This window comes from Macrotis lagotis, chromosome 1 (assembly GCF_037893015.1).
Source record: "Macrotis lagotis isolate mMagLag1 chromosome 1, bilby.v1.9.chrom.fasta, whole genome shotgun sequence".
NCBI classification, from domain to species: domain Eukaryota; kingdom Metazoa; phylum Chordata; class Mammalia; order Peramelemorphia; family Peramelidae; genus Macrotis; species Macrotis lagotis.
Genome location: NC_133658.1, coordinates 870,473,796 through 870,617,974, shown reverse-complemented (window position 1 = coordinate 870,617,974; position 144,179 = coordinate 870,473,796). Strand labels below are relative to the sequence as shown.

Below are 144,179 nucleotides of genomic sequence, written 5' to 3'. Positions count from 1 at the left end.
TAGAGCACCCACCCTGGAGCCAGGAGTACCTGAGTTCAAATCCAGCCTCAGACACTTAATAATTACCTAGCCGTGTGGCTTTGGGCAAGCCACTTGAGCCCATTGCCTTGCAAAAACTAAAAACTAAAAAAAAAGGGGGGGGGGGAGGTTGGCACACGTGAGTGGGACCAGAAGGAAATAGGAACTTCTGGGATCCAAGGAAGGGTCAGAATCAGTGATGGGGCTGTAATTCTGGAATAATGATGTAGTAGAAGACAGGATTCTCCCAGGCCTGTGCCATTAGGACTTAGGAAGACAGAATCAAAATTTATATGTATTCACTGGTTAGAAATGTGACAAATGCCAGAAAGCCTGGGAAAGAGTGACCTCCTCCTTCCTCCCCTCCAGCTGTATGAACACATACACTGAGTTCTTTAGAAATATTTCTAAGGATACATGACCTGATATAGCCCAAAGACCTCATAAAAAAGGAGAAAGGACCTACTTGTACAAAAAATATTTATAACAGTTCTTTTTTTTTGTGGTGGCAAAGAATTGGAAACTGAGGGGATGCCCATCAGTTGGTGAATGGTTGAACAAGAATGTGATGGAGTGCTATTGCTCTATAAGAAATCATGAGCAGGCAGATTTCAGAAAAAAACCAGAAAGATTTACATGAACTGATGTTGAGTGAAGTGAACAGAACCAGGAGAATGTTGTACACAGTAACAGCAACATTGTGTGATGATTAACTATGATTGACTCCTGTGTTTCTTTTCCTTTTGTAATTGATTCTTCTTTCACAATATGATTAATGAAAATATGTTTAACATGGTTGTACATGTGTAATGTATTAAAGAAAGATTTTATTTATTTTGAATTTTTTTTACAATTTTTCCCTTAAACTTACTTCGCTCCCACCACGCCCTACAGAAGGCAGTCTGTTAGCCTTTACATTGTTTCCATAGTATACACTGATCTAAGTTGAATGTGATGAGAGAGAAATCATATCCTTAAGGAAGAAAAATAAAGTATAAGAGATAGCCAAATTACATAATAAGATAATGGCTTTGTTTTGTTTTTTTAATTAAAGGTGATAGTCTTTGGTCTTTGTTCAAACTCCACAGTTCTTTCTCTGGATACAGATGGTATTCCCTATTGCAGATACCCCCAAATTGTGCCTGATTGTTGCACTGATGGAATGAGCAAGTCCATCAAAGTTGACCATCATTCCCATGTTAGTGTTAGGGTGTACAGTGTTCTTCTGGTTCTGCTCATCTCACTCAGCATCAGTTCATGAAAATCCTTCCAGGCTTCCCTGAATTCCTGTTCCTCCTGGTTTCTAATAGAACAATAGTGTTCCATCACACACACACACACACATATATATATCACAATTTGTTCAGCCATTCCCCAATTGACATTCGCTCAATTTCCAATTCTTTGCCACCACAAACAGGGCTGCTATGAATATTTTTGTACAAGTGATATTTTTACCCTTTTTCATCATCTCTTCAGGGTATAGACCCAGTAGTGGTATTGCTGGATCAAAGTGTGTGCACATTTTTATTGCCCTTTGGGCATAATTCCAAATTGTTCTCCAGAAGTCTAAAATGTGTATGAAAATTTTTTATTTGCTCCCTGTCAAGTTCAGAATAATTTCTTTTTTTTTTCCATGGATGGATCACATTCTTTATGATAAGTCCGTCACAAAAGTTACTTCCATATTTTTTCAACGTTGCCATTGCTGATCGCAACTCCCTCCTTTTGTATTTCTCCACTACCATGTACTATATTTTCTCTCTCCTTTCACTCTGACTCTGCTGTAGGGTTGCTGCGTGGTGCAGCAAACAGATCCCTGGTCCTGGGGCCAAGAAGCCCTGAGCCCCCATACCACCCCTTAGGCCCAGAATCCACCTGGCCTTATGGTCCTGGGCAGGCCTTCCAATCCCAGCCTCTTGCAAGAAGTAAAAAAGAAAATGTGATATATCTGACCACTCTCCGCCCCCATGGTCCATCCTATCCTTCTTTATTCACATCCCCACCCCTTCCCCCTGCCCCCCCCTCCTTCTTACTCCAGATGCCTATACCCCATTGAGTATATTTGCTGTTTCCTCTCCTAGCCATCTCTGATGAGAGCAAAGGTTCCCTCATTCCCCCTTGCCTCCCCCCTTCCATATCATTGCAATAGCTCATTGTAATAAAAACATGTGTAATGTATTATTGCTGGGTGTTGGGGGGAAGGGAAGAGAGGAAGAGAGAAAAATTAGGAACTCAAAATCTTGGAAAAATGAATGTTATAATTGTCTGTATGTGGTCTCCATAGGATTGCTCAATGTCATGGGGGTAAGGGAGCAGGGAATGAGGGTAGTAGAAAAATGTAGAACTCAAGGTCCTGTGGAGGGATTAATGTTGAGGACTATTTTTGCATGTGATTAGAAAAAATAAAATACTATTAATTAAAAATAAAAAAAATATATGACATTGGTGATCACTGTTTTTCTTTCTTTTTAAAAAATTTTAATTTTAATTTATTTTTCAATTATATTCAAAGATAGTTTTCAAAATTCATTTTTGAAAAGTTTTCTCCCTCCCATCTTTCCCTTCCCCCACCCTAGGATAGCAAGTAATCTGATATAGGTTATACCTGTATAATCATGTCACACAAATTTCCATATTAGTAGTGCCATGAAAGAAGAATCAGAATAAAAGAGGGGGGGAGACTATAAAAGGAAAAAGCAAAAAATATATATAAAAAAGTGAAAACAGTATGCTTTGATTTCCATTCAAACTGCATAGTCCTTCTTCTGGATATGGATGACATTTCTCATCACAAGTCTTTTGAAATTATCTTAGATCACTGTATTGCTGAGAAGAGCAAGTCAATCATAGTTAATCATCACACAATGTTACTGTTACTGTTCAAAGTTCACCTGGTTCTGTTTACTTCATTCAATATCAGTTCATGTAAATCTTTCTAGTTTTTTTTCCTGAAATCTGCCTGCTCATTATTTCTTATAGAGTAATAGTATTCCATCCCTTTCATATACCACAACTTGTTCAATTATTCCTCAACTGATTGGCATCCCCTCAGTTTCCAATTCTTTGCCACCAAAAAAAAAGAACTGCTATAAATATTTTTGTGTTTTTACTATAAATATTCCAAAGTGCTGGGTTTTTTTCCTGGATGTTAGGCACTGATTTTCAAATGACATTTGGAGAGAAAGTATTGGTCCTACTCTAATCCTGGGCATCAGGTCCCACAGTAGGGTTCTTTTCAGGTTTTTCTAGAAAGTGTGATGTCTATGTAGAACATTACATCTAGGGAGCAAATGCCTAATAGATGCTCTATCTACCTATCTAATTGGGTACCCAAGATTTTAAGAGAGATGTGGGAGATAATAGAGAAATGGAAATCAGCAAGAGTATGAAAGTGCCTTGTGTATGTGTGGGTATTGAGTGTTGGGGTACACAGTGGGGTACTGATCATGTGGAAGAAGGGTAACACTTGCTCTGCTTTGTCCCAGAAGGTAGACCTGGGAACAATGGGTAGAAATGGAAGGATATTTCTATTGAGCAAAAGGAAAGTCTTCCTCCTAAGCAGGATCTCTACAAAAGTGCAACTGGAAGCCTTGGAAGTGACAGGGCTATTTTGTGGAAGGTCTTTGATCAGAGTCTGGACAACCATGGGTTGGGGAAGCTACAGCAAGAATTCCTGGTCAGATGTGGGTTGGCCAAGATGCCCTCTGAGCTCCCTCCCGAGATAGTCCTTACAGAATTGTTGGATTTAAAACTAGAAGTAATTGTGCAGATTATCTGCTCATATGATACATGAGGAGAATCACAGATTGAGAATCAGAAGACTCAGGTTCTAACCCAAAGCCTCTGTCACCTATTTACTGTCACCTCTAGTCACCAACTGACTCATCTGTCGGACTAAATGATTTTTGAAATCCCTCCCGGTTCTAGCATTGTCTGCTTTAAGGCTCCTTCAAGGTCTGTGCCTAATATTCTATCTCTAATGTTCCAAGGCTCTGGAGTTCTAGGGCTGAAAAGAAAGGACTAGGTCAAAAGCTGGAAATTGGAATCAGGAAGACCCAACCTGTGCTAACAGATCATCTGATCCTTTCTCCTCCTCTGAACATTGAAAGTTGGGTCCCACTTTCCTCCCCACCCTTTCCCCCTCTTACCTCTTTCCATCAGTTCCATCAAGGATTCATTATTGTTGTTGTTACTGAGTTTTGTCCAGCTCTTCATGATCCTATTTGAGGTTTTCTTGGCAAAGATACCAGAGTAGTATGCTATTTCCTTCCCTAGATCATTTTCAGATGAGAAAACTGAGGCAAACAGAATTAAATGACTTATCTAGGGTCACATAGCTAGTAAATGTCTGAGGCCTGATTTGAACCTGGAAAGACAGTCTTCCTGACTCCAGTCCCAACTATGCACAGTGCTACCTATTTGCCCTTAAGAACTCTCATTTTCATTTTAACTAGATCAACTCAGGCTTGTCTCCCATTTGCCGGGCAGACCCACCAACAATGTTGATCTGATCATGAGATTCAAAATGGAAAAGGACCTTAATTCAGTTCAGTAAGTATTTGTAAAGTCTGTACCATACATAATGTGCTGAAATATAAAGACAGAAAAATTTCACCTTTGCATTCAAGAAAGGAGGGAAAGGCTATTCACACAGATAAATCACTCAAATAATTTTAAGACAGTGTATTGAAAGCCAGAGGGATCAGGAAGGTGTTGGGAGTTGAAGAGGAGACAGCTCACTCCAGGCACTAGGTGCCAATTGGAAAAAGGAAATGGATTGACATCTAAGGGGATTAGTTATCAAGCCTCTTGGATTAAAATGGATTGAAGAAAACATAAAAGAATTAGAAATAAACCTTTAAACTGTTGGTGGAGTTGCAAAGTGATCTAGCCAGTCTGGAGAACAATCTGGAACTATGTCCAAAGAGCAATAAAACTGATCATACCTTTTGACTCAGCAACATTACTACTAGGTTTGAATCCCAAAGAAACTATTAAAAAAAAAACTGGGGAAAGTCTTACATGTTCAAAAATATAACAGCTTTTTTTTTTGTAGTGGTAAAGAATTAGAAAATGAAGGGATGCACAGCAATTGGAGAATAGTTGAACAAGTTATGATATGTGAATGTTATGGAGTACTAGCATCTACAAGAAATCATGAGCATGGGCAGCTAGGTGGCACAGTGGAGTCAGGAGTACCTGAGTTCAAATCCGACTTCAGACACTTAATAAATACCTAGCTGTGTGGCCTTGGGCAAACCACTTAACCCCATTTGCCTGGCCAGGAAAAAAAAGAAAAGAAGAAAAAATCATGAGCAGTCAGACTTTAGAGAAGCCTGGAGAGACTTGCATGAACTCATGCTGAGTGAAGGGAGCAGAACCAGGAGGAAGGTTGTATAAATAAACAACACTGTGAGTTGATCAACTATGATGGGTGCAGCTCCTCTCAGCAGTTCAGAGATTAAGACTGGATCCAAGGGGGCGGCTAGGTGGTGTAGTAGATAAAGCACCGGCCTTGGAGTCAGGAGTACCTGGGTTCAAATCTGGACTCAGACACTTAATAATTACTTAGCTGTGTGGCCTTGGGCAAGCCACTTAACCCCATTTGCCTTGCCAAAAAAAAAAAAAAACTAAAAAAAAAAAGACTGGATCCAGATGCCTCTGAAGAGAAAAATGAGGTTGGTGACTTAGCATAGAACTCCCTCACTCAAATCTAACTCATGTGCTTGTCATGGTATCACCTCCCTGATGTCACAGTCTTCTTCAAGAATGAAGGATGGGGGAGGGGGTGGCTAGGTGACTCAGTGGATAGAGCACTGGCCCTGGAGTCAGGAGAACCTGAGTTCAAATCCATCCTCAAACACTTAATAATTACCCAGCTGTGGGGTCTTGGGCAAGCTACTTTTAACCCCATTGCCTTGCAAAAACCTTAAAAAAAAAAAAAAGAATGAAGGACAGGGGCAGCTAGGTGGCACAGTGGAGAAAGAACACCAGCCCTGGAGTCAGGAGGACCTGAGTTCAAATATGATCTCAGACACTTGTCTAGCTGTGTGACCTTGGGCAAGTCACTTAAAAATCCCATTGTCTTAAATAAATAAAAATGTAAAAAAGAATGAAGGACAAATATCATCCTCACAATCCTGAGAGATTTGCTATGGACAAAGTCATCTACATCCAGAGGGAAAAAACTATGGAGTCTGAATGCAGTGCAAAGCATACTATGCTCACTTTTATAAAATTTCTTTTATTCTTTTCCTTTCTTTCTCATTTTTTTATTTCATTAGTTTTAATTCCTCTTTCATAGTATGATTCATCTATAAATATGTTAAACATGAATGTATATGTACAACTTTTACCAGACTATTTGCCCTCATAGGGGAGGGGGAGGGAAAGCAGGGTGATAGAAAAATGTGAAACTCATAAATTTGCAAATGGATGAATGCTGAAAAACTACCTTTGCATGCAGTTGAAAAAATAAAGTAAAATTTCAATTAACAAAAAAAGAAGAAGAAAGAAACTTGCAAAAGTGAGTGTGCAGGGGGTGCCTAGGTGGTGCAGTGGATAAAACATGGGCCCTGGAGTCAGGAATACCTGGGTTCAAATCCGGTCTCAGACACTTAATAATTACCTTGGGCAAGCCGCTTAACACCATTTGCCTTGCAAAAACCTAAAAAAAAAAAAAAAGTGAGTGTGCAGGGCTTTAAATCCAGACTGAGGGCTCTGGATTTTTCCCTAGAGGTAAAGGGGAAAATTTTTGAGTGAGGTTAGGGATGACTTGTTTAGACCTGCATTTTAGGCATATCATTTTGGAGCAACTGGGCAAATGAGTTTGAGAAAATGAGAATGGAGATGGGGAATCCATTAGGAGGCTATTGCAATATTCCTCTAAAGCTGTGGTGAAGAACTAACCTAGGATGGTTGTGATGTGAACAAGGAGGAGGGAACTAAATACCTTATTTTATAAGTGGGAAAACTGAGATCTGGAGGGGAATATGATTATCTCTAGAATTCATATGTTGTAAGGGACTCCAATCCCTGTCTTCCTGTCTTTTTGGTTATTCCTCATCTCTGTTTTCAGTATCTTTTCCTAACTAAAGAACTCAGCAGAGCCCTGGGGAACCTGCTAATCTGAGGAGGTTCTCAGATACCAGCTCTGAAAGATGTGAAAACAGTTGAGTCCCAGAGAGGGGAAGGAGAGAATCTTCCTTGTCTCCACCCTGATCTTTCAGGAGGGCATCTAAGCACACAGTCCTCCCATTATTCACCTTGACCTTCCTTCTCCCTCCCCCACCCCCACCTCTCATTGCCTCCTGGGCTTAAACCTCCTTGGAAATCTCCAGTGATTTAAGGAGAGTCAAGAAATTCTCCCAGGATTAATTTTAAGTCACTCTTTCCTCGATCTAAATTCTCATAACACTTTCTTTGTGACTCTCCACTGCTGCTTATCACATTTTAATTTGTATTGCAGTTACAGTAGGAGCTCACTTTTCTCTTAGAGGGTATTACAACAAACTAGTAAGGTCCACAGTGGAAGAATTAACTCCCTCTAACAGGCTGATGATGAGGAGTGGGGAGTGATTTGCCTTAGGTCATAAGGCTGGTAAATATAAGAATGAGGAGTAGGGGGCAGCTAGGTGGCACAGTGGATAGAGCACCAGCCCTGGAGTCAAGAGGACCTGAGTTCAAATTTGACCTCAGACACTTAATTATTGCCTTGCTGTGTGACCTTGGGCAAGTCACTTAACCCCATTGACTTAAATAAATAAAAAAAAGAAAATAAACAAAAAAGAACTAGGAGTAGACCCCAAGGCATGGGTTTCTTAAAGCTGAAAAGGATGTTACAAAGGAGATTAAGACCCCATCACAAAAGCTGCAGAGGAAAATGGCAAGATTCAAACCCAGATATTCTGACTCCTCATAATGCAGTACTTGGTCCATTATACTAAATCAACTTGTCATTCACCTAAAACACACGTGCATACACACACATACACACACACACACACACACACACACACACACACACACCCCCTAACTTGCACCTAAAACAATAGATTCTCTTTTTTCTTTTTTTGGAGTTAAGTGACTTGCTCCAGGTCACACAGTTAGTAAGCATCTGAGGCAGAATTTGAATTAAGGTTCTCCTGACCAGGGCTCTATCCATTGTACAACCTTGCTGTCTCCAACATAGGGGGTTCTTGATAAGTCTTGAATTAAATTAAACAAATTAGAATGCCCAAGGTGGAAGGAACTTTAGAACATAAAAGGTTCCAGAAAGAAAGGGAATACGTATTTTTATAATTTCTTCTATATACAAAAGACTTTTTTTTTAAATAACTATGATCTCATTTGATCCTCACAATAATCATGATGCATGATGATCCCCATTTGGCAATTGAGGAAACTGAGGCAAGCAGAAATTAAGTTTATGTCCAAGACTATTTAGCTAGTAAGCATCTGAAGCTGGACTTGAAATCAGGGCCTCCTGATTCCAGGCTCTTTTCATTCCACCAAAAGTCCCTGAGTTGAAAGGACCTTTAGAACACAGAATATTAGAATGTCAAAGTTAAGAGAGATCCTAAAACATAGAATATCAGCATGGGAAAAGATCAAAAGAAAATGAGGAAAATGACTCTTCCTGACCCAAGTTTCTTCCTGTGCCCACTGCATCCCCACTACCTTCCAGTTAGCCCCTTATTATTACAGTTCCTCCACCTTTTATCACTTACAGGGGCAGCTAGGTGGTGCAGAGGATAGAGTATTGGCCTTAGAATCAGGAGGATAGGAGGTTGAATCCAGCCTCAGACACTTGCCACTTACTGGCTGTGTGACCTCGGGTATGTCACTTCACTCTGAGTGCCTCTCACCCAGGGCCATCTCCAGACATCCTGATTCATTTCTGGCCATTGGACTCAGATGGCTCTGGAGGAGTAAGTGAGGCTGGTGACTCCAATTCAAGGGGTTGTTATGGTATCACCTCCCTGATGTCATGCTCTTCTTTGAGAATGAAGGGCAAACATTAAGAGGTTAGGAATCATCTGGACTCTTAGCTGAGTTTGTTGTTTGGTGGTTTTTCAGTTGTTTCTGTCTCTTTGCAACCCTATTTAGGGTTTTCTTGGCAAAGATACTGGCGTGGTTTGCTATTTCCTTTTCCAGTTCATTTTACAGATGGGGAAACTGAGGCAAACATGATTTAGCAGGTTTCCCAGGGTCATGCAGCTAGTATGGTTTGAACTCAGGTCCTCTTGACTCCAGATATGCTCTATCCACTGTGTCACCTAGAGCAGAAAATGGTTTATAAGAAACTTGCTTAAAATAGTTCTCTTTCCTGCCCTCCTTATAATAGCATGATAGGAAAAAAAAATGCTGGTCCAATTGGTGTTGTAGAAAGAGTATTGGTTTTGGACTCAAAAGACATGGAGGTCAAGACCTAGTTCTACCCTTCACTCTATGACCTTAGGGGGAAAAATCTCATCTCTGGACCTCAGTTTCCAAATCTGTAAAATGATATCTAAGATCATGAGTATGGGAGTAAGGAGCCCTTTATTCTTTTTTTTTTCTTTTAGATTTTTGCAAGGCAAATGGGGTTAAGTGGCTTGCCCAAGGCCACACAGCTAGGTAATTAAGTGTCTGAGGTCAGATTTGAACTCAGGTCCTCCTGACTCCAGGGCTGGTGCTCTATCCACTGCACCACCTAGCCACCCTGAGCCCTCTATTCTGATCCCGATGCTGACAGTGGCTCATTGAGTGACCTTGAACAAAAGGCTTTTAATATATATATAGTTTATTTGTTCCCCAATTACATGTAATAAATTTTTTTAAAATATTCTTTGTTTTAAGTTTTGAGTTCCAGATTCTATCTCTCCTCCCTTCCTCTCACTCCCCTCCTGAGATGGTAAGCAATATTATATAGTTTTTATATATACATGCTATCATATAAAAAATTTTCATATTAGTCATTTGGTGGAAGAAAAAAATTTTAAAAAGAAGGGAGGGAAGGAAGAGAGGGATGGAGGAGAAGAGGAGGGAGAGAGGGAGAGAGAGAAAGAGAATATTCAAATACTGTCAGTTCTTTCTCTGGAGGCAGATCACATTTTTCATCATGAATCCTCTGGGATTCATTTTGCTAGGAATTGTTCATTGCTAGGAATAAGTCAGTCGCAGTTTGCTGAATGATGTTGCTGCTACTATATATGTACAATATTCTGTTCTGTTCCTTTCACTCAACATCAGTTCATTTAAGTCTTTCCAGGTTTTTCTGAAATCACCTTGATTGTTATTTTTTTATAGCACAATAATATTCCATTATTTATAAACCTACAACTTGTTCAGTCACTCCCCAGTTGATGAGCATTTCTATTTCCAATTCTTTGCCATCACAAAATGAGCTGCTATAAATATTTTTAAGCATGTGGTCCAATTATTTTTCTCTTTGGGACACAGACCAAATAACGGAATTGCTGAATCTAAGCATATACACATTTTGATAGCCCTTTGGACATAACTGCAAATGAGCAAGTCAATTAAAAATCATAATTATGAAATTTATTTACTGCTTTTAAGATTTATACATCTATTTCTGTTGATCCTCCCAACCACCTCTTGAGGAACTGTACTAATTATTATTTCCATTTTATGGATGAGAAAACTGAGGCTCAAAGAGAGGCTAAGTAAAGTTATCACTAAAGTGACAGGAGGAAAAAATTATTTACCTCCAAAACTGCTCTTGACCCTGGTTCAGTATTTTTCCCATGGCATTATACTCCTATTCCTACCTTTCTCATCCTGCAAATGAAACCCAGGTTCTGAGTTCCAGTACCATGTCCAGAGGGTCTATATTACCTTAGTTGAGTCACACGTTGAAGGAAATGAGTTGTAGTAGAAAGACCCCCAAGCTCTATAGCCTTAGGCAAGTCAAGTGCCCTCTCTGGGTCTCATGCTCATTATCTGCAAAATGCAGATTAGAGAAACTTTCCTACTCTACCCCTTTTAATGTCCTAACATTGCCCACTTGTTAATCCCTTGGGTTCTAATGCTGTGCTCTTCTCTGACATTTTTTGTCCTCAAAGAATTCCCCCTCTCTCTCATAGTCTATGATCCAGGACTCCTTCAGATGATTTTCTGCTTTCCATTTCTATGTTCCAGTTCCAACATTCTATGTTCTAAGGCTCCTCCCAGCTCTGACATCCTGTGTTCTAAGACCCTTTCCCTCTCTAACATTTTTTTGTCCCCAAAGGTCCTCCTCCCTCTAATATTCTATGCTCCAGGTCTTCTCCATCTGATATTCTCCATCTTTAGGTTCCTTCTAGTTCTAACATTCTATGTTCTATGTTTCTCCCTAGTTCTCACATTCTTACATTTGAAGTCCTTTTTCAGTTTTGACAGTTTTGATACTCTAAAAGTCTATGAATTTATTGGGGTTTTTTTCTTCTGGAGACCTCATTCCTCCTTGTTTGTTCCTCCCCACTCTTTTTTTTTTTCAAGGCAATGGGGTTAAGTGGCTTGCCTAAGGCTACACAGCTAGGTAATTATTGTCTGAGATCAGATTTGAACCCAGGTACTCCTGACTCCAGGGCTGGTGCTTTATCCACTGCGCCACCTAGCTGCCCCTCACCACTCTTTTTTAATGCCAGTTCCCCCACTCTGTTCTCTCAACTCTACCACCTTTTCCAAGAGATCTGGACACTGAATCATTAGAGATTTACAAGTCACTTTCTTTTTTTGTTGTTGTTGGGTTGTTTTTTTTTAGTTTTTTTGCAAGGCAAATGGGGTTAAGTGGCTTGCCCAAGGCCACACAGTTAGGCAATCACTAAGTGTCTGAGACCGGATCTGAAGCCAGGCACTCCTGACTCCAAGGCCAGTGCTTTATCCACTATGCCACCTAGCCACCCTACAAATCACTTTCTTTGGTAGTTTTGATTTTATAAGAAGTGAGGTAGTGGATTGGCAAGGACCATCCACCATGGCAAGGGCATGAACCCTGAATGGTCTTCTTTCAAGTCTCAGAGGTAAGGATTTGAGAAATAATTAGACTTTTTCCTCCAAGGCATTACCTACTCTTTTGGGTAAATGCCAGTCTACTCTGGAGGCTGCCAGGGACTCGGGTTCTCCTGCCCACTTCCAGGCAAGTTTCCAACGATGACCAGGGGCAGAAATGAACCACAGAGACAGAGAGATGCACAGCCAGCCTTTAAGTGCCTTGTGTCTCCCAGCAGAGGTCCCATGTCTAACCACCGCATCCGGCTTGTTAAGGAGAAGGCAATAGTGGTATGGGGGCAAGAGGTGGCCATTAGGAAGGAGGAAATGCATTAGTGGCTAGAATAAGGTCTGCAGGGAAGAAGGGGATGCTTCTTTTCCATTTTCTTTTTCTGAGTCAGATTTCCAAGAGTCCATCACTCACAAGTACTCTACTTCCTTCATCAAGACCTCTGACATTTTCTTCTTTTCCCATGCCTTAGCCCTCCAAACCTATTCTTTGTTTTCCAGGTGATTTCCAAGCCCTCTGACCCTGAAGTATTTATTCTCACAATATAGTCCCAACTAGTTCCCCCAAAGTTGTTTCCAGCCAAAGGAAGGAGAATTTGATGACTAAAATTCAGCCCAGGATTGGAGGAGGAAGCAATATGATATATACACCAATGGGAATTGGAAATATGGAGATGCATCGATTGAGGAATGGCTAACCAAATGGTAATGCATGAATGAAACAGAAGGTTACTATGCTGTAAGAAATGAGGAATGTGATGAATAGAAACTTAAGGACTGTTGCAAAGGGAAGTCAGCAAAGCCAAGAAAACAACGGACATAATAATCTAAATGGGAAGAATCACCACAGAACAATATTCAGCAATGTTGAATGTTGAAAAACATACAAAAAAACAAACTTGGCTTCAAAGAAGGAACATCAAAAAAAAAAAGACCTTCTCTAGAACTCTGCAGGAGCAAGGGGTACACAAGTGTGTAACTTTACATTTATTTATTTAAAGAATATTTTCCATAAATTGAATGCTTCCCTGATTGCTTGTATTTATTTTGAAATTTTAATTTTTTATATGGGATGACTTTCTGGGAGTGCAACAGGGGGAAAGAAAGGGATGGAAGGGGAAACATAGGCAATATCTAAATAAAAGCTATCAAATACAACTAAAAATAATTTTGAGGATCAATTAGGCAAAGATGATAGGTTAATAATTTGTTTTTCTAGGACTAAAAAAAAAAAACCTGCTACCCTTTGAAACTATCACCAAATCACTTCCTCTATATGGGCCTCATTTTTCTCATCCATTCCAATTAGCATTTATTTAGTATCTACTTATTCTCCTAAAAGTGAAGGGATTGAAATAGAAGAACCCTAGTTTTATATTTATTTGTTCATTAATGACTCTGACTTTTTTTCATTTTTATATCCCACTTCTTAAATATAGTAGATGATGAATAAATGTGTTATGATATTTAAAAGGGCTCTAGAGACATCGTTTCTTGGTAATTTAATCATTTTTATTAATAAGACCAGCAGGTTATTGATAAAAGAATGGTCATTTCGCCATCTCTCTTAGATCAAAGACAATCATGGCAGTGGGGGCTCACAATTTATATGTCCTTCAAACCAATCCGAGGGGACAGAGAAATTTTCTCTACTCAGACCACCCACAGACTTGGGCTATTAAGACAAAAGGCTCCATCCAAGTCTGACAAGACAGACCAGAGCAAAAGAATTTGCCAAGAATGTTTCCATTAATCAAGAACAAAAGTCAGAGGCTCGAAGACGATGAGATACTGTCAGAATTACTATCTTGGCTGATTAGCCATCTAGTGGAGTTAGTCTCATGACCACAGGGCTGCTTCCAGGAAACCAAAGTCTTTGGGTTCTGGGGGGAGGATGGTTGCAGAGCTGAGTAAAATAATTCAGTCACCTTACTGACCATTAGCCCATCGAATCATCATACTGGTGTTCTGCCTGGCATTGCTGAAATACTTGGTATCTTGATAATATGAAAGGGAACCACATCCAAAAGCCCAAGGACTCCCTGAGCCCCCAACCTTCACCAGAAGTCCTGCTTCAGGCCAAGGGGTGATGACTGTTCTGGAAATGGCAGTGAGAATGTTTTTTTTGTACATCATTCCCCTCGCTATAATCAACACAATATACATGTTATGTCATCATTCGTTTGCTGTTATGGTTCTCTTCGATTACGAAGGACAACTAACTAGAACGTAATGGACTTCGCCATCCTAGATTAAATTCCTTGGTCTGACCAAGATCAGGAGAATCAATGTAATCTCATCGTCACAAATGTCCTTTCATAAAACAAAACTGAATGTTTTAAGATGAGGAATTTAGAAAAAGAAGAAATCTTTGAATTTCCTCAAATATTAATTATTAATCATCATTTTTCTCAGTTTGTTGAATGGATGAATGAATGGGCAGATGATTAAGTGTATATATGTTGCTGTCAAGGTCATATCCAGTATTGATATTGTGGGTTCTCAGGTTTCTCCCAGTTCTGACATTCTATGATGGATGTTCTAAAATCCTTCCCAGTTCTGACATTCTGTGTTCTAAGGACTCTCCCAGCTCTGACATCCCATATTCTAAGGAACCTCCTATCTAAAAATTCTAAATGTCAATTCTGACATTCTGTGAATTGAGAAGTCAGACAAAAGCGCTCATGTCAGAGTGCTCATAAGAACTCACAAGGTGCTGACCATGAATCATCCTGGACAATAAGGGGGACCTTTGGGGGCACCTGCTGCCATTGTCTCCTTCCTGGGCTAAGACAAAATGTTCTCTTCAAAGCTGTTTTCTACTCATTTCTCTCTCCCCCTTGAAGTAAAATTCCCTTGGTGCAACAGCCACAGTGGAGGCTGCATTGTGTAGAATGTCCCCACCAAGGACAAGGTGACTCGATCAGGGACTGACATGGCCACTGGCTCAACGCTGGCTGCTAATGGGAAGACAGGGACAAAAGCCCCTGAGGGTTTGCTTCCCCTGTCCTATTTCCATCCAAACCACTTAGTTACTGACCACTCAAGTTCAGTTGCCTCTGGAAAAGGAAAAGCCTTTCTTTCTTCTCCTTCCCTCTCAAAAATATTTCAATCATTGTGGCTGCTTCTCAGAACTCTCCGAAAGTCTAAACCCGCTTCATAAAACCAATGAATGGCAAGGAAGATGTCTAAGTCCTGCTGATGATGCCCCATCACCGAAGGGATGTAGGTGAGGAGAGCAGATGGGCTCTAGGTAAGAAGTGGGCTCCATGATGGACTAGAAAGAGTAAGGACCTGGGTTCAGATTCCTGCTCTGCCAAGCTTAGGGCAAGTCAATTCCCTGTCTGAGACTCGGTTTCCTGATCTGTCAAATGAGAGGCCATCTGATATTACTTAGACAAATCCCAGGTTTGCTATTCACAATGTGCCTTTGGGCAAGTCCTTTGCCCCATCTAGATTTCTGTTTTCTCACTTATAATAATAGACTTGATGCTTTCTAAGATCTCTTCCTCACTAATATTAAAAATTGTATTTATGTGCAATTGGGGAAAATTTATTTTTCAAAAACCTCTTGCAGTTCCAAATCTCATAATCCTATGATTTATTTTTAGGGTGGGTAGGGGGAGGGGATGTAATAAAATTCTACAGGCTGAGGAATTAGTACCTTGGACACTACTACTAATGGTCATGTTTAATCCCATCAGAGAGGAGGGGAGGGGAAGCATGTATGTCACAGTGGGAAAAAAAAAACATTGGACAAGGGGTCAGCTAATCTATGTGGGATTCCTTGCTCCAGTTTACCAACTAGATGATTTTACTTCCCTGAATCTGCCTCCTCCACTGAAAATGGGGATCATCACCCTAGTAAAAATTAGCATTGACTAGAGTAAATTAAAGCCTGAGAAATAAATTCTCGTTTTTGTTTAGATTTTTGCAAGGCAAATAGGGTTAAGTGGCTTGCCCAAGGCCACACAGCTGGGTAATTATTAAGTGTCTGAGGTCGGATTTGAAGTCAGGTACTCCTGACTCCAGGGCTGGTATTCTATCCACTGCGCCACCTAGCTACCCCAAGAAATAAATTCTCATTTGAGTCTAACAATCATTGCACAGCCTCCATCACAGAATCCTTAGGAGGAAAGTGCTTTGTTTAAGCCTCAAATTTTGATCAAAATCTAAGCTATTGTTATTATTATAAGTTCTTGCTCATGGGAGATAAAAGCTATAGGGGATGCCTTTCCTTTGTGTCCTCCCAGCACCCAGCACATAATAAATAAATGCAGGTTAAACCATATGTCCAGATTGTTAAACAAGTGATATGCGCCTGAGTAGGACTGAGTAGGACTTGAACCCAGATTATCCTGTCTCTGAACCAACTCTTATCTCCTATATCATAGGCATCATCTATTTATTTATTTTGCCATCTGTTTATTTAGCTATTTAATAATAATAATAATAATAATAATCTCCCCTGTAAAGGGAGCTCAGACATTAGAAGGCTGTAGAAAATTCTTGAACCAGAGACTCCTCAAAACAAGTTCTTTTATTTTTTTAATTTAGTTTTTGGCAGTAGTTCTTAAGGTTGGCCCATGAACCACTACTGAGACACTGTGAATCAGAAGGCTAGCGTAGGAGGCAGAAAGAAAAGACTTGCCAGATGTGGTAAGGATTTAGTTAAGTTTTGAGGCCTAGCCAGAACAAAGAAAAATGGGGAAGCGGGTTCCCCAAGATCCTCATCTATCTGTTGTGAGCTGCCTGGACACTTCTATATTCCCTCACTCTCCCAGTGCAGCCATTGTAAATCCCAGGGATTTGGACGTAAACCAGCCTCCTTCAATCCTTCCTTCTCTAAGTTCTCTCATCCCTCTCCCTCAACCTTATCTCTCCAATGTCAGTTCTATTTACCCTTTCCACTGCGGTCTCTTGAATGCTCCATTTTTAAACAAAGTTCCCTTATTTTAATTTTATTTATTTAAGGCAATGGGGTTAAGTGACTTGCCCAAAGTCACCAGCTAGGCAATTATTAAGTGTCTGAGACCTTATCTGAACTCAGGTCCTCCTGACTCCAGGGCCAGTGGAGTCTATCATCTGCACCACCTAACTTCCCTTATTTTAGGAGAGCAGATGGGCTCTACTGCTTCTCCCACCTTCTAGTACTTACAGAGACCCTGCTCCTCTGGATGGCACTCTGTCCCCAGCCACCCTCTACTGGAATGCTTGGATCTTCCCCCAGACCTGCCCTCTTCACATTCACTGATCCAGGAGGGGGGGAGTAAGAGTGCTCCTTGATTCCCATTTGCTGCTTTCAAGGTCTCCTTCTGCTAAAATCATTCAGCACCCTCTCCTCTTCTCAGTTATACTTTACGGGAAAAATCAAGGAACTATTGCATGAGACTTGTCCTTAATTCAATATTTCAAACCCATTAACATCAATCCCTTCTCCACTATCCAAGCCCTCCTATATCCCATAGTTGATTACCGCCATTCCCATTCCCTTATCTGCAGACTACACTTTTTTCTTATCTCCTAGTTTCTTCCCTACTCTTATAAACACATTCAAGTCTCCACACCCTTAAAAACTTTCAGTTGGTGGCAATCCCTATCTTTCTTCTATTCTCAGGTAAAACTTCTAGAAAAACAAAAACAAAACAGCTATCCAGTTCTCTGCTCTCATTCATTTTTCAAACTTTTGCAGTCTGACTTCCAATGTCATCACTAAATTGGACTCTCTCAAAAGTTAGCAATGATCTCCTAATTGCAAATCTATCAATCTTGCCCCCATTCTCCTCCTTGGCTTCTTTCTGCAGCATCTGATGCTGTTGACCAATCACCTTCTGCTTATGGACACTCTCCCTTCTCTGGGTCTTTGTGACATTTGACTCTCTTGGCTCTCCTCCACTTCTGAGTGTCTTCAATGCTGGATGATTGCCATCTATCCTCTTTTCTCCATAAATCCTCTCTTGGTGACCTTATTTACTCCCATGAGCTTGATTATCATCATCATCTCTGAGCTAATGATTCTTTCATCTAGACTGATACTCAGTTTCCCTACAAAGGTCTGGTTCTATACTATGATACATAGGTGGCCCATAAGCATCTCAAACTCAACATATCTAAAGCAAAATTCATTACTTTTGCTCTCATCCACATTGTCTGTTTCTGTCAAGGGTCCAAGCATTCTTCCAGTGTCCTCTGTTAATAACCTTGATGCTATCCTTGACTCCTTCCTCTCTCTAACTTCAACACTTTCCTATCAGTTGTCCAATCTTGTCATTTCTAATTCATAAAACCTCTCACATGCTCTCCATGTGAGATATCACACGGACATCTCCCTAGTCCAGCCTCTCATCTGTCAACTCTCTTCTGGACTAGTGCAATAACCTTCTGATTGGTTTCTGACTCAAATCCCTCCCCACTCCAACCCACCCCCAATTCAGTTGCCAAAGGGATCTTTCTAAAGTGTATCTTCCCCCCCACACACACACTCCCATTCAATAAACTCCAGTGACTTCCTACTACCCTCAGGACCAAACAGAAGTCTTTGAAATAGTTAAAGCTTGGGTGGCTAGGTGGTGCAGTGGGTAGAGCACCGGCCCTGGAGTCAGAAGGTCCTGAGTTCAAATCCGGTCTCAGACACTTAATAATTACCTAGCCATGTGGCCTTAGGCTAGCCATTTAACCCCATTTGCCTTTTAAAAAATCCTAAAAAAAAATAGTTAAAGCTTTTCTCAACCTGACCCATATTGTCTTTCTAACATTATAACTTTTAAAATTTTTATTAGTTTTGTCCCCAATTACATGTAAAATTAACTTTTAACATTAAACAACTTTTATTACTTGAAACTCCCCTTCATATATTGTACAGTATCAGTATCTCCAAACTGAATTTCAGTATTTCATAGAAAACATACTATCTCTCTGCCTTTGAACTGACCATCTCCCCATGTCTGAATGTTCCTCTCTCCCCATACCGCCCCTTTAAACCTCTGGCTTCCTTGCAAATTCAGCTCAAGAAAAACGTTCCACATGAATTCTTTACTGATCTCTCTAGATACTAGCCCTTTCTCTTTCTCTAGACCTCCTTCTCCAAATTATGTTCACACACACACACACACACACACACACACACACACAGAGACACAAACACACACACACACATACATGCATTATTTTACAACACAAACATGCATCTATATGAGTGTGTATATATCTGTGTATATATATATATATATATATATATATATATCTCCATATATGTGTGTGTGTATATATAAATATATTTGGGGCACTCTAAGTTCATGTTTTAATAAAAGATTGGCTCCTTGAGAGCAGAAACTTCTTTCTTTCCATTCCCAAAGCCTAGTATAGTATCTATTGATTAAGGAGGCTCAGAATAACAGATTTAGAGCTTGAAGGGACCTTAGTGAAGATTCAGTCCTCCCAGACACTCCTATTTTACATGAAGGAAGATCAAATATTTGAAATACAAGGAGTGAAAAGAACAAAATCAAAACCTTAGACAACTTTGGGGAAGCTAAGCTTTGCAACTAATTTTTTTATGCTCCTCTCTGCCTCTACCCAGGGACTCCTATGCCATGTTCCTTGTCTGTCACCTAAGTTTCTTTTTCTTTTATTTAAATATTTTATTTTTTTCCAATTATATGTAAAGACTACTTTTGACATTTTTTTTAAACAAAATTTTGAGTTCCAAAATTTTTCCCCTCTCTCCCCTCCTTCCTCCCTAAGAGGGTAATTTGACACATGTGCAATCATGCAAAACAAATTTTCATACTAGTCATGAAGGGTCCCAAGTTTCTAATTAAGTAATTTATACTAAGGTATTTGTTTGGCACAGTGGATGCATGTGCTTTTTTGGCTAGAGCCTCCAAGAGAGGAAGCATGCATAGAAGAAAGAACTCTTTTTTTGCAGAGAAAGGACCTGAGTCCAAGTTTTGTTTTGTTTTGTTTTTGTTTTTGTTTGCGTGTGTGACTGGACAAATCATTTCCTTTCTGCTAGGTCCCAGTTTCCTTACTTGAAAATTGAAGTTGGTCAAGATATTCTCTAAAAGTTATGTCCAACATTGAATCCTCTGAAGTTATGGAACCATCAGCCAACTCTCTTACTTCTAGTCAACCCAATTCTTGTACCCATAAATTACAAATGGCAAAATACATTACATCATTCTTTTTCCCCTGTAAGAGGTTTGTTCAAAGGTGTGTGTGTGTGTGTGTGTGTGTGTGTGTGTGTGTGAAAGAGAGAGAGAGAGAAACAGACAGACAGAGAGACTGAGTCAGAGAGAGAGGAAAGAGAGACAGAGACAGAGAGAGAGAGAGAGGCAGAGAGAGAGAGACAAAAAGAGAAACAGAAAAGACAGAGACAGAAAAAAGAGAGAGAAGGAAGGGACAAAGGAAGGAAGAAAGGAAGGAGGAGGGAAGGAAGGAAGGGTGAGCAACACCAATAACAGTCTGATCAGATAACTCCAAGAACAGAGCAGAAACACCCATAGGACCAAAGTACTTCTTTTGTTTTTTTCTTTCTCATGTTTTCCCCCCTTAGTTCTAATTCCTTTTTTGTTTTTTTGTTTTGTTTTCTTTTTTAGTTTTTTTTTTTGTAAGTGGATTGACCAAGGCCACACAGCTAGGTAATTATTAAGTGTCTGAGACCAGATTTGAACCCAGGTACTCCTGACTCCAGGGCCGGTGCTTTGTCCACTACGCCACCGAGCCGCCCCTAATTCCTTTTTCACAATATAACTAATATGGAAAAATATTAAGCATGATTGTACATATACAACTTTTTGAGGGGAGGGGTTTGAAAGGAATGGGGTTAAATAACTTGTCCAAAGTCACACAGCTAAGTAAGTATTAAGTATCTGAGGCCAAATTTGAACTCAGGTCTTCCTGACACTAGGGTCGGTGCTCTATCCACTGTGCCACCAAGCTGTCCCAAATGTACAACTTTTACCAGATTGTGCATTATCATGGGGAGAGGGAAAGGGAAGAGAGTGAGGATGGGAGAAAAATGCAGAACTCCTAAAATTCCAAATGGATGAATGTTAAAAACTATCTTTGCATGTATTTGGAGAAAAAATAAAATAATAAAGAAAAAAACCTTAAGACTCTGTGGGTGCTACTTTTGGGTTCTATTTCCAGAGGCCATGTCACATTTGCCCTAGGTGTAGTAAATATTCAAAAGGTAGACAAGCTGGGGCTGCTAGGTGGTGCAGTGGATAGAGCACCGGCCCTGGAGTCAAGAGCTACCTGAGTTCAAATCTGCCTCAGACACTTAATAATTACCTAGCTGTGTGGCCTTGGGCAAGCCACTTAACCCCATTTGCCTTGCAAAAAAAAACTAAAAAAAAAAAAGGTAGACAAGCTCCAAGCTCTTCAGCCTGGAATGGGAAAGGATCTCTGAGATCACCTTTCCCAAGTGGCACTTGAGTAGAAATACTTTCCCCTCCACACCCATCCCTGCTTTGTGTCACCTGCAAATTTGATAAGCATGTTTCCAAGTCAATCTGCAATAAAGATGTCAGAGAAGACCAAAGACAGATCCCTAGGCCACTCAGCTAGAGCTCTTTCTCTAGTTTACTATCAGTCTATTCAACATGTTTAATGTGGATATATGTTGAATGCATATATAACCTACATTAGAATGCTTTCTCTCAGAATAAGAGGGGAGAGAAGAGAGAAAACCCTTGAAAAAATGGTTGTTGAAAACTATCTTTGCATGTAATTAGAAAACTAAATAATTTTTTTAAAATATGAAATTCAACATTAGTCCATTAAGGAACATTTTAGGGGTCTGGCCCTTCAGCCTCAAGAGCAGGGATGGTCTTTTATATTTTTAGGCATGGTCTTTCAACTTAGTACATAGAATGACTTCATCCTAAATCCCCCCAATTGTACCATGCTCCACCCTATATCTCTCCCTCTTATTCATGAAAAGAAAGATTTTGTCCAAGACTTTACTGGAAGCTAGGCATGCTTGGAATCTCTCCAGTGTCTGCTGATTTGTCAGCCTAGGAAGCCTGTCAAAGAAGGAAATGAGATGACTTTGGTCTGACCTCTTTTTAATGCAGCTGTATCAGCTCTGCAGAATCACACCTCACTTTCTAAATGCTCAGAAACCACTTCTCTAATGATGCTTCTGATCATTTTGCCAAGGTCAAAGTCAAGTTCACTGAACCGTGGTGCTCATTCTTTCCTTTTTTGAAAATAAAAATAAAATTAATTCAAAAAGAAAGAAAACAAAAATATCTGCAGATGGAATGGAATGGAAAGAAGGATCTCTCTTTTTCTATTTACATGCCTAGCATTTTACATAGTGTTTGATACACAGTAAGACCATGAGAAAACTTTTTCACTTATTTATTTATTCTGTCTGTTTGGTAACTTTAACTTCCAGAGGGCAGATACTTTCTGTCCATCCTCACTTATCTTGGGTTATAACTCCCCCATTAAACCATTCTCATTTCTCTCCTCCCCAGTCTGAACAATTATTCTCTTTGATGAAGACATAGATGGTTCCAGTAATGATGTTCAAGGCTAACCTTCTCCTAAGAGGAAAATACAAAAACATAGGGTGAAACCTGTATAAGTATCTGAGGTTGAGGAAAAAGACATAGAAATCTGGGGAAGGGAGGCAAAGGAGAGAGAGCAAAACAAGCCTCTAAGACCCTCAGAACAAGTGAACAAATCAGACACAAAAAAACTTGCTGGGTTTGCCGTGGAACCATTATCTAAAAGGACAGATTGTTTAGCAGCAGTTTGCAGGAGGCAGAACCCGAGTGCAAGGTAAGAGACCTTCCCCCTAGTCTTTGTTTACCATTCCCTTGCTATATGACCTCAGACAGGGGCACTTTCCCATTTGGATCTCAGTTTCCTTATCTGTAAAAAGTAGGGAAGGGAAGGACATTTGTACTGAAGTCATTAAATGACTTCAGAAAATTGGTTCTTTCAACAGGTACAGAGTGGAGATTTGTGGGAGGGGATGGGCAAGAGCCCCTGGAGTATTCAAACATAGTAGAATGAGACTCAGAATTATCACATATCTCAAAAAGATCTTATTCAGAAGAAACAAGAAAACAAAGTTTTAGGGTAAGGGAGAGGTGCAAGAGGAAGAATTGCATTGCCTGTATTAACCTGAGGTTGACCTTTAAGAAAATTTTAAAATATGGTGGTAGAAAGAAAGAATTTGGATAAAGAGCAATAGAATGAGAGAAGCAATCAATCCTGAGTTAATAGTCTATTCTAATGACACCTGGAGAAAAAGAGGAAATAGAGAAGTTTGGAAAACTTCATCAGCGGAGCAGAGAATGATATCATCATGGGTGGGGGAATGCAATTTTCCAAACATTTGTTGGACTTCTTTCTGCCCAAAGCTGGGGATCGCATAACTGGACTAGTCATCCAACAAAGGGAAATCCTGCTCAGCCTCTGATTTTTACCGAGAAAGAATAACTAGTTGAGAGTAGAAACAATGGAAATATTGGGAGAAAGAGACCACTATCATCTCAGAATTTTGATAGGAGAGGGGGAAATCTGGAAATAATCTGCCATGAAGCCTAGATTTGGGGAGAAAAGATTTCAAAGGGTTCATAGAAAAGGTAGGTTAAATCTGTCCTTCAAAATGCTGAAGAACTCAGTTCAGGAGGAATGGGATGCTCTCAAAAATGAAATTCTGAAGATACCAAGGGGAGGAAAGAGAGAACTAATTGAAAGAAAGCTATGTGGATTCATGGGGAATTTAGAAGCCAACAGTTTTTAAAAGACATGTACAGAAGATGAAAGCAAGGGCAGGTGACAAGATGAATACAAAGTGTGGCACTGTCTTGTAAGGACAGTGTCAAGAATGATCAATCTCAGAATGAGCTGAGGCTGGCAAGGAAAGCTAAGGACAGCAAAAAGGGTGTTTGTGTTTGTGTGTGTGTGTGTGTGTGTGTGTGTGTTTGTGTGTTTAAAGCTATATTGGAGAAAATGAGGATTAAAGAAGGAATAGATGGGCCACTGAAAGTAGATGGGACAGCTCCTTCTTTATTTTGCTTCCCTTTTCTCTGTCAAGGAGAGGATGCTTTTCCAACTAGAAAGGACAGAGACAAAGTGGCTAATAGGATGCTGCTCCCTAAGATAACAACTAGCAGCCTCTGATGAGATCAACCACTGTGACCAGATGAACTACATCCTAGGATATGGCAGGGCTTGGGGGATGAACTAAACTGAGCCATTTAAATCAGTGATCTTTGAAAGATCATGGAGAATGGTAGAAGGGCAAGTGTTCTGATTTTCCACAAAAACAGAGATAGGAGCTTGCAGGCTCTTCCTAGCTACTGGTTCCTTCCCTACTGACTTCAAACATGGCCCGTACAACCTAGTCCCAACCTGGGGCTTCCAGGCTCATTTTATATTACCCCTTGAACTCTGCTAGGTAAAGCCCTAATTAACCATTTCTGCTCATCATATCCTTAAAAATAAATTTAAAAAAATCCAAACCCTAAATACTAATATCACTTAAAACTCTCATCCTATGTCTTTTTTTGTTTTTCTTAATCAGACTCCTAGAAAAAGACATCTATTCTCACTGCCAGAAGATCCTTTCCTCTAATTCCTCAAGCTTTTTTTCTTCATCATTTCAAGGAAACAGCTTTCTCCAATATTATCACGACTCTAAGCAGCCAAACCAGATCTTTTCCCAGATCTCATTCTTCTTGGCCATTAAAATAATAATCATGTTTGTCCTTCATTTGCAAAGAAGACCACATCTTCAGGGAGGTGATGCCATGACAAGCACATGAATTGGAGTTGAGTGACAAGGTGCTATGCTAAGTCACTAACCTCACTTTCTCCTCCAGAGACATCTGGATCCAGTGGCCAGATATAAATCAGGACAACTGGAGATGGTCCTGGATGTGAGACAATCAGAGTTAAATGATTTGACCAGGGTCACTCTGCTATTAAGTATCTGAGACTAGATTCAACCTCCTATTCTCCCGACTCCAAGGCCAATGCTCTTACCACTGGGCCATCTAGCTGCCCTTGACCATTATATCTGACATGCTAATCACCCTCTCCTGGATACCCTCTCTTCTGTTTTTTTTTTTGTCACTACTTTCTTGGTTCTCTTATCCATCTGACCTGTTCCTTCTCCATCTCCTCTGATGGCTCATCATCCATATCATGCCTCCTAAATGTTTGCTCTCTTCTTTCTCTTTTCCTTAGGTGACCTTTAGCTTTTTTTGGATTTAATTAACTTGTCTTTGCAAATGACTCCTAGATCTAGATATACTTTCAGGAGTTCCATCCACGTCACCAAATACTTTGAACTAGAGGCTCCAGAACAGATATGAAGAGCCTTTTTTTTCTGCCAAGGGTCACTTGGATATTTATAACATATTTGTGGCCTATAATTTAGTCAAACATTTAATTATTCTCCTCTAAAAAGCAAATTCATTGAATTTCAAATCTCGCCTCTAGCTGTCCTGCCAACACCAAGCCAATATGAAGGTTATTCACCCCTGCTCAAAGAAAAATAAAATCTCAAACTAATTATACTCATTAGTAAATTATCTCCCCCCCAAAACCTGTTTCTAGTGAATGCATCAATATTTTCCTTCATCCTTGAGGCCCTGGATAAGTTTAAGTGACTGGGTCAAAATGAATTACCTTGGAAAAAACTGCAAGGAAAACATCAACCTACTATAATGTCCAAATGCTTTCCTCTGTTCACAGGGTCACAGGTTTAGTTCAAGGCTCATCAGTTCTCGTACCAGTTTCCTAATTTGTCTCCCTGCCTCGTTTCTCCTTATTTCAGTCCATCCTCTACACAACTACCAGTGATTTTCCCCAAAAAGATGTACTCAAGCAACTCCAATTGTTTTTAGTTCATAATACAAATATCTAGTTGAAGTTTTAAAACCCTTTACAATCTTGGAATCAATTTATCTTCCTGGTTGCACTGGATAGAACTCCATCTTCTGTATTCTCCAATTCAACAAATCTGTAATGCATATAATGTTCCATCTCCATGTCTTGGCACTACCTGTCCCAGGAATACTCTCTTCTCACCTAAAATCCTTTTGTTCTTTCAAGATGCCCCTCAAATACTGCCACAGATAGCCTTTCCTCAACTGTTAGCGCCCTCCTTCCTAGTCACCCAGCTACCTACTCTTCCTAAGTGGAACACAGCCTTGAAAAAGCTTCTAAATTGTTTGTTGGATGTTAAAGTGATAGAATATCTAGTGTTTTAAGGTTTGCAAAGCATTTTTGCAAATGTTTCAGTTAGTCCTCACAAATACACTAGGAGACAAGTGCTATTATCTTATTTCAGAATTATCACATATCTCAAAAAGGTCTTATTCAGAAGAAACAAGAAAACAAAGTTTTAGGGTAAGGGAGAGGTGCAAGAGGAAGAATTGCATTGCCTGTATTAACCTGAGGTTGACCTGAGGTAGGCAGAGTTTAAATGATTTGTCTTTAGGGCTTCCATAATCTAATACACTCCATCACCCCTCTGGAGGATTATAACAGGTTTTATGTTCAGGGACACATTGGACTAACTAACCCCCAAGATCTTTTCCTGCTCTCAGGAATTGAATTGAATTGAATTGAATCTCAATTATCTTTCCTTTCTCCACTCAGGGTGGTTTGGCTAAAAAAACACACATAAATACAAGTTGGAGAAGGTATGGCTAGGAAGTAGTACATCTGAAAAAAGGCCACTCACAGGACCGAGGATATTGAGCTAAATATAAATGCAATCTATTAACTGCAAAGGAATCAATTAAAAAGCATCAGTTACTAAGGGCCATAATTACAAGGGATAACAATCCCTGCCTGCAAGGAGCCTATACTCTAACAGGGAGAAAATACATAGAGTTGGAAGCCAAAGAGGGGGTGTTTTGGCTTGGAAGGATTGTGGGAAGCAGGGATAGAAGGCAAGTATTCTGACACAATAGCATTACTGATTTTATTAGGGAGCCAAGAAACAGAATAAAAAAGGAAATCAAATGAAAACACAAGAAAACGAGGTGTTGCATGTCCTCTCCTGTGAGGTTTTTATTTTTTCTGATCACAATTTACTTACATGGGTCAGAAGATCATAGACTTAGAATTGAAATGTACCCTTAGAGGTTACCTACTCCAAATTATTTTTATGAAGTGAAGTAACAGAGGCAAAATAACTTTTCCAAGAGTGTCCATGGGGTCAAAATCATTTATCTAAAGCTGAAATGGACATCAGAAATCATCTAAGAACTCAACTCCTTCATTTTACAGATGAGAAAACAAAGATTGAGAGACTGTCATACAGAGAAGCAAAAGCAAGACTGGCTCCAGAATCAGTAGGCATTCTTCCCATTGGACCTTGCCATGCCTGTAGAGGAGAGAGTATAGTAAGACACGAAGAGAGCTCACTAGGAGAGGGAGGCAGTGTTTCTTAAGATCTAGATAGTCCCTCTTTATGTAAAAAAGGCTGCATAGATTTGAACAAAAATTTCCTTAGGATTCAAGTCCAGACTCAGAGGTTCAAATTGCTCAAAATTTGATCTGGGGAACTCACCCAGCTGGCCTGCTTTAAGCTTGGCTCTTTCACCAGGGAGTAGTTGCATTTCAAATGCATTGGCACAGACTTGAATGAATCGAAAGCTGGCCCTTTCCCCCCCCCCCCCCACTCCTGGGGAAATTAGACCTTGCTCTCTATTTGAGATCAATACCGTAATTATGCTGGACAAGCACTTAGCCTTCATTTCTAAGAACAAGTAGGCAGGAAAAAGGCAGGAGGCCTCCTTTGTAAGCAGTGTGTGGGGAGGTGCAGTTTGAGGAGGGTAAACATGTCAGAAGATGCATGCAGCCTTCTAGGGTGGTAATCCATTTTTCCTATGATGCCGAGTCTTTGTTCTGACTCTGCTGGACATGAACTATGAAAAGCTGGACTGAATGGATGGCTAAGCCTTTGAAAATCCCAATTGTATAATGCCAAGCTGGGAAAGGGGACATTCAGACTGAGGGCACCTGGAGAGTGCCATAGTTCTTGAAATTCAGATCACCATCCCATGTAAAGGTCTGACCCCCACCTTCCCTTCTTAATATAAGCATAGTAGAAAGACAAAATGTTGAGTCAACAGAATATGGAGGAAAAAATTCTGAATTGAAATGGCAGAAACATTTCAAGTTATTTTTTTCCACCGAGGTCCTAAATATTTCATGATTAATAATTTATATTTCTATCATGTTAAGAATTAGATGCTTTCCTGGACTAAGGAAGGCAAGTAAAGGCTCAATAAAATTTAGGGAAATGGATCACCACCACAAAGGTCCCACATTTAGAGCAATAATTGGAACCCAGTGAATATTGTGACATCATCCTCTTATTAAAAAAAACAAACCTGAAACCCTTATGTTCATTTGATGTCCATGGTTCTTAAATAATTTTGTAAAAATTCCTTCATAACTGTGGGGTTTATTGCAGACCAAAGCTTACTATCTTCAATGTTAAAGTCTAGATATTATGTTGGGTTTTTTCCTTCAGTTTGATTCTTCTTTCAGAACATTATATGGATCCGTGTTTAGCATGGTTGTACATATATGGCCTTTATTAGACTGCTTTCTATCGAGGGGAAGGGAAAGAGAGAAAATATGAAACTCAAAACCTAGGGGAAAAAAATGATTGCTGAAAACTACCATTGCATGTAGCTGGAAAAATAAGTAATTTTTTTAATTCCTCCATGGAAAAAGGCAAAGGACTTGGTTGAATCCATACCTATAAGGTAGCTTCCACATCTCTACAGATTGTTCCAAAATAACAGCTGAGTAGATTATGCTGGAACCAGACACCCAGCAAGAATGAGTCTGATACTTAAAAGGATAATGAAGGAAAGAACTGTCTGAGCACATGCCAAAAAGGAATGAAACATTAACAAGGTTACTTTATTTTACATTTTTGCAAGGCAATGGGGTTAAGTGGCTTGCCCAAGGCCACACAGCTAGGTCATTATTGAGTGTCTGAGGTCACACTTGAACTCAGGTCCCCCGGACTCCAGGGCCAGTGCTCTATCCACTGCGCCACCTAGCCAGCCCAACATTAAACTTTTAAATAGTTAAGTCCTTTAATTTGTAGAGACTCTAAAGAATACTGAGACCCTCACTGGTTAAGATAGTTGGATTTGGGTCTCTGTTCTTTCTACACGGGGTAGTAATGGAACAAGGAATGAACCTTGTTACAGTATGTGGGTTCAAGGGTGGGAGCAGATTCCCACGCTGGGCTGCCAAAACCTGGACCAACATTGGAAAAGTTCTAGGGCTTGAATTGGGGCCCTCTGCATCCATAATAATTTACATCTTCATACCTGACCTTTCTGAGACCCTAGGGCTTGTGAGAATTTTTAATACTTCATATTTTCAGTATATGAAGAATTTGCTTCTAAGGTAGAGGGCAGAAACACCAGGTCCAACACTCAGGTTATCTGGCAGATCAGGGAATTTCTCCCTAGACACTTTCTCTTCTATGGTCTCCAATTTTCAGTTTATAACACGTCAAGGTTTAAAATACTGGCAAAAATGAAAATGTATTATCTATTTGCTATACTACAGAGAGGTTGTGGTTTTGCCAGTCAGTAATCTAAACCTGGCAGAACAGGGTCTGTGGACTGGTTTTTTAACTCCAAATCTCCAGGTCATTTTGTGTGGCTAGGTGATTTAGATACAATTCGGTAACATTCTTTGAAACAACATTTATATCAGTTCAAGAAAGTCTTCACTAACTCAACACTCCAGATGACATTGGTTAGACAAGGCCAATCCCCTCTCTAGTCCTGTTTGTTCTCTGAATTGGAAATTAAGGGAAGAAATTAAACTGGATTCATGCATCTTCCAATCTTTGACACTACCAAGAATGGGAGGGATTGTTAAATTATATGGCATAGGAACTGATATAAAGGGAATTACCATAAATAATGTAAAAGCCATTGACCAATAGACATTACATCACTAATTCAAAATCTCTTCCAGAAAAATCCAAGTGAAGTCTCTGAACAGAAATCACAGGCTCGAACTGTGCCTATCAAGCACTACCTGTTATCAGAACAGCTTTTGGGTTCTCATTGGAAAACAAATTCTTAGCAGAGAACTAAATCTTAAGTGAAACACTCCTCCTGCCCCTTTCCTTACATGGAAAACAAACTTTGTACTTAACACATTTCAAAGAAAGAGCTTGATATGCCTAAGGAACTGTTAGTCGTAGACAAGAGCAAACAGCCCCAAACGTTAAGTAGGGTAACCGTAATCCTTGCTTCATCCTAACCACAGATGGTGCAAGGGAGTGTTAAGTCAGGGTCTAGCATTATCAGAAATTTGACCAGGTTTCAAGAGCTGTGTCTGGGCTACAGACAAAAATGGGCAGGGGCTTATTTTCCTCCTCTTACCTCTCAAAATCTCAAGCTGGATCACAAGGAAAACAGAATAGGGTGGCTTTTTACCATTACTTTTAGGTTTTTGCAAGGCAAATAGGGTTAAGTGGCTTGCCCAAGGCCACACAGCTAGGTAATTGAGACTGGATTTGAACCCAGGTACTCCGGACTCCAAGGCCGGTGCTTTATCCACTACGCCACCTAGCTGCCCTTACCATTACCTTTTAACTCTAGCCAGATTGTTCTGTCAATTTACAGGTAGCATGGAAATGAGTCACTAAAGCTCACTTACATAGCACCTGCTGTGCTTTCCCAAAGGAGATCACATTTGATCTCACAACCACCCTGGGGAGTACGTATTAATATACTCATTCTACAGATCAACAAACTGGGATATACATACGTGAATTGACTTGACCAGTTATACACATCTGAACTCGCACCACTGAGCATTCAATCCACTGGGTCATGCTGTCTGCACAACCACAAGTGCAAAATAGCAAAGGAAGATCGTTCTCTCAACCCCACTAATCTGCTCTTCTAACATTTCGTTGTTTGCATTACAAAACTTTATATAGAGATGTCCATAGCCCTAAACTGTTAATGAAGACTAAGAAACTATTTCTCAGTAAGACATCTTTTTTAATCAAAGTTGTAGAAGATATGAATGAGGATCTGATACACAAGTACAAAGCTGTCAATAGCATTTAAATAGTTGGATCACTTTGGATATGGAAATATGGAAGACGGGTTCTGAGGCGGAATAATGGTCTTCATATTCAATCCAACTCAACCTTTCCTCAGCCTCAGATCCCCAATTTAGAAACTGCAAATAGCAGCAGGACTAACATTGCCTCGCAGGGATGTTCTGAGGCACAAAGGTGCTGCAGCAAGGTTAAGTACTTATAAAGATTAGCTATTATTTCTTAACTTCTCAGTTTCCTCAGCAAGAATTTGTCTGAACCACCAAAGTCACAGGCCCAAGATGTGCTGCTGGGTGTCTACACTTTGTAACTGGGTTGAGTTCATCCCTAGGATGCTTCAGGCGAAAAACTCCCTCAAACAATGCAAATGAGGACCTATGAAATGGAGTGTGGCCCTCCACAGTGGTTCTCATAAGGAAACTCAGGGGTCATCCAAAATGTCACTCATATGATAGCTCTTTCTCATGTTATACAGGCTGAATCTGGCATGAAGTTAATTATGTCTTGATCCCTCAGGAAAAAATAAAAATGAGTAAACCTGCATAGATATGTCAATGTTATATTTTTAGATTTTCTTGAGTGTTTACACGTTGAGCTGATGAAAACCTTAGGAAAATTGACACGTACCTTTCTAAAATCCAATATAAAAACCTACACACGCACACACACACAATGCACATGAAGAACATAAGGGAAAAAATAGACAATGCTGTGTACTTTAATAAGGTATCCACAATTCAGATAACAATTTAGTCCAATATATTTGCAAATACAGACAGAGCAGTCAATAAACCTTCAAAATACCATCTTGTACCTGTTTTCCCTATAGACCAAGGTCAAGGGTATTGAATACAACCATAGATTGATTGATTTTATTTATTTTTGCAAATTGTATCTGCTTAAACAACCCAGTTTACAGTACTTGGCCTACATAATTCAGAGGCTGTGTTTGCAAGGAAAAAGACCCTAGTTAAAAAAAATGCTATCAACAGCAAATTGAGAAAAATAGATCAACTTTCTGGGGGCTATGTACAGGAGTGAGGGTGTTGATCCTGAGACCAAGGCTCTTGCTGCAGTGCAGCCCCAGAACTGTCTGCAGGAGAAGGAAGGCAGCTGTTTCATCAAGCACTACACAGGAGCAGAGTAAATGTTTGCTGAAGTCTTTACCTTGGGAAAGAAGATGCTCAGGGAATCATTACATAGAAGACCCAGCCACCTTTTCCTGGCCCAAGAAGTTGGAAGCCAATAAGATGAGCTTGCCACAGCCTCAGTTTTCCAGTCCCTTTCCTGTGCTCGTTTCAAAGCCACCATCAAGAGCTCTCCAGCTGCTTTTCATAGGATGGTTTTTGTCAATTCTTTGTGCTACTCTCACTATCCCACACATGCTAATTAAATATTCCCCCGCCGCCTCAGGGAGCACAGATTGAATATATTACAAACAGAGACAAAAAACAAACAAGGAGTGATAATTTTACAATACAGTCATAATTATTATAATAAAAAAAATGAGTTGCAAAGGGACACCATCAAGATTAGTGCCCCTAACCCCAACATGAAGATATGCTTTCTTGATTAAATCTATTTTCTGAGTTTAATTCTAAGCAATGCTTCTTAAAAACAAAACACAAACACAAGCCTTAAAACAGAATCGCCACAAAAACTGAGCACCAGCATTCCAGCCCTCTTCAGCATCCCTGCCATAAGTGAACTTAGAAACACTCAATGGAGGAAATATCATTTCTGAAAGGGGGACACTCCCGGCTGAAGTTACATCAAGTTATTCTTCAGGATCCTCAAGAAAACCTTCTGGCTTCTGGTGGCTCCTGACAATCTGACTGCTTAGTAGCAAGCTGTATAAAATATCATTGTAGCCATATATATTTTCCACAGAGAAAAACAACATTTAATTGGTTATAAAAAGACAACATACTTCCTGGGCATTCCAGAACACAAATGAATTCATGGAAACAATGGACCAAAAGGGACTGAAGTGTGGAGAGGGAGGGGGAAGAGAGGAGAGTCTCTTGTTGGGAAGAGCCACATAGTGTTCAAATTCACCTTCTGGTTCATCAATCTTCCTGATATGGACGTGACTTTAGAGAAGGTCAAGTTGGAACTTCCAACCTGACAAGTAGGCAGGATATGCTGGGTATGGCTCTCTCTCTGGGTAGTGGCATCCTCAAGTTGCTACCCAATGAAAGTGGTCAGAGTATCCCATCATTCCTAAAATGCACTCAAGCAAAGGACCCCTGAGGCTGAAGATTCCCATTTAAAATCAATCCTCCAAAATGGCTGATTTCACTAACCCTGGAGACCAATCACCGGATAGCTTTGGTGGGTAGGCTGCAATCGACATGTTGGTGCAGATTACCTCTGAAAAAGCTAGACATTTTTTTCACAATTAACAAGTTTACTTTCATGCTTTATTGAAAGTATAACAGTGGAGTAAAGACAGGTATTTGTAAGCAGGTCTATAAAGAATTACTTTTGAAGACAGAACCATGTTCATCTACTGCAATACAAATCCTTTATGGACAGACGCTTCGGGTATGAAATATGAGCAAGGAAATACAACTGGATTTCACTCCCTTCGCTCAATAAATTTTCATATGTAAACATGATATATTGTTACTACTGTTAAACTTGTTCAGCCTTAATCCAAGCCCCACCCTTTTCCCCAAACTGCCCTCCCCTCTTAAATATAAAATGGGAAACATTTCCTTGAAGTCTGATGTCCTTCAGTGCAATCTGCTTTATTTGACATAAGGCATTTGGGACAGTCACTTGTGAATGGATTCCTGCCTTCTGGAAGAGTCAAGCAACCAAGTATTCTTAAATTCACTTTTGCAATAATGCCCTAAAATGTCAAACTCCTCCTTCCCTTATGGTCACTTTAAGCAGTCAGCAATTTTTCATATTATTAATGTCCAAGGAGACCAGTCCCTGGGAAAGGGAAAACAAAATGAAGAGTTAATTTATTATAAGATGATATCATCAACCATGATTTCTACACACCCCTCAACTCAAAAGCTGATTAGCAGTCTGCTCACAAGCCCCATATGCCTTGTCTCTTCATCAATGACTTAAGTCATGATGAGCGGCTCTTCTAGTCTCTTTCCTCATAGGGCCCAGTAAATATGCATGTATTGTACACTTACAGGCACGACACCATCAGCAAGTGAGAAAGGAGAGCTAGGGACTTCTAGCTTGAGAGAATGCATAGAACTAGCAAGGTTTTTTGAGGCTTGGGGACATCTAGACATATTTGTAAGAAACTGAAGACAAGGGGAAGGGGTGAAGAGTAGGAGGAGAGAAAAACATAAAAGATTAATTATATATGAGGAAAATGTGATGGGAAAGAAAAAAGGGGATACGATCAAGGATAGAGATTGAGGTGTGAATTGGTAAATGGGAAGGGTATTATTCAACAATGCAAGGAAAATGAAAAAGAAGTCTAGGGTTTATCCAGAACTAACACCACACAGGAAATCTTACTATTTTAAAGTGGAGGGACACAAGTCTACAGCCTGAGTGAAATCAATTCCATGGTGATACCCAGCATGATAAGGAGAAACCAGAAAGAGGTTAAATGTGATTCAGGGAAAGGAATTGATCCATTTAATTCCCCTATCCTTTTTTCTTTCCCCATTCCCTCTGAATGAGATAGACAACTCTGTTGATTTCTGGCAGCATGTGCTTCCGAGACAGAGAGGCCTATGTTTTGGATTGAAGAAACCCAAGAAAGTTTTGACAAATTTATAAATTTCAGGCATAGGCTCTTTTTTTTTTCTTTTTTGGTTTATACCCAAGGTCACAAAGCTAAGTAAGTATTAACTGTCTAAAGTCAAATTTGAACTCAGGTCGTCCTGACTTCAGGGTCAGTATTTATCCACTGTGCCACCTAGCTGCCCCTCAGGGATAGACTCTTAATGAAATTTAATTTTAAATTCACCTTTCACTTTAATGGAAAATTACAGAAACTCCCTGACATTAAAGGAACAAAATATGACAAGTGATTCTTACCTTTAAATCCTTCTTCAGGCATACAAACTGAAAAAGAAGAATGTCAAACTGAAAAACTTGACAGGAAAGCAAATGCTAAGATGTGCAGTGAATACAGTGTTTAAACTTTTGTCTTTGGCGAATTTAATCACCCAAAACTGATTCCTTAATAACTAACAATTTATTTCTCTGCTGGTCTCTGGAGGTAAAAGAATAGAAATTTTATGTGATGGTTACATTTCTATGAACTTTTATCAACTCAAAGTTTTTTTAATTGTTAAGTTCCTATTAGTTCTGAAACATGAATACAACTACATGAACTAATGAAGAAGAAAGTAGAGCCAAGAAAACCACATAAACACAAATCCACATTTATCCCAAATGCAAACTGGCAAAACACAGAACAAGAATGGCTTGAGACTCGAGATGACAATGCTGTGCCAATCTTAGAGTTGAGGTGGGAAGCTGACAAGTGTTATATATATATATTGCACATATTTTCACATTATTTAGAATGTATTGATAAGTTATGTTGATTTTTTCTACTTTTTCTTATCTTGTAAAGTGTATATTAAAAAACTTTAAGCACTGCAATAAAATAAATGTAGCTTCAGGTTTTATAATGTCCAAAAATGTGCAGCATCAAGCTGCCGGAAAACTTTTTCTAAGAAATGTCTCCTTACCTTGCATAACATCATCCATTGCCGCATAATCTGCTATTGGCTCATCTGCCTATTAAAAAAAAAAAATCAAAACCAACTCAAACATAGAAAACATTTTTAAAAGTTCTTTTTTCAAAAGGAAGGTCTGTTTACAAACTAATCACTGAAACTGAGTTCTGAAGAGAAAAAAAAATCAGATTACTGTCAGACTGACTACTACAAGGACTGATATTACAACATACATATTTCAGCCTACCCATGAGAAATTAAAGTCAAAAGGAGTTATTTTCCAAATTCCAAGTGGAGACCTGGAATTATAACTGTACCCAGTACACTTTCACTGAAAGAGGTTTTTAACTTAAGAAACCTTGTACATGGCATCACTTGTAGATTCTTTCATTGATATGTTATTATTACTGCTGTTTTGGGGGATTGGAAAGGAAAGCTGCAGTGCTAAATTGATGTGTGGTTTCTTCTACTTATCCAGGCCCTGCTCTTCTGATCTCAAATTGAAGTGAAGCATTATCTGAGTGTCACCATAGCAACAAACAAATGTATTCCATGGAGGAGTTGGATTCCAGCTTTGATGAAATGAACCAAGCAGGTTCTCAAAAAAAACAAAATGTCAAAAAAACCAAACTATGTTCAAATCTGGGTCTAAACTCCTGACAAAAGCTTCCACAAACCCTGGGCAACCTCATCACAAAGAGATGATAAGTGATAAAGGCACTTTTAAGTTAGAGCTAGAAAGGTCAGAGTTCTGGGTTTCACCTCACAGCTACCGAATGACTAAAAAGGAAAAATGAACAATGTTGAAGAGACACTGATGCATTGTTGGTGGAGCTGTGAACTGCCCTGACCTTTCTGGAGAGCAATTCGGAATTATGCCCAAGGGCATAAAAAATGTGCAGACCCTTTTTGATCTAGCAAAAACACTCCTAGGTGTGTATTCAAAGAGTTCATGAAAAAAGGTTAAAAACCCACATGTACAAAAATATTTATAGCAGCTGTGTTTGTAGTGGCAAAGAATTAGAAGATGAGGGGATACTATCAATTTGAGGAATGGCAAAACAAATTGTGGAAAATGAATGTGATGAAGAACACTTATTGTTCTAAAAGAAATTATGAGAGGCAGTTAGGTGGATAGAGCACTGTACCTAGAGTCAGAAGGACCTGAGTTCAAATCCAGACTCAGACAATTAATAATTGCCTAGCTGTGTGACCTTGGACAAGTCACTTTACTGGATTGCCTTGCAAAAACTAAACAAAACAAACAAAAAAAACCCCTACTGTCCCATGTAGTTCGAAAAATAAAATATTTAATTGGGAGGGAAAAAAAAGGAAAAGAGCTTATCTAGTACCTACCCTTCTTCATCACAATAAAATTGTCCCAGGTCACAAAGGTGACACAAAATGGAGTTAAGAACAGATCCAGTGTCCTCCTCTACAACTTCCTAGCCTGTATAACAATCCTCAAAAAGAACTGGAAGTTTTTATCCAGTAATGCTTGAGTCCAAAGGGTAGAACTGTGAACAATGAGTAACTGCAGGGAAAATTGTTTTGAAGGAATTTAAAGAAAAGTTGCCTGAATAATACATATTCACCATAGAAGTATAATGAATGCCATGTCCTTCTCATAAAACAAAGAGGCAGCAAACATGATACAGAGAAAACTATGCATGTGGAATTAAAGCCACTGTTAATCGGGGCTGGGCTGGATCTCTAATGTTCCTTCATCATTCACATCTATACCTCATCCTATTCTTGGAACCACTATACATACATACACATACATACACATACATACACACACACACACACACACACACACACACACACTTTAAAGGTTTTGCAAGGCGATGGGGTTTAAGTGGCTTGCCCAAGGCCACACAACTAGGTAATTATTAAGTGTCTGAGACCAGATTTGAACTCAGGTACTCTCCTGACTCCAAGGCTAGTGCTTTATCCGCTGTGCCATCTAGCTGCCCCTGCTATAATTTTTAAGAAGCTTTTAAGTCAAGCCAAATTATATTTCTCTGAAACTGCCACCTATTCCTGTTTTGTGTGGACAAGAAATGATTTCTTTTCTATATGAAATCTCTCCAAATCAAAGGTATCAAAAGATACTATTAATGGTATAAGTCTACCTACCTTGAAATACATAGGTGTGTTTAAAAAGGGATTCTTAATCTGAGGGACTCAGGCAGTCAAGGTAGATAGATATCAGGGGGCTATGTGAACTTTGATGAACAAACAAAATATTATCTTTTATTTCAATAAAACTTTTAAATGTGAGATATTTCACCTAAGTTTAAAATCCTTCTCAGAAGGATCCATAAACTTTATAAATGCCACAGGCATATATAATAAAAAGTTAAGAATTCCAAATTTTATAATATTGCATAATACAGACTAAGCAATATTTCCAATTGAAGAAAAATCAACTCATAAATTAAAAATCAAAATACGCTGGCAGAATCCAGAGGGGCAGAAACTAAGAGCAGTCCCTAACAGTTTTCTGGGAACTGAGTTTCAGAACAGAATGAAGAAAACTTGTTTATCAATTCCTAACCATCTCCTCTACCTACGTAATTTAAAAATCTGGGGGAAATGTATGTATATATATATACCTCATTAAAGAAGTTTAGTGATGATATGGCCTAGGAAAAAATAAAAAGGAGAAGAAAGTGATAAGGGGCTTGGATGCCTCTAATTTTATGTCCTGGGTTTAAGGGTCCCACAAACCCTTCAATTGCGAAGGAAGACAGAGACTAGTGAACTATTCAAAGACATACAGACAGTAAACAAAGACAGCATTTGTACCTGGTTCGGTCTCTAAACTTCATGCACCAGAGTTATGTCCTTAATGAATAAGGCCTAGTGGCTATGGGAAAGGTACTTAAAAGAAGTCTTCAAGAAACCTTATCTGTCATGTGATAGTAACTGTTCATTACCTTTAACAAAATAACTGATTCAGGAATGACGCCAAGGGTACCCAGGGTTGCAGTGTCATCATTTAGGACTTTCCCATCAATTGAGAGATTCTGGTCAAAAGGAGCTACTGAGAAGGCGTGCATGATCTGTGCCAATACAAAACAGAATATGTTTGGTTATACAAGAAAAAAAGCATTCTCCTCTAAATATGATGTTAACACCCAATGCAGGCAATCTAAAAAGAGAACAGGCAGCTCCATAGAGTACAAAAGCCTTGGAAGTATTTAAAGTCAACCCACTTGTTGAATTTCTATTGAGAACCAGATCCTAATATATCTGGGAACATACTTAGGAGGTCTGGTAGGCAGGAGAGAAGGAAGAATTAAATAACTATTGTTTCAGCAATCTATTTTTCTGAAAGTTCATGGCTTCTTTTGTTCCCACCCCTACCCCCAAACAAAGGGTAGAACTCCCAAGGAGGTTGATATGCGAGGAAGGAAGGAAGGCATAAAAGGACAAAAGTGTGGGAGCTAGACTGTGAGTGAGGATGAAGAGGATGCCTGCCTGCCCTCTTCCTATCTAAATTCTACCTATCAAACAGCCAAAAGAAGATCCACATTTCTTACTTGTCAACTATTCCAGCCTGCACAAAAATTCTTCTTCTAAAAGTGAGGACACTGTACTATGCCCTCTGATCAGACATAGCTTAACAACTTGGTATTATAAAGGACTATAATCTGTTTCACAGAGCACTGGAAAAAGCTATTCTATTCTGTTTCTTGGGAAAAGAATGTGAGTTATCTTTCCTAAAATGAGCTCTGATCCACCATTATCAGAAAAGAAAGATTTAAAAAAAAATTAACAAAAGACATTCCCTTTAGGCAATAAGTAATTAGAACGCTTCTGCTGCTTCTCATCTATCTGAATTCCTCATGAGGAAATCAGTGGTAGTATGGATTGTGCAGATCTGCTTCACCAAGCCTGAGAAATCACAGAATTTCCTCGCAAATGGCAATATTAAATAAATGGATATTGGGCCCCCCCCATTATACGATATAAAAGAGAACTTTTTCCAAAGGAAAAATCCAAATTAAATCTCCTATAGTTTCACCATTCCTTATGGATAACAATACTGAAAGATTCAATAAAGAACAGAAATTCCAATTTTATACACACAATGATGCTGGGTTGCAAACTGGGCTTATTGTCCTTTATTTCTCTAGTGTTTGGCTTCCTAGGATCCCAGAAAAGCGAACAGGAGAGGAAAGAAGAAATAACGAAAACAAATTGTCAGGGGGTTGACAGGGAGAGGGGTGCTGGGGATTCATCCCAACAGCTGTTGCCTGCTGTCTTTCAGCAGCTATTCCAAATGACTGATGGGAGGGAGAGGTTAGTTTTTTTTCTGTCTATTTCAGTTTCTTTCTCAAAAAGGACAATCCACAAATCAAAAGGTATAAGGACTCCTTCATGCACAGGGACATATCTAAGTTATTGAAAGACTGGCATCGTAGAATGCTTACCATTCACATAGTCGGCTGAGTTTATGAAAAGGAGGAACAGCCCCTAAGTTGATGAGAGCAAAAGGTGGATGTGCCAGGGTGGGGGAATGTTACATTAACTACTCATGATTAAAAGAACATTCAATATGCCAAAAGGCAACAAAAATGTGCATGCCCTTTGATCCAGCAACTATACTACTGGGTCTATACCTTGAAGAGATCATGAAAAAAGGTAAAAAACATCACTTGGACAAAAATATTCATAGCCCTGTTTGTTGTGGCAAAGAATTGGAAATTAGATGAATGTCTTAAACTGTGGCATATGTATGTCATGGAACACTATTGTTCTACTGGAAACTAGGAGGGATGGGAATTCAGGGGAAGTATGAAAGGATTTGCATGAACTGATGCTGAGTAAGAAAAGCAAAACAAGAAGAATATTGTACACCCTAATACCAACATGGGGGTGGATCATCAACCTTGATGGACTTGCTCATTCCATCACTGCAACTATCAGGGACAATTTGGGGCTGTCTGCAAAGGAGAATACCATCTGTATCCAGAGAAAGAAATATGGAGTTCAAACAAAGACCAAAGACTATTACCTTCAATTTGGGGGGGGGGGGGGCCTGTTATTTTATTATGTAATTTTGCTATCTTTTATAATTTATTTTTCTTCCTTAAGGATATGATTTCTCTCTCATCACAATCAACTTACATCAATGTATCCCATGGAAACAATATAAAAACTAACAGACTACCTTCTATGGGGAGTGGGGGAAGGAAAGCAAGAATAAGGGTAAAATTGTAAAGCTCAAATAAAATCTTTCCTTAAAAAATAAAATAAAATAAAATAACATTTAGACATCTAATACTAGTTCTGTCAAAGCAAGATGTACTACATTCAGTCAGTGTTGTCATCATTCAAAATAGCCAAGTGGTCTAAAAAAGGCAAGGGATGAAATCAGAAGGAAAAAGAGGTCCTCTTTGACCAGTTACTGAAACTTTTAAAGTGTGATAGAAGAATACCAATGGCTTATTGCCATCAGCAAATGGGTTCACTTGGGAAACTCCTTTATTTTAGGCAAAAGGTAGAGTACTTTATATTGTGTCCATTTTACATAGGAGTAAACAGAGACAACAAGAGGATAATGAAGACTACACTATACTACTTCTATGGATGACAGATATCTATCTGAAAGTTCTACTGTAAAGACACTATTCCCACATACAAAAAAGCAGTGTGCTATAAAAAAGATGGCTGGGGGGGCAGCTAGGTGGCACAGTGGCCCTGGAGTCAGGAGTACCTGAGTTCAAATCTAGCCCCAGACACTTAATAAATCCCTCCTTGGGCAAGTCACTTAACCTTGCCAAAAAAAAAAAAAAAAACCCACCTAAAAAAAATGTTGTCCTAGAACAATATCAACATTGTATCCTGTATTTTCATGACAGATTAAGGTACTCTCCATAGTTACAAATAACACACTGTCAGCTGCAACAATTCAGCAGTGCTTTTCAAGGTTTACATTTTCTTCACAATTCCACAGAAGGAAAATACTATTAGTGCCCATTTTATAGTATTCCCTAATTATTCGGAATTCCCATATATCCTGCTCATGTGTACTCATTTGAGAGCTAAAATTCCTTTGAATTCCTTTAAAAACTGACCTCCTCTTTCTCATATTTCCCTCCCTTAGTTCTGATTTCTTTTTCACAATATGACTAAAATAGAAATGTTTAATATGACCTATATCAAATAACTGTCATGCGAAAGAGGAGAAAGGAGTGACAAAAAAATGTGAAATTCAAAAGCCTGCAAAAGGATGAATGTTAAAAATTCTTTGCATGTAATTGGAAAATTGAAAAAAAATAAAAGAAAAAAGTCGACCTTCCTCGCATAATTAGAACAAAATATAGGATATAAATTTATCTACTCCCTTTTCTTACCTGGATTTTTAGTTCTTTTAATGTTTGATTAGCTGAAACAAGCAGTGCCTTTTCTCCCCTAACTTTCCGGTGCCGCATGCTCCTTCGAATAACCTGCTTCTGATAAACAATATAATTCTGATGGGATACTTTTTGCCTCTTTGTTCCACCGTTGGTCTAAGAAAAAAAAAGAATCCAAAAGAAACTATATTATAGATAGCAGAACATTCTGAATTTTAAAAAAGTCATAAAAACAAAGAGCCAAAAGTCAGGATGAAGTCAGCAGTAGTAGAAAATAATCATTTTTTCTTATGAACCATGTTAGAGTATTCAAGTAACACAGGAGGCTAAAATCTCCACTTCAGAAATCTGCAAGAAGACAGTGAAAAGGGAAAGAGGGGGTGTGAGTTGAGTTCCAGACAAGTCCATCTAGAACTACATAGCACCGAGGAAAAAGAACAAAAAGGGTCAGCTCACTCCAAGGGAGAACAGACAAAGGAAGAAGCTGGTCTCAGTAACAAAATACCATTAAAAAAAATAACTAGGTCAATTCTGTTTTAGGAAGAGTTACACAGTTGAAGTAAGGCTGTTAATGCAGAAAAAAAGGTTATTTGTTGGAAGGTTAGAGACAGGGCATGTGATCTGTGGCTCAAAAAGGACTTATTAATTTTCCATTAACTAGATAGTAGGGAGCCATGAAGAATGGATATAGAAAGGGCGGCTAGGTGGCATAGTGGATAAAGCACTGGCCCTGGAGTCAGGAGTACCTGGGTTTAAATCCGGTTTCTGACACTTAATAATTACCTAGCTGTGTGGCCTTAGGCAAGCCACTTAACTCCGTTTGCCTTCCAAAAAAAAAAAGCCTAAAAAAATGGATATATAGAAAAGTGGGAGTCCTGGGTTATGGATGGGGAGAGATGGAGTTGTGGTAATATTAACAAATGCATAGGATCAGTGCAAGACTTCAGGACATTCAGCCACATGGATTAGGAAAAAAGAACAGTAAATTTAAGAGAACTACTGATTAATGAAAGGCAGGAAAATTTCCTTCTGCAATAAGACTCTATAGAGTCTTGCAAAATTTTTCTGAATTGGAGAGGCCTAATTATAATTGAACTACAAATCATAATATTAAAAAGGAGGTGATTACTTCAACCCTTTGCTAATGTTAAAGATTAATTTGAGGATACTCTCCAAACCCACATTATCCATTAATACTATTATTTCTATGGCTCCTTTTTCCACAAGCTCTAATTCTGGCATTCTTTGACACAATTTTCTGTAAATCCAAAGAACAATCATAAGTACACCAGAGACTCTTCTTTGGGAGTTTTGGTATTTCATATGAAATTGTGAAAAATGCAGGCTTGCCCATATATTATGCCTCATAAGGGTCAATGTCACCTTATTTCCAAATATTTTATGTTTTATTGATAATGTGTTAATGCCTATAAGCAAAAAATAAAGTTTCAATCTTGTGATAAACTTTTTTATTCATAGAAAATGGAAAGGATTTTACAATGTTTAAGTGTTGAAAACAGACAAGATTTTAAAGTCAACTAAAAAATGGGAATTGATCAAGATTAAAATGTCAAATTAATTCTGACATTTTATCAGAATCTTACTCAGAGCCCTTACAATTCTTTCTGAACACCTCATCTCTTAAATTGACATTATTCATCCTATTTTTACAAGAATGAATGCTTTTAAAATAATTGACATTTCCAGCTTTCAGATCTTGACAATCAAGACTTTAAGATCAAGATTTAAGGATTTTTCTCATCTTGCTTTTTATCTTGATAATTTGCTTCAGCATTTAACAACTTTAACCTCCCCACCCCATTTTATAGTTTCTATACCTGAAGTTGTGAATGCATATAAATTGTGTTTCTTAACAAAGCAGAAAAGTGTTTTCACTCTTGAAAACTCTTGACATATTTCTTAGTCCCAAAAACAATGTTCAAATTTCATAGTCTGGCAAGCAATATTACATCATCAATTGAGTCACTCAGCTGTTAACCATTTGCATAAGGAGTCCTCAAAATGCCCTGGATGAACAAGAGAAGGCCAGTATGACCTTTTCTGGTCTTCATATAGATACATACATACATGCATGCATGCATACATACAAGTGTTTTTCCCTCAGAACAAGTCAAGATTATTATAATCCTCTTTTGACATGAAGAAACAGAGGTAGCTTAAGAGATCATTAGTTCAGGATCTTGGCCAATAAATGCCAGAGCTAAGGCTTTTATACTAGGCTTTTTATCCCAGTTCAAGTTCAAGAATTCTTATTCAATACTAGGCCTGGGTTGAGTGTGGTAGGAGTCAGGGTGCCTTAAAGGACTTAATCATTCCATAAGTACAACAATCAGGCACAATTTTGGGGTATCTGCAATAGAAAATACCATCTGTACCCAAAGTAAGAGTTATGGAGTTTGAACAAAGATCAAAGACTATTATCTTTAATATTTAAAAATAAAAAAACAAAAAAGTTATCTTACTATGTAATTTTGCTTATACTTTTTTTTTTTAGATTTTTGCAAGGCAAATGGGGTTAAGTGACTTGCCTAAGGCCACACAGCTAGGGAACTATCAAGTGTGTGAGAACGGATTTAAACCCAGGTACTCCTTGACTCCAGGGCCGGTGCTCTATCCACTGCGCCACCTAGTCGCTCCCATCTCTTATACTTTTTTATTTTTCTTCCTTAAGGATATGATTTATTTCTCATCACATTCAACTTAGATCAATGTATACCATGGAAACAATGTAAAAACTAACAGACTGCTGTGGGGGGGTGAGGGGAGGGAAGCAAGAAGAGGGGTAAAATTCAAAATAAATAACATCTTTCAAAAAAAGTCAGATTGCAACAAGTGGCAAATTCTTAGATCTCATCAGACAAAGAGAGAGATGGCTGTCTAGCTATTTTTCTTTGTTTCTCCCATAATGAAGCTTCTCACAGGTATACTCAATGAATGACCTCTACTCTTTTTTTTTTAAGGTTTTTGCAAGGCAATGGGGTTAAGTGGCTTGCCCAAGGCCACACAGCTAGGTAACTATTAAGTGTCTGAGGCCGGATTTGAATTCAGGTACTCCTGACACCAGGGCCGGTGCTCTATCCATTGTGCCACCTAGCAATCCTTTGACCTCTACTCTTACAGAAAATTTTTAAGAATTTTCCCATAACAGGTAATGTATCACACAACGTTTTATTCAGCAGTTAAACATAATTACATTTTTAAATCAACCTGCCCCCTGCCAATAGATTTGTGATATATTCTGTAATATATCATTTGGAAGGACAAAATGCAATTATGAATGAAAAATAATTTCTGATACTATACTTACCTGATTAAAATCTGGATCTTTCTCCCCTTCTGGCCTCGTTTCCTCCCTGTCCTCTTCAGTTTCTGAGCTACTAACATTCAATTCTGGAGCTGCTTCCTTCATTACCTAAAAAGCACAGTAAGAGAAAGGATCAACAGCTGGGAAGGATTTAAAAAGACAAACTACTGAGAGTTTGGGAACCTAACTGGTCAAGAAGGTTGAGAAGCCTTATTAAAAGCAAGGGAAGCTAGGTGGCGTAGTGGATAAAGCACCGGCCCTGGAGTCAGGAGTACCTGGGTTCAAATCCGGTCTCAACACTTAAAAATTACTTAGCTGTGTGGCCTTGGGCAAGCCACTTAACCCTGTTTGCCTTGCAAAAAAAAAACCTTAAAAAAAAAAGAAAAAAAGGGAAGTAAAGAATTTGATACTATGGTGAATATCAAAGTAAGGAACCAGTTGTGGACATTATTTAAAAGGGCCAAAAGTAATGTGTTACACACAATGCTAGTGTTGTATAATCAATTCTTGAAGTGCATTTATTGGAGGAGGGAGAAGAAAAATAATGGATATTTAAAAAAATGTTAATGGGTCACTAAAGTTCAAATCCAAAATCTTCTAACGTGGCACAGAATAAAATGGGGGGGGGGGCGCCGCGGGGGGGGCTAGATAGGAGGACACAAAATCAAAGAGCTTTTTAGCATTAGAAATATCTATGTCAATCTTTCATTTTATAGGTAAGTTCAGGGAAGAAAATGACTATCAATTTCAGATAGGCATTTAGTGACAATGTAGGCTTAAATTAAGATCTGACTCTGAAATCAATGTATTTGTAACATACTGTCTCCTCCATATAGAAAATGTAGTAAGATAAAGCAAGTTAACAGCAACTTGGAAAGACTTCGAATACAGCATAAGCACATACAACACGTGCTTGTTGTCTAAATTGAAATGACTCTTCTACTTCTTGCCCTTAAACTGTTCTCAAATGATCTGAGGATTACCTCTGCAAAGAAAATAATCTTTAAGTTCAAGATATTAATAACAGTTGGGGGGGGGGCGGCGGCTAGGTGGTGCAGTGGATAGAGTACCGGCCTTGGAGTCAGGCGTACCTGAGTTCAAATCCAACCTCAGACACTTGATAATTACCTAGCTGTGTGGCCTTGGGCAAGCCACTTAACCCCATTACCTTGAAAAATCTAAAATAATAATAATAATAATAAAAAAATAACAGTTGGGCGCATCCAAAAAAAGAATGAATACCTTTTTATTATCCACAACTTTATGTACATATATAGTGGCTTGAGTGTATTCTCGAAGATCCCGCTGCTGTTGACACAATAACCCTTCCCTGCATTCTGGACAAAGACCTACAATGTGGGTGTTTTTATAAAAAGACAAAAGGTTTGAGGAATTATAGTGACAAAGGTACAAAGTACAAATAGGACATAATTGAGCAATCTCCATATCCCCAACAATTTACAACAGACTCCTTATATAATACCTTTAAGGAAAAGTGAAAGTATAAGTGGCCCTGTTGTCCCAGAGAGAAAAGAAACTGAAGGGACAGACACAGATTGGATGGGGACCCAGAGAGTTCTTTCTGTAGCTAGCTTCAAATAAGGGAAAGGTGGAGTCTGAATATGTCCGGATGGACATATAGACACGCACTCACACTCTTTCTCTCATCATGAAAATCTGCTCTGCATTTGGACTAAGATACACAGCTGCCCCCTCAGGAAAGCAGAGGGGAAGCACTTTACAAATACTAGTTCCATGTTGGTGGCACCACTATTATATGTAATGATTCCAGACTCCCTCCCACCTCAGACAATTAAGCTACAGGCTCACTTACTGGGCTCTGACGTGTACAGCATCTGTGTAGGGCTGGACTCGTCTGCTTCAGCTCTGATAATCTTAATTACATGATCCACAACAAATAGCTTTTGTATCATCTCCCACTCGTTAGGCCATATGAGAGCTATACTGTGCAAAGAAACACCATTCCTTATGACATCGTGAAGTCACACACCAATAATTCTAACTAACATAAATATTCTACTAGTTGAACAGCTTAAAATGAAAATAATGTACAGTATTCTAGCTCCATTAAATGCTAATAATTACTCAATAGGAGAGATTAGCCAAGTAGGGTTGGATATAAGAGGTTAAAATTCAAACCTATACTTGAAAACATCGTTCCCTTTGTGATATATCTGATAAGTAGTCATGAAGTCTTTCATTTAAAAATGCAAGAAACTCCTAAATTCAGTGGTTTTTTTTATAGTTCTGTTTGTTAGAAGTACAGTAAACATCAAGTCTATATATTTTAAATTATATGTAGACCTGGTAATATTTCCTAATGATATTCCTGAAAATATATATTGGAATGATTTCAAAAATTTTTAACAAGTTTAAAATGATGAAATGGTGACCTTATTTCTACCAAAGTTAACAGCAGAAGAAAAATCATTCTAGTTTCAACACTTCTCAAATAGACTCAAATGACCACTAAGAGAGACAGCCTGGAATAGAGCTTGATGCCCTGATTTCAACTGTCAGCTATGAGAATAATTGACTGAGAGACCCAGAGAAAGTGCTCACTGGGAATCTCTCTTTGGTCTTCAACTTCTTCACTTATAAAATAGATGAGCCAGACCAGATGATCTCCTAAGGCTCTGAAGCCAGCCAAAGCAGTTCATGCATCTAAGATATGACTATTTTCAGTGCCTGACATTGGCCCTATAAGCAACCCCAAAATTATTCTCTTTCTACACTCTTACATTTCTAAAATCAGGTAAGCCACTTTTTTTTGCAAGGCAATGGGGTTATGCCCAAGGTCACACAGCTAGGTAATTATTAAGTGTCTGAGGCCGAATTTGAACTCAGCACTCCTGATTCCAGGGCCAGTGCTCTATTCACTGCGCCACCTAGCTGTCCCAGGTAAATCACTTAAAAATTATCTTTGCAACTGGTCATAGTTGGATCCCATTCCACACTGCCCTCATCTAAATATCTCTATTAATGTGAAGGATGGCATATGCTTCCCTGTCACCTAAATGTTAAACCAAGGTATTGTTCTTGACTCCTCCCCCCTTCCACCATTTCTATCTGTTGCTTTCTAACATCTCACTTCTACATTTCCTTTCCCCTAATGCTGCCATCGCCACCACCATCCTGGTATAGGCACTCTTCAGTTCACATTTGGAAAATGGTTTCTCTCCCTTACCTCAAGTCTCTTTCCAATCCAAATGATTCAATGCAAGGTATATTCAATATAATCCAGTGGCACCAGAAATATCACAAATGTCTGGCCTTCAAAGTCCTGTTAACGTGGTTCCTTCCTACCTTTCCACCCTGGCAAATCACTGGTTTCTTAAGTCTGTCTCCTTCCTTTAAAAGGCCTATCTTCTGTAATGACTCTTCTCTGGTGTTCTTCAACGAGTCTGAGGTATAAATTTGATCTCTCAGAGAGCAGAGGCTTCTCTCTGCATTTCTTTGTATCCCAAGTGCTTTACTTGCTGAATGGCACTTTGAAGTACCACTAGATTGACATACTCAGATCTGATTGATAAGCTGGTGAATTTTGCTAAATTCCTTTTTCCTCACTCTAATCTTTTTTGTCTCTTTATCCCTGAAGACTAGTAAAGTTCCAAACACATACTAGGTATGTAATAAATGATTCTTGACAATTTTCTTGAAAGATAAATAATTCCTAAGTGTCACAGAACATTGTTTTTAGTTCTCCTTTCCACACTGTGACTTTCCCTATTATAAGATTTCAAGGTGGCACTGGCCTTGGAATCAGGAGTACCTGAGTTCAAATCCAACCTCAGACACTTAATAATTACCTAGCTGTGTGGCCTTGGGCAAGCCACTTAACCCCATTGCCTTGCAAAAAAAACAAAACAAAACAAAAAAGAGAGTAATAAAGGGCAGCTAGGTGGCGCAGTGGATAAAGCACCAGCCTGGGAGTCAGGAGTACCTGGGTTCAAATCCGGTCTCAGACACTTAAATTACCTAGCTGTGTGGCCTTGGGCAAGCCACTTAACCCCATTGCCTTGCAAAAACCTAAAAAAATAAAAATAAAAAATAAAATAAAATAAAGATTTCAATACAGAATGGGTTAGCATAAAAAAGTAAATGGGAAGGGGGGCTGCTAGGTGGCGCAATGGATAAAGCACCAGCCCTGGAGTCAGGAGTACCTGGATTAAAATCCAATCTCAGACACTTAATAATTACCTAGCTGTGTGGCCTTGGGCAAGCCACTTAACCTCATTTGCCTTGCAAAAAGCTAAAAAAGTAAACGGGAGTTGGTTGGGGAGTTTTGCAGAAGCCTCAGATGACACAAGAAGGCCAGCAGCTGACCTAGAAAAAACTGAGTAATTCAAAAATTCAAAATCCAAATCAAACATCATAATAAATTTCTGCAAACATCCCATAAAAGAAAAAAATTCTGATTTTTTTCTGGTACAAAAGGGAGGTCCAACAAGTTTTCCTCAGATTTTCGAGACAGGGTAGCATATTCCTCTCCCCTGTGACATGGAAGGGATGTTGAGGATCAGGAAAATGTAGTCCAAGCTTTTGATCTAATGGACAAAGAAAATACATGTCTAGAGAAGAGGGCAGAACTGGGCATTTCAAGGGAAGGGGAAAAAAAGTACACAGGATGAAATACCCTTCTCTGGTTTCATGGTTATAGTTTATTCAGAATAAAATCGCTACAACTTTTTGGCAAGATTACTACAACAGTTAAGGGAACTAGAATCATATGACTATTAAGTATATATATCCCCACAAGCTCATGTCTTTTGATTCATGAAAAGGTCAACAATCAGAAGCAGATTTAAGAGCACCTTCTTTTTTTCTACTTTGTTAGTACTAAGGTCCAGGAGGAAAAGACTTTCTTTCCCAAAGAAAAAAGGAGAATCAAATTCTGATCAGAGGCATTTTGCCTTGCAAATCTTTCTAAAGATTTCTAAAGATGTCTTTTGTAAAGATAGTATCACAAAGTTCACAAATCAACTCCAGAGAACAATACACATGAACAGAAAAAACTCACAGTTTAGAATCTTCTTTGGTCATGGAAGCAAAAGTAAACATAAGTCCACCATGAGGACAGAGAAGAGCACTGTTTCCTACTGATGATACAGGGCTACATCTGGTAGGCCGCCTATTCCAAAGGACAATAAAAATGAACAAAATTCTGATTTGAATAGATGGAAGGAAAAAAAGGTACATAACTGGGTGACAATCCTTCTAAAACAAGGTAACAGGTATAAGGTGATGAATTTACTTGGATGAATTTTGCTAAACAAGAGAGGGAGGATAGATACATGTAGGTTTTGCAGAATTGTTATGAGATCACCTACAGCATTATTAAGGAAAAGAGACAGTATATATTCCTGCCAAAAATAAACTTTCAATCCAACCTAGAAGATAATTAACTTTAGGGTTATTTACCATGCCAAGGGCAGTGAACCATAAGGATCTGGCAATGAAAGTCTGTGCTAATGTCACAGAAATATGGAAAGAGAAATATTTTGACTTTCTGATTTAAAAAATAAAAAGGATTTGGCAAAGGAAAGGGAAGATGTAAATTTACCTTCGGCAGAACTGAAGGAGGAAAGGGGAGGTTTTTAAGTGGGTGGAGGGAAATAGGAAGACAAAAGATGAAATTAAGTAAAATTTTAAAAAATACCTCACAAATTTCCGCCATTCTTCTACAAAAAACTGGGATACGATGTAAAGCACATCTGTCTCCTAAAAAGGGCATTTCACATAAATAATAATAAAAAAAAATCCAGTATTATGATATAAATAGTACATACTTCAATATAGATTTTTCAAATTAGCATTTAAAAAGAAATTAAGGAAAATCAGCAAGAGAGCATTAAATCACAAAACAAAATGACGACCTCATATGTTTTATAATGATTTTTATAGATCCATGTTCATTTCTTTCTACTAAAATTGCAAATTTTACAATTATATAATAATATTAAACAAGGCCTTCTTAACTACCAAAAAATGCATGTCAAAGGGAAAATCCATTTAATAGAAGATTGACATAGGTCATTAGGCCCTAGAGCATTGGCCTTTTAAAAATGTTATTTATCCTTGTGGGTTTCTTCAGTTTCTCCATACCTGAGGCCAATTACTAAGACAGGGTCTGCTTTTGTCTTGGAACAAGTTTGGGAGAGAAGTTTTTTGCTCATTTGCAATCATCTTGTGTAAGGCTTCATTTTCTTCTCCTTCTCTTTCCAGAATCTGAATGAGGACAAAATACATCAGTTCTTTCATTCTTCCTTCCCTTCAAAACAATGATCATGATAATATACTGGCAAGTTAGACGAAGCCATATCAAATAACACAGAAGACATACACACCTTACACTGGGAACAGCATTCTTTATAACTTGGAAATTCTGGAGCTTTTGGAAAGTATTGTAGCAGTTTTCCCCAAGCCTCTTTAGAAACAAGACGTCTCTCATTTTCTGTTATACATAAATTACCTGTAAAAAACCATCTTGCTTGGTTTTGAAAAAGAAAAAGCACAAAATACAGTAGCCCTTCCTGCAGATGGAAGAAAACCATAAATGAACATACTTGTTCCTGGTGGTCTTTAGAAGGGGGTCTTCACTCTCACTTCCTAACTGCTAAAGAAATTGTGACTGTTCTGATCCCTGACAAGTAGGAACCTATTATGGGCAATTTTCTAAGCATGCCTTAACTGCCAAATTGAAGTGAAGCCCATGGTTTCCTTTACAGGTTGTTATATACCTAGTTCACTAGCAGCAGCATAAAGTCCACTCATTATTCACCGTGACATGCTATATTCCACTTTCAAACTCATAAATCTTAAGCCTACATCAGTAACAGAGATAAGATCCTTTAAATAGAAGCTTTGCCACCTTAAGTCAGCCAGGCTAGCAAACTGAATATAAATATTCTGCGTCCAAAGATGGGCTCATATCTTGAGCTTAAACATCTGGCTCAGTTTATTAGTGCCAAAAAGGTCAAATTAAGATTTTGCTCATGAAAACTTTTCACATGTATTAGTTTTCCTGAGTCTGTGCAACCCTGGCAAACTGTGCAAAAGCTGTTAAAATAATTACTCACTTGATCCAAAGACCCCTATATTTTAAGCATCAGACTCAATTAATATATGTAATTTATAAACAAAAAGGTGAAGAAAGAAGGACAATCTTAACTGGCTGGCCACCAGGTTAACTGTATAGCAGCCACCACTAGAGATTTCCCTCAGACCTCCTTCTCCTCTACCTGAAACTAAATTTCCCTAGTGACAAATAAAAAATATTAATAAATATTTAAAAAAAGACTTGTCACTAAACGGTTAACTAGAACATCAATTAACCATGGAATACTAAAGTATAATCTTAATCCATTAGAGATATTTGAATCCTAAATTATAATTTACAGCAAATATTTTAGTTTATATGCTTTGTGGTTAGGACTGTTCTGCAAAATACAGTTTAAGTTTCTTTGAAGAATAATATCAAAAGACAGAGAAATCAAATCTGAAATTAGGACAAATCTCCCCCAAGCCCTTTGCTCTATTATTTAAGAGTAACTTCTAAACATAAATTTGCTGGTCATTATAAAGCACAATGATTTAAATGTGGTCCTAAAACTAATAGCATTTTGAAATTTTTCATCTTCAGAAAGCATAATTATTTCCTGCAAAGCATATAATTCAATTCAAAAGCCAATTTTAATAGATTTTCTGGAAATGAGGGAATAACCAACAAATTTCATTAATAATTTTGATAGAGAGGGTACATAGTATCACAGAATGCCCATTTCTATGAAAAGATGAAAGTAGATCATTACATGGAACCCAAACAGCAATGAAGCCCTTTAGAAGCTAAGTACTTAATTTCAGATCTATGAAGTTGGGTTTTTCCTTTTGTGATTCTAATATGTTGTATTATTTTAGTATTATGACATATACATATATATCTCCTCACGCTAGATTCCCAAGACTTGTACCCATGGCTGTAGAAAACAGCTGGCTCTCTTAAAACCCACAGTCTAAAGGTCAGTGGTTTTATTTATAGTTCTATGTGTTTTATTAATTAAAAACCAATTAAATCATCCATGACAGGATCCAAAGACTTCACCTACCGCCAAAGGATGCATGGATGGAAACTAAGAAGCAGAATTCATGAATTTCACATTTTAATAAACTGCCTATTTTCAACCTTATTATCAAAAAACCCAAAGGTAATAAACGCTGGCTGACAGGCAGGAAATCTCACAAACACAGAATATTTTCATAATTAAAAACTGCCAGGGAATTTATCTACTTCTGTATTATTATGTCAGGAGATGCCCAAATGAACAAGAGTAACAAAGCAGCGAAGGGTCAGAACACAATGTCATAAATGTTCTGACAAGAAGATGGCACTAGTATGACCTTAAGTCCAAGCACAAGGTGGGTCATGAAAAGTCTTTTTGTTGACTGACTCTGCAACAAGCATCATATTCCACTTCAGAAGTTCTTTAGTACATACCTTCTACCCTCACTTTTTTTAATTCAATTTTATTTTCAATTCAAAATTCTCATCCCTCATCTCTTCCCATCTTTTGCCCACTGAGCATGCAAAATAAATATGTTATTATCATAGTGATGCAGGAGAATGAAATCACTTAAGTAAAATACTCTACAAGAGTCACCAGTATTAAGAAAAAACTATTAGTAATGTCTTATAATTAAACTTCATTGATCATCTGGTCTTACTCTTGCCCTGTGACTTTCTTCCACTTACCTAATTACTTCTTTTGTCCCATGTATCAGCACTTTCCCCTAGTCACAGCTGATGCTTGGCCCACAGTAAGTATTTAATAAAGTCTTATGACACCATCACTAAATGAAACCTTACAAGATAGTTCATTTGTCCCAGGGATAGCCTATCCAACTAGTTAGAGAGACAACAATGGGTAGCAAGAGAAATGGGAGATGGGAGAAATGCAGACCCAGGGCAGGGAAAGAAATAAGGGAGGGAGCAAGTTTGGACCTCAACATTTTTAAAAAATTATCTTTGAAAGAAAAAGACAATTTAAAAACAAAGTCAAGTGCTTGAAAACATTTTCTTTCAAAAAAATAAAAAGTATGTGGGCTCAATGTTTATTTTTTAAAAGGAACATTTAGGCCAACTTAGAACCTTAGTTCCCCAAGCAAAGAATGAGGTTTAATCCTTTATTTTAAAGTTGTTTTTGCTTAAATGTATTCTTTTTTTTTTTAGGTTTTTGCAAAGCAAATGGGGTTAAAGTGGCTTGCCCAAGGCCACAGAGCTATGTAATTATTAAGTGTCTGAGACCAGATTTGAACCCAGGTACTCCTGACTCCAAGGCCGGTGCTTTATCCACCACGCCACCTAGCTGCCCCTGCTTAAACATATTCTTAAACAACCTGATTTGATGATTTCTCTCTTCTCTAACCTATCTCAAATCAGTACTGGATTTCCCCCTAACAACAGACCTGGGAAAGCAAGAAATGTTACTTTAGAGCAAGCCAATGAAATGTCAGTTCAGTTTTAACTACTGGACCAATCAAAATTCTAAATATCATACAATGTTAACACATTAGGGAAATGAGAACATGATCTTGGAGCTGGTCTACTGGCAAAGCTCTGATGTACTTTAGCTTGGGAGTACTTGATGTCTGAAGATGAAGGACAAGCTGAACAGCAAAAGAAGCAGTAAGAAGGATCTGTGTATTGTTTGGACTTAGCAGGTCATCCTATGAACACCAACCCTGGCGTCAAATGTAATCATTATGAATGTTAGAATTCAGGCAGTGGGATGGGTAAAAAGGATACAACTGTACCCTGAATGAAAAACAATTACAGCGATAGCAGGACAGTGGTGATGTCCCCCCCCAAGAGGTAGCCATAGTACTCATCAGGGCAATCAGCAATCACTGACAGGATGGCTGATTGCCCTGATGAGTACTATGGCTACCTCTTGGGGGTGAGGACAGGAATCTGTTCACTGGATTTGTGCCACAACAGCCACAACACTTCACCTCTTGAAGTTTCTCTCTGTGGATTCATCTGTATAGTGAGAATTTCCAAGGGCCTGTTTGGTTTTGACTGACTGATATCTAGGAAGCAAAAGGCATCCTCCCTCATAAACAAAAGCCCCAAAAAAGAATTAGTCAAATAATTTACTTCTATAAAATTTAGTATCTAAACAATTTAAGTTCTTTTATTGAATCAAAACAAAGAAAGAAATAAGAGGCAAGAGAGGCAGGAGTTAGTTGGCAGGACCATCACACATTTTACTCAGTCATATTACTCTGTGGCTAGAATTACATGTAGTTTCCAGAATAGAGGGAAGATTTATAATTACCCATCCCACTGCCACAATTCAAGAATGAAAAAAAATTTAATCATTGAGAAGAGAAAGGGAAGAGTAATTAACACAGTTTACACCAAAGCTCACCATGGGGGCACAGGATGTCTTCATTAAAATTTAACTCCTCTTCCTCATCTTTTTTGTCATCCTTTGAATCATCTGATCAAAAGACAAGCAGGTAATACAGTAAATATCACAATTACTGTTTTAGGAAAACAGAAAAATCAAAGCAGATTCAAGCTCTACAACCTCAAACAAAGAAAATACTACTGAATGCTGGGCATCTCCTAAAGTTGTCAGCAGAGTCATTTCTGCAGGGCTTCCGCTCCTCTCAAAAGGCAAATTGATTGGGGAAGGAGTAAGAAAGAAAAGCAGGTCTAGAAAGTGAACTGTTCCCACCTACTCAAAAGAACATCTGTACAAGGCTTCCAACAAGCATCTCAGATTTTTCTACTCTTCAACACATCTGGGCAAAATTGAGTCAAAGTCACAACCAGCAGAAAAATGAAGCAGAGGCAGAGTGGAATTTGATTCAGGAAATAGTAATGACTGTGATATGTAAGGACCTCTGGGACTTTCAACATTCAAAAAACATGTTCTTGAAATCACATTTAGGAAAATGGATAGAAGAATTATACATACATAAAGCAGAACTAGAAGGGCTGCTCATAAAGGCACGATTCATTTCCACAAAAGGAAATGAACTGAGAATATTCAAAGTAGCTCGTGCATTTTACACTGGTTGCTAAAGACACAGACTTTAAAAAAAAGGAATATGGAATGAACAATACTGAAGACAGCTCAATGCAGGTGACAGGTAGGAGAAAAACATGACAAGAATATTGTTTTCTAATGGTGAAAAAGGGCCCTCGGTACACGAATCAGGGGGTGGAAATTTTAATTTTGAATCAAGAGCTTTCAATTCCCTAGTGCAAACATTTTACCATCTACAAACTAGGTATTCTATTCTGTGGAGCATGTTGGTCTCCACAAAACAACCAGAACCATCTGAATATAAAAAATTTAGAATAACATTATTAAAAAACAACAAACTACAAATGGTTGTCCAAGTAAGCTAAAGATTAAGTTCTCAACTGAATTAAAGACAATGGTCTGATATAATCTAATGATTTCAGGTTAGCCAATCTTTGGTTCATAACTTCAAGACAATTCAATAACTTGAATAATAAAATAAACTTATTATGTTTTCCTTAAATTATGGTTCAAACGTTGACAACAAAATAGCACTATAGTTTCTCAAGTGTATAGACCATGTCTGTACTCCTGAGTATACAAAACCAGTCAACAAGCATGTCTCAGGCACTGCACTAAGTGCTGGGGGAACCAAAAAAAAAAAAACAAAAAAAAAACTGTTCAAGGCTCTCGGGTCTAGTGGGAGAGACAACATTCAATCAACCATGTACAAATAAGGAATTTACAACATAAACTAAAGAGACAAAAGAAACTAAGATTATTACTGAGACTATGAAGAAGCCAGGAAACAGATGGAGAGGGAAAATGGCATAAAGGCCAACCAGGGGAAATGAAGAGTCAGATTGATAAAGCATACTATATTAGGGGATATTAAAGGTCAGATTATGAAAGGCTTTAAAAGCTAAAGAAAAGAATTTTTTATTGATTTGGGGGGAAGTCAATAAGAAGACTGAAAGGGAGAAGGCAGGTTATAAAGTATTTTGCAAATGCTTAGCAAAAGGACTTTCTATGATTTTTTTAATAGGTTTTTTTTCAAGGCAAATGGGGTTAAGTGGCTTGCCCAAGGCCACACAGCTAGGTAATTATTAAGTGTCTGAGACCGGATTTGAACCCAGGTACTCCTGACTCCAAGGCCGGTGGCTTTATCCACTACGCCATCTAGCCGCCCAGAACTTTCTATGATTATGGAGGTGAAGCACTGGAGGGGGGGAACATCAATTTGATGACAGAGTGGAGTGGAGAGAGAACAGAGGCAGACAGTTCAAGCAGTAGGTCAAGCATGAAGTGAGGAAGGAGGGGCAGGGTCAAGAGAAATGGTACAAAGGATGAAATGACAAGACAGCAACAAACTGGATGAGGTAGATGACAATGAAGAATCAAGCCTGAGTGACTAGGAGGATGGTGTTACCCTCAACAATACAGAGAATTTAAGGATACCCAGGAACTGTTTTTAGCATTACAGTGCAACTTACAGACCACTTATTCATGGAAGGAAGGATACTGATATCAAAAAGTCATCTATACTTAGCTTTCAAAATAATTACTCTTGTAGCCCTCTTAATATAAAAAAAAAATCAGTCTGTATTAACTGTTGAAAAAGGGGATGAAAGGACTGAGGCTATGATGTTTGTCTTCTATACTGAAAGTTTTATATGAATAAAACTGTCAACTTTGAGACTGTGATTAATTTTCTGAATTCTAGATGAATACTTTTCTTGTTTGATTTTGCTTTAATTTTTAATTTGCTCTTTAGTCTATAATACCACAAGTCTTATTTATGATTTAAAGTAAGTACAAGCTAAGAACATCATTACCTTTATTTAAGGTGTCACCATTCATTTTCCCATTACTTTGGTCTGTATCAATATCTTGCTCGTCTAACTGTTCTAGGGCTAGCTGTCTCCAGCTTCGTAAGGAAGATTTCCCTACCCAGAAGCCTTCATTACTGTGTGAAACAAAGGGGTAACAATAAACAAGTTAATGTTAAGAGAACATATGCCCTATCTCCTTTCCCGCCCTACCAATTTTTCTGATCTCCCTTCCATGACCATTCCATTCATCCAGTCAAAGTTTCTTCACTGTGAAATTTCCCTCTTGCACTATCCTCTATTTTACTTGTCATTCTCACTACTAGTAATCTGTTCTTTGTCTCCTGTGGGCCATCTGACTTCTCCCATGGTACCCTCCTGATACCTCCCCCCCCCCCCCCCCCCAGTAATACATGCTTTCCCCATGCATGGTCTTGGGAAAAGAGGACAGTGACAACAATGTTTCAAACTTACTAGCCTTGTTTCTGAAAGGAAATCCCTTACCATGTCTAAACTAACTTTTCCTAACTGTAAAATGGAGATAACGCAAAGCTATTCTAAAGTACAAATGAGATGCATTTCAACACTAGGATGCTGGTTGAATAATAGTCAAAGCCCTAGTCCTAGAAAAAGGAAGATCTGACCCAAGTTCAGACATTTAACTAGCTGTGTGACTGGAGACAAATCATTTAAACTTGCTTGCCTTAATTTCATTAAGGGTAAAATGAATATAATAATACCATCTATCTCACAGAATTGTTGTGATGATAAAATGATATTTTTTAAGTGCTCAGTAGTATCTGGTGGACAGCAGGTAGTATACAAACGTATATTCTCTTTCCTTTCCCTTCTCACTGTCAACTATTTTTATTATCACAAAAGCCCCTGGCTCAGGTAATACAGATTACACGAATTGGCTCAAACCTCAATGGAGTCACCCTATGCATTTCCCTCCAACCCCCTTCAAGGTGAATTAGTTTCTTGTATTTAAGTTGTAGTCTCCCAGTCTTCTTTACAATGTCGCTTTCTTTGGGCTGGAACACACACTTTACTATGTATCCTCAATCACACAGCTTGCACAATATGGTAGTAGCTAATGAGAGGAATAAACTAAAATGAATATATTATTTCGCTACAAGCTCAAAGTAACATGACTACAGATCAGGGTAGGAGAGGACTTAACATACTTCATGTTTCCTAACCAGGAAGACTCCATCCTATCCCCATTTTAACAATTTAGTCTAACCAGTCATCAAAAGTTCAGTTCCAACGTCAGCTACAGGAGCTTCTCAAGAGGACTCTGGCTACTAGTCCCAGTCAATCTTTTAAAGCAGTTAAATCTGTAAAGACTAGGTTTGTGGTATTTCACCTGTTACCTCATAACCACCCTCAACATGATCTTTTCAGATTAATAGTTTTCTCTAGTCTATTCTTCAAGAACAAGGGGAAAATATGCCAAAATAGTTCAAAAAACGATTCAAACATTGTTCACATATATTGAAACAAAATAACCTTCAATATACTTGATAGTTAAGTCAATACTATTTGATTTCTTCCAACATTATGACTGAGAGGCATGAAAATGCAACCTTTTAGTTTGTCTGGACTACATCACCCAACAAAAACTTATAAAGGGTCCCATATAGAATTTAATATTTTTGAATACAATATAATCTATATTATCACTAAGTCTAATAATGAAATGTAATGAAGTGTAATAAAAATGAGCATAAATTTTTTTTAAAAAATGCCATTAATTAATGAGAAATGAGCCTGCTTTTTTGATACCAGTACACTTTTATCTCATTTGATAGCAAAGGATATTTTCAAGATACTCATCTGAAATTTTTATTCTATTTTTAACTTTTCGTATGCTTCATACAGGAAAAAAAAACTGCCCGCAAATATACATACAAAAAAGACATCATGAAAAGGGCATGTTAGTGAAATAAAAGTCCAATAAAGACACGAAAAATTTTTTTTAGGTTTTTTGCAAGGCAAATGGGGTTAAGTGACTTGCCCAAGGCCACACAGCTAGGTAATTATTAAGTGTCTGAGACCTGATTTGAACCCAGGTACTCCTGACTCCAGGACTGGTGCTTTATCCACTAGGCCACCTAGAGGCCCCAAGGAGCTTACATTTTTTTCTTTTTTAAAGGTTTTTGCAAGGCAAATGGCGTTAAGTAGCTTGCCCAAGGCCACACAGCTAGGGAAATAAGTATCTGAGGCTGCATTTGAACTCAGGTACTCCTGACTCCAGGGCTGGTGTGGCCTATCCACTGCGCCCACCTAGCTGTCCCATGAATATGGTTTTTAAAGTTGCATATGTGATTGCAACTCTAGTTTACAGGCAATGTGTTGATGATAACTGAGAATGGAGTAGGCAAATATACTGAAAAGCAGCTGTGTTTTCTGAAACCTTGAAATCTCAAAAGCCTATGACAAAATAGTAATTAATGCTTCATAAAATAAAGCTGTCTGTTGCAACTGAGTGACATGGTGTTTTCAAATAAAGATCCTAATTCCTATATGCATTATCTTTTGTAAAAAACACAAAAAATTCCTCCAGAGGTCTATTGGCTACAACTAAACTCTTGTTAGTTAAGGGTTAAGTTGTCAGATGTTGCACTACTCCCTTCATTTTCTGGTTATGCAAAGTGGGCCACACAAATGGGCTTTAAGGGGCACATGTGGCCATCATCACAGATGGTACACACCTGATTCAAGGTGTTCATGAAGCAGTTGAAAGATGCTTATCAAAAGTTACAAAAGGGATGCTTGTTGACAGCTAGTAGGATTAAAAGGAGAGATTCAAAGAGGTCTTGCCACCAGTGACTATTCAACATCTCCTAAAATGTACTTCAAATTCCCAATTAGAATAGACAGGAATCTTCTCCCCCGTCCCATGGAATTCACAATGCTTAAACAGCTGCCTTAATACATACTGGGCAAATGGATAAATACAACTTTTAAAAGTAATATGGTAGGTCACTGAATATATGTACCAGGTTTACTTTTCCAACTACTATATTTTATAAGCTAAAAATGGCTCAATGAAATTACCAAGGGCAAAATGTTATCAACCAGTATTTTTAGAATTTCTTTTTTATAAAAGTTTTAAACCCAAGGGACCAAATGGGTCATCACCTCATATCCTTCCTATATAAAATAATGGTTCGCATTTTCGGAAGTGTCTACACAGTGTTTTTTATATATGGTGACCTCATTTGAACCTTACAACACCTTGTGAGATAAGAGGTCATGTTATCAAGCCTCTCTTAATAGGTGAGATCTATCCAAATAGATTCTATCTAAAATAGGACTATTCCCCCATTAGCATCAATAGCTAAATAAATAATCAACAAAACAATTAGCGTAATAAACTCTAGCTCAGTTTTCTATAACACATTTATCTTATAAAAATGATCTACCTTGTACAGGCATCTTGGGATATCCATGAATTAAATTACAGTTCAAACGAGAAAATTACTAATCCATACCCCTTCACTGTAGTTTTCAGCAAATTTGTAACAATCTTATAATCTTCGTTTAGCTGGTTCTTCAACCGCAACACCCGACAGCGTTCTACCACACAGTCTTTGCAAAGGGCTTTAACTACGGTACCAAAGATAGAAAAAGAAAGAATAAAAGGTGACAAAAAGCAAATGCTCCTTTATTCAGTACATTCTGTGAAATGCTTAAACAAAAAAGACTGACTGGACCCATTCTTAAGCTGAGGATAGATCTCAAAGAATTTATGAACATGGAAGGGAAAAAACTGCATTTTTATTTCAATGTGAACTGGTTTTCCTTTACAACCCTCTGCATTTTAGCTGCTGCAGACTGTTTTTTCCCTTTTAATGGAGGTGGGGAAGATGGAAGAATGAATGATCCTTATGAAATATTTAAAAGTCTTTGTTGAAATAAAAAAAGCCCACAAAACACAGAATGATGCATCAATCATGTATCTTAGAAACAAGTAAGCATATGCATGGAGGTTGATACCCAGTCAGAAAGACTTAAAAAGTACAGGCCTACTTAAAAAAAAAAAAAACACCAAACAAAAAAAAAACCACAACTTTCACTAAGGCAAATTTGGCCACAGAAGGAAAAAATATGGATTATAAGGGCCCAGAATAACTCAGGAAGATTTTCTAGGGGCAGCTAGGTGGTGCAGTGAATAGAGCACTGGCCTTGGAGTCAGGAGTACCTGGGTTCAAATCTGAACTCAAGACACTTAATAATTACCTACTTAACCCCACTGCCTTGAAAAATCTAAAGATTTTCTACTACAGTGTGGTAGGAAATTAGACCAGCATCAATGAAGAAAGGATATACCATTTAAATCACAGGAACCTGAAATAAAGCACTATGTAATCCCCAAAAGCGATTCATGTTTCATTACAAACACAGATAATCATCTAATAAAGTACCTCCAGTAACTGACATTTTGAAACATATCACATTTCATTCATTCATACATACATATATACATACATATATATATATACATGTATATATTTGTAAACAACTATTAAAATTAAGACCAGCTATTAAACTTCCAACTGATAAAAATAATTTCATTATCCAGGATACCTGAATTCTAAAAAGGCCCCAAAGCAAAATAGCTAGACCACTAAACAAAATAAACAAAGCCCAGGAGAATGCTAAAGAACCCTTAAAGTTCAGAGACTAAAGGGAAACAATCATCAAGTAGAATGAAACCCAGATCTGAATTACAGAACCATTGACCAAGAAATACAGCTTTACTGCTTTGAAGAAAGCTATCACAAGTAACTAACAATGTACTTCAAGCAAATAGGCTGACAGTAACAAGCAGATGAAAAATTTTTTTATAAATAGCAACATCTGCATAAAGACAGTTCCTGAGCTACAAGCCCTTAAAAATAACTGTCTTCTTACATGGATAAAACTCTTCTCTCCTCTTCTCCACCCTAATCTTCTATCAGTAATTAATTTGCTTGGCAAGTTTCTCAGAGATGGTGCAATGGAAAATTTCAGGCAGGCCTAAATTCATTCTAATGATCACAACTGAAAAAATGCACTAGAGGCTGAATTATCAAGACTTTGCTGTCCCACACTATTTCAGATTACCATTAAGCCGGGGTCCTCCACCATAGCGACTGTAGAAAATATCAGCTGCATATTCTGAGATTCTCTTCATGATTGATATTTTGTCAGGATGCAGCTTGTCATGGGCACACAGGCAGGCATGGTTATCAATGGGCTTTGTTGGAGTGGATTCATCTAACCATTTCTGTAGCCATTCAAGGGAGACAAACTCATATGGTTCTGAGGAAAAAGGACACAAGAAACAGCCTATGTATTTTACTACTCCTATACCACGCACGGCATTCACATCAATTTTCAAATGACAAAGTCCCCATTAGAGGCGACACATCTAGAAAACACAGTTCTTCCATGATCACATTAAATCTCCAGGTTTAATTAAAGAGAGCTCAATGCATGTTAGAACAAAATCTTCGCAGCACCAGAGGAGAGAGGCTGGTATTATTAACCCCAGCGTCAGAGAAAAGTGTCTTGCTTATTAGCAGGGCCAGGGCAGAGCTTGAAGCAGAGCTCCAAGGCTTCTGTGGAGTGCTCCCATCGCTCACCTGCCCAAGTCCAAGTCCCATCTACTTGAGCAGTCTGAGGATTTTAATCAAAATACCTACTTAACAACTGATGCCACAACTCAAAAGGTCTTTTGAATTTTATTGAGAATTTAGGCAGTCAGTACTCTTTTCTGTCCACTAGTTCATCGACATCAACTTCCCCCATTCAAAACGATGTGAAACCAATTTTTGAAAAAATGAACAAGGGTGTGTTTTTCCTTCACTTAAATTAGGTAGCCACCTAAATAAGCAAATTAGGCTTTATAAATTTATTTTTCAATCAAAAATAAGGATGTAGGGGTGGCTAGGCGGCACAGTGAATAAGAGCACTGGCCCTATTGTCAGGAGTACCTGAGTTCAAATTCAGCCTCACACACCCAGCTGTGTGGCCTTGGGCAAGCCACTTAACCCCATTATCTTGCCAAAAATGTAAAACTAAAAAAATAAGGATATGAATCAAGAAGACAGAGTTTTTAATCTTAAGATTAAAAAATCACATAGTAAAAATGACAGCTTAGCAGCTAAAATGTAAAACTGATTCAGCCAATTATAAATACTTACTTATAAACACATCAAGCACTGAAGTAACTCGATGGTATGACATGAGAGGAAAACAGACTAAGATTTTATAAAAAGGTATAGCTAGTGAGAGTTGAGCTTTCCTCTCCCAAGACCATTCTGGTTGCATACCATCTTCTAAGATATGAGTTTTCCATTTAAATTTTACCTTATGTAACATTCACAAATTTTTTTCCCCCAAAAAACAAAATTTAGGATTTCTGGATTTTACATATAAGGAATGTGTATACTATGTGTGAGCATATTAAATGGAAGGTGTATTGCCCCTGGGGAATGTTGACTAAAATCTAATTAAAATAGGGCAATTCAGAGGAGCACTACAATGGAAATTTCTAGAATAGAGATCTAAGCCAAGACCTGCCCTGGACAGCCACGACCCCAATGAGCAAGTCACTTAAACTCGAGGCACTCCAGGTTATTTGTAAAAATGAAGGTAATAATACCTGCCTACTACCTACCTCACAGGGATGCTGCTGAGTTTAAGATATAAGATATGGGAAGCATTTTGAGCTTTTTGGAAGAAAAGAGATATAGAAAAGTTAATACTTATACATTCCATAAAATATAAAAAGAGGAGACCTCAAGATGCAACATAATATCAGTGTGTTTGGTCTTTAAAAAACAATCTGGTTTGAATACAATAAGCACAAAACTCATTACTCTGGGTGTCCATTACCAACTTGTAACAAATATATGATGCAGGATTAACCTACAGGTTTGAAAGAATTTACTAGGGAGGAGGCTCCAAAATGTCTAATCAAGGCAATAATAATAATTGCTCTCATTTCTGATGTTATGTTTCAGGAGGAAGGATAGAGATGGTCATATTCTCTTAGTGATAAAGTAAACAGGAGCCTTTAGTTTTTTTTGGATCACCACATTCCGACATTTGATGTATGACAGATGAAGAAAAGGACTGGGTTTATGGACTATCTGAAAGCAGAATAGAAATACTGTACCAGAAGGCTGTGAGCTACCTCCAAGTTTGCAAAATCCTGAGAAGTTCCCTCACAATCATCAGGATTCTAGTAACAGATAACTTTCCAAAGAACCAGAATGATCAAAAGAACAAAAGTAATCATGGATATAGTAACTTAAAGGTCTTTCGATCATAAAATTCTTGTAGATTGGCAGTTTGCGAGTCATTTTTTTGTGCTTAATTGTATTTCTTGAAAATGAGGCAATGGCCAAAAGGGAGGGTAGATAGAATCAGGAATTACAATTTTCATCTGATTTATTGCATCAATCCATTAATTTTGAAGGTTGGAGATTACCATAAATTCTAGGACCCAATGAACTAAAATAAACAAATGAACACTCAGGAGAGTCTTGACCCAAAAGATAAACGATGTGTAGTTGTTTTGGGGTGCCTTATTTCCCTTCCAAATTGGGTTTTTCCCCATCTATTCCTGGCATAGCAAAACCACAGGTAAACATTTTGCATCCTTGATGCCCCACAGCAGTATATAAATTAACAGAAACAAGATTTGATTGTAATAATCAAGTTTTATGTCTCTGGTCCAACTCACAAACCTACACACACACAAAAATGAAAAATGCCTAAGAAAGGGTGGCAGGTTCTGAGAAAATGCTTAACTCTGTGGGACCTCTGCTGGTGACCCTCTTTCCCCACCCTATCCCACCCCACCAGGGGAGGGAAAGGAGCATAATTCATTGGCCAACAATTTTTAATAGGTAGTAAACAAGAGTAAATCAGCAACGGTGTTACAGAAATGTAACTCTGGACAAGTCTCAATATTCAAGAGTGAGTAAAAATTAAGATGGACAAAGATTTTGCCATAACAGTAACCAGCACATTTTGGTTCAATGTTACTTCTGTTATATCCAACTTAATACAAAATGGTTAGAGTTCAAAAACAAAACTAGTTTTTACCAGTAACAAGACAGTCTAGAAGGATGAAAAAGGTCAAAGATATGCCACAGTGACACATTTCTGTGACTTGAGGAAAATGAAACTCACCAAGAAGAGCACATTATTCATTTAATACATGTAATTTTGGTGAAGCAAGAAATTCACTGACAGGTATTTATTTTAAGATCAAGAAATCAAATACTATGTCCAAAATTAGCTATTAATGGAGTTATATAAAGATGAAACTGGAACACTTAAGAAATAATATGAATCTTTCCAATTAAAATAAAGTATTTAAGGCTTAAAATACTTTTTATTAGCTGAAACCAGTTATTCCATATACCTGAAGGCATCAGAGATCAGTTCTATCACCAGATCATAGATTTAGAAATGGAAGAGACATCTGTCAGTTCAATTTCATTGGGGTACATTTTACAAATGAAAAAACAAGGACTCCGAGGTCTTAAATGGTTCGCCCAGGTTCTCCATGGAAATAATAGAGTAGAGTCAGGAGGGAACACAAATCCTGACCCCAAATACAGTATTCCCCAACTACAGAATGAATAAATATATATCATGTGAAGAAAAAAAATAGGGTATCAAAGACCTTGGCAGTCACAAGACCTGGAAATGAACTCATACTTCATAATGGGGAGATCACAAATAAGTACTATAATCATCAAGTCTCAGTTTTCCAATCTATGATATCACAAAAACATGGACTATCTCTCTCAGGGATCCTTTCCTACACAGTGGCAGCAACATACCAACTGAATACTGGAGCTGTTCCCCTATCAAAACCTAGGGTGGTCTTTTGAACTGATCCCATACAGACAGCCAACAATTCCTGTTCATCATGACTGAAGGATGACAGGACCAGAAATGGTTAGAAAACATATAAATAAAAACTGAAAATGTGAATTTATTTTGCCCATTAAGACATTTGGCAGATAATGTCAACAAGATAAAGGGTTTTAAAAGCATGGGTAATAGTGAGAATATTAATGGAATTTCTATCATTAGCTTTAAAAATTTCCAGAAGCTACAGAAAAGACTGGGATCTGTATAACTGAAAGGAGGGGGGGGGAAACCACATATTTCTTTTTGTTTTTTAGGTTTTTGCGAGGCAAATGGGGTTAAGTGGATTGCCCAAGGCCACACAGCTAGGTAATTATTAAGTGTCTGAGGTCGGATTTGAACTCAAGTACTCCTGACTCCAAGGCCGGTGGCTTTATCCACTACTAAACCTAGCCACCCCCAAAATCACATATTTCTGAAAAGGGTTACTATAAAATAGGTATCTTTTTGCATTTAATTTTCTCTTCTATTTTAAAGCAAGAAAATTAATGGAGCCCCATTGAACTGATAATCATTCTCAAATCACTAAGTTGCTTGTTAAATTACAAAGACTCAGTTCAACTTTACACACAAGTTGTTTTTCTAAAGCTTATCTGAAGTTAAGCTATGTGAAATTAGGATCATGACTATATATACACCTGGGAAAATATGAGATCTAAAATGAAGCTGAATGCATCACTTAAGTATTTTAAGTATGCATTAATGTGTTTTGAAAAATCTCTATGGATTTAATCAAATGAAATAACACTATACAATGTTTAGGATTAAGTTTCTTTCTAACAGTGTAAACCAAATGTTGATGCATCTGTAAGAAAGGCAATTTCCCCCCAAATCTCAAAACCAAGATCTAGGGAAGTCATTTTCAGAAAAAAAAAACTCATTTGCAAGTCTAAATTTTAAGTGGCATGTTGGCCTGAATGTTCCTCCAAGCAGGTAGTGACTATACTCTTCAACATCGCTAATTTTAATCCTATAGAAGATTCTGATAAAGGGCACATCTACAGATAGCAGTTGTCATCGTTAACACTCAGCAATGAATGACTACAGGGCACTACCAGAAGATCTTACAGACCAGCTCCAGCAGGTAACCTTTGGTAGAGTTCCTTCACCTCTTCGTGTTTGGCTTTGCCTTTGTCCACACTTTGTTTACGCATTTCAGCCATTTCAACGCACCACTCCTCAAACTTGGAGTTGTCACGGTCAACCAGCTCTTGAAGAAAAGCTATTCAAAAGAAAAGGCAAACTTCTGATTTACCACATATCAAGACTTTTCTGTAAAACTCTTCTTACTAAAAAGGAATTATGAGTGTTTCAATGAGATTACAAAGGAGTAAAAAAATGATCTGAATAATATTTACTCCTTTGTACCAATGAGCTATACTTAGCCAAATCTTCCTGTTTTGTTTCTTATCTCTTTATCAAGAACTCTAGAACTAGAACAGATGCTAGGTAGGACACACAAGCAGATGAAGTCAAATTTCCTACACTATTAACAACAGCATCTGCAACTACCTGCTTATGTGCTCCTTCTTACAAGATTTCCCTAACCCCTATCACAAGAACTAAAGATGAAGAGGAACAATAAAAGCAAGAGTCTCCATGGTCTAATAAGCTCTTTACTCAGCAGCTATAGACTCCAAAAGTGGCTAAAAGACTGTCTTTCTCAAAAGGGATGTTGTAGAACATCTCACCTTAGTAAATACTTTACTTTAAGTTAGAAGAACAGACTTTATTTCCACTTTTTTTTCTTCATCCCATCCTTAAAGGTAAATTCATACTCAAGTCATTAATTTCACAAATATAAATATGTTAAATTCATCAAATCAATCTTAGGGAGAAATTTTGCTTTGATGGAAAGTTATATTTATTCCAAGGAAAACACCTCTGAACTTGTAGCCTTACAATTGGAGAGGGGAATATTTGTTAAACATATTGTGTGTGTGTGTGTGTGTGTGTGTGTGTGTGTGTATCACACACTGAAACTTACAACAGGGTTTTCAAAGATCATGTAATGGTAATATTGTTAAAATGATAGTGATAAGTGGCATTTAGAGAAAGTTAAAAAGTCCTGCAAATTAGTTTAGACACAACAATCCTATGAAATTAAGTACTACTATTATTCCCAATCTACAGAAGAGAAAACTGAGGTCCAGACAATTTAAAGGACTGTGAACCCAAGCCTCCCTAACTAGAGATCTGCATAATTTCCCATGCCACCAGATGCCTTAGTTGAAGCCAACACCATGGATCACTCTGTTCAGGCTACCTTGTCTTCTTTGTTAAGGGAGACATAAACTATTCAATAGGTGTCAAGATCAAAAAGTCCCCACTGTTAATTTCATTCATTCTTATGTGGCTTATCTCTAAACATCTTTACCACCCAGGGAAATAAGCTTTCACAGGAATTCTTTGTGCAAAGCTTCTCTTCCTTCTTTGTCATCTTCAGGGAAAAATTCTGATTCTTATGGTGGGGGTGGGATTCAGTTTATCAAATACTCATCAAAATCATATCATGCTTGGAGAAGGTAACTGAAGCCCAGAGGGAGAGGTGACTCAACCATCATGAGACATCAAATCTCCCTGTGACTTCTAGGGATCTTGAGACTTCACCTCACTGACACTGGTCATTCATGGAAGCAGACATTAACTTCAATTCTCTTTGACAATATTCTGAAACTTCCCCTTCTGTAGGTCTGATTATTTCTTTACCTGGTACTTGAACTGTCAAAGAAGATTTCTCTTGGGTCTGTAATCTATACACCAACATGTAGGCATTTCTAGAGCAATGAGTTCCTTTCCCACACTTAGGTTTACGAGTCTGTGATTTAGAAGGCTCTGCTAAGGTACATAAAAAACAACAATATAAAAATTAAATGAAAACATCTATGCTTTGGAAAAAGATGGGTCACTAATAGGGATTTAATTTATAAACCCTCCCACAGAGAGAAATGGGTTTGAATAACAACTTAGAACGAATGATTATAATACACACAACAGAAAATAGATTTCTTTTCCAACAATATCATTTTAAAAGTGAGCCATGAGCCAAAAATATAGAAAACCGTTGAGTTTAAACCGTTGAGTTTAAAATTCATCTTAAAAAGAAATTTTACATGCAAAAAGAAACTGTGCATGCAAAATACCCATCAAGTTCTTTTAATCAAATTTTTAGACTACAATTTCTTAATTATTCACTCAGAGAGGAAAATTTCATTCAACAAACAAAAATGGAATGGACTATGTGCTCTATTGCTTAGTGCTAGAGATTCCAAGATCCACAAAAAGTCCATTTCCAAATGGTTCCTTTCTATTGTAGTAGAAAATATGGAAATAACGGGGGAAAATTAACATTTAGAGAGCATTAAGTAATGAAGTAGGAAGAATGAGTAGGAAAGCAAGGATTCTCAGAGGAAGAGGGCCATCAAGTGGATCCTGATGGAAAACACCAGATTCTAAGAGATGATGGGGGAAAAGACTGCATTTTCAATGCATAGCACCAGTCCTAGCAAAGATACTGAGGTGAGAAATGAAATGTAGAATTCAGAGATCTAGCAGACCTATCTTTCATTGAGACAAAGAGTGGATGAAGAAAAAAACTGCTTCAAAAAAGAAGCAAATTTTTCACAACTGATTAAGATGTATGTGTAACAAAATACCTGATTACATGAAACAAAATCTGCACATAGAATAAATGAATGAATAAAAAAATGCACTTCTAATTTTTATGTATTGTATAGGCTGGCTAAAGCCTTAACACATTCATGTCTGCACAACTACAGATACATATAAAATAGGCATGGATGAATATAGTGTTTTAAAATAACACTATCCAACTGATAAGGATTCAAAGATATAAACAGTTTTCAAAGAACTTTAAAATTTTCAAAGAACCAAATTTCACATTCTGCAAATGGATAAAGATAATAATTATCAATGTTGAAGGAGTTAGGGAAGTTAGGAACTGGTATGTTACTTAAAGAGTTGCTAATCAGTACAATCATTTTAGAAAGCAGTTGGAAATTGTGCTTATCAAGTGACTAAAATATCCATTCATACTTTTTTTTGGTTTTTGTACGTCAGTAGGATTAAGTGACTTGCCCAAGGTCCCACAGCTAGGTAATTATTAAGTGTTTGAGGCCACATTTGAACTCAGGTCTTCCTGACTCCAAGGCCGGTGCTCTATCCACTGTGCCACCTAGCTGCCCCTCCACTGCACCACCTTGCTGTCCCCATCCATACCTTTTTAACAAAGAACTATATTTTAGTAGACTTATAACTGAATGAGGCCATAAGGAGAAAGCAACATTTTCTTAGAAACAAAGGAGAAACCAAATGATTAAAGAAAAATGATTTTAGAAATTGTGGAACATGGACGCAATGAATTATACCATAATAAACAACAAATATGATGAATTCAGAAGCATAGAAAGATTTGCACGAACAAATGTAGAATAAAACAAGCAGAATCAAGAAAACAAACAGTGACTATAAAACAGAAATAGAAAAAGAATAACTACAAATAAACCAAAAGTGAATGATGTGGAATCTCTAGGTCAAAAGGGTATCAATCTTTATGGCTTTAATTTTCATCTTGTCTTGTTGATATTACTACATTTCAAGAACTAAATAAAAAAATAAGAAGCAAATGTACTGGGAAAGTTTCTAAAGGGTCCTCCCTGAATATAATGTTTGCATTTGATTTCAGCTATTTTGCTATTAAAAAGAATCACCCTATGCTTACAATTGACAGGGTTTAGAATAGATACTGAAAATTTTTCTGCAACTACCTAATTGGGCTGATTATTTTTCAAATGTTAAACTATGTACTCAAATGTCATGATGATTACTTAGATGAATTGTCGTTGTCTTACTAGATTAAAAAAAATTTAGGGAGATGGAAGTCTGCAAAATAAGTCAAGAGGCAGGTTGTAAAAGACTAAAGATGTGTCAGAAAATCATTTATGTTTTTAGCCTAGTCATAAGTAAAGGAGAAGGTAGAAAGATGATGGGAGTAACTTGGAAATGGAATTTGGCAGAACAAGACAGGAATTGAAGGATTTGAAGCTCAGAATTCAAACCACTGAGGTACTCAAGTAATGGGGACCTAGGAGAATCAGGAAGAAGAAAAGAGTTTTAGAAAGAATAAAGCTGGAAAAAAGGAGTCACTGGAAATATTTCAACAGGATAGTGATATGGTCGTGTGTGTTTGTGTGTGTGTGTGTATGTTAGGAATACCCCTCTGAACCCAATAACAAATAATTATAACAGCAATTTTTTCATGGTACCAAAGAATTGGAAACAATATCCAGAAATTGGGAAAGGCATAAATAAATTGTAGAACATGACCACAATATAACACTGAGTTGTAATAAACTCTGAATATGAATAATAAAAGACTGATGTGAACTGATACAAAGTAGGGTAAGCAGAGTCAGGCAAACATAGAGAAAAGACTTCAACAACATAAATGAAAAGAACATTCACCACAAAGCAATCAAAAGCAACAAAGAGGAGACGTGATACCTCCCTCTTTTGCAGAGGTGGAAGACCCACAGGTATGGAACACTGCATCATGAGCATCTTTTTATTCTCTTACAATGAATAATATTTTTAAAAGGGATAGTTTCCTGGCAGGAGGAAGAGGGAAGGGTACAGGGAGAGATTTAAATGATGGATGTAAATTGTGATTTGCAAGTTATCAAGGATTTTTGACAGTGACTGTGGTCACATCTTTCTAATTCATCCTCAGCATTTAGCACAACAAGCACATGGGAGTGCTTGTTGACTAACAGAAGAGACAACCCATTACTGGTCAATGTGAGAAAAATGGAACAACCGAGGTACTTAGAAACTCTGGTAAATGCCCAGCTTCATACTCTCAGGGGCTAAGTAGGTCCCAGTGATTGGCCTCTTGCTCTCATATGCCCTGGAGCTCTGTGTGAAAAGAGGAAAGCAGCGTCTGGCTCCACACAAACCTCCAACCCCTAGAGGCCAAGGTCAGAGTAGCAGTCCAACCCCTGCAGGGGCAGAAGGGCACCAGCATGCCCAGGGTCACCAGGCTGAGACTGGCACCAGAGATGGAGGACTGACATATGGCAGCTCATAGTTTCTGGACTAACTCTCTGCCAAAGGAACCAATCCAGTGAAGTATTAACCATCATTCACTCTCAGTCCTTCAAATTCAGAGCTTACATAGCACTGAAAACATGGGAATACAGAAAGCCAATGAGTCACCTCCTTTAAGACTTAGAGTCACCTCCAACCTCAACTGAAGATAAAAATGGGCTAATTATGCTTGCTTGAGGACACATAACTATGAATGCTGGCTTAGGTTAGTACTGATTAAGAACATTTGAGGGGAAGAAAAGGTGTATTTTAAAAGGGCACTCACAACTTAAAGGTTTTACCTAGATCTTCCTCAATCCCCAGTTGTAATTTCTTTCCCTCCATCTTTTCTATGTCTTCATCATTGAATTTATACCATTCTCCAGTCTGAGGATCTTTCACGTGAGCAATGTAGTGACCAGAATATGCACTTACACCTCGGTGTATGAGGACAGCACTGAGTTCATATACATAGATGCCTTCTAAAAATAAAAGAGAAAACAATTAGAACTTAGTCACACCTGAGTACATTCTTACATTTCAAATTCCAACCTTGGGATATTCAACCAGCAAACATTCTCTCTGTCTCTTTCTCCCTCACACACCACACACACACACACACACACACACACACACACACACACACACATTCTCTCACTAGATTCAAGATAATGCTCTAAAAGTCATTTAAAATTTTAATTACATTAAGACTTATGAAAGCTCACAAATTAAATAAACTATACAAATTACATTTTAAGATAAATAGCAAATGATATCTTACCGTGGTAATATAAATATCCAGTGCAATACAATAAAAATTTACTACACAAATATAGCTACAACACTGAGAAACAATAAAATAATTGAGGTCATTCAGGGAAGATTCCCAGAGAACTTTTAAATTAAGGCTTCGTATGTAAGAACATATCCATTACACTGCACCCAAAATTTTTAACTTCATGGTCTTCTCAATGTGGCACCATATAAAATTAGAGAAATAGTCTATTTAATTCTGGCTGTGAAGAATTAATATTTCAAAAGGTTGAATTTCTCTAATTTTTCTTGTTGACATGAAAAGATATTGAGAAAGGCTGTAGCTATATTAACAATTGAAATGATATATCAAAATTCATCTATTCAATAAACCATATATGTACATACATGCAAGGAAAAAATTAAATACTGGGGTAAAACTGATCATTCTTTGACCCATCAATTCCACTGATAAAATAAGTCAGTTCCTGAGCTCACAAATTTCTGATATATAACAAGATTAGCAGAACAACACAGCTTCTATCTAATTTACAAGCTATAAAATTTAATCAACTATTTCCAATTTATAATAGTTGCCATCTTGGAGAGGCTAAATAATAAAAAGGACTGAAAATCTAACAGAAAAGTCTTAAAGCTAGAAAAAGTCAAAATATTGGCTTAACACTTAATTTGCTGTCTAACCCAAGTCAATTAATCTTTATGCTTCAGTTTCCTTTTCTGTAAGATCAGAATACCAATATTTTTAGAAAGCAAATTACAAAAAGAAAAGAGTGAAAGTAACAACATCGGTAATGAACATGTGTGGGGAAAAGCACTCACTAAAGGGATAAAAAGTATAAAAGTCCATCCAGATTTCTGAGGGAAGGAAATTCTCTCAGTAATTGTGAATACTTGTTCAAAAGTTCTGAGATTGGGGTGGCTAGGTGGTGCAGTGCATAGAGCATCGGCCCTGGAGTCAGGAGTACCTGAGTTCAAATCTGGCCTCAGACACTTAATAATTACCTAGCTATGTGGCCTTGGTCAGGCCACTTAACCCCATTGCCTTGCAAAAAAAAAAAAAGTTCTGAGACACTGAGAGATTGTTAGTCAATCTGTGTTCAAGTGTCAAGTAATCCATACAACTATCTTTTTGACTCCTAGAGTGAAATAGATGCTGCTCTGGAGAATATCTAATCTAGCTATATTGCACTGAAAGAAAATTCTCATTATTCTTAATTATCACTACAAAACATGTATAAAAATTACCTTTATGTTCCATGTAAGGTTCCATATCCAAAAGTTCTGAAAAGCCAATGTAAGTATTCAACTTTTTCTTATGTCCCGTTTGTCTACTCAAAAACAAAATCAAAAGCATTTTTATTTAACCTTCACTGGTTAAAAATGAGCACCATTTGACAATCGACTATGTATGGGTCAACTTCCATATATATCCCATGCCTTAATCTTTCCCTCAATCTCACTAGGGAATCTATCCAGACCATCTACTAGAAGACTTCTGCTGATGGGGAACTCATTATTCTTTTAGGCGCTCAGATTTTCAAGACATGACTCCTTACTGCCTCTTTCTAACAAAGTCATCAAAATGCTATTTCACAAAATCTGGCCATTATATGAATATGTTTGAATAAACATTCAAAATGTGCCAGATATTCCAATGAGCTCCAGTCACAAGGTTAATATACATTATTATCTCTAGCATCACAGACAAGTCAGCATCCAGGAAAGATGGTTATAAGGAAACTTTCAAATATTTTATCCCAAAGATTGTGCTGCAAGTAAAGTACATTTAGATTTGAGTGGGGGGGGGGGGGGGGGGTGTTAACGTGAATAAAAATGTCTCCAGTGTCTACAGGTGGCACTAGATTTTAGCTTCAAATTCCCATTTTTCCTTTCTAGCATCTTCCTTTATCAATCAATATCACTGTCTTTTCCCTGCTATTTTGTCTCTCCTCTCCCTTGAATAGGTCATGTACTTAGATTAATAATCTTGAGATATCAAATCATAATTTACTAAGGTGCCAATGTGCAAAACCTTCATATTCAAAGAATTAAATTTGTATTAATCATTTCTTCATATTTCAATGCCATCATTATCCATCAAATTCACCTAAAAAATGTGTGTGTGCAGATACTGACCTGTCAAACACAAATCGCATTAGCTGTAAATTAAGTGTACAAGGAAGACTAAGTAGGCGGATCTTCCTTGTTGCATTCTGTTTACTCTGACAGTTTTCACAGAAGTATCGATTGTCTCCTTCTAATTTTTCTTCCTGATCAGAATATGAAAGAAAACATTACCAAAAAAAAAAAAAAAAAATGAAAATGCTGGATATTTCCAAGTAAAATCAAATAATGCAAACACATTATTAGATATGGTTAATAAAATTTGATCTTAAACAATCTTTGATTTAAGTTAGTATCAAACATTTTGACAGCTACAAGAAAAAACAGGGATGACCAAACAAGCATAAAAGCACAACAATAACCTGGGGTTAATAAGAAAACAAAGACATTCAAAACTGTTTCATCTCCAAAGCTGTAAATGCATAAAAAAAGAATGAGAAAAAAAAATTTTTTAAAGATGGTTTTAAACAAGTATCCAAAAAAATGTATTTCTGATACAATCTTTCAAGTTGTTAGACCTAAAGTTTATCTTTTCCTCCAAAGAGGGCAAGAACACCTGTCACTCAGAGATACACAAAACAATGTCTGGATGTCAACAATGAAATCTCCCTTGTCAAACCCCAAATTGTGACATAGGATCAAAAGTTGAACAGGGGAAAGAATATTTTGGGGATCTCTAGTCCAATTCTCTTGTCTTACATTTAAGTAAACTGAAGCAAGTAGTCTGTACAATGTCAATCAACCAAAAGAGCATGTAACAAGCCAAGTTAGCAATTTAATCAGAATGTTATTTTTTACTTCATTTGATTTCAAATTAAAATTTACTTCATTTGTATTCAAAACTGATACTATGGTCCGGTGCCCCTGTCAATTTTTTTAATTCAACAATACTAAGAAGCACATGCAAACATAAAAGCATCTTTTTTATTGTCTTCAAATGCTGTCAAGTGGGATAAGTAACGAAGTTCTGAGAATTTTCCTAATCATTCAGAAAGTTATTCTCCACTATTGTTAAGCATGGTTGTTCTTGGGGTGGCACAAGTGGATAGAGCACCAGCCCTGGAGTCAGGAATACCTGAGTTCAAATACAGCCTCAGACACTTAATAATTGCCTATCTGTGTGGCCTTGGGCAAGCCACTTAACCCCATTTGACTTGCAAAAACCTTAAAAAAAAAGGTTGTTCTCAAAACAGCCATTTTGGTTTTTTTTAAGTCATAAAGCTTAGTCATTAGGTCATTAAAAAAATACTATATCCCTCACATTTCACTGAAGGAAAAAAAACAGAAAATTAGATATCACCATTAAATTTGATTAAATACTAAAATCAAATGGATTTGTTCTAGAACAGCAAGCTGCATAATTTGCTTAGTTTTCATCAATACCTTGAGAAATTCGGTGATGCAGTCTGTTAACTGCTTGTGCCCTTGGATATTTAACTCCAGTTCATAAAATTTTGATAAAAGCTTAGACTCACGACCACACTGGTTACAGCTAAAATAATTAAAGAGAACATAAATAACATCAGAGAAATACAAATTATTAAAGCCCAATAGAACGACTTCCTATTTTTATCATCAACACAAAAGCACAGAGGATAGATTTTTGTAATATGTCAAAATAACACTCTATGATTGCTAATAATGGAATATGGTTTGCCTAACTTTCACATGTACTTCATATGTATCATATTGTTTGCCTTCTCAATAAGTACAGGAGGGGTTGGAGGAAAAGAGAATTTGTAATTCAAAAATTTAAAGAAATTAATGTAATAAAATTGAGGAGAAACAGTTATTTTATGCCTATACACAAAGCTTTGCTAGAGAAAACAGGAGAAAATGGACAGTCTTTTTCCTTGGGTTTAGAATACTGTATATACGTCATACTTGGTCAATATGTTAATTTAATTCTACTGAACTTCCTTTTCTCCTGTCTCTTTTTAAATTGCTACCAAACTGGCTCCATGAAAAGATACTGGAAAAAGAAAAAAATTATAGACACAAAACAAAATACATCAAATTAAAATAATAATAAATGCAGTTCTCAAGCAATAAAAATTAACCTGGCAGGAGCAAGTTTCATTTATTTTAGTCCCACACACAAGTAATGGTTACCTTTATTCTTAGTTTGCAGTTTAGTCAAAATACAAATCCTCAATTTGAGGGAATTGTATTTTTCTGGGTTCTTTGTAAATCAGTTGAACATATCTCAAATGATACTTTCTATACATGACAACTATATTTATAGTCCAGCATATTAAATCCTATTTCAATATAGCACAGGTTCTAGAACTTCGGAAGTGAAAGAAGCTCTCTACCAGCTTATCCCAGCCCAAGACTAAGACTTGTCTATAAGTCATACACAGCTATTTAAGTATGAACTGGAAATCTAAATTCAAGTCTTCCTGATCTCCTAATAAACCGGGCTATTTTAAGACACAAATCAATAAAGAACTATGGGTAATAAGAGCATCAAACCCAAAAGTCAAGTTCTATGAATAACAGGTTTCCTGCAACTGCAAGCATTGAGGGATGGCTGGAAGGGATGGGATAGAAATTGCTATTCATATGCCCAATTCACTCATTAGTCATGAGTTAAAAATTCAGGGACTGTCTTTACAGATCAGCTTAGATAACTAAACGTACATTACATTGATTTGTAACCTATCACTTTAGCTTATGTAGGATCCTAAAATTGATGGATGACAATCTAAGGTTTGAGATGCTAATAAAGAACTGATAAGGATTTCTCTTTTGATCAAATTGATAAAAAATTATCTAAGGGTAAAGAAATTTCTCACTTTTCTAAAAGACCAATATGACCCACAAAACTTACACAGTGACATATGCATATTCCCCACAAAATTGCTGCTGGACGATGTTCCGTACATCTGGATTCTTCTGCTTAGACAACGTATCTTCCAATAAAGACATAAACAGCTTTGAAAACTCTTGGGCATCCTAAAAAATGTTTTTATTTAAAATAAAGAAAGAAAAATCAAATCTTGGCCTCTTGACTTAACTACATAATAAAACAAAGACTTGTAGATAAAAAAGTCAGTATATGAATATTTATGCACAGGATAATGTTATAGCTGTTTGAACATTTACAAAGGAACAATGCTAAAAAGGATGGCCATGGTTTTAGGTCTGCTCATAAAAATCTCCTTAAATCGGAAGCAATGACAATCCCCATACTCAGCATTTTAACAAAGCAGTATATTTCAGTAATCTCAGTTTTGTTGTCAAAGATTAAAACTCTTCCATGGTCACATTTGCCAGTTGGTTACAGAAAATTTCTGAATATACAAATGCCACAAGGAGGCATTCACACCAAAGGTGGGAAAAAATTTCATTTAAAAAAGTGAGCTTCTATAGCCAAAATATTTATCAGTACAACTTAAGCCCTCTAACAACAACTACTGCAGATTGTTCTGACTTGAAAGATGGCAGCAGAGGTCTGACTCCCTTGGCACTTAACTTTCCTCAATGAAATCCGGGAAGTCATCCATTCACTATCATAAAACAATTGGCTTTGCTCATTTTTCTACCTTTTTTCAACTTTAAAAATACTGATCATTAATATACAAATATATTTAACATGATTGCATATGTATAACCTATTATCAGACTGCTTGCTTTGGGGAAGGGGGAACAAAAGAAGGTAGAGAGAAAAAATTTCAAACTCAAAATCTTATAAAAAAATGCTGAAAACTATCTTTATGACAATTATAAAGGAATACCATCCACATCCTCAAAAGGCTCTATGGATTCTGAAAGTAGACCAAAGCAGTTAAATTTTTAAAATTTGGTTTTTTCCCTTTATGTTTCTTTTTTTCACAGCATGACTATTATGGAAATATGTTAAACGTAGTTATACATGTATAACAACCTCTACCAGATTACTTACTGTCATGGGGCGGGGAGGGGGGAGGGGAGGAAGAGAAGAGAGAAAAATGTGGAACTCAAAACTTTTTTACCAAAAAATTGTCTTTGCTTGTAGTTGGAAAAATAAATAAGTTTTTTTTTAAAAGAAAACTAGTTTGATGGGGGCAGAACCAAGATGGTGACAAGAAAAGAGCCTCTCCTAAGTGTTCTCTCCATAGTATTTCTTTTTTCTTTTAATGTTTTTGCAAGGCAAATTGGTTAAGTGGCTTGCCCAAGGCCACACAGCTAGGTAATTATTAAGTGTCTGAGGCAGGATGTGAACTCAGGTGCTCCTGACTCCAGGGCTGGTGCTTTATCCACTGTGCCACCTAGCTGCACCTCCATAATATTTCAAAAATCTTAAAATTAGGAATAAATTTTCGAAAGACAGGACCCACAGAAAGATCCAGTGAGGCAAGTCTCCAAGACAAGGTAACCTAGGAAATAACAGAAAGGCTCTGCTCCATGCGTTTAGAGGGGCAGCCAACCAGAGTGAAGAAACTTCAGCCTCCTGGAGGCAGCCCCAGGGTGCCTAGGAGGTTGCTCGTGGCAGCGGGGGCAATTTCCTGACCTACACCCCAGCAGAAACACTGGGTACAAATTGGAGAATCAGCCGAGGGGACCTCTGCCAGAGCCCAGGCCCTCAAGGTGGTTGCAGCAGTCAGAGCGGGTCAGGTCAGCTCAGCTCAGTAGTGGTGGCCACAGCAGTCCAGATCCAGAAAAGAGAAGCAGACATGGAGCTGGCAAGCAGGAGCCCCCAGGCAACTGAGCCTTGAGTGCTCAGCCCATCAAAGGTAGGGGAATGGAGAGACTTCCAAGGTCTGTCCTCTATCCCTGGAACAGGACTCTGGGGCTTTGACCACATTCAGATCCTGATCACAGTCCATGCCTCCCCATAGAACAGGTCCCCCCGAGCTCAGCCATGTGGCAGAGGGGTGTACTTGTGGTCATTCATAGACCAGGATGGAAGTCAGAGATTCACAGACACTGAGATCTGGGGGGGGGGGGCAGTGTCCCAATAATATTCAAAAGCTCAGGGTAGCACCCCAAAACCAAGCACAGGCTGGAGAAATGAGTAAACAAAGAAAAAGGAGGAACACCATTGAGAAATACATTGTCTATGATCCCAAGAAGGATCAAAATACTCTATCTGAAGATGAGGAAGTACAAGCTCCTGCAGCTAAAGACTTCAAGAAAAATGGAAGTTGGGCTCAGACTATGATAAGAGTTCAAAAAAAATTTTGAAAATCAAGTAAGGGAGGGCGGGGATAGGTGGTGCAGTGGATAGAGCACCAGCCCTGGAGTCAGAAGCACATGAGTTCAAATGCGACCTCAGACACTTAATAATTACCTAGCTGTGTGGTCTTGGGCAAGCCACTTAACCCCATTGCCTTGCAAAAACCTAAAGATAGAAAAAAAATTGGAAAAAGAAATGAGAGAGTGCAGGAAAAACATGAAAAAGAAGTAGTCAGCAGCTTAGCCAAGGAGATCCAAAAAAATATTGAAGAAAATAACATGTTAAAAACCAGCATAGGTCAAATGGATAAAACAGTTTTAAAAGTTATGGAGGAGAAGAATGCTTTAAAAAGCAGAATTGGCCAGATGAAAAAAAGAGGTAAGAAAGCTCTCTAAGAAAAACAAATCCTTCAGATGTAAAACGGAGCTGAAAGAAGCTGATGACTTTGAGAAGACACAATACTTCAACACCAAAAGAATGAAAAATTAGAAGAAAATGTGAAACATCTCATTGAAAAAACAACTGCTCTGAGAAAACAAAATCAGGAAAGATAATTTAAAAATTACTGGGCTACCTCAAAGTCATGATCAGGAAAAGAGCCTTGATCTCTTTTCTAAAGAATTCCTACAGGAAAATTGCCCAGATATCCTAGAAGCAGAGGGCAAAAGAGAAATTGAGAGAATCCACCAATCTCTCCAAAAGACAGACAGACACACACACACACACACACACACACACACACAAAACCAACACCAGGAATATTATAGCCAAGTTCCAGAACTCCCAAGTCAAAGAGAAAATATTAAAAGCAGTCAGAAGGACACAATTCAAATATTGTGGAGCTGCAGTCATGATCACACAGGACTTAGCAGCAACTACATTAAGGGCTCACAGAGTTTGGAATATAATATTCTGGAAGGCAAAATAGCTTAGAATGCAACTGAGAATTAACTACTCAGCAAAACTGAACATCCTCTTCCAGGGGAAAAATGAACTTTCAATGAACCAGGGGAATTTCAATTGTTCTTGCTGAAACGACCAGAAATGAACAGAAAGTTTGACCTTCAAATAAAGGACTCAGGTGAAGCATAGAGTGGAGAAGGGCAAAATATGAGGGACTTAATGATGATTAACTGCATGTATTCCTGCATAGAAGACTGATACTGATAATACTCATATGAACCTTCTCATTTAATAGGGAAATGTACTGAAAGTAAGAGAAAAGAGAAGTGGAATAGGCTAAGGTATTTTGTATAATAAGAATTTTTTTATTGCTATATGGAAGGGGGAAAGGTGAGGGGGAATGAAGGAACCTTCACTCTCATCAGAGGTGACTTAGAGAGGAAACAGCATATACACTCAATGGGGTATAGATATCTAGAGTAAAAAGGAGAGAAAGGGGACAGGGGAAGGGGGGGATATGGGTCATGGGGGAGAGTGGTCAGATATAACACATTTTCTTTTTTTACTTCTTGCAAGGGGCTGGGATTGGGTGACCTGTCCAGGACCATGGGACCTGGTGATTGCTGGGCCTTAGGGGTGGTATGGTGGCTTGTGACCTCTTGGCCCCAGGGCTGGTGATCAATCCACTGCACCACTCATCTACCCTACAACACATTTTAGAAGAGGGACAGAATGAAATGAGAGAGAGAATATAGTATGTGGTAGTAGGGAGGTATGGATAGAGGGAGTTGCTATCAACAATGGCAGAAAAATATGGAAATAACTTTTGTGATGAACGTATCATAAAAAAACGTGATCCACCCAAGACAGAGCTAGTGGTATCAGAATATAGACTGAAGCACATTTTTTTTCCTCTTTACTTTATTTCTTGTGAGGATCTATATTTTTTGGGGGGAATTATATTTACTCTTAAACAAGAATATTTTATAAAAAAAACCAACCCATCATTTGTACAAAAATAAAAATAAATTAAAAAACTAATTTCATATTTAATTGGAAATAAAATATTATTAAAAAGGTTTTATATGGGTTGGCTTTCTAGGAAGGAAAAAGAGAAAGGAGGTAGTTGTAGATTTAAGTGATTTAAAGAAATAATTATTTTTAAAAATTTTTTTTTGTTTACTTAAGGCAATGGGGTTAAGTGACTTGCCCAAAGTCACACAACTAGGCCAGTATTAAGTATCTGAGGCTGGATTTGAACTCTGGTTCAAACTCCAGAGCCAGTGCTCTATCCACTGTACCACCTATATGCCCCTGGAAATAATTATTAAAAAAATATTTTTAACCTACATCAAATAACTTACTTTGTTAGTGTAGCGAGGTGGGAGGAAGGGAGAAAATTTGGTGGGAGTGATTTGCCCAAGTTCACACAGCTATGTAATTATTAAGAGTCAGAGTCCAGGATTTGAACTCAGGTTCTCCTGACTCCACTGCACCACCAAGCTGTCCCTTGATCAAGTCTTTTTAACACATGTCAACTCTAATTTCCTTCTAAGACCAATATTACCTGTTGCTGTCCTGTGTCCAAGCCTAAGGCTTTAACGAATCCTGATGGATCGATGTACCGTCTATTACTGTTCTGCAGCAAAGCAAACAGGTACTGGAGATGTTCACAAATGGTTTGAGGCTCATAATCTATAGAAAAGTTTTGTTGCACATTAAAATGCTATAACTTCCTTTGTACCTCAGTCAATAATGCCCTTCTTAACCAAATGATAAAGGTTATAATTGCTTATACTATCCTGTAATGTGCTGCTTGAAGAAAACAAATTAGCAGGCTCAACTATTTTAAAAATAATTCGGAATGAGTTTACTATGCTTCCTTATGTCTACACTCCCTTCCAAAGAAAATTCCCCAAAACTACAATGTACTACAACAATGGTAGTGACTGGAGTTTTTCCAGTTTGGAGAATTCCAGTTTGGGGTGTTCAGATCTCTAATCTCAAAATAAAGGGATACCAGATTTATTATTTGTTAAACCTGGTTAAAACTAAAGAAAGGGAGGCAGATTTCTTCTTATGAGGAAAGATATTCTAACAAAATTCAACATAAGAAAAATGGGTTGCCTTGGGAGGTAGACAAATACCCATCACTGAATTTTCACCAAAGGTGGTAGTTAGATGGCTATTTGTCACAGATGCTATAGATTTCTGTTTAGAAAAAGATAAGCCTGTATACAGAAATCTGAAGTCCCTTCCAATTCTGATACATAAGACTTAATAGTCTTATATCTAAAGTAACATATCTATATCTATATATATATACATACATATCTAAGGTAACAGAACCTTAGAAACATAAAATCTTATGATTTGTAAATAAATATTTTTCAAACTAAATTACCCATAAAAAATGGATTATTAGTTTGCTATATGATGTTCCTTCAAACACAAGCTCAAGTTTCACTGTTATACCACAGATAAGTTAAAACATCCCATTTCTAGACAGTCTTTCAAAAATCAATTAAAATAACAAGCTACAAATATAAAAATGTATTTCAGAAAAACTAGAAAAATCATGAATTTGTTTAATAAAGAGTTTTTTCTGTATGTTCTTAAAAGACTGAATTGTTCAAATTACATTTACAGATCAAACATATATGGCCTATGCACACTTGGAGAAAGAAATATCCAAAAATATAAACTCTTCACCAACCTTTCTCTTCCTGTATGCCATCTCCCATCATGTGGTCACCACAGGTACTTGGACATAAATATAGAGCCTGCCTAAGCTCCAAGTTAAGAAACCAAACCTGAAGAAAAGTGTTCACATAGCATGTTGCTCCAAGGTTTGTTAGACCCACAAATGAGTTCTACAATTGAAAAACAAAAACATGACTGCAAAAGTGATTTTTCCTGAAGAAAAAAAAAATTTCTGTAAATTTGATCAGATTCACTATTAGTAATTTTAAGAACCAAATTTAGTCGACAGTATGTATTTTCAACACTAACTTCAATTGAAAAGTATGTGGCAACCCTCTTTTAAAACTGTTAAGTCTTCAAAAGATTCACACTATTTTCTATTTACTATAAAAATTAATACTTTATTCTCTAATTCATGATGATTAATGTCTTACAAATTACCTCTGAAAGCATTAAGAATTGAATACCAATTACAAAGTAGGATTTTAGTGTCCATGCTGAAACCAGTAACTAGCAAACAATGGTAATAATCATGAAATATTTTTCTTGGTCATGATCAACGTGAGGATTTCAAATCTGAAGGGACAACCTGAAGAAAAGAATCTAATGTCCAGACATTTTGACCAATATTTGGCAGATTAAATACATACCCCTCCCCCAAAGAAGTCATTAATAAAAGGAAAGGTTCATGCAAAGCCAAATAGCCTTCATTTGTGGTAGCAATGAACTGGGAACAATGTAGATTTTCCCAGAATGCGTGTTTTGTTTGTCTACCAGTGGCATTTCTAGGTCAATGAGTGTAGACTAATTTTACCCACTTGTGAACCTCCTTTACAAAAATCTGGGTTCCAGGTATGAAACATGGCAGATAGTGATAATTTTTTTTTGATGGATTAGCTTTTCTGAATTTTTCTCTTCTCCCTTCTTTAAAAAAAAAAGCTTATCCAAGTAATATAAAAACAATCAATAAATATTTTTTAGAAATTTTTAGATTTGTTTCCTAAAGCTCAAAAACTAGCCCCAAGCCCTATTATGAGGTAAATATCCCTCCAAGGGCAACATCTACGAACCAAAACGATGCCAAAATTCCCATGGACATAGTTTTAACTTCAGAGTTCAAGTTCAAGATCATCCTTGTGGCAACAAAGAAATAATCATGATACTTCTTAAATCAGAGCTGTCCAATCATACTTTTAGAAGTTTTTAGCATTTTTAATTATTTATTTTTTTTAATTTTTTTAGAATTTTTTTTTGCCAGGCAGTGGGGTTAAGTGACTTGCCCAAGGCCACACAGCTAGGTCTGAGGCCAGATTTGAACTCAAGTACTCCTTACTCCAGGGCCGGTGCTCTATGTGCCACCTAGCCACCCCTAAAAGTTTTTAATGAAACAATAGACAACATATCTTGATTTGCCATTTAAGTGAGAGCTCTGCTTCATTTACTAAAGCATTTTAGTAAATCTACAGGGGGGCTAATTGCATAAAATCACACTTAATTTTGTACAGCCCTGTATAAAATTTTACCTCATTTTACACACCTAGTATTACTAATAGTTAATAATCCAAAGAAGTATTATTTTCTTTTTAAATTAATAAACAATTTTGAGGGACTCAAAGATGATCTCTTTTTGCGTGCTCATTCAGAGCCCATTTTTTTTTTTAGGTTTTTCAAGGCAAATGGGGTTAAGTGGCTTGTCCAAGGCCACACAGCTAGGTAATTATTAAGTGTCTAAGGCCGCATTTGAACCCAGGTACTCCTGACTCCAGGGCCGGTGCTTTATCCACTGCGCCACCTAGCCGCCCCTCAGAGCCCAATCTTAAGGACATTTCTAACCTTGCTCAAAAATACATCCTAGCCCATCCAGACAATCTCATCTAGGTGAAATTCTTACTGCACCCCACCATTGTTCAATTCAGTAGAACTGCTTGAATAGCAGATTTTTTTGGTATAGGTTGCTGGAAGAGGAATAATTTATAGTACTGATAGGATCCAATCTCATCTCAGCCCCACCATTCATTATAATATTCATTCTCTTCTTAACTTGCAACCAATCAGAAGAATACCTACTTTTCCAAAGATTTTTAAGACATTCAGTGTCTTTGGTTGAAGAGAAAAATCATTAACCCCCAATTTATTATTTGCTACCTAGTTAATAGATTGATTATTAATTACCCAGAAATAGTCTTCACTGGCTTTTCATTCTCATCAGAACATTTAAAAAGCTGCCTAAGAATTAGTAAGAGGGACAGCTAGATGGTGTAGTGGATAAAGCACAGGTCCTGGAGTCAGGAGGACCTGGATTCAAATTAGGCCTCAGACACTTAATTACCTAGCTGTGCGACCTTGGGCAAGTCACTTAACCCATTGCCTTGCAAAAACCAAAAAATAAAAAGATTAAAAAAATAATTAGTAAGAAATTATAAATGTGCTTCTATATAGCTTGAGGATATTATGGTAATACAGATTAAGGAAGACTGGTAAACTCTCAGACCAGGCCACCAAGTCCTTTAATTGTTGATTCCTCCCAATTTCATTCTAGAAGATGAATCTGAATTTTCTTTCAAATATAGGTTTAAATGTTATAGATGGGAGAGAGGTGTTACTCCACTCCTCAAATGAAATGTATGAAATGTTCTATGTATAGTCATGACCTTTACAATAAAACTAGAAATTAACTTTGTAATTAAAAACATTCAAAAAGAACACCACATCTTGTTGAAAAATAAATATAAGGACCAATATAGTATACACTAGAGCATTCTGGTTCAGTTCTTGGCATGGGCTGGCTGAGAACCATTATAGGTCTTCATCTGCTTAAGGCACCACTGCTTTGCCCCTAGAGAAAAAGGTACTGGGCTTCCTTCCAAAGAAAGGTAATTAATTATCTTACAAAGAAAAGGATTTAGCACTTTAGGCTTTTTTAACAGCCTTTAAAGATAATCTAATCAAATGATTCTGACTTCAGAGTTGGTGCTCTATCCACACTGAGCAACCTAGCTGTCTCCTAATCAACTCACAGGCTCAAATCAAGTTTAAGGTCTAAAATTTAAATACAAAAGACTCCACATAAACAAAATTTCTTTGGAGAATACTCAATCGATTATTTTTTACACTGGACTGATAAATTTGAAAACCATTATCTAACCCACTACCCTCATTTATAAGTGAGGCAATAAAGGTCAAAAAATGAGATTACTTGTTCCCAAGTTCATAAAGGTATTAAGGTATTAGATGGCAGCAAAAGGGATTTGTATTCAAATCTTTAGAATTCATTTCTGATATTCTTGCTATTACAAATTGGAAGTCCAGGCTTCAGGAAAAAGTCTAAAGACAGTGGCAGCTAGATGATGTAGTCCTGGAGTCAGGGGGACCTGAGTTCAAATCTAGTCTCAGACACTTAATAATGACCACCTAGTTGTGTTACCTTGAGCAATTCACTTAACCCCATTACTTTAAATAAATTTTAAAAAAATTTAAAACTAAGTATAGAGAGAATTTGAAGAAGAATAAAGAGGCCAGTTTTAGGTTGGATAGGATAATAGGATCGAGACCCCTTTGAAAAATGCCAGAAAATGTCTAAGGACAAATCTCAGAGAATGTCACGATGGTTTTAGGACAACACCAAGAAGGTAAGAGGCAAAATGTCTTCTTATTCATTTTTTTAAAAATGTTTTCTTTTAAGGATAGCAAATGAGATCTGGGTTACAGGAATAGAGATCAACATTAAATCAACCCTGAAAGTCAAAACTGGCATCTGATATATTCAGGGGCTCACATTTACAATAAATTCACACTGTGTCAATCAAGACCAAAGTCTCAGTATAACAATATATAGAACAATATATAGCCTGGAAATTTTATTAATCCTTACTGGAACTCTACTTTATCTTTCAGATTCAAAAACATTTTTTAATGGGTGGGAAATGTTGAGGCTCAGGGAAGTTTATGTGACTTGCCTGTGCTGCCCAGCCAGGTAAGCAGTTCATCACCAGGACTTGAACTCAGTTCAATTCTGAACCCATTTCTTTTTCTATTCTACAAGTGCCATCTAGTGAGATGAATTATAACAGCAACACAATGTTAGGATACAAAGGTTCCACTAATGACACTTGCTTTTTCTAACCTCTTAATTAAGTCATTTACAAAAAAGTGCTGCATTTTGTTTCTCCAGCTTAACATCTCCTATTCAATTCTGAAACTGGAATTCCATTTAAGAAATGCAGATTATTTCTGCAAACCTATCAACACTGTTGTGAGCAAAATCAAATTATTACAGATCAACTTCAGCCTTGTACAGAGGGGCAAGCTTTCACTAGCAGAAACTTGCTCACAAAAAAGTTGAGATTAAACAATTCTAAAGACAATCAGAATGAAAGTTGCAATGTGAGATGTACCATTTTCATACACATTTAACATCTTCATGTTATCCCTTACATATGTGACTTTACCTTTTTTCTCCTTTCAGAGTTGGGATCATCAATGTTGTGAAAGCTATTTTCATCAATTTCCCCTAGCCAAACATGTTCGCCAATGCCAACCAAGCAATTTGGATTCCCTTTGCAGTTTCTTCTACAAAGCAAAGTCAATAAATTAATAACATTAGATATAAAGTCAGTTATATAACTACCTGAGAATAATCAGTTTTTGCAGAGGAAAAAAAAGAATGAAATCACTTTAGTCTTAAATAACAAGTTATAACAATGTTTTCCCTATGAGTCAATTCAATAATTAAAAAAAGAAATGTGCTCGTTGGTGAAACAAAAGTGAAGACCACCCCTACCCTGGAAAAGTTTCAGATTAAAAAAAAGTACCTAAACAAAATCTTTTTTTTACGAGACTAGTTATCTACCAATTCCATATCATCAGATTATGTTCTAAACAAAAATCCTCTAAGTAGCTGTTTTATTTTTCAGGCCACACACACACACACACACACACACACACACACACACAAGTTTAATGAATAATGCATTACCACAAGGAATAATAAATGTCAACAATTCAGAGAAATTCAAGATCTGTTATCAACTCACAAAAGCAAAAAAATCGGCAGAAATAGAAGTTTACCAACAGTAACTTCAATAATGTAAAGGAAATTATCAGAATTCTTTAGATCCCTGACAAACCTCTCAATTTAGAAATAATTTCAAGAAGGCCTACTCAAGGAGGTTAAGTAAGTGATCCCAAGTCAAGTGTAGATATATATAACAAGCCTAGTATGCTAGTCAAACATGCTGCCTCCTCTCTTTCCAACATCCTAAGGCTGAGCCACCTGTTCACTGTTTTCTCCCTCTTCTTCCCTTTCTACTTTAAAGTTCACTTTGATTTTCACTCTTGGATTATTTTCCCCTCATTATTTATTTCAAATAACTCTAGAAGGAACCTAACTAATACTCCATATCGCCTGTTCTTTTTGAAAAACTTGATTTTAACACACACACACATACAAACACAGTCAACTACCATGTCCAATTGACAACTGCTCTCCAACTTGGCTTCCTCCCCTCCCTTCTCTGATTTCTGAAGTTTTCAGTACTACTACTTTCTCAATACCTTCTCTAACCTGTGACTGCTCTGTTTATCATCTTTCAACACTGTTCTTCCCCCCTCCTAGACAATAACCTGGGCACCATCACCTATTCATGGAAAAGACTAATGAACTGTTCAAATGTTTCCCATTAGATCATCCATTCACAGACCTGCCTATTAGGAAACATTTCAAACAATGCACAATAATCAGTTCAAACTAAGAATGACAAAGTTTTTTGTTTTTTGTTTTTTTAGGTTTTTGCAAGGCAAATGGGGTTAAGTGGCTTGCTCAAGGCCACACAGCTAGGTAATTATAGTGTCTGAGACCGGATTTGAACCCAGGTACTCCTGACTCCAAGGCGGTGCTTTATCCACTATGCCACCTAGCCGACCCCAGAATGACAAAGTTTTGATGGTCAAGTTTCCCATGATAACTTTCCAACAAAAGATAGGTCTTCATATTAACTTTCTAGGAAATTTCAGACTCATTTAATTCTTATCCAATGTTTCATATATTCTGCCTATACTCAAATCCCACATTTCTGACTAAATGTAAATTCCTTTGGACTTCTTTATCCCTACATCATAATTATGTCCATAGTTAATTATCAGTCTTGGCTCCAACAACCTCCCTGTGCATTTTCTATAATCACTCAAGTCAAATCTCTAATATTTTGTTCTACCTTCCCATGGACCTTGCCATCTACTCACCTATCTTTAGAGACAAAAAACTATGACACATATTCCCAATTCTTCTTTCCTCTCCTCGTGGGTCATGACTACTTAATATTTACACCAGAAAGTGCACCAGAGGAACTTCTATTTTCCAATTCTCCCATCTAGTTTTCTTCTCAGCCAACTTACTGGCATGAACCAAGGTTTCTGGATGAAGTGGGGCAATCAAATAAATACCATGGCTCCAATCCCCTAACTTTCAAGACCTAAATGGCCCTTTCCCCAGGCCTCCACTTTCCTGTGTCAAATCCCCACTCAAAATAGTCAAAAACAGAAACTTTCTTTGCTTTTGTATTTTAGGCCTAATAGTTAATCTTTTTTCATTCCCTCATTCATCTGTCTACTTAGAAAAAAAAAATGCTAACCTATTAGGTAAATGATGGAACAAATTTTTTCCTTTTACTACCATAGAAAGAAAATAAAATATGTTGAAACTCAAGGGGCCTAAGATAGTATCCCTACTCTGCCACTTACTAATCATAGGACCTGAAGAGCCTATTTTTACAACTATAGCATAATAGGAATTGGACAAGATGTCATGGGTTCTGCCTGGTTCTAACATACTTTTATACCATGAATGTGTGTGGGGGGGGGAACCCTATTATTTGGGATATAAGCAATGTAAGCAAACTTGATCTCTTCAGGTATGTTTAATGTGTATTCTAATTTCTGCCATGTCAAGGTGAGTTAAAAGGAAATCTTCTTAGGGAAAGTGAAATTAAAAGTACCTACTATGTGCCAGGCACTGTGATATACAGTAGAGAAGTAAAGGTCAAAATAACTCTTGATCTCTAAGAGCTCACATTCTAACAGGGGAGACAAATAATTATATATTATTCAAAGATCTCCATGGGAAGATTTCAAAGATAAGGTGCAACAAGAAGACTCAGATCAAAGCCCAATTATCAGTTATGTCTCTTTCAGGAAGCACAAAATAAAAAGACCTCCAATCACAACAGATTTGTTGACTGATTCTCTATTGGGGCCATTCCGGGGGAAAAAAAAAGGAAATACTGGGGGGGGAAAAATTTTTTTAGTGCTACTTATCTCATGCATGGTGTGACTAACTACCAATCCCCCAGAGGGATCATACAGAATATTCTGCTTCTTCTCAGCCCCTTTCCAAAGTCTAATACAATTTTAGATTCCATCCCTTGATCCTAGGAACAGCAAGCTTCTAACAAGTTAAATTATAGCTTATATACTTGCCATAAAGTTGGAAATCTCTTAACTATTAACTGAACTGAAAAAATATAATGCAATCCCTCTAGTCATTCAGAGGCCATTCAAATCAGATGTTATTATCTCTTCTCCCCATCCCTTTCTAGTTTCCTATCTATCACTGCATCATTTTGCAGCACGCAAGCCAAGGGAGGAAATCAAAGACAGTTTTCTTGCATATGCTTCCAATGAAGATCTTTAATCACATACAGGCTTTTGCCTAATATGGGTTGTTACAATACAGGCTTCTTCATGCTTACTGACTGTGCTGACTTGGCAAAGCAAACTTTAATCAATTAACATAACCTCTCTAGCATAAAGCAATTTCCAGATGTTGAGTTTCAGTACTTCAGTTCCATAGTTGTATCATCTATACAGGTTACTCAAAAAAAAAAAACCAACCGTACTTTTTACTGTTAATGGTAAACAAACTGCTATTTTGATAATTGTCAAATAAATTGGAAAGATGTGCAAGGAAAATAGCAAGGACTTAAATATCTATGGATTGCAGAGTACTTGGAAAAGTGTATGGTCTAATAAGAAAGCTAAGAAGGAGTTGGGTTATAGTTTTAGACGCCAAAGGAAATTTTATATTTGGTCTTATGAATAATAGGGGTAAAATTACTGCAGTCTGTTGAGTAGATTCATGACATAGTCAGAACTGTGACTTAGGGAAAAACAGTTATAGCTGAGTAGAGGAAGGGCTATAATGGCCAGGATGCCCAATTAGCATTATCTCATTTTATTGTACTTTGCAGATTAACCAAAAACAACCAAACCAAAAAACCCTCAAAAACTCAACAATCCTGGCAACCCTGCATGGAGTAACTCTATCACCAATATTTTCCCAATGGCATGCATTCACATCATGTCTCTGAAATCCTCTAAATGTTTCAAATTTTCATTAGTATTATGTCTGTTATAGTGATCTTCAATGTTACTATTTTAATTGTTTTGTAGTACCAGAAACTACACCCGTGTAAGATGATGCAATTAAGTGATAAATGTCCTATGTTCTAATTATTCCAAAGACCAAAAGTTTTCTGTCACCCTCTCCTTGGGCTTTCCTATTCTCTGAGATGCAACAATTCTAAAATTAGGTCAATTAATAACCTTACAATGTCCTCTGTGTAGAAATGAAAGGACAAACTTTACTGTTGTCTTATTTTAAGAAATTGCCAGTCACCCTAACCTTCAATAGCCACCATCTTGATCAGTCAGCAACCATCAAGACAGAGGGGCAAGAGAAGATCATCCACCAGCAAATAAGATTACACACCAGCTCAAAAGATAAATAAACAATAATAAAACAAAAAAACAATAAAACAAAAAAAAACAATAAAAAAACAATGAAGTATTGAATAAAGTAATCCCTTAAGAGCTGTATGAGCTCTTTTCTTTTTAAGGTTTTTGCAAGGCAATGGGGTTAAGTGACTTGCCCAATGCCACACGGCTGGGGTAATTATTAAGTGTTTAAGGTCAGATTTGAATTCAAGTACTCCTGACTCCAGGGCCAGTGCTCTGCCCACTGCCCACCTAGCCACCCCTGTATGAGCTATTAAGAAAAATTTTCCGCCTTCTGTGGGGGGAGGGAAGCAAGAATAGGGGAAAACTGTAAAATTCAAAATAAATTAAAATCTTTCTTTAAAAAAAAGAATCGTTTTCAATTTTATGTCATTACTTTCCCACGTGCTTCAGCACCAGCTGCCTGTACAAATCCCAGCCCCTAAAAATTTCAAAACATCTCCAAAGATCCTGCATGGGAAGAAGATACTGATAACTCATATGAATATTCTCATTTATAAGAACTATTAGAAGAAGCATATATAGATAGGACATAGGAAGGAGTGGAATATAATGGTATGATGTGGCAAAGGGATGGAGTCAATGGGCAATGGGGGAAAAGTACTGGGAGGAAGGAAAAGGGAGATGAAGAAGCTGAGAGATTTCACATAAGAGTCAAAAGAAAGCATTTTCAATGGGGGGGAGGCAAGGGGGAATGAGTGAACTCGGGGAGGAAATGACATGCACACTTAATAGGGTGAGGAAATCTGTCTTGCCCTGAAGGATGGAAGGAAAGGGACAGGATGAGGGGGAATGGGGGAGGGAAGGGGGGAATAGGTGATAGAAGAGAGGGAAGATCAAAGGAGAGGGTACTCAGATTCAATACATTTTTGGACAGGGCCAGGATCAAAGGAGAGAGAGAAGAGAATAAATGAAGAGTGGGGAGAAATAGAGTGGAGGTACAGCTAGTAATAGCAACTGAAGGAAAAACATTGAAGCAACTTCTCTGGTGGACTTACAATAAAGAAAGCAACTCACCCCAAAGACAGAGCCATTGAAATCTGAACAAACCTAAAGCACATTTTTTTTCTCTCTCTCTCTCTATTCTTGAGGTTTCCCATCTTCTTGGGGTGGAGGGGGGTTATGTTTATTCTTATGTTTACTCTTGTAACATTCAATTTACATCAATGTATAGCATGGAAACAATGTAGAGACTGTCAGACAGCTTTGGGGGGGAAGGGAAGGGGGGGAAACTGTAGAATTCAGAGCCTTGCAAAAAATGCTGGGTACATATTACTATTGCATATAATTGGAAAAAACAAATAAAATGTTAAAAAAAATCTCCAAAGAGATTTTCCTGAACCATAAGCCTAGCCACAGCAATATCCTTTCCTATAAACTCCAGTTGCTCCTAATAATTTCTAGAATGAAAGCTAAAACTATCAGTTTGGCATTTGAAGTTCTTCACAACTTGGCACCTTTCTAGCTTTCCAGTCTAGAGAGTCCAGCTATTCTGATGGGTCTGCCTCTTACTCTTCACAGGATTCTCCAGCTTCCATTTCTGGATCTTAGCACTCCCTTGAATATCCTCCAAAGCATCAGTATTTCCCCCTTGGAATCACTGGCTTCCTCTAGTGTCACCTTCCCAACTAGGCTTCCCTTCTAGTTACTGTACCTTGCATTTGATTTGTAAACAGCAATACACAGCCATGTTGTCAACTCCATGAGAATTTTAAGTTCTGTAAGATCAAGGAATGTTTCTCTTCCCGTCTCTGAATCCCCTTTACTTAAGATACTGCTCGGGACACTGAGAATTTAAGTCACTTCCCTGGGGTCATTCAGACAGTAAGTATCAGACAGTAAGTATCAGAGACAGGACTAGCTCTACAGCTAGTTTATCCATTACATCAGATGATGTCTTTGAAAAATCTATACTGACCATAATTTAATTTTTCATTATGCAAAAATTACTTATGTGTCTTGGCACTCTAAGTTATCACAATGACTGAGGCTAATAATTAAAAACTAATTGCCTTTGGGGGAAGGGGGGATTGTAAAATTCAAAACCTTACCAAAAAATGATAAGTGGAAACTACTACTGTATAAAATTGGAAAACAAATAAAATATTTATATAATAAAAAACTGTAGAAAGACCAAACTTTTTTCATTCTCAGAATTCCAGCTGAATCATATCTAGCAACGTTGATAATTAACAAATTCAAAAGGTATCCCCTTCTGTTTTCCAGGTTATAAGGACTATAAGATCAGACACCAGGTTCTTAACTTTTTTTTTTTTTTGAAGAATTTCCACTTAGGCAATCTGGTGAAAAAGATCTTAACTGCTTTCTCAAAATACTGTCTTTAAAAATATATAGAATTACAAAACCCAATTATATTGAAATAGTTGCCAAAATGTTTTAAAGTCTTAAGTATCCCAAGAACGTTTATATTAAAGGCACTAAATATATAGAGTTAAGTTTGTTGTATCTAATTCTAGATCTCTCAAATTCACATCATTAATGACCTGGTCCAAATCAAAGAACAGAAAAAATGCATTTTCACTGTTGAATTAACTGTAAGTAAATGAGATATGAGTCACTGCCAGAGGTCACAAAGCTTTTTCAAATATTTTAATTAATAAAGGATAAAAGTCCTAGCACAAATGTGGCATTAAGATGGCAGTATACCTGGATTCCTGTTTATGTACATGTACAGATATCTCACAAAAGCTTAAAAGCTCAGGTTTTGATAGGTCTGAAGAAAATGGTCAAGATGTAAGGAGCAAGAGCTGCTGGGAGCAGCAGGGTGGCAAAGGAGGAAAAGCATTGATACTGGAGTTCAAATCTGACCTCAGACTTGTATTAGCTACATGACCCTGGACAAGTCACTTAATCAGGATTGTTTTGATAAGATCTTAGGAGAAGTTCAAAGAATAAAACTCAAGACTCAAAGGTTGGCTATATGGTAAAGAATCTTTACAAGCACAGAAACTCAAGATGACATATTAAGATATTGTTATCAAAGGGCAGCTAGGTGGCACAGTGGATAGAGCATTGGCCCTGGAGTCAAGAGTACCTGAGTTCAAATCCAGCCTCAGACACTTAATAATGACCTAGCTGTGTGGCCTTGGGCAAGCTACTTAACCCCATTGCCTTGCCAAAAAAAAATATATTTTTATCGGGGGCAGCTAGGTGGCACAATGGATAGAGCACTGGCCCTGGAATCAGGAGGACCTGAGTTCAAATTTGACCTCAGACCCTTTACCTACCTGTGTGATCTTGGACAAGTCACTTAACCCCACTGCCTTGCAAAAAAAAAAGATTGTTATCAACAAAGACATGACTCTTTGGAGAACTGCTTTCTTATTTATAACCTATATTATATATATATATATCTATCTATATATATATATATCTATATATATATCTATATATCCTATTATTTAACCCAGAGAAAAAAAGGGGAATTATCATGTCTATCAATTACTGCAGCAGGCAATGTTCTATTTTTAAAGCCAGTTCTAATGTCATCTCTTCCATAAAGCTTTCAGTGAGTTCACATAGTACTGTAACTGCCTTCTAGTCACCCCAAGTCAGAGCTGACTTCCAGATTACTGTTATTTTGCTACATGAAAAATTAGATGATCAATCTGTTAAAATTGCAAAGTGTCAAGAAGTTCCCAAATCTCAACTTGTACAAACAAGACCAGTCAACTGTGAGTGAGCAGCCAGATGTGGGACTTGCTTTCAGTTAGGACACTCTTGCTGGTCTCTTCCCCTAGACTAAAGCACTTCCATCTCAGCACTGCAATTCATTCACTCCTACAATGAACAGACCAAATGGTCTATAAGATGCTTTCCAGCAAAGCAAGGAGCTATTACAGAGGTTATTTTTGATGACCTTCAGGTTTACTGAGGACTAAATCAGAGATATTTCACTATCATATGCATTCACAATAAGAATTTCCAGATTAAATAAACAAATAAATTAATCTGAAAAATAAGTACAGGGAGAACTGTAGAAATTCATATATCTATTTTATGATGAAATTTGTCCTATTAATTTCTGAAAAATGTGGTTATCACAATTCTTATTTTAGAGAGAAAAACAAACCTAACATTGAAGCACTTTCACAAACCAAACAAATTTCATGACAACTCAGTTTCTTAGAACCTAACTTTGGAAACATTGTGTGATATATGTCTTACCTAACTTTACATTCTATGTAATCTTCCTCAAAAAGTATGTATAGATTGGGGCGGCTAGGTGGCATAGTAGATAAAGCACTGGCCCTGGAGTCAGGACTATCTGGGTTCAAATACTTAATAATTACTTAGCTGTGTGGCCTTGTAAGGCAAGCCAACTTAACCCCATTTGCCTTGCAAAATCCTAAAAAAAAAAAAAAAAAAAAAAAAAAAAAAAAAAAAATCAAAATATTTAAAATGCAATAACCAGCTGTGACCAACGATTATAACCAACCACTTCATTAATCAAATGGGCACTTCCTATGAACCAGACAATAGTAGACAGGTGGTTTACATTTTCTCCATCTATTCTGACTAAAGGAGACAAGATTGTAAACAATTTAAATACAAGGTATTTTTTTCCCAAAGAACAAAAAACACAAGGAGCTGGAGAAATCCAAGTGGAAGTAGCTTGGGCTATTTTAATAGAAGGTTCTAGGAGGTAGAGGTAAGAACATTCCAGGCATGTTCCAAGTCAAAGCCTAGAGCTTCCCATGAAATAATAACACTTTCAGAAGGATGAATGCCTGAGGGGCAGTTCAGTGGCACAGCGGATAGAATCCTGGCCCTGGAGTCAGGATGAATACCTGAACACGGGACAGAAAACTCAGTTCCTATTCCAGTAAACCCTGATATTTTCACCAGAAGGAATAATGATCAAGAAATTAAAAAAAAAACAACTATGCTTAAGTGTTTGTTTCCCACCTCAGAATTAGTCAACAGGGTCGGTCAGAAGTTGAGAGGGCAATAGGAAAGAAGTTCTACCAGTAAAGCCAGTTCAAGATATTTCCAATTCCTAACTCTCCCCATCTCCTGACCTGATGCAATTTTTGCTAGTTGTCCTCCTTGCCTGGAATTCTCTCTTTCATCTATTTTCTGGCTTCCTTCAAATTCATTTCCCAGCTTTTAAAAATTTCTACCTTCTACAAGAAACTTAACTGCTAGTATCTTCCTATTTATCCTGAACGGGGTGTCCCAAATCTTAAGAGTTACCAGTCGCTGCCCACATGGGATTTATAATCTAACAAATATGTAGCCAGGGAGATCAGAAGTCAGAATAGAGGGTAAAGAACGTTCCATACATGAGGGACAGCCAGAGGAAATGTCCAGGATCAAAAAATGGAGGTCTTCTTTGTAGAACAGCAGACCACCAGCAACACTGGATCAAAGAGCACTTGTGGGGGGGGGGGGGGCGCTAAGTTTTGAAGTGGGGGATAAAGGAGGAAAGCTAAATTATGAAACTCTGGAAGTCAAATAACATTTTGTGTTTGATCTTGAAGATAAGGAGCCAGTGGAGTTTTACTTCCTAAGGAAAGTGGGATTTTTGTTGGGACTTAAAAGAGAGAACATTCCAGCATGGGGAACAGCCATGGAAAATGCCTTGACCTGAAAAAGAACTGATGTAATCTGAAATGGGAGAGGGGTCTTGTTTTCTCTAACATGATTAATATGGAAATATATTTTGCATGACTGTTTATGTATAACCTATTTCAAATTGCTTGTCCCTTCAATAAGGGAGGGAGAAACTTGGATATCAAAATTAAAAATGTCAAAAAAACCTTTCATACATAATTGGAACAAACCAAAATATTTAAAATTTTGGGGGTTTTTTTTGTGGCAAGACAGTGCAGTGGGGTTAAGTGCTTGCCCAAGGTCACACAGCTAGGTTAAATATTATGTGTCTGAGGCCAAATTTGAACTCAGGTCCTCCTGACTGCACAGCCAGTGCTCCATCCATCCACTGTGCCACCTAGCTGCCCCTAAAATTTTTAAAGAAGAAAAAAGAAAATGCCTGGAGCTGAGATTACTGAACTTCTTGTTCATGGAGCAATCAGGAAGTCTATGCCACTGGACAGGAAAAGAATAGTCCACAGAAAGGTCTAAGTAGTAAATAACATACTAAAATAGAAGGGGGAGTATGTTACAAAGGGCTTTGAATGCCAAAAAACATTTGTGTTTGTTCCCAGAGGCAATAAGTAGTCACTAGTTTTTTTCTGAGGATGGGGTAGGCAGGTGATTTACAAAGTCTGACCTGAGCTTTCAGAAAATCACTTTAGTGGACATTTGGAGTGGGAGGGACTGAGGCAGGCAGGACCCACCAGAAGGCTATTACAATAGGCCAGGTGTGAGGTATTGAGGGTCTTCACAGGGGTGGTGGCAGTGTCAAGAGGACAGAGAAGTTGGGAAGGCAATAGGAAAGAAGCTCTACCAGTAAAGTAAGTTCAAGATACTTCCAATTCCTAATTCTCCCCATCTCCAGACCTAGTTGTCCTAGTTGCTAGTTGTCCTCCTTGCCTGGAATTCTCTCCTTCATCTATTTCCTATTTGGAAACACTGATATACAAGTCTTACCTAACCTTACATTCTATGTAATCTTCCTCAAAAAGTATGTATAGATCAAAATATTTAAAATGCAATAACCAGCTGTGACCAACCAATATAACCAACCACTTCATTAATCAATTGTGCACTTCCTATGAACCAGTCAAAGGTAGACAGGTGAAGTAGACAGGTGGTTTACATTCTCTCCTTCATCTATTTCCTATTTGGAAACATTGTGTGATATACAAGTCTTACTTAACTTTACATCTATATAATCTCCAGATTACATACTCCAGAGAAGTTGCAAAGGTCAAATCCATAAACCTTGGCAACAGCTCGAATTTCTAAATTGCGAACCTGTTGGGAATGGAAGAATGCTTTTACTCTCAATAGTCATAAGTGGAATGAGAATGTTTTAGGGGAAAAGAAAGTAATTGTTTGTACATGTTGAGTTTAAGATTTCTATAAGACAGTTACTAGATTCAGGTGTCAGGTGAGAAGTTGAGGCAGGTTAGGTAGATCTGAGAATGAAAATAGAGATGCTAATTAAATACATGGGGACTAATAAGATCACCCATTGAAGGAGGAAGAAAAGGGCCCAGGACAGAACCCTAACAGACTCATAAGGGTATGATTTGGAGGAGGATCCAGCAAAAGCCTGAGAATGGATGGTCAGACAGATGGAGTAGAACCAAGGAGTGTTGTCTGGAAAATCCAGAGAGATGAGTACTAAATATATTGTCCAGGCTTTTTTTATGTGCTGGTTTTCAAAGAATTTAATGCTGATCATTCTGAATAGCTTACATTTAAAAAAAAAAAATTTCCCAGTATTCCTTGTTATATCAAACTCATTGATTTCTGTCTAGTCTCTTATTTCCAGGGGGTATATTATTGGGTAAAGTGTACCAATTCTCTGAGATAATCTAATTCTTTCCTTAAGAACTTTATTTCTTTTTTTAATCTTACTTTATTTATTCTAGGTATTAATTTATTATTTGTGAAAAGTTATTTTTGAAAAGTGCAAAAGGGAATTCTTTATCTTTCCCCCAAAACCTTTCTCTTACCTTCCCTATTATTAGAAGACAAGATCATGCTTCTGTGAGTCTTAGGTTCACAACTTAAGAGTCATCCTAAACTATCCCCTGCTGTCTTTTGCCTTTTGCTAATCTTAAAATGAATCTTCGAAATATGTATTGTAACAGAGCATTAGCTTAGAAGAAAAAAAAAAGCAGGACATCTTAGAAAGTAATAATTTATAGCACTATGTACTTTTTCTTTTAAAAGCAGCTTGTGGGAGCAGCTAGGTGGCACAGTGGATAGAGCACTGGCCCTAGAGTCAGGAGTTCAAATCAGACCTCAGACACTTGATAATTTCCTATCTGTGTGACCTTGGGCAAGTCACTTAACCCCATTGTCTTGCAAAAAAAAAGAAAGAAAAGAATAAATTTATCTGTCCTCTGATACTTAATAATTACCTAGCTGTGTGACCTGGGGCAAGTCACTTAACCCTTGTTAAAAAAACTCAAAAGAGAACACATTTGCACTAAATGACATGGTATCTAAATTTTTAAAGAATTCTTTATGAATTACAGGAGGTCATTTACTCCTCTCAGACCTAGATAAGTATAACCATAAAATAAACAAGAAAGTTAAAGAAATTATTAAAATATTAGAAAACTTAGATATGATAGCTCTCTGGCGAGTAGTAAAAGAGTAATAGAAAATGTGCCTATTTCTCAATCAATCAGGACACCTTCACAAAAACTAATCATGTATTATTAGAACATAAAAACTGTAAAAAGAAATGCAGAAGTAAAAATATTAAGTGCATTTTTCTTTCTGATTAATAATAAAATAAAAATTATATTCACTAAAGAACTATTGAAACAAATTTAAAAATTAATTGGAAACTAATTTTATTCTAAATATTAAGGAATAAATTACTTAATCAATAATTTCATTATAAATAATGATAAGGAGACAAAATAAACAAAATTTGTGGAATGCAGCCAAAAGCAGTATTCAGGGAAAACTCTATATCTCTAACTACTTATATCAGTAACAGAGAAAAAGAATAAATCAACAAAATGTACTCACACCTAAAAAAACTAGAAAACTAACAAATTTAAAACTCTCAGTTAAACATTTGAAAATCAAAGGAGGGGTGGCTAGGTGGTGCAGGTGATAAGAGCACTGGCCCTGGAGTCAGGAGTACCAGAGTTCAAATCTGTCCTCAGACACTTATACACTACTTAGCTGTGTGGCCTTGGGCAAGCCACTTAACCCCATTTGCCCTGCCAAAAAAAAAACAACTAAAAAAAAACACTTAAAAAAAGCAGCTTGTGTGAAATGGGAGACTCAGTTTCATGTAGTGATTGTGTTTTAGTAGGCATGTGGAAATTATTTTGGTATTTTAAATTCGGAATAAATTAAAATAAAAAGGAAACCAGCTTGGCTAGTAGAGTGCAAAAAAGGGGGAGTAATGTACAGTAAAATACAGTAATGTACAATAAAGTTGAGCTGGGCCAGGTTCTTAAGGGTTTTAAACGCTAAAGAGGATGAAAAAATAAATCTTACTGCAAAAAAAGTAGTCTATTATATATTCTACAAGTCTGTGATTTTAATAGATTAAATGAGATCATGTATACAAAGCAATGTAAACATTTAAGTACTATATGAATTCAACTACTTTTTAAGCAAGGCAAATTCAGGACATTAACATACCAACTCAAGCATTTAGGATGAGTGATCCCCTTCAATACTTCACAAAGATGACCCTGGGTTCTCAAAGATTGTGCTAAAAAACGCAAGCTCTGTCAAATCCTACAAAATTGTAAAGGCTTTAAATACAGACCTCATGAGGGACTTGGTTTGGTGTATCATCTAGGGACCACTAACAAAACAATCTGGAAGGGTTTGTTAAGAGAAGAATGGCCACAGGGGATCTGAATGTTTTTGCCAATGCAACTTATAAAGTGCAACAGCTGTACTACTTCCAGAGCTTACAAATGCTTACAAAATGACAAATCTACTCAATTACATATGCATACCCCACCTGGCCATGTCCTTACTTTGTGTCTATTTACCTATCCCCAGATAATGAAACTTAATTCCTACTGATTTTGTCATGTATGTCAGCACTTTCACAGTGTGGAAAGATCAGTCCAAGAAGTTGACACTGCCTCTCTGACTTCTAGTTTCTTTATGTATAAAATAGAGAGAGGCCTGGAACCCTTCTAGTCAAACATCTCAATGAAAATCCCACCCTCTGTAATAATTCTTTCCCAGCCCCCCTTGATAATAGTATTTTCCAGATTACCTCCAATTGATACTAGCCTATTTGCATACACTCAAAAAGACTGTGAGCTCCTTAAGGACAGATAGTGGGAGTTTTGCATCTTCTTGTGCCTTCAAAGTTTAGCAAAAGATAGGTGCTTGTTAATGCTTGCTGACAGAACATTACACACTGAACCTTTAAGTGATTATGATAAAACAGAACAAACAAAAGTAAAATAAGCTGACTCAAACAGTAGTGACTTCTCTCTGCACTGTTACATAGAAGATTCCTTTCAACTTTCCAAAATTTCCTTTCTATATGTGTTCCTTTTACATCCTCCCTCTAGTGTGTAAGCTGTGTTTTTATCTCCAACTTCAGAATAAAATCTAAAGAAAAAGACTGTCTTTGTTGAAGTTAAATTCTGAAAACAATAATCACTAGAGAGTTGACATTCATTTAACAAAAATGCCTGGTAAACAATGCTGAACTGAGGTAACTCGATCAGAATGCAATTATTATTAACTATATCCAAGAATAGGTAGGTAGACATGAATAGAGAACATCAAGAATGATTCTGAAATGGGTGAAAAGCACAATCCTCCCCTCCTTACAGCATTTAAAGGGGTACTAAGGGAATTCCTAACAATGTTCAATGTTGATGCTCTACTAAAACCAAATACTGAGCCTAGAGAGATATCTTTCCAGGAATGGTGTGGTAACTCACTACCCTGAATCTGGAAAATTAATTTTCCCCTTCCTATACCCTTCTCAACAACAAATAACTTTCTGATTTGTAAAGGCCTTTCCCAACAATCACTCTTACTGTCTGATCAGCAGCACGATGCCTACCCTATTTTCCTCATTTATAAAACTGGAGTAGATAGGACCAGATAAAGGTTCCCTTTAGCTCTAAATTTTATAGTCTTGGGTAGACAAGAGTTCAAGGATTAACTAACTCCTATTTACAGAGAAATGAGGCCCACAGAAGTAAAGCAATCTGCTCAAGGAGCACCATCTAAGTCCACTAACTTCAAATTCTTAAGTGTTTTTAACAGTAAACACTCCAACTTTCCCCCAGGTCCAAGACTCTGCAAACCCAGACTCCAAGCCCAAAACTCTTCCCTTAAATACACATAACTGCTCTTTTTGAGGGGATGCCCATCAATTGGAGAATGGCTGAATAAGTTGAGCTATATGAATGTAATGGAATACGATCATGCTATTGAGATAATATGCGGGTGGATTTCAGAAAAACCTAGACTTATGTGAACTGATGAGTGGTGTGAGCAGAACCAGAACACTGTACACAGTAACACTAAAGAGCAATATTTCTATTTAAAAAAACAAAATAAAATAAATTTTAAGGGAAAGGTAAACTTTGATCTGGAAGAACAGCAATGAGAAAGAAAGGGGAGGAATTGTAAACTGAGTCTAATGACCTTGAGCAAGTCACTTCCCCTCTGAACCTGATTTATCATCTATAAAATGCAGCTGAACTAACTGACTTTTAAACTCCCTACAATCCTAGCTTCCTAAATTTCACAAAAGAAATGAGAGTTCACTGGCCAGTAGGTAAGAGCACTTGCCCTGGAGTCAGGAGAACCTGAGTTCAAATCCAGCCTCCCACTATAACTGCCTAGCTGTGGGACCTTGGGCAAGTGACTTAATCCCATTGCCTTAAATAAAATAAAAAAATTTTAAAAAGGAATGAGAATTCCCTCATACTGACTAATCTGTAGACATGTTAAACACAAATGGGAGGAAGGAAATTCTGTAACTTAAAAATATGCATATGCAAGTGGATGAATGTTGAAAAACTTTCATAACATGTAACTGGGAAAAATACAATTTAATGAAAAAAGAAAGGAATGAATAGTATTACAGAGTTGTTTTTTTTTTAAATATAGTTGGGCGGCTAGGTGGTGTAGTGGATAAAGCACCAGCCCAGGAGTCAGGAGTACTTGGGTTCAAATACAGTCTCAAGACACTTAATAATGACCTAGCTGTGTGGCCTTGGGCAAGCCACTTAACCATTTGCCTTGTAAAAAAAAAAAAAAACACCTAAAAAAAATATAGTCTATGGGAGCAGCTACGTGACACAGTGGATAGAGCACTGGACCTGAGTTCAAATCTGATCTCAGACACTTAATAATTACCTAGCTGTGTGGCCTTGGGCAAGCTGTAAGCCACTTAACCCTGTTGCCTTGCAAAAACTTAAAAAAAAAAAGTCTGAAATGGAAATTCATGTTTTATATTGAGGTTGTACTGTGTAAATGGAAATGTTTTCCTTTTTATGTTTAAATTCAAAATGAATGATAATAAAAAAATAGTAATAGTTAAAAAAAAAAAAGAGAATTCATTCATCCCTGGTCTACTCTAGCCCTAGCAAGCATTTAGTAGGAAAGCCAAAACAAAACACTTCTGACCCCCTAAGGAATCCACATTTTTAAGTTTTATTTCTCTTCCTCCCCAAATATAACCACAGAGGTCAAGTCAATGGATGGGGTTGTGATCCCAATCCTGACCATTTTAAAGAGATAATCATTCACCCCTTCACTCCTCTTTCCCATTTTTAATCCTCAGTTTACTCCTTAAAACAGGAGTGGCCTGAGAACGCTTAAAGGACTCTCCCAGGTGGGCACTTAACACTGCAATCCTTTTTGGGGGTAGGGAGGGGGTATTTGGTGTGACAAGGAAGTGAAAGGTTGGCTTTGAACTCAGACCCTCCTGAAGGAGCTGCCCCGGGCCCGCTTTCCACACGTTCCCATTTCTTCCACAGAGCCCGAAGTGCTCCGCTCCTTGCCCACGCGCGCGACAGAAGCCGGGCTGGGCTGGCGCCGCATCCTCTCGGGGTCAAGTCCATCCAAAACCCCTTCAGGAAGCTGCGCCGGGCTGGGGAGCGGGCCGGGCGGGCGGGGGTCCGCGTCCAGTCCGCCCCAGCCCCGCGGCTGGCCTCAGTTTCCCCACCGGTAAAACGAGCGGGAGCCGGGGGGAGCGGGAGCCCCGGGCCCGCGGCCCCTCGGCGCCCCCCGGGCGGCACTCGCGGCTTCCCGCCTCGCCCGGGGGGCCCGCGGGGGCGCGGCCGCGGGGGGCGGGGCTCACCTGCAGACGCCCCGGATGCAGGGCTCCAGCCAGATGCGGTAGGCCGCCTCGATGTGCTCCTGCGACACCTCCTCGGGCCGCACCGTCTCCGCCCAGCGCCAGGCCGCCTTCTCCAGCTGCAGCCGCGGGGCCATGCCGTCCCGGCGGTGGTCGCCGCCGCTCCCGCCTGCGCCCACCCGCACGCACTCGGCCCGGCCCCTCGGTCGCCGCCGCCGCCGCCGCCCGCACAGCCCGGGCCCGGCCCCAGCCCTGCGCTCACCGCGACGCGACGCGACGCGCCCCGACCCGACACCCCCCGCGGCCGGACGTTGGACGTTTACTCCCCGCCGCGGCGCGTGCGCACTCCCGAGGCGTCCGCCGCGACCCTCGCGCGCCTGCGCAGACGCGCCGCCGACCCAGGCCGCCTTTCCGCGAATTAAATCAACCACAGAGGGCCTGGCGCTAGGGACCCGCTCCGCCCGGATGTGGCTCTTTTCCCTTCCTTTGGGGAGAGGAGATCAGAGAGGGGAAAGTTCCCTCCCAACCTCGAGTTTTCTTGAGTGGGTGGCTATGGCTTGTTTTTTACCCTTCCCCCTCCCCCATCTAGTTTAAAGCTGAGGAACGGGCCATCAGACTCAGTTGTCTCCTATTAGAAGCCCTGCTTCACCCCACCTTTAAAAAGATGCTCTTCACCTGGGAGCAAATATGGACCACTGGCTTTTGCGCGCTGGACTACAGCTCCCAGCGTTCCTTGCAGAATCCGACGCTACGCTCCACGCGCCCCATCCCCCCGTGGTACGGTGCATGCTGGGAGATGTAGTCTCTGAAGGCTTCTCCGGCCCAGCTCTTCTCCCGAGCCCTTTCTTTCCAAGATTGAGTCAGAGAAAGACCAGGACATCGCCCGTCTCTCCCCTGGTGCATCTGCCCCGTGGAGGTGTGATGGGGCCTCGTTGCCTCCCCAGACCGTTCTCTCTAGCCCTGGTTTCCCCTCTTATCCTTGCTCTTACGTTGCTTCTTTTAGATCTGTCCTTCACCCTCTGCCCTTCATCACAAGCTCATTTAATGCCCAGTTTGGAAAGGACAGCTTTGAGACCAGCTCCCTTAGTTTACAGATAAGGAAAGAGAAGCTCAGAGAGGGTCCCCCAAATTGAGAAGGCTTCCCAGCTCCCCAACAAGCGTTCCCCAGCCAGGCTTGGGAGATTTACCTCCCATCACTGGGGCTTCACCCCAACTGGTGAGTCACTGGTGGTCTTCAGTGGGGGTGGCAGATGGCAGCCTGTCAACTCTTGGCCCTTTGTGCAAGACTTTCAGCCAGGTTGGGGGGAGGGGACAGGGAGAGACCACCCTACTACAGAGGATCTGACCTAAGGATCAAAAAGCCCATTTTTTAAAAAAAATCTGACATTTCCAAACTGACATCCTTTTACACCAGTTCTCCTCTTTTGTAATTCCTCTTTCCTAATACACTTTATAACCCTATTCACACCTACCTAGTGCCTCCAGAAAATACTTATCGGTTTGGAACTACAGAAATAACCTCTAAGGTGGTCTTCCTGCCTCCACTCTTCTCCCCTTCCCAATCTGCTTCTGCAGAATTGCCAAAGTAATTTTCCCAAAGTGAAGAGCATTGCCATCCTCCTCAATAAACTCCAACAGTTCTCTCTAGGATGAGATACAAAATCGTGTTTGGCATTTAAAGCTCTTCACACCTTGACCCCATCCTCTCTCCTTGAACTTCATAGTCTACAACATTCTATCTCTTGTCCCTGGCTTTGTACTGTCTGTCCTCCTTGCCTAAAAATACACTCCCTCTCAGCCTAACTCTGGAATACAAGGTTTCCTTCAATTTTTATCTCAAATACTCTCTTCTACATGAACTATCTGCACTCCACCCCCTCCCAGTGCTAGTAGCCTTCCAACCCTTGAGATTACCTTATAGTTTTTCATTTGTTTGTGTTTTCTCTAGGGTTAAAATATAGGCTGCTTTTCCCCTTTTATTTCCATTGCTTAGAACCCAGCACAAATGCTTCCTGAATCAGAAAAAAACTCAAGTATAGAAATAGTATAGTAGCCATGGCTGACAGTTTATGAAAAATTCTATATACTCATATTCCCCAATTCCCCATCTCTCCAAGTATATTTTTGATGTCTCCTGGGGCAAAAATGGTTTTTGTTTTGGGGTTTATTTGTTTATATCATTGTAATCATTGTACTGGGGTTTGCTTTCTTGCCAGCAGCCAGAACCAGAAACCACACCTTATGAATTTACCCCCTTTAATACCTGCCTCCCTAGCCATCCCACCTCCCCCTTAAAAGTCTGAGTGGGACCCCCCCATTTCAGAAGGGCCCCAAACAAATTTCATTCTTTGGTCATCTTCTCAGCCCAGCCTCCCTTTCCAGTTTTATATAATCAAACCAATACTACTATCAATCCTAGAAAGGGTGTGTGAATCTGGTGGCTTTCTAAATCAAAAATATCCTTCTGATGCAGGGAAAGATGAAGAGAATTGTGAATGTAACAGAAACAATTATAAGCTTGGGTGGAGACCCTCCCCATTCTTGATGTAAAATTTGTACCCTGTTCTCCTTAGGCTTGGTCCAGTATAGGGGAAGGGAGTTCACCTTTTACCCCCTGGATGAGAGGCAAAACATAAAATCCATGGCCAAAAGTCTTCTCTGACATGGCCCAGCCAACACTGCTTGGCTGTTCTCTCATTCTCTCTCTCTCTCTCTCTATCTCTCTCTCTCTCTCTCTCTCTCTCTCTCTCTCTCTCTCTCTCTCTCGCCTTTCCTATGTCTTGTAACCTTTTAATAAATTTTTGTTTTATTTCCACTCAAGCTTTCCCAAGTCTGAATAATGATTCCTCATAGGCAGAATCAACCCAAGTAGCCACACTTCTCTAGCTTCCATACTTTTGTGTTTTTCTCTTCAATAAAATGACATCTTAAAGGCAGAGACTTCTTTCTTTTTGTTTTTATATCTCAGTCAAATGTTCTTTCATTCATCAGTTATTATGTATTGCCTTTAAGCTTTTTCTTACCTCTGAGAATCTGTTCATACAAATTTCCCCATGCTTCTTCATCCTATTCCTTATTTCTTATCACACAAGAATTTCATATACTACATTTGGTATAGTTCTTCCTCAAGGAATAGAAATCCCATTTTTTTCTTAGGTGTTTTGCAGTAACAGAAAGTATTATTACTGTACTTTTTATCTGAAGGACTTTTTTTTTGAAGGATTTTTCTGAATTTGATCCCCTTGAGTTCTACATCCAGTCAGATCTCAGAATGAAAGAGACAAGGAGACTCAAATGGGATTTTTAACCACAGATTATATTTTCACAAACATTTAATGGCTATATGTAGAAGCTACATTCCGTTCCTATGTTTACCATTTATTGGTAGAAATGAAATTATTTTACAGCATTTGAGTTGAGGAGGTAAGTAGAATTTGATTCCTCCAAAAAGATGTCTCATAGGCACTCCCAAAGTCATTGCTTGCCCAATCACAAGAGAACTTTGCCCAGTGATTCTCCAACAATGACTGCTTAAGTAAGACTTCGAACAGGGAGACTTATGCTTCTTCACTATTATCATTATTAATCAAAGTACTTCACCAAGAATAAATGGAAAAGGGTTCCTTATCATTTTTTTCATTTTTTTTTTTTAGGTTTTTGCAGGGCAAATGGGGTTAAGTGGCTTGCCCAAGGCCACAAGGCTAGGTAATTATTAAGTGTCTGAGACCCAATTTGAACCCAGGTACTCCTGACTCCAGGGGGTGCTTTATCCACTGCTCCACCTAGCTGCCCCTAGGGTTCCTTATCTATGGGCAGATTGTCCAGGTATTCCTATTTACAGATGGCAGTATCAGGCCCCAGAACTCTAGGTATTGGACCTAGAGTCAAGACCCAAGTTTAAATCCAAGCCTCAAACACTACTTATATGATCCTGAGTAAAACACTAAACCTCTACCTTAGTTTGTTCCTATATAACATGGGGATTAAAATAACACCTACCTAATATCTGTTGCCACACTTCCTGTGCTCATATAGGATCTTTTCTCTCCTCATTACCACCCTGATTCATACCTTCATCATCTCATGCCTATTATTAATTGGTCAAGAAACTTTCCCCATTTGAGTTTATCTTCCACTTGAGTTCTCAAAGTCATCTTCCCAAAGTGCAAGTCTGACCATATTACCTCATTCCCCAAACTCCAGTGGCTCCCTTTCCCCTCTAGGATCAAAAATAAAATCCTCTGTTAGAAGTTCAAAACCTTTCTTTATGCTGCCCCTCACCCTTCTGCCTTTTCAATCTATTTTCTTTTTCTTTTTTTTTTTAGGTTTTTTTGCAAGACAAATGGGGTTAAGTGGCTTGCCCAAGGCCACACAGCTAGGTAATAATTAAGTGTCTGAGATTGGATTTGAACCCAGCTACTCCTGACTCCAGGGCTGGTACTTTATCCACTATGCCACCTAGCCACCCCTCAATCTATTTTCACTTTTACTCTAGATCAAGTCATAACTGGTCCAGCTCTAACTGAAACAAGGAATTCCATCTCCCAGCTCACAGCATTTTTCCCTGCCTGCTTCTAACATTCTTCTTCCTCATTTGTGTTTTCTGCCTCCTCTGGCTTCCATCAAATTTCATCTAAAATATCATCTTTTACAAGAAATCCTTCCTGACGATTCGATTCCCCTTAATGCAAAGGTATTATGTTTTTATTTTAATTTTCTCCAATTCATCCGGTATCTACATGATGGTTTTCATGATGTCTCTGCACTTAGAATGACAGTTTCTGGATAAAAAGGAATTTTCTTGGGCCTTTCTTTGCATCCCCATTATCTTAGCACAAAATCAGGCCCAAAGTTGGTGCTAAATAAATGCTTATTGATTGACTAAGGCTCTTTGCAATATAAATGCTTACTACTACTACTACTATTATTATTATTATTATTACACTCCTCCCCACTCACCCTAGGCCTTTACCAGAAAGCAATGTCTCATTACGTTTCACCTGGACTAAGGTCTATCATTGTCTCTTAATTGGTCTCCATTCTCCAGTTTTTTCCCTTTCCATTCTATCCATACCCCTTTCAAATTAATATTCCTAAAAAAGTCACTGTGACTTTATCCCCCAGGGTTCATTCTAGCTCTTAAGATAAAATGCAAATTCTTTTATTTGGCCTTTAGGACCTTTCACTCTCTGGCTCCTCTCTCTCTCCCTTTCCAGGCACTAATAATATTCTTCTCATTCTTCTAGTTTGAGACCAAGGGCCTTAAATGTTATAACCTAAACACTCCATTCCAACTCCTATTGTATAGGCTGTCACCCCAGGTCTAGAAAGCTCCCCTTCTTAGCTCCACCACCCAGAATGTCTAGCTCCCTTTTATCCTCAGCTCCCAAACCTCCTTCAGCATGAAGAGACCTTTCTTTCCTATTCTTCCCAGCTTCCTCCCCATCACAAAATTCTCCTGTTTTCTTGGTCTATATGAAGTTTAATTGGGTATTAGAAAACTGAACATTTACATTTTAATTTAGATGTAAGGACTAAAGGAAGTGACTACTTGTAAACTGGTAGGTTTAATAGGAAGGTAACTACAGATAAAGAATCCAAAATGTATTTGCTGACAGGTGCTGATTATAAGTAATCAATTGGATCTATATGGCCAGGAGTTCTTAAATTTTATGTCATAATTCTCTTTAACAATTTAGTAAAATTTATGAACTCCAACTCAGAATCATAATTTTAAATAGAAAATAAAAAATCTAGGATTACAAAAGGAATCATATTGAAAAATTATCAAATACTTTTTAAAACATAATAAATAAATAGAGCACTGGCCCTGGAGTCTAGAAGTACCTGAGTTCAAATCCCACCTCAGACACTTGATAATTACCTAGCTGTGTGGCCTTTGGGCAAGCCACTTAACTCCATTGCCTTGGGGAAAAAAAACAAGTGCATTGATTCACAGATTATGAAGCCTGAGCTTCATATACACAGGAGAAAAAACCCTTCATTTTAGGGTCCCCCCCCAAGTTAATTTGAATATGTAAATCAATTCTCAAATTCCTTTTACCTAGAATTCTTAGGTAGACACTGATTGCTCTGTTCCTGGTGAGAGTTATTTTTCCTCTTCTAATTTTAGATGCATTGATATTGTTTGTGCAAAATTTAAATTTTATGTGATCAAAATTAATGTTTTTACCTCCTGGGATACTCTTTTGTTTGGTCAAGAACTCTTTCCCTGTCCATAGATCAGAAATATAATTTCCCAGATCCTCCAATAGTCTTAGGATATCACTGTTTATGACTAAATCATGTACCTGTTTTGAGCTTCTCTTGTTGTACTATTGATGAAGGAGAAATATTAGAGAAATATTTATCTGGCATTGCTTCACTAAGAGGTCTTGGTCTATGCCTACTACCTGCTAGATTTTTTTCTGGTTTTATCAGCAGTTTTTGTTGAGTAGTGAGTTTTTGCCTAAGTATTTAGTGTGAATCCTAAAACTATAAAAAAAAATGTAGGGTTAAACATTGATCCAGCAAGATCACTACTAGGTATCCCAAAGGGATCATGAAAAAGGATAAAAATCCTACATGAATAAAACTATTCATAGCAGCTCTTTCCATAGTGGCAAAAAAATTGGAAATTGAGGTCTGCTCAGCGCAGCAGCAGCCCTTTTTCTTCTCTAGTGTGGTCAGCGACGACCTCCGACTCCCCAGTGACCATGTCGAAGGGACCCACAGTTGGCATTGAACTCGGCACCACTTACTCCTGAGTAGGAGTTTTCCAACATGGGAAAGTGGAGATCATTACCAATGACAAAGGAAACAGGACCACCCCAAGCTACGTTGCCTTCACTGACACAGAACGTTTAATTGGTTATGCCGCAAAGAATCAAGTTGTAATGAACCCCACCAACACGGTGTTTGATGCCAAACATCTGATTGGTCGAAGATTCGATGATACAGTTGTGCAGTCAGAAACATTGGCCTTTCACGGTGGGTGAATGATGCAGGCAGACCTAAGGTCCAAGTGGAGTACAAAGGGAAGACCAAAAGTTTCTATCCAGAAGAGGTATCTTCAATGGTCTTGACTAAGATGAAAGAAATTGCTGAAGCTTACCTTGGGAAGACTGTCACGAATGCTGTGGTCACAGTACCTGCCTATTTCAACGATTCCCAACATCAGGCCACCAATGATGCTGGAACCATCACTGGTCTCAATGTGCTCCATATCATCAATGAACCAACTGCTGCTGCTATTGCTTATGGCTTGGACAAAAAAGTTGGTGCTGGGAGAAATGTGTTGATCTTTGACCTTGGAGGTGGTACTTTCGATGTCTCCATTCTTACCATTGAAGTTGGCATCTTTGAGGTCAAGTCCACAGCTGGGGACACCCACTTGGGTGGAGAGGACTTTGACAACCGCATGGTCAACCATTTCATTGCTGAGTTCAAGCGAAAGCACAAGAAAGACATCAGTGAGAACAAGAGGGCTGTTCGCTGTCTCCACACCACTTGTGAATGTGCAAAATGTACCCTCTCTTCCAGTACCCAGGCCAGTATTGAGATTGACTCCCTCTATGAAGGTATCGGCTTCTACACATCAGTCACCTGAGCCTATTTTGAGGAGCTGAATGCTGATCTTTTCCGTGGCACACTAGACCCTGTGGAAAAGGCATTAAGAGATGCTAAGCTAGATAAATCACAGGTTCATGACATCTTCCTGTTGGATGGTTCCACTCCCATTCTCAAAATCCAGAAGCTTCTGCAAGACTTCTTCAACTGCAAGGAGCTCAACAAGAGTATCAATCCTGATGAGGCTGTTGCCTATGGTGCAGCTGTCCAGCCTGCCATTCTGTCAGGAGATAAGTCTGAGAATGTGTAGGACTTGTTGCTTTTGGATGTCACTCCTCTTTCCCTTGGAACTGAAACTGCTGGTGGTGTGATGACAGTTCTGATCAAACATAATACCACCATTCCCACCAAGCAGACACAGACCTTTACCACCTATTCAGACAACCAGCCTGCTGTGCTTATTCAGGTTTATGAAGGTAAAAGAGCCATGACAAAAGATAACAACCCGCTTGGCAAGTTTGAGTTCACAGGAATCCCTCCAGCACCCAGGGGTGTTCTTCAAATTGAAGTGACATTCGACATTGATGCAAATGGCATTCTCAATGTATCTGCTGTGGATAAGAGCACAGACAAGGAGAACAAGATCACCATCACCAATGACAAAGGTCATCTGAGCAAAGAAGACATTGAGCGTATGGTCCAGGAAGCTGAGAAATACAAGGCTCAGGGTGAGAACCAGAGAGACAGAGTGTCCTCCAAAATTTCCTTGAATCTTACGCTTTCAACATGAAGGCTACTGTAGAGGATGAAAAAATGCAAGGGAAAATTGGTGATGAAGACAAGCAGAAGACTCTTGACAAATGCAATGAAAATAATCAACTGGCTGGATAAGAACCAGACTGCTGAGAAGGAAGAATTTGAGCATCAGCAAAAAGAATTGCAGAAGGTCTGCAACCCCATTATTACTAAGCTGTACCAGAGTGCAGGGGGAATGCCAGGAGGCATGCCAGGAGGAATGCCTGGTGGGTTCCCAGGGTGTGGAGCAGCCCCATCTGGAGGTGCTTCTTCTGGACCCACCATTGAAGAAGTTGATTAAACAAATCAGAAGAAAGAGCATTCCACACAACTTTCCAAAAATTGAAGGACTCAAATTTTAGCTAAGGCAGTAGCCAGTTTAAAAGTAACATTTAAGCTACTGTATAAATCTGGGCATTCTGAACACTTGAATGTGTGCAGAGGGAGAAGTGAACAACATTGCACTTTATCAGTACTGTAAAAAAGTGGAAATGCAATTCTTGTCCTGGAAAATAAAGTATTTAAAATTGGCACCTATAAAAAAAATTGGAAATTGAGGGGATGCCCATAATTGGATATGTTAATGTGATGAAACACTATTCTGTATTTTATAAGAAATCATGAGGACTTCAGAAAAGCCTGGAAAGAATTGCGTGAATTGATGCTGAATGAAAAGAGCAGAACCAGAAGAACATTATATACAATAACAAGAACACTGGGTGATGATCACCTAGATGGACTTGTTCTTTTCAGTAGAACAATAATCAAAGACAATTCTAGAAGATTTGTGATGGAAAACAGCATCCAGGGGTGGCTAGGTGGTGCAGTGAATAGAGCACTGGCCCTGGAGTCAGGAGGACCTGAGTTCAAATCCAGTCTCAAACACTTAATAATTTTCTTAGCTATGTGACCTTGGGCAAGTCACTTAACCCATTGCCTTGCCAATAAACAAACAAACAAACAAATAAATAAAAAGGAAAGAAAAGAAAAAAGAAAAGAAAAGAAAAGAAAAGAAAATAGCATCCATATCCAGAGAAGGAACTATGGAGTTTAAATGAAGACCAAAGCTTAATATCTTCAATTTTTAAAAGTTTTCTCATGTATTATATCTTTTTTTTCTCTTCTGTTTTAATTTGATTCTTCTGGCCTTGAAGTCAGGTGTATGGGAGTTCAAGTCCAGCCTCAGACACTAGACTCTTATTAGTTGCCTGACCTTGGGCAAGTCACTTAAGCCTGACTGCCTCATATCCAAGAACCATCTCCAGTCATCCTAATTCCTATCTGGCCACTGGACCCAGATGACTCTGGAGGAGAAAGTGAGACTTGTGACCTAGCACAGCATCCCCTCACTCAAATCCAATTCACATGCTTCTCATGGCATCACCTCCCTGATATCATAATCTTCTTCAAAAATGAAGGATATATATTAAATATGGATCTATGTTTAGAATAGTTCAACATGTAGAGCTTTTTATTAGATTGCTTTCTCTCAGGTGGGGAGGGAAGGGACAAAGAAAAATGTAAAACTCAAAACTTTTCCCCCAAAAAAATGATTGGTGAAAACTACCATAGCATGTAGCCTGAAAAACAAATAATTAAAATATTTAAATTTTATATATGCAGCTAAGTGGCACAGTTGGATAGAGCACTGGCCCTGGAGTCAGTAGGACTTAAGTTCAAATCCAGTCTCAGATACTTAATAATTGCCTAGTTGTGTGACCTTGGGCAAGTCACTTAACCCCATTGCCTTAAATAAATTTAAAAAACTATGAAATGACAAGAAATATAGATTGGACATCTCAAAGTTTTATTCTCTAAAAACCTTACCTAGAATCTGTAGGTGATCACAATCAAGTCAATTATCACACCGAACTGGCAAATAGTGGATCTTTTATACAAAAACAGAGAATAGGGAAAATTATTAATCTGTTTTGTGACCTGACCATCAAGGCTTCATAATATTAAGTTGCCCAAATGCTCCCCCAAAACTAGCATCCTTGTACAATTCTATCTGATCTATTGTTGTCTCTTCCTGGCAGATCAAGTTTCCTAGCAGGGGAAGATTACTAGGAATCTTAATTTCTTATGAAGTTGACAAGGTCACTGAGAATGAAGACTGAGTACTCTTCTAAATAGATCAATCTTTTTTTTTTATCAGGTATATTGTTTTGAGAATCTTTATTATACTTAACGCTGGAAACTTTGGGTTTCTCATATATTAAGTCACCATGCTCAGATGCTTGTCATTTTCTTCTATATACCTCTCTATTTCCTCCTCAGTATCAAATGGTTTTGATGATTACAGCTTTGTAGTTTAGTTTGAGATCTGTATTGCTAGGCCCTCTTCTTTTCTTTTTTTTTAAATATAAATATTAAAATTTATTTTCAAATGTTTCCTTGTCTTAGCTTCAATACTTAAAGAATCTATGGTTTCATCCAAATAGGCCAATATAGTAATCAAATCAGTATAATTATTATTTTTAAAATATTTATTCTTTTTGTACAAATAAATTTTTTATACATTAATAAAATATTCTTGTTTAAGAGTAAACAGAATGCCCCCTTCATCCACAAAATATAGACTCGCTTGAGCGATAAAGTAAAGGGGAGAGAAAAAAATAAAAAAATTAAAATTAAAATAAAAAAATAATAGTGATAATTGTAGGTATGGCCAAGTGGCACAGTGAACGAAGCACCAGCCCTGGAGCCAGGAGAACCCAAGCCCATATCTGGCCGCATACACCCAACAATCACCCAGCCATGTGACATGCAAGCCACCCCAACCCCACTGCCCTGCAAAAACCAAAAAAAGAAAAAAAAACCAAAATAAAATAAAATAGTAATAATAGTAGGGGTGGCTGGGTGATGGATAGAGCATTGGCCCAGGAGCACCCAGGTCCAAATCCGGCCTCAGACACCCAACGATCACCCTGCTTATACAGGTCCAGGCAGGCCACCCAGCCCCATTTGCCCTGCACCCCCCAAAAAATAATAATAAAAAATGTGCTTCAGTCTGTGTTCCAACACAACCAACTCTGTCACGGGTGGATCACATTCTTTATGATAAATCTATCGCAAAAGTTACTTCCATAATTTTCCACCATTGCCATTTCTGATCGCAACTCCCTCCTTTCATATTTCTCCACTACTATGTACTATATTTTTTCTCTCCTTTCACTCTGACTCTGCTGTAGGGTAGCTGAGTGGTACAACAGACAGATCCCTGGGCCTGGGGCCAAGAGGCCTTGAGCCCCCATACCACCCCTTAGGCCCAACATCCACCTGGCCCTATGGTCCTGGACAAGCCATCCAATCCCAGCCCCTTGCAAGAAGTAAAAAAGAAAATGTGTTATACCTGACCACTCTCCCCCCATGGTCCATCCTCTCCTCCATCACTCACATCCCTCCCTTCCCCCTGTTCCCCACTCTCTCCTTCTTACTCCAGATGTCTATACCCCATTGAGTATATATGCTGTTTCCTCTCCTAGCCACCTCTGATGAGAGCGAAGATTCCCTCATTCCCCCTTGCCTTCCTGCCTTCCATATCATTGCAATAGCTCATTGTAATAAAGAAAAAACTTATTATATAAGATATCTTGGCCTATTCCCCCTCTCTTTTTTCTTTCTCCCATTACATTTCCCTTTTTTCTATTGACTCCATTTTTACACCATATTTTATCTTCAAATTCAGCTTTCTCCTGTGCTTCAACTATAAAAGCTCCTTCTACCTGCTCTATTAACTGAGAAGGTTCATATGAATATTATCAGTGTCATTTTTCTATGCAGGAATACATGGAGTTCATCATCAAGTCCCTCATATTTTCCCCTTCTCTTCCAATCTCTATGCTTCACCTGAGTCCTGTTTCTGAAGATCAAACCTTCTGTTCAGCTCTGGCCATTCCAACAGGAACATTTGAAATTCCCCTGTTTCATTGAAAGTCCATCTTTTTCCCTGGAAGAGGACATTCAGCCTTGCTGGGTAGTTGATTCTTGGCTGCATTCTAAGCTCTTTTGCCTTCCAGTATATTATATTCCAAGCCCTATGAGCTTCCAATGTAGTTGCTGCTAAGTCCTGTGTGATCCTGACTGCAGCTCCACGATATTTGAACTGTGTCCTTCTGGCTACCTGTAATATTTTCTCTTTGACTTGGGACTAGAATTTGGATATATTCCTGGGGTTGGTTTTGTGGGATCTCTTTCTCGGGGGGGGATCGGTGGATTCTCTCCATTTCTATTTTGCCCTCTGCTTCTAAAATATCAGGGCAATTTTCCTGTAGTAATTCTTTGAAAATGATGTCAAGGCTCTTTTCCTGATCATGACTTTCAGTTATTCCAATAATTTTTAGATTATCTTTCCTAAATTTTTTTTCCATATCAGTTTTTTTTCAATGAGAAGTTTCACGTTTTCTTCTAATTTTTAATTTTTTTGGTTTTGAAGTAATGAATCCTGGTTTCTCATAAATTCACAATCTCCCTGAGTTCTATTCTTTGTCTGAAGGATTTGTTTTCTTCACAAAGTTTTCTTATCTCTTTTTCCATCTGGCCAATTTTGCTTTTTAAAGCATTCTTCTCCTCAATAACTTTTTGAACTGTTTTATCCATTTGACCTAAGCTGGTTTTTAGCATGCTATTTTCTTCAGTATTTTTTGGATTTCCTTGACTAGGCTGCTGATTTCATTTTCATGTTTTTCCTGCATCTCTCTCATTTCTTTTCCCAGTTTTTCTTCTAACTCCTTCATTTGATTTTCAAAGTCTTTTTTAATCTCTGTCATAGCCTGAGCTCAATTTCTGTTTTTCTTGGAGTCTTTAGATGTAGGAGCTTGTGCTTCCTCATCTTCAGACTGAGTGTTTTTGATCCTTCTTGGGCTCATTTGCAAAATATTTCTCAATTGTGTTCCTCTTTTTTCTCTGCTTGCTCATTTTTCCCAGCCTGTGCCTGTTTTGGGGTGCTTCCTGAGCTTTTGGGACACTCCCACAAGGGTCTCAGTGTGTGAGGCTCTGTCCTCCCTCCTGGTCTGTGAATGATCATAAGCACCCCCTTCTGCCATGGGGCTGAGGTGGGGGGGGGGGCTGCTGTTCTATGGGGGGGCCTAGACTGTGATCAGGATCTGAATGTGGGCAGATCCCCAGAGTCCTATTCTGGGGCAGAGGACAGAGCTCTGCAGTCTCTCTCTCTTCACTCCCCTCCCTAGGTTCAATGGGCTCATGCCCTGGGGGCTCCTGCTTACTGGCTGAAGTTCTTTCGCTCTGGCGGCAGCCCCTCCAACCCCGGGGAGCAGAGCCTTTCTGCTCTTTTCTAGGTTACCTTGAGTAGGAGAACTGCCTCCCTCTGTACCTCTGTGGGTTCTGTCTCTTGAAAGTTTAGTTAGAGTCCTTAGTTTCTAAGTTTTATGAGAGAGCTTCTAAGAGACGTTCCTCTCTTGTCACCATCTTGGCTCTGCCTGCCCTCTCCTCTTCCATTATTTTTGTTCCTCTAGATGATTTTTGTCTTTTTTTTTCCCCCTAGCTCTGTAAAATTTGATTGGTATGGTATTGGTAATTTGATTGTTAGGGCACTAATATGTAAATTAATTTAGATAAGTTTTTCATTTTTATTCTATTAACTCAGCCTACCCATGAGAAATAATCTCTTCAGCTATTTAGGTCTCTATTTGTATGAACAGTATTTTGTAATAGTGTTCATATAGTTGCTGAGTATGACTAGACTGGTAAATTCCCAAGTCTTTTAGACTGCTTGTAGTTAGTTTATTTTGTTTTATTTATTTTTTTAGCCTTTTAAGGCAAGGGGGTTAAGTGACTTGCCCAAGGTCACACAGCTAGGTAATTATTAAGTGTCTGAGGTCGTCTTTGAACTCAGGACCTTCTGACACTAGAGACTGTACTCTATTCACTGCACTTCCTAGCTGCCCTTTGTGGTTATTTTAAATAGAATTTCTCCTTTTGTCTTCTCTTACTGGGTAAGATATAGAAAATGGGGAATTATTTTATATTCTTCAACTTTGCTGAAGTTGCTCATTGTTTCAATTAATTTTTTAGTTGATTCTGTTTTTATTCAGTCATTTTTCAGTCATCTTGACCTCTTCACAACTCCATTGGGATTTTCTTGGTAAAGATATATGCTAGAGCACTTTGCCATTACCTTCTCTAGCTCATTTTACAGAGGATAAGGCAAACAGGGTTAAGTGATTTGCCTACTGTCACACAGCTAGTGTCAGAGGCCAGAAGTGAACACACAAAGATGAGTCCTCCTGCCTTCAGGGCCAGTTCTCTATCCAGTCACCTAGCTGCCCATGCTCTAAGTAAACTTTCTTGGGGCATCTAGGTGGCTTAGTGGATAAAGCACTGGCCTTGGAGTCAGGAGTACCTGGGTTCAAATGTGACTTCAGACACTTAATAATTACCTAGCTGTGTGGCCTTGGGCAAGCCACTTAACCCCATTTGCCTTGCAAAAGCCTAAAAAATAAATAAAAAAATAAGTAAACTTTCTTGCCTATTCTTACTCCTTCAATTTCTTTTTCTTGTTTTTTTGTGTTGAAGTGTAATAAGTTTTTCAAAACTAGATTCCTGGTCAAAGGTTGATTTCTTATAATAGAATGGTATCTTTCCATATGGGAATTATATGCTCAGGAAGGCAAATGATTTAGAAAGGAAAACTTGTCTAGACCCAATCCAAGAAAGAATGATCCTTTAGACAAGATTCCAAGGAAATTAGAAATCTTTAGACCAGATTTCTAAGGACATCTAAGGATGATACTCTTCAATCAGATTTCCTGCTACCTAATAGAATGGCCTCCAAGTAGATTTAATTTTTTGTCTATTTTTGTTTATAAATTAATATTCCCCCCAGGTAATCATCTTATATAAGTGGTTTCAACCTATTTAGGCTTTGTGGTAAATCCTAGAGAATAAATTTCATGTCTAACTTATTTTCTGTCATTTTTTTTAAGCCTAGATTTTTTAAGGCTTACAATGCTTTATACAGGAGTATATACAAGTCTAGTATAACACATATTACATAACAATGGTGATAATGGACATCCTTCTTTCATCTCAATCTTATCTGAAAGACTTCTATCTTTTTGCTACTGATATGACTTGCTCTTGGATTTTAAAATGTTGACCTCTAATAACAAACAAGGACTTCCCAAGTATATCAATACTCATTGGGAAGAGGAAGATTCATTTGCTTTGTGGAGTCTTAGTGTATCTGATAAGGTACAAAGATCTTAGATTGGGAGGAGTCATACCTCTAGGCTTGACCTCCTAGACCTTACCCCATCCTGTGTTTAGGGCCACTCCTCTGATAGATCAAACTTGAAAATAGCTTTTCAGATCCTACCTTCTATAAGTGGAATGGTATAAGAATCCCTCTCCCTGGGGCAGCTAGGTGGGTAGAGCACAGGCCCTGGAGTCAGGAGGACCTGAGTTCAAATTTGACCTGAGACACTTAATCAGGTATGTGACCTTGGGCAAGTCACTTAAGCCCATTGCCTTGCAAAAACCTAAAAAAAACAATTCCTCTCCCAAACTCCATTTTGAGGTCCAGATTTCTAGTTGATCTTCCACATACACCTGCATAATTAGGGAACTTAGAGAAATATTAATAAATATATAAGTTAACCTAATTTTGTTGTTCTTTCTTGAGACCAAACTCTGGAAGTTAAGACATTTAAGTTCATAGAGATTGTCAATAAATACTAGTTATTGGAGAAGACAGAGCACTGACCCTGGAGTCAGGAGAACAGGAGTTCAAATTCAGATTCAGACATTTAACATTTATTAGCCCTGTGACCCTGAGAAAATCACTTAAACCCAATTGCCTCACAACAATAACAAAAACAGATACTAATCATTTTAAGGAAAGTTCCATTCATTTCTATGCTTTTAACAGGAATGGGTGTTATATATGTCAAATTTTTTCTGTTTCTATTGAAATAGTCATTTTTATTCTGTTAATCTGTACAATTTATATTTTTGTAAATATTTGTAAATGGTAAATATATTTTTGTAAATGTTTCATTTAGTTTGACAGTTTTATTGGTATATAGTTGGACAAAATAACTCCTAGTAATTGCTTTTACATCTGTTTTTTTGGTTGTGAATTCACTTTTTTTTCTTTTTTGTTTTTGAAAATTTGCTTTTTCTTCTTTGATCAAATTAGTCAATGGCTTGTCAATTTTATTGTTTTATTTTTTGAATTTTTTCTTTCAATTTTGTTCATCTCTCCTTTGATTTTCTTTTCTGTTTTGGAGGAGGCAATTGGGAATTAGTGACTTGCCCAGGGTCACACAGCTATTAAATAGCTGAGGTCAATTTGAACTCAGATTATCTTAACTTCAAGGTTGGTGTTCTCTACAGTTTGACACCCTAGCTATACCTGTTCCTTTGATTTTTTTTTTTTTAGGATTTTGCAAGGCGAATGGGGTTAAGTGGCTTGCCCAAGGCCACACAGCTAGGTAATTATTAAGTGTCTGAGGTCACATTTGAACTCAGGTACTCCTGACTCCAGGGCCAATGCTCTATCACCTGCACCACCTAGCTGGCCCTCCTTTGATTTTTCAAATGTTTAACTGAGAGTTTTAAATTTGTTGGTTTTCTAGTTTTTTTAGGCGTGAGCACATTTTGTTGATTAATTCTTTTTCTCTGTTACTAATATAAGTAATTAGCGATATAGAGTTTTCCCTGAATACTGCTTTTGGCTGCATCCTACAAATATTGTTTATTTTGTCTTGTAATCATTATTCATAATGAAATTACAAATAATAAATAAATAATTTATTCTTTAGTATTTACAATAAAATTATTTAGTTTCCAATTAATTTTTAAATTTGTTTCAATAACTCTTTAGTGAATATAATTTTTATTGTATTATTAATCAGAAAGAAAATGCACTTAATATTTTTACTTCTGCACTTCTTTTTATAGTTTTTATGTTCTAACAATACATGATTAGTTTTTGTGAAGGTGTCCTGATTGGTTGAGAAATAGACACATTTTCTATTACTATTTTACTACTCTCCAGAGAACTATCATATCTACTTTTTCTAAAATTTTAATCATTTCTTTAGCTCTCTTGTTTATTTTATGATTATACTTATCTAGGTCTGAGAGGAGTAAATGACCTCCTGTAATTCACTTAGAATTCTTTAAAAATTTAGATACCATGTCATTTAGTGCAAATGTATTCTCTTTGAGTTTTTTAACAAGGGTTAAGTGACTTGCCCCAGGTCACACAGCTAGGTAATTATGAAGTGTCTAAGGACAGATAAATATATTCTTCTTTTCTTTTTTTTTTGCAAGGCAATGGGGTTAAGTGGCTTGCCTAAGGTCACAAGGCTAGGTAATTATTAAGTGTCTGAGGTCACATTTGAACCCAGGTACTCCTGACTCCAGGGCCAGTGCTTTATCCACTGTGCCACCTAGCCGCCCCAGGATGTTTATTTTAAACAAATATTGTTGGATTCTGGTTTCTAATCCATCCTGCTACCTTCTTCTATTTTTTAATTTATTCCATTTATATTCACAATTATGACAACTAATTCTGTATTTCCCTCCATCCTGTTTTCTTTTAACCCTGTCCTCTCATTAACAATCTCTTTTGGGGCAGCTAGGTTGTGCAGTGGATAGAGCACCTGCCCTCTAGTTCAAATATGGACTCAGACACTTAATAATTACCTAGCTGTGTGTGGCCTTAATGCCATTGCCTTGTAAAAACTAAAAAACAAACAAAACAACAACAAAAAAAAACCCCAATCTCTTTTACTTCTAACCAGTCTTCCTTAATCTAATTTCCCTCTATTTCATTCTCTCCCTTTCTCTTGAACTCTTTCACTTTTACTTGTTGGGTAAGATCAATTTTCTTTATCCAACTCTATGTATATGTTTATTTTTTCTCTAGAACCAGTTTAGATGAGGATGAGGTTCAGGTGTTTTCCCTTCCCTACCTACACTGAATCCTTCATTGTAAAAATCCTTCCTTATTTGCTCCATTTATGTGGGACAATTTTCCTTGTTTTTCCTTTCCCTTTCCTCTTTCCCAATACAGACAGTTCTCACTTTACGTAAATTCACATTATACAAAATCAATTTTATACAAAGAATTCTTTTTTTTACAGGGTTTTATAATATATTACAATCTGCCTTGTTATATAATACATTTTTGGCTGTGTGATAAAATGTAACTTGAGGGGAGATTAGAATCCAGGCTCAATTGAGTAACTGTCACAGGAAAGAAGGCATTAAATACAATTCTGAAGTAAGTATTTTTGTTTAATTTCAAAATCTCAAAATAGCATTAGATCTTGGTCTTGTTTAAAAAAAGTTTAGTTAAACACTAAGCTAGCTAAATAACTATCTTGAAAGGTTTAAACATAATTAACATAGAAAATACTTTCCCTCTAAACTCAATCTTACATACATGGAAGAGGAAAGGGGGAAAGGTAGACAATTTCTTCAGCAGCATATATGGCAAAATCCATCAACCACCTTAAACTAGAAATGGTCATTAAGGACCCCATTAAAAAGAATCTGACAAATTTCAAAAAAGTTTTCCACTTCATAAAAGACATCAATTAAAGGGTTACATCAAGCAAATATAGTTTTCATGCACTTTCATTTTTTCTTAACCCCAAAACTAGAGGCAATCACCTCTCTTCAGTGTAGGAAATAAAATACTTCTTCTCTAATGTGATTTACAACCCTCTTTGAACATAAGGGAAAAAACTGAAAAACAGAGATTGATTAGCTAAGCCTCCTGCTCTAACCAAACTACTTAAATACAGTGATTTTTCAATGGCAAAAACCCATGCTGAATGGGCAACTTGACAGTTTTGAATACTTTTGTAATATTTTTATTTTTATACATGGACACTAAAATGATCCAGTCATGCAGTGTTCATCTTAAGCATTCTGCATCTCTTTCCCAATTTTGTAACTAAGGATCTTATTCCAGTTAATCTTAGTGCTTGTAACTGGCAACTGTTGACGTAAGGCTTTGAAAGTAGTGTCCGACATAGTCTGGTAATTCTCACTGATGGCAGTCTGATATTCATTTTCTGCTGCTTCTACAATCTTAATAAATTCTTTTGCTGTTTGGACTTCATTAGGCACTGTTAGAGATTCTTGTATGTCTTTATGGCTCACTAGTTGAACATTGCTGTCTTCATAATAGTGAACCTGAATTTTCAAGATACCAACCACCTGTGTGGTAGAAGGAGTAATTGTAAACTTCCACTCTGATCTCCAACAACCATTCCAAAAGTTTTTTGCTTGAAACTGATGACTTTCTATGCATGCAATAATGGTTTGCTGTCCATCTATAGTTTTTTTTTTTTTTAGGTTTTTGCAAAGCAAACAGGGTTAAGTGGCTTGCCCAAGGCCACACGGCTAGGTAATTATTAAGTGGCTAGGTAATTATTAAGTGTCTGAGGTCGGATTTGAACCCGGGTATTCCTGACTCCAAAGCCGGTGCTCTATCCACTAGCCACCTAGCCACCCCCTCCCCCCCATCTATAGTTTTACCATAAACTGTGCAGACCCCATTAGGGTAATGTTCCTTTACATAGGCTCTCATGGCAGTTTCCACTGAATGTCTCCAAGCTTCAATGGCATTTTCACCTTCGTAGGGCCTGGGGTCAGTAGCTTCCTTTCTTAAATGATCAAATTTGAAAGAGACTCTATTTTTGGGATCCAGAAATTTTCCATTTCCTAAATCACCGTGCTCTGTTATTAATACCTGTTCTTCATAACCATCAATTTTTACTGGAGTAACTGGTCCAAGTTATACTGTGCAAATGCATGAACTGCCCCTTCCCTGAGAAGATTATCATTATTAAGCAGTAATTGACCATCATTAAATACTTCATTAAATTCTCCTGGGGGGGCATGGATGATGAATTTTGCTGCTATGCGCACCTTCTCCTCCTCCAACAACTGCTCCTCCAGATCCACCATCTTCCCTCTGGCAACCAGCAGCTGGGTGGCCTATACAAAGAATTCTAAAAGAAATCTGAATTTTAAAAAAACCACCTCTGTTTACTTTACACCATATTACTGTGTTTTCCCTCTTTCCTCTCAGGCCCTTCAACTTGGTGCTAGTAGGAGTTCCCTTCCAAATAAGTCAACATAATAGAATTTTATCTGGATCCTCTGTTTAATTAGTCTTCTTTAGTTGATAAAGTTCTGAGGAGTTAAATATATCACAATTTTCTCATATAGGAAGGTAAATGGTTTAAATTCTTGTAATCCCTTATTATTTCTTATTCCCATTTACCTTTTGATTCTTCTCTAGAGTTTTATGTTTGGATGTCAAATTTTCTATTCAGTTCTTGACTTTTCATCAGGAATGCTTGAAAGTCCTCAATTTCAGTAAATATTCATTTTACACCCCACCCCCCAGAATATTGCTCAGTTTTCCTATATAGCTTATTCTTGGTTGTAATTCTTTGCCTTCTGTAATATCATAATTTAAATCCTTTGCTCCTTTTATGGTAGTGAATATTAGTGGAACCACAGTCAGGATCTCACAGTACTTGGATTTTTTCTTCTGGTTGTATTATCTTCTTGACCTGGGAACTCTGGATTTTGCCTATAATATTCCTGGGAATTTTTATTTTGGGATTTTTTTTTAGTTTGTGCAAGGCAATGAGGTTAAGTGACTTTCCCAAGGCCACACAGCTAGGCAATTATTAAGTGTCTGAGACTGGATTTGAACTCAGGTACTCCTAACTCCAGGGCCAATGCTCTATCCACTGGGCCACCTAGCCGCCCCCTTCCATTACTCTATTTCTTAATGAGTTCCAGGCAGTTTTGATGACCTGCTTTATAGTATCATTTTAGATCTTGTAGGACCAGGTCACCTTACTTTACATTTTTTTCATCAGTTCCTTTGCTATTTTTGACCTTTTGTTGCTCCAGATGAATAATAATACTATTTTTTTCTAGCTCTGTAAAATAGTTATTTAGTAGTTTAATTGGTATGGCACTGAATAAATAATTTAATTTGGATAGAATTGTCATTTTTATTGTATTAGCCTGACCTAACCATGAACAATTGACATTTCCCCAATTATTTAGATCTGACTTTATTTGGGTGGGAAGTGCTTTATAATTGTGTTCTTACAGTTTCTGGGTTTGTTTTGTGAGGTAGATTCCCAGGTATTTATGTTGTCTACAGTTATTTTATTTTATTTTATTTTTTGGTTTTTGCAAGGCAATGGAGTTAAGTGACTTGCCCAAGGTCACACAACTAGGCAATTAACTGTCTGAGGCCAAATTTGAACTTAGGTACACCTGACTCCAGGACTGGAGTTCTATTCACTCTGCCACCTAACCACCCTGTCCACAGTTATTTTAAATGGAATTTCTCTTTCTATTTCTTGCTCTTGGGCTTTGTTGTTCATATAAAGAAATGCTGATGATTTATGTGGGTTAATTTTATATCCTGATACTTTGCTGAATTTGTTAATTGTTTCAAGGAGTTTTTCAGATGATTTTCTTGGGTTCTCCAGGTATACCATCATATCTTCTGCAAAGAATGGAAGTTTTGCTTCTTCATTGCCAATTCTGATTCCTTCAATTTATTTTTCTCTCTTATTGCTCTTACTAGCATTTCCAATACTATATTGAATAGTAATGATGATAATGGGCATCCCTGTTTCACCCCTGAATTTATTGGAAATGCTGTGAGTTTATTAAATATAATATTTATTGATGGTTTTAGATAGATACTATTTACTATTTTAAGGAAAACTCCATTTATTCTTAAACTTTCTAGTGTTTTTAAAAGGAATGGATGTTGTATTTTATCAAATAGATAAATGCTTTTCAGCATCTATTGAGATAATCATATGATTTCTGTTGGTTTTGCTATTGTTGAATGCTTTCCTAATGTTGAACCATCCCTGCCTGCTTGGTATAAATCCAATCTGATCATGGTGTATTATCCTGGTAATAACTTGCTGTAGTCTCATCGCTAAAATTTTATTTAAGTTTTTTTGGGGGTTTTTTTTTAGGTTTTTGCAAGGCAAATGGGGTTAAGTGGCTTACCCAAGGCCACACAGCTAGGTAATTATTAAGTGTCTGAGACCGGATTTGAACCCAGGTACTCCTGACTCCAAGGCTGGTGCTTTATCCACTACTCCACCTAGCCACCCCTATTTAAGATTTTTGCATCAATATTCATTAGGGAGATTGGTCTATAATTTTCTTTGTTTTGATTTTTCCTGGTTTAGGTATCAGCACCATGTTGTTGTCATAAAAGGAGTTTGGCAGAACTCCTTCCTCTCTTATTTTTTAAAATAGTTTATATAGAATAGGAACAAATTGTTCCTTAAGTGTTTGGTAGAATTCACTTGTAAATCCATCTGGACCAGAGGACTTTTTCTTAGGGAGTTTATTGATGGTTTCTTCAGCTTTCTTTTTCTGAAATGGGGTTATTTAAGTAATTTATTTCCTCTTCTATTAATCTGGGCAGTTTGTATTTTTGTAAATATTCATCCATTTCACTCAGATTATCCAATTTATTGGCATTCAGTTTGGCAAAGTAGCTCCAAATAATCTCTTTAATTTCCTCCTCATTGGTGGTTAGTTTACCACTTTCATTTTTGCTACTGGTAATTTGGTTGTCTTCTTTCTTTTTTAAATCATATTAACCAAATATTTGTCTATTTTATTGTTTTTTTCATAAAACCAACTCTTTATTTTATTTATGAGAGCAATGGTTTTCTTGCTTTCCATTTTATTAATCTCTCCCTTGATTTTCAGAATTTGTAATATGGTATTTAATTGAGGATGTTTAATTTATTTTTTTTGTCTTTTTTAGTTGCATACCCAATTCATTGATTTCCTCTTTCTCTATTTTATTCATATAGACATTTAGAGATATAGTTTCCCCTCAAAACTGCCTTGCCTAGGGGTGGCTAGGTAGCGCAATGGAGTCAGGAGTACCTGAGTTCAAATACGACCTCAGAAACTTAATAATTAACCAGCTGTATGGCCTTGGGCAAGTCACTTAACCCTATTGCCATACAAAAAACAGCCTTGGCTGCATCCCACAGATTTTGGTATGATGTTCTGTCTCATTGGAAGGAAAGAAAGGTATCAACCCTATGGCTTTCAAGTATAATGAAGAGGGGACATTGCTGACTGTAGGGCTTGAAAGAGTGAAGAGGGACTAGGGGAAGAACCAGAGGAGCAGTGAAAGAGGAGAGAAGGAAAGAAATAGCTTGAGTGGTGAAGGGTTTTGTGAGGGTGGGGCAGATTTTGCCTCTTTCCACCCTGTCCCATTTGAGAACAATTCCGTCCCACTGGTGGAAGGGGATTCAAGCCTTTTCTCTCAGCAGTTTCTCAGTTCTAAAACCAAGGCTATTTTATGTTAGAGGAGAGGAAGGAGATACAGAATGGATATACTCATTCTTTTTTATTTAATATTTATTTATTCTCATTTTGTACAAACTATGTTTTTTATACATTAATAAAATATTCCTGTTTAAGAATAAACAAAGTACCCCCTCCCCCCAAAAATATAGACTCACTTGAGTGGTAAAGTAAAGGGGAGAGAAAAAAATTAAAATTAAAATAAAAAAAATAATAGTAATAATTGTAGGTATGGCCAGGTGGTGCAGTGGACAGAGTACCAACCCTAGAACCAGGAGCACCCAAGCCCATATCCGGCCCCATACACCCAACAATCAACCAGCTGTGTGACATGCAAGCCACCCCAACCCCACTGCCCTGCATAAACCAAAAAAAAAAAGAAAAAAAAGACCTAAAATAAAATAGTAATAATAATAATAATAGTAGGGGTGGCTGGGTGGTAGACAGAGCACTAGCCCTTGAGCCAGGAGCACCTGGGTCCAAATCTAGCCTCAGACACCCAACGATCACCCCGCTATGTGGCCCCAGACAGGCCACCCAGTCCCATTTGCCCTGCATCCCCCCCAAAAAATAATAATAATAAAAAATGTGCTTCAGTCTGTGTTCCAACACCACCAACTCTGTTGTGGGTGAATCACATTCTTTATGATAAGTCCATCACAAAAATTATTTCCATATTTTTCCACCATTGCCATTGGTGATCGCAACTCCCTCCTTTCATATTTCTCCACTACCATGTACTATATTTTCTCTCTCCTTTCACTGACTCTGCTTTAGAGTAGCTGAATGGCACAGCAGACAGATCCCTGGTCCTGGGGCCAAGAGGCCCCAAGCCCCCATACCACCCCTTAGGCCCAGCATCCACCTGGCCCTATGGTCCTAGACAGGCCATCCAATCCCAGCCCCTTGCAAGAAGTAAAAAAGAAAATGTATTATATTTGACCATTCTCCCCCCATGGTCCATCTTCTTCTCCTTCATTCACATCCCCACCTCTTCCCCCTGTCCCCCCCTCCTTCTTACTCCAGATGTCTATACCCCATTGAGTATATATGCTGTTTCCTCTCTTAGCCACCTCTGATGAGAGTGAAGATTCCCTCATTCCCCCTTGCCTTCCCCCTTCCATATCATTGCAATAGCTCATTGTAATAAAGAAAAGTCTTATTATATGAAATATCTTGGCCTATTCCCCCTCTCCTTTTTCTTTCTCCCATTACATTTCCCTTTTTTCTATTGACTCCATTTTTACACCATATTTTATCTTCAAATTCAGCTTTCTCCTGTGCTTCAACTATAAAAGCTCCCTCTACCTGCTCTATTAATTGAGAAGGTTCATATAAGTATTATCAGTACCATTTTTCTATACAGGAATACATGCAGTTCATCATCATTAAGTCCCTCATATTTTCCCCTTCTCCTCCAATCTCTATGCTTCACCTGAGTCCTGTATTTGAAGATCAAACCTTCTGTTTAGCTCTGGCCATTCCAACAGGAACATTTGAAATTCCCCTGGTCCATTGAAAGTCCATCTTTATCCCTGGAAGAGGACATTCAGTTTTGCTGGGTAGTTGATTCTCGGTTGCATTCTAAGCTCTTTTGCCTTCCAGTATATTATATTCCAAGCCCTATGAGCTTCCAAGTGCTATGAGCTTCCAAGTGCTATGAGCTTCCACTGCTAAGTCCTGTGTGGTCCTGACTGCAGCTCCATGATATTTGAACTGTATCCTTCTGGCTACCTGTAATATTTTCTCTTTGACTTGGGAGTTCTGGAATTTGGATATAATATTCCTGGGGTTGGTTTTTTGGGATCTCTTTCTTGGGGGGATCAATGGATTCTCTCCATTTCTATTTTGCCCTCTGCTTCTAAAATATCAGGGAAATTTTCCTGTAGTAATTCTTTGAAAATGATGTCAAGGCTCTTTTCCTGATCATGACTTTCAGGTATTCCAATAATTTTTAAATTATCTTTCCTAAATTTGTTTTCCATATCAGTTGTTTTTTTCAATGAGATGTTTCACATTTTCTTCTAATTTTTCATTTTTTTGGTTTTGAAGTATTGAGTCCTGATTTCTCATAAATTCAGCAATCTCTCTGAGTTCTATTCTTTATCTGAAGGATTTGTTTTCCTCAGAGAGCTTTCTTATCTTTTTTTCCATCTGGCCAATTCTGCTTTTTAAAGCATTCTTCTCCTCAATAACTTTTTGAACTGTTTTATCCATTTGACCTAAGCTGGTTTTTAGCATGCTATTTTCTTCAGCATTTTTTTGGATTTCCTTGACTAAGCTACTGACTCCATTTTCATGTTTTTCCTGCATCTCTCTCATTTCTTTTCCCAGTTTTTCTTCTAACTCCCTCATTTGATTTTCAAAGTCTTTTTTTTGAGCACTGTCATAGCCTGAGCCCAATTTCTGTTTTTTCTTGTAGTAGTCTTTAGATGCAGGAGCTTGTGCTTCCTCATCTTCAGACTGAGTGTTTTGATCCTTCTTGGGCTCACAGGTTAAATATTTCTCAATGGTATTCCTCTTATTTCTCTGCTTGCTCATTTTCCCAGCCTTAGCCTGTTTTGGGGGTGCTTCCTGAGCTTTTGGGACACTCCCACAAGGGTCTCAGTGTGTGAGGCTCTGTCCTCCTTCCTGGTCTGTGAATGACTAAGTGTCCCCCTCTGCCATGGGGCTGAGGGGGGGCCCTGCTGTTCTATGAGGGGGGGCCTAGACTGCAATCAGGATTTGAATGTGGTCAGAACCCCAGAGTGCTGTTCCAGGGTCAGAGGACTGCGCTTGTCAGTCTCTCTCTCTTCACTCCCCTCCTTAGTTTCAATGGGTTCATGCCCTGGGGGCTCCTGCTTATTTAGGTCCTCATCACCTTTTGTCTTAGTCCTATATCTAGAATTCTTTCCTCTTTTTTTTCTTTTTTTAGATTTTTGCAAGGCAATAGGGTTAAGTGGCTTGCCCAAGGCTACATGGCTAGGTAATTATTAAGTGTCTGAGGTTGGATTTTAACGCAGGTATTCGTAACTCCAGGGCCAATGCTCTATCCACTGAGCCACCTAGCTGCCCCAGGGTATACTTATTCTTAAAGGCCTAACTCAAATAGTGCCTCTTTCCTTACCCAGCCTCTTCTATTCAGTAATGCTGCTTGCCCCCAGCTCCATTCCCTTGCTTTAGGTTTTTTTTTGAAGATGTAGAGAGTGCTAAAACTAGTTTAAATGTTGGATTCACCATTTAAACTGTTTGACCTTGAGGAAGTCAGAGGACTCCAGTTTTAAAATCTATAAAATGAGGATAATGCTTGCTCTGCAGATTTGTTAGAAGGAAGTCATTTTGTTAACTTAAAAAGAATTACAGAAAATGGGGGACTGTTAATGAGGTATCTTACTGAATGTACTGGAAGGAAATTCCTAGACTTAGGAGACTGATGTTTGAACCCTACCTCTGATACTAAAGGAAGGTGCTAAACCCCATTGGCCCCTAGTAACCTCAGTTTTAAATTTTAAAACACTATCAACATGAGAATTTTGGGCATTATTTATGTATATAGAAATTTTTTTGATTTTTTATTTTAGATTATTACAATAATTTTGCTATAAGAGTCAACATAAACCCTCCCCCTCCCCCCAAGAAGATGAGAAACCTTAAGAATAGTGAGAGAGAGAAAAAAAATGTACTTCAGTCTATGTTCAGATTCCAATGGCTCTGTCTCTGGGGTGAGTTGCCTTCTTTATCTTAATTTTAAAATTATTTCTTCTGGATCTGTTTTTGAGGTCGGTTGTTTTTCAAACGAGATATTTCTCATTTTCTTCTAATTTTTGGCTTTTTTTTGGAAGAGTTTTATTTCTTCCTGATTTCTCACAAAGTCATCAGCTTCCTTTAGTTCCATTCTGCATTTGAAGGAGTTTTTTTCTTCAGAGAGCTTTTTTGGTCTCCTTTTTTAGTCAATTCTGCTTTTTAAGGCATTCTTCTCTTCATTTGTCTTTTGTTTTGCTTTTTCCATTGGGCCTAAACTGGTTTTTTGTTTGTTTGTTTGTTTTTTAGGTTTTTGCAAGGCAAATGGGGTTAAGTAGCTTGCCCAAGGCCATACAGCTAGGTAATTATTAAGTGTCTGAGACCACATTTGAACTCAGGTACTCCTGACTCCAGGGCCAGTGCTTTATCCACTGCACCACCTAGTCGCCCCTCTAAACTGGTTTTTAGCATATTTTTTTCTTCAGTGTTTTTTTTATGTCTTTCACCAAGCTGCAGATTTGGTTTTCATGATTTTTATTCATCACTCTCATTTCTCTTCCCAATTTTTCCTCCACTTCCCTTAATTGCTTTTCAAAGTCTTTTTTGAGTTCATCCTTAGTCTGAGCCCATTTTCTATTTCTCTTGGAGGCTTTGGATTCAGAAGCTTCAATTTTGTCGTCATCTGAGTATATGTTTTTATCTTCCATGGGACCAAAGTATTTTTCTATAGTTAGATTCTTTCTTTTCCTCAGCCCAAGACTAATTTACAGCACTTCCAAGGCTTTGGGGTTTTGGGGGGGAACATCACTGGGCCCTTTATTCCTCCAAGGTCTTATGCTCTCTTGTCTGTGCTTTGATATGTAGATGATCACAGGCACTCCCCTCTGCCCTGGAGCTGTGAGAAGGGTCCCTGCTATCTTAGTATGGAAGGTCAAAGTGCAACTTGGACCTGCTTGTGGGCAAACAGCAGAGTCCTGCCCCAGGGAGAGCAGAGAGATTTCTGCCATCTCCCCTGACCCCCTTACCATCTGTAAACTGTGCTCTGGAGGTGCAGGGTGGTTTCTCCCAATTCTTACTGCAGGTTCTGCAGCCAGTACTCCTCATTCCACACTCATTCTGGTGCTGCAGAATTCTCTCACTGCCCCTTCAAGCTGTTCCTGGTGATCCCTGGGCTGGGCTGGGCTGGAACCATGGCTTTTTTCCAGCCCCTGGTCCCAGTGAAACACACCTTTCCCATGGAACTTCCAAGTTATCTTGGACTGGGAAAATGTATAACTCAGTCTTTCTATGGGTTCTGCCCTCTGAATTTTGGCTAGAGTCATATTTTCATGGTTTTTGGAGTTTTTTGGGGAAGGAGTTTCTGGGAAATGTTGCCTTCATGCTGCCATCTTGGCTCTACACCCCCCTCGAGTATTATTTAGAAAAGTAGCATAAGTCTACTGGCAAGAGAAGAAACTTCAGGAAAAACTATTCAAATTCTTCCTCCTGGTCACTGGACCCAGATGGTTCTGGAGAAAAAAATGAAGCTGGTGACTTAGCCCAGCACCCCCTCACTCAAATCCAGTTCATGTGCTTATCATAACATCATCTCTTCTTCATGAATGAAGGACAAACATCATCATCATTAGGGAAGATGTATGATAGGCTCCTAAGGCCATAGATATGAAGACAAGGAATCATAGAGAGCATCCAATCCAACTATCTCCTTCTACAAAGGAGGAAGCTGAGGCAGACAAAAGTTGAATGACTTGCCCAAGGACACACTGCTAATGAATATCTGAGGATGGATTTTGAACTTAGGTCTTTCCCTGGACAAGTCCTGAACTCTAACCACTGCTCCATCAGGATGCCATCAGTGCCCTCAAAAAGGGCTGACTTGCAATGGTAAAAGGAACTTCCTTTCCTGGGGTCCCCTACATAGATGGATTAAGTCCCACATCTAGGACCCTGTCTCTCTTTGGTATTACAGTTGTTTGTTTATGTATCATAGGAGATCACAGGGATCTAGACTCTTCTCCAGCCCTAGCAAAGGTCTCCCCATGGAGTTCTATAAATTTGCTATCATTTTTTACTAGAATTTAATTGGTTTAGTTAGTTGTAAGCAGTGAAGATGTTTCATAAAGAGCTTAAATCTAGAGGTAGAGGGTCTAGGTGTGAATTTCCAGTCATGCTGTTCCCCATTCCTGTAAGATTGAGCAGTTCTCTTCCTTGTTTTTGAGTCCTAGTTTTCCTGTGGAAATGGAAGAGTTGGGCTACATGATCCCTATGACTTTTTTCCAGCTCTTAATCCTCTAACAAATTATGTCAGAGTCAAGATTGGGACCAAAGTGTATTTCTATCTTTCTGTCTCTCAGCCATTATCTTTAAAAAAACAAAAACAAAACAAAGCAAAACATTTTCTTTTTTTTTAGAAAGATTTTATTTATGTTGAGTTTTGTGATTTCCCCCATTCTTGCTTCCCTCCCCCACCCCCCACAAAAGGCATTCTATTAGTCTTTATATTGTTTCCATGGTATACATTGATTTCAGTTGAATGTGATGAGAGAGAAATCATATTCTTAAGGAGGAAAAATAAAGTATGAGATAGCAAAATTACATAATAAGATAATGGGTTTTTCCCCTCAATTGAAGGTAATAATAGTCTTTGGTCTTTGTTCAAACTTCACAGTTCTTTATCTGGATACAGATGGTATTCTTCATTGCAGACAGCCCCAAATTGTCCCTGATTGTTGCACTGATGGAATGAGCTAGTCCATCAAGATTGATCATCACCCCCATGTTGTTGCTAGGATGTACAATGAAAGCAAAATTTTTTCAACGATATTCTTCTTTTACATCATCAATATTTCCTAACAGATACCTCTTTATCCCAGAGAGCATCCCTTATCTTTTGACAAAGAATGACAAAAACAAAAAGGAGAAGACTCAGCTTATAGAAAACTAGCCAATCTATCCAAAAAAGTTTTATATTTTATGTATTTATGTTCCATACCCTGAGATCCCCACCTCTGCTACTACTACCATTGCTGTTGCTGCTATTACTAGTAGTAGTAGTAGTAGTAGTAATTTGCTTTTATATAGTGCTTTAATGTTTGCAAAATGCTTTACAAATATTATTTCCTTTGATCCTCACCACAACCCTGGAAGGAAAGTGTTATTATTATTATTATTATTTATTATTATTATTATACAAATCTCATTTACTGAAAGTGATTAAATGACTTGCCCAGGATCACACAGTTTCTAAGTGTCTAAGCCTGATTTTGATTCTTTTCTCCAGGTTCAGGGCTTTCTCTATTGTGCCACCCACCCCAAGGAAGTAGAGAGAGTCTGTTTCTTCTTTGGGACAAAGTTTGGTCATCATCATTTCACAGCATTCCATTTTTCTTGTTATTGGTGCTCTTTCCATTTATCTTGTTATAGTCAATGTATTTGTTGCTTTCCTGGTTCTACTGACTTAACTTTGCATCAGCTCATATAAATTTTCCCTCTTTCTCTATTTTCATCAAATTCCTTGTTTCCCACAGCATAGTCCTATTCCTTTACATGTATACACCATAATCTTACTTAACCATTCCCCAGTAGATGGGCACCTGCTTTGTTTCCATCTCTTTGCCACTAAAGTCTATAAGCGTTGCTATGAAATTTCTGGTGTCTTTGGGGCATTTCTTTTTGTTATTGACCTCTTCAGGGTAAATTCCGAGCACTCAAATACACTTAATAGCATTTGATGCTGTATCTCCAGACTCAGACCAATAAAGCCAGGTTTGGGAGCCTTGTGCCTGGATCTCCCTGGACAGTTCATTCTTTTTCCTCAAGTTTCCAAGGTAGCAGAACTCTGAAGGAGGGGCAAGAACTTTTCCATCCCATGGAGTCCCCTCCCTAGAGGCCTGTGCCAAACCGGATCTGAGTTCCCTGACTCTCTGTGGGGGATGGGGATGGGGGTGGGGGTATGAACAAAATCATCCTTCTCATCCCCACTGCCACTCGATCTGGCCAAAACCCCAAATCTCCCTGGCAACACAAGACACAACCCCAAGGAAAGTAAAGCTAAAGAAAGCATGAAGAGACCAATGAAGATTACAGACTAAGGACAGAGACTTGCTTCTCCCTTTTCAGTCCTTTCTGTCACCAGGCTGCACTCTTGGATAGGTTGGGGCAGGAAGGAGCTTCTCTTCACCCAAAGCCTCCAGCTTAAACTTGTCTCTGGCTTGGACACTGACCAACTGACTTTGGACAACAACACTCTGGAAATTGAGATATAAGATGGCCTGCCTCACCACAAGGACTCCTTTCCTGGGGCTTCCCCCAAGCCTGCTTCTGCTAGGTACTCTTGTTGTGACAGTATCAGCCCTGGAAGTAGGTGGGTAGGACTGTCCATAGCAGGTGAAGTACATTTCTGAGTTCCCACACCCCTCTCCAACCCCCTAGGGACTCTAATCTGAGTTGGTTCCAAAAGGAGATTGAGATAAAGTTGTTGGGTGTTATGAGGACATTTCAATTGGGAGGCTTGGAAGTTCCTCTTCCCAAATCCTATCTGGGAGCATGAGTACTTCCCTGATCAAGTCCCTTTCACGGAGACTGTGGAGACAGAAAATCTGTTAGAGCCCTGAGTCTCCTGAGAGAAGTATAGTACCCTCTCCACTATCTCCCAGCTCCCACCTGGGGATCAGTTGTATGTACAAAATTGTAAAATTGGTATTTAGTTCTCTCTCAGATTCCTCTTCTATGCCTGTCTTCCCAACATCCAAGCTAGATGAAGGTCCTCAACCCAGGTAACTCCAGGCCTTAATAAGCCAGATACCATGGATACCAACTCTGGTGTCTCTCTCCCCAGGTGACTTCCTTTGCTACCTTCAAATACCTCCCTTGATCTTTCTTCCCTTTCTCTACCCCATATTCTCTTCTCTTTAGTCAATCTGGTGGATTTCTGTGACCAGATGCTGCAGGGGGATGGGATGATTGTCCGCTCCCATTCCGATTCTCAGAAATTCTACTTCGTGGCTGTTGAGACAGACTGCTGGCTCACTGTGCAGGCTGCATCTCCCCAAGACAGAATCCTGTTCCAGTTCCGATTCTTTCTGGTATACAGCCTTACCCAACCTGCACCTTCTGAGCTGCCCCAGACGACCACCTTTGGGTTCAGTCAGCTCAGAGAAGACCCCTGCACCACTAGCTCCTACCTGCAGTTCTATGATGGGCCAGCCAAGGAGGGTCTCCGCCTTGGGAACCCACTATGTGGACTGACCATCCCAGGTCCGGTCCTGTCCACCGGCAGAACCCTGAGCTTGCGCCTAGTGACGAGGGGCCAGCAGCCCAGGGTGGATTTCATTGGGGACTTCACCTCATTCCGACTAGGTACATTGTTGGGGCGACATGGGGGGGGTCATAGGGTCAGGATGGGCAGCTCAAAATAGTGGGAGCTGATGAGGAGGCATCTTGAGGCAACAGAAGGTGTACTGGATTGAGTCTCAGAATTGGTGCTAGTTCCAGTTTCAGGCAAGTCCCTTCAATTCTCAAAGATGCAATTTTTTTTCTCTATATAATGATAAATTGTGCTAGGGGATCATGAGATTGTAGATTTAGAGCTACATAGGCCCATAAAGACCATCTAGTTCAGTGTTCTCATTTTATAAAGGAGGAAACTGAGGCTTAGAGATTAGATGATTTATCCAAAGTCATAGAGGTAGTAAGTAGTAGAAGAAAGATTCAAATTCAAGTCCTTTGATTCCAAATCCAACTTTCTGTCTACTACAGTGATCTCTAGAGGCCTTTCCAGTTATGATATTATGTGATTCTGACCTTTTAAGTTAGCCCTTTCCCCTTCCCAGTCTCACTCTCTAAAAACTTCACCATAAAAAATTAATGTTTATATAGTCCTGTGTGCCGGAGATATACTAAGAGTTTTTAAATTATTTTATCCTTACAGCAGCCCTGGGAGACAGATATAATTATTATCCTCATTTGTAGATCAGGAAAGTGAAACAAACAGGTTAAGTGACTTGCCTAGGGTCATACAGCTAGTAGATGTGTGAGACTGGATCTGCACTCATGTCTACCTGATTCCAGGCCCTACATTCTACTCAGTTTGCTTAGCTTCCCAAGTCTGGAGAAGACATGAAAGGACACAATATCCCTAGCCTTAATAATAATAATTATTAGGGGTGGCTAGGTGGCACAGTGGATAAAGCACCGGCCCTGGAGTCAGGAGGACCTGGGTTCAAATCTGGCCTCAGACACTTAATAATTACCTAGCTGTGTGGCCTTGGGCAAGCCACTTAACCCCATTTGCCTTCCAAAAACCTAAAATATATATACATACATATATATACATATTTTTTGAGTTCATAAAGCACTTTATACACATCATCTCAGTTCATCCTTGCAAAAATTCAATGAAGTTGGTATTATTGTTATTGTTCTATTTTTACAGATTGAGGGAACTGAGTCTCAGTGAAATTGTATGACTTACCCAGGAGCACAGGGCTAGTAAATGTGGGATTAAACATAAGTCTTCCTGACTCTTAAGTCTACCTTCCATTCTGATTCATCTTAAGGGTGAAGGGTCAACTAGAAAGGGCAAGAAGGAGCTAAGGAAGGAGAACGAGTCTCCAAAGGGAGAAGCCTCCAGTCAACATCACAGCAGAAAATGGAGAGGTGGAAATACTGTGTGCTGGAGACTTGGAGGGATGGGGCAGTTATCATTTCCCGTATTCGCCAAATACCGATCAGCTAGGTGGTACAGTGTATAGAAAAAAGGAGCCTGGAGTTAGGAAATCCTACATTCAAATCCTACCTCAGATATGTTATATGTTCCTGGGCACTTAACCTGGGTAAAATGGGGATAGTAATAAGATCTCCCATCCAGGGTTGATGATACTGTTTGTCCTTTGTCCTCTAAGAAGACCATGATCTCAGGGAGGTGATGCCACAACAAGCAAATGAATTGGATATGAGTGAGGGGGACTGTGCTAAGTCACCAAACTCACTCTCTTTTCCAGAATCATTTGGCTCCAGTGGCCAGAAATGAATCCTGAAGACGGGAGATGACTTTGGATGCGAGGCAATCAGGGCTAAGTGACTTGCCCAAGGTTACACATTTAGAAAGAGTCAAGAGTCTGAGGTTGGATTAGAACTCCCATCCTCCTGATTCCAACGCCAGTGCTCTATCAACTGAGTCACCTAGCTACCCAGAAAGAATAGGTGTTTTAAGCTTGCTCTCTTCCTCTTTCCTTTCCTTCCCTTCCCCACCTCAGAAGCCTGGTTCTGTGGGCCGTGTATCAAGGTCAGTCAGCAACTCCATTCCTGAATTTCAATCCTAGGAATGAAATTTGTAGAGCTAAAAGGGACTTGATAACATAAAACATGAGAAATGGAAATGATCACAGCATAGAATGTCAGAGCTGAGAAGACCCCCCCCTAGAACATAGAATTTCAGGGTGGGAAAAGGGGTTTTAGAAGTCATCTAGTCTAACCCCCTTATTCTGTAGAAGAGATTACTGAGTCCTAAAGATGATAAGCCACTTGAACAAAGTCGGCTGCCTCTACACATCCTCTTCCCCTCACACTCATGCTCATATACTGGCGGAAAGACACACATACAACACACACACACAGTCCTCTTCTGAGTATGTACCACCCAAGAAACATTATTGCAATAACAAAATCTTAAGAACTGAAAGGATCTTTTCAATCCTCTCCTCAAACTTCTCAACCAGTGAAGGGGTACTGTTATTAGACTCTCCAATAGGTGATCAATTAGCTCCTAAATGGAGAAGAAATGGAATCTTCTCATTCAGCCTTACTTGTCAGGAAGTTCTTTCTGTTCAACTGAAATTGGATTCCCTCAGTGCTTTACCCCCAGACCCTTTAGAACACTGAATAAACAACTCTTATCCTTTCTTCCATGCTGTCTTGACTTCCAGGATATTGGAACTAACTTCCTATCACATCCCATTTAAAGCTGTTTCTAGATGTTTCAGTGTCATAGTTTCCAGACCCTTTAATACCCTGGTCATTCTAATTGTCCTCCCACTTCCTTTTTTTTTTTTTGCAAGGCAATGGGGTTAAGTGACTTGCCCAAGGCCACACAGTTAGGTAATTATTAAGTGTCTGAGGTCAGATTTGAACTCAGGTCCTTCTGACTCCAGGCCTGGTGCTCTATCCACTGTGCCACCTAGCTGCCCCAATCTTCCCACTTTCTTAAAGTATGTCTTCCATAATTGAGAACAATTCCAAAGAGTCCAACCAGTGCAGAACAGAATGGAATGGCCATCATTCCATAAGCTAGATGTTATGTGTCTATTGACAGAACCCAAGATGTGCTAGACCTTTCAGCAGCCACATCATCCTTTCAGCTCATTGAATTTCCCATTAGCTAAGAACATGGTCTTTTTCATATGCTTAGAATGAACTCCTGCCTTCCCACCACCTTTCTAGGAAAGAATTCTTTGAAATACTAATCTTTCTTCAAGTCTCAGCTCACATATTGTCGCTTTTTTAAAATTTAACTTAATCCCCCCATTATCACATTCTGTCTCTTATAGAAAGTCTTCCTTACACTTTCCATCCTACTCTTTCCCTCCATAGATTGTGTGGGATGATGGAATGAGCACTGACTCTATAATCAATCTAGATCCTGGGTTCAAATCTTTCCTAAGATGCTACCAGTCTGTTCTAGAGGTAGCATGGGGAAGGGATCAAAATTTTCTCACTTGAAAGCACTGGGAGACAGGTTAAGTCATGTCTAGGGTTACAACCATTAGTAAAAGTAGCAATAAGGGATAGGGTACTTGAAGTCAGGAAAATCTGAATTCGAGTCCTGTCTAGTACTCTTATTGGCTGAGACCTTAAGCAAGTCCCTTAACTTCTCTGTGCCTCACTTTCCTTTTCTGTAAAATGAGGGGATTGGACTGAATGATCTCTTGAGATCTCTAGAGCTATTCAAAGATCTTGTGATTATTTATTTGTGTGCATGTGGTATCTCCCCAGCACAGGATAATAAATTCCTTGAAGGCAGAGGTTATTTTCATTTTATTTGTGTTAAAAGACAGTGTCTTTCAATAGTAGGAGTTTAAGGAACATTTGGTTTTGTTTGCTTGCGTGGGCTGGGGATAGCTGACACTTTGCCTTCTTCCTGATCAATATAACTGTCCCTATAAAAAGATCTTGATTGTCTTCTTCTACATAATCTACAGACACCTTTTTATGCCTTCATCCAAAGCTTCCATAAAAACCCAGGACAGTCCTAAATCTTCTGATTGCACACTTCCCCTCTCCCCAAGGCCTCCAGGTTTCTTTAGTTGACATCTAGCCAGAATAGTCTTCAAAACACAGATTATTCCTGCTGGGTAACCTAGGAACTCTACAAGGTTCATCTTCTTTATTGCTCAAAACTATTGTGAAGAAAACATTTGTAAGGACTAAAACACCATAGGAACATGATTTATTATTTTGTAAAGCTGTAGGACCTTTCTCTTGTGTCTCCTTCTTTTCCCTTAGCCATGGAATTGTGCCTGTCTTTTCTCAGATTTTTAAAAAATTATCTGTTCCTAGGAATATGGTCAAAATATACTGCCTTATTAAGAAGGTGAAAGGGACTGGGTCACTCTTTCCCAATGGTCCTCTTCAGTAACCAGTTCTCATTCAGAATGAATTACAAAGAGCAGATTTCCTCCAATTAACAAATGAAGCACATCACATACAGCTCCTTCTCTCCTTCCTCTCCCAAGTGCAGAGGTTTTTAAGGAAATTCAGGAATTTATCTGATGCAAATAGTAGGCACTTGCAGAAGGATGGAAGGAATAAATGATAAGGAATTTTGAACAAGAAGGCCTGAAGCTGAAATACTGGCTGTTACCTATTTCCAGTGTGACTTGGAACAAGATTCTGAACCTGTGTTTCAGTTTCCTTATATAAGAAAAGAAGTTGTA

At 38.2% G+C, this 144,179-nt stretch overlaps 4 protein-coding genes and 1 pseudogene across 6 annotated transcripts in view; 2 read left to right on the top strand and 3 right to left on the bottom strand.

The window, feature by feature from the left end:
• Positions 1–29,022: 29,022 nt before the first annotated feature.
• On the bottom strand, positions 29,023–106,997 carry USP48 (ubiquitin specific peptidase 48). 3 transcript variants are annotated; one of them, XM_074218192.1, is made up of 27 exons: positions 106,792–106,997; positions 89,525–89,645; positions 85,090–85,246; positions 83,941–84,068; positions 79,143–79,267; positions 77,693–77,801; positions 76,322–76,455; positions 75,431–75,513; positions 73,714–73,890; positions 70,016–70,144; positions 68,379–68,528; positions 63,476–63,673; positions 61,861–61,975; positions 58,367–58,497; positions 55,926–55,997; positions 51,846–51,970; positions 51,604–51,726; positions 51,158–51,219; positions 50,519–50,629; positions 47,312–47,442; positions 46,720–46,826; positions 45,481–45,585; positions 42,153–42,308; positions 38,727–38,852; positions 35,794–35,842; positions 35,132–35,158; positions 29,023–34,051 (listed from the first exon to the last, which is right to left on the bottom strand). In XM_074218192.1, exons 1-27 carry the CDS (start codon positions 106,923–106,925, stop codon positions 34,029–34,031), a joined length of 3,108 nt encoding a protein of 1,035 aa, XP_074074293.1. In that variant the 5' UTR covers positions 106,926–106,997; the 3' UTR covers positions 29,023–34,028. The 3 variants fall into 3 exon arrangements, with proteins under 3 accessions (XP_074074293.1, XP_074074292.1, XP_074074291.1); XM_074218191.1 differs by having other exon boundaries at positions 70,016–70,141; positions 73,714–73,893; positions 106,792–106,996; XM_074218190.1 differs by having other exon boundaries at positions 29,024–34,051; positions 73,714–73,893; positions 106,792–106,996.
• Positions 106,998–113,504: 6,507 nt separating this feature from the next.
• LOC141491135 (heat shock cognate 71 kDa protein pseudogene) lies at positions 113,505–115,691 on the top strand (annotated as a pseudogene).
• Positions 115,692–125,809: 10,118 nt separating this feature from the next.
• On the bottom strand, positions 125,810–127,113 carry LOC141491129 (F-actin-capping protein subunit alpha-2-like). The gene is given in 3 exon segments (XM_074191758.1): positions 125,810–126,459; positions 126,647–126,921; positions 126,924–127,113. Coding segments are annotated over 3 exon segments (864 nt in total). The 5' UTR covers positions 127,105–127,113; the 3' UTR covers positions 125,810–126,051.
• An 11,956-nt stretch (positions 127,114–139,069) lies between these two features.
• LDLRAD2 (low density lipoprotein receptor class A domain containing 2) overlaps positions 139,070–144,179 on the top strand; it is a 5,501-nt gene continuing 391 nt past the window's right edge. Inside the window, exon 1 of the mRNA XM_074218189.1 lies at positions 139,070–139,605. Within this exon, the coding sequence (XP_074074290.1) occupies positions 139,188–139,605 (418 nt within the window). The 5' untranslated portion in view covers positions 139,070–139,187. The remainder of the gene's footprint in view (positions 139,606–144,179) is intronic.
• The window catches only part of HSPG2 (heparan sulfate proteoglycan 2), a 192,367-nt gene continuing 188,818 nt past the window's right edge, over positions 140,631–144,179 (bottom strand). The window contains exon 104 of the mRNA XM_074218188.1: positions 140,631–144,179. This exon is cut by the window's right edge and continues 5,320 nt beyond it. The gene's annotated coding sequence lies outside the window, so the exon portion shown is untranslated.

What these genes read in the sequence shown, in the direction of transcription:
- USP48 (XM_074218190.1), bottom strand. Translation starts at nt 106,925, where the DNA reads ATGGCCCCGCGGCTGCAGCTGGAGAAGGCGGCCTGGCGCTGGGCGGAG. An exon ending in GTCTTAGTAATTGGCCTCAG is followed by an intron (nt 51,220 to 51,603) that starts GTATGGAGAAAC and finishes TGCCCTTTTTAG; the next exon opens with GAGACAGATGTGCTTTACAT. An exon ending in AAGTTGTGGATAATAAAAAG is followed by an intron (nt 45,586 to 46,719) that starts GTATTCATTCTT and finishes TGTGCTTTTTAG; the next exon opens with GTAATGAAGGAAGCAGCTCC.